Source organism: Camarhynchus parvulus, chromosome 1 (genome assembly GCF_901933205.1).
Source record: "Camarhynchus parvulus chromosome 1, STF_HiC, whole genome shotgun sequence".
NCBI classification, from domain to species: Eukaryota; Metazoa; Chordata; class Aves; order Passeriformes; family Thraupidae; genus Camarhynchus; species Camarhynchus parvulus.
The window spans coordinates 6,315,291-6,459,469 of NC_044571.1; the positions used below are offsets into that span (position 1 = coordinate 6,315,291).

A 144,179-nucleotide genomic window follows, 5' to 3' on the forward strand; every position below is an offset into this window, starting at 1 on the left:
CAGAGGCTTTTGGATAGTTCTATTGCATAATGTCCACTGAGGTAACTCCAGTGATTCTCAACTCTTTTGGGCCTCCAAACTGAGCAAAATTCATAAAGTTTTGCTTAATAGTAATCTACCACCAGTGGGATTTTTCCTGTGCTCACATGCAAAAATGTGTGCTCCTATGTTAAACTCAGTGACTTGGCTGAAGAAACAATCTGTTTTATGGGATGCAGTCTTTACACTTTATTTCTAAAAAGTTCATTTCTGTAGCCTGCAGAGCAGGTTCTGTGGTGCTGTGCCTGAAAGGCTGCTCACTGATAGCGGGAAATGTTGGCTGCAGTATCTTTCTAAACTCTGGCCAACAGAGCATTCAGATTAAGCAATAATTTAAGCAACATCATCATGAGTGGGGAGAGCACATGGCCAGTTAGTCAACAGAGGTACAGACGCACGCAGAAAGTAAATCCCCAACCTGTTATAGTAATGCCCTTAGTTACTGGAAATGCAATATGAGCCTACTTTCATGAGCAAGGATGAAAGAACTTGTTTAACCTTTGTACAGCATTTTCCACCCACACACGGGAGTGACATCAGATGCCTCGTATAGGTAAAAAAACAAGTCAGCATTTGGGAGACTCCCAAACAAGAGACAGAGATAACCCCTTGCCTCTAAGTTTGTGCATTTAACACACTTGTGGGTCACTTGAAACTTCTTGCTACTTATTCCTGGATCCTGATGGCTCTGACAGAAAAAAAAAAAAACCCAAAGAAACTTCAGCCCTGTGCGTAACGCACTGGACGTGAAGCACTTGCTGGAAGGTATTTTATGTTTGTGCATGCTGCATAAAGCAGGGGTTTTGTATTTAAATTGGGAGATATTTGAATTTTGAATATCCTGAGGATCAAATCGTTGGCACTGGAGAGGGATTTTCAGGAGGCCAGTCATTAGCTGGCCTTTAAGTAGGATTGCAAAGCCTGGGAATGGGAGTTGGAGTGAGCATCGCTGAGCCAGACAAGCAGGACAGGGCTGGAAGTGTCTGGCTCTGTGCAGCACCTGGGTGGATTTCAGTCCACTCAGTGCCACCTGAAAAGTCCTGCAGGATTCCTGAAGTTCAAGATTTCCTGAGCAACTCCATGCTAAACTTTGTGTTACTTTCAAAATATATTGGGGCTTAGTTCCTGTGTGTCCCACTATGCAATAAGAAAGGATTTGGTTGTAATTGATGGTTTTGATTTTTGGAACAATCTGATTCCTCTTTCCTCCCCCCTGCTCACCTCCCACCCCTCAAAAATGCTTGATAAATAAACTTTGAAGTCCTGGGAGAAGCAGCATGTGTTGGTGAAGGGAGAAGGTGGGGGTGGCAGGGGTGGTGGAAGGAGCTCAGTTTGTCAACACAACAGCCAGGAAGCAAGTTATTTATAAGGCTTGTGGTGGAGAGGGGGCCGGCCCACATGTTTTTAAAAAAGGGCTCAAATAATCACATGGTGCAGCTAATTCTGGTATTTGTAAATACAGTTCACTCTCTCTTGGTGGATGAAAGGAGAGCTAAAAGAGGATCACAGTTCAGGGCATGACAAGTCCATCTCTACACCCGAGTGCTGCCCCATGCAGGTGCCCAGATTGCTCTGGACTGCAGGGATGCTCCTGTAAAGACTTTGCTGTGCCTAGGCAAAGCATGAATGGAGGTGCATAGCAACTGATGCTTCCTCAGAATTCAAAAATCCTAAGTAATGGCTCTGACAATGCTCAGCCTAAATTCTGAATGCATTCCTAAACCACAGAATGTCTCATTTGCAGCAGGGTTTCATGACTCTCTCAAGGTGGAAGTTGACTGTGAGAGGCATATGACCATGAGACTGCACTTGGCTGGACTGATATCAAAAGTGAATTTTTGATGCACAAAGATTTTTAAATCCACTGATTCAGTACAGTCACATTTATATTTATTTATTTTTTCTGTGTAGAGTATATAGTGAGCTATTCTTTTGTGTTGAATGACACTCAAAGTCCCATGATGGAGGCATGGCACGGACTTGACACTGCTGCTACATTCCTCAGTTCAACAGCCATGGGAAGGCTGTATCCTCTTCAGCTAAAAAAGGTCAAAAAGGTCAAAAAAAAAATAGCTTTATCTCCAGAGGGATAGTCTGCAATTTAGTGTTTGGCCAGGCAAACTCAAATCACATGTGTATGTCTTTATATATATATATATATATATATATATATATATATATATATATATATATATATATATATATACAAATTTATTTATTTATTTATTTATTTATTTATTTATTTATTTATTTATTTATTTATTTATATACATATATGAAATAATAGCTAGAAATTTATATATGTGTGTATAAACAACAGTATTGCACTCTTCAACACAGTTGTATTTAATTTCACTTTCTTACTAAATCACACAAGTCCATCTCCCTTTTTTCCTTAAAGAACAGTAAAAGACATGAACATGTGACAAAGAAGATATGCAAGTGTTTGTACTCTATTTTTATACTTGGAAAAGTGTATTAAAAACAGAAACGTGTTAAATAACATATATATATTATATATATGTTATATATTATAGATATGTGATTATGTTTATATGTTATATATATGTTTCTATGTTATAAACAGATATGTGTTAAATAATAATAGTAAGAGGAAGAAGAAGAAGAAGAAGAAGAAGAAGAAGAAGAAGAAGGAGAAGAAGAAGAAGTAGGAGAAGGGGAAGGAGAAGGAGAAGATGAAGAAAAAGTTGTATTTAGGTCTTCCTTGCTAAAGAAAAGGAAAGCAGAGAGAAGCTGCAATAGGTATTGCTGTAGAAACCCCTCTGAGTTATGTCCATTTACTGGTTAGAGAGCTAAAATCACTTCAGGGCATGCCCTGCCCTTCATCCTCTGGATGTGATCCCAGTGGGATCCTGCAGAGCTCTGGAAGTGCAGCAGAGCTCCAGCTGGGGAAGTGCCATCACCACCAGGAACCTCACAGTGAGCATGGAATGAAATTTCTGGGTGAGATTCTGGCCCTGCTGACCTTGGCAGGTGTTTTGCAACTGGATGAAATGAAAAGGGAATTTAATCCTCTTCATCCAGAAGAAGAAAGAAGAGAGAAGTTGTGAATCAAAATTAATACCCAGGTAGAAAACGGAGGGAATTTTATACTTTGGGGTATCAGGGGACCTGCTCTTGGTCTGGAAGGTCACTGGATGAATCAGGAAAGGCAGTAATAGAAAAAAATTCAGTGTCAACGTCACTGTTTTCCTGGTGTTCCAAAGAGGCAGGAAATTGGGATCAGTTATAATTTAAACATACCTTGCTGACAAGATTTACCAGAACTTTCCAACACCTGATAATGAGAATACGTGACAACTTTTACTCTCCTTACAACAAAAGACATCCAGGAGCAAACTTGGAAAGCTACGTTTTGAAAACAAAAAGTTTTAAGAGAAATAAACAGCTGGAAAAGATCTTTTGGAGGACACTTGGCACCCTAAAATGCAGGACACTCTGTCCCCTTCCAATATTGCATAAAAATGATGGGATTTGCTGCACCTCAACATCATTGTGAAGAGTGTTCCTTCCTAGCCAGCAGAACATGACATTGGAAGGACAACAAAAGCAGCACTTACTTAAAAGTTACAATTCCTATTTAGCCTGCAATGTCTTACAAAGAGGAGAAGACTAAATAGAATTTCTATTTTAAATGCATATATGAAAATAGATATTTTAGCAATCTACTCCATGTCACTTCTCAGACCAATTAGAACAGAATGCATTTAGGGATGCACAAAGAAATTATATTTCCATTTAAGTATAAAAATATGAAACTTTCATTTCAGTCTTTGATTTTATTTTTAGTCCAATATTTATATGCCTTCACAAAGGCAATGTATCAGCAAAAGCTGTCCTGGCCCTACAAAATACAAAATTGTCTCTAGTAATTTGCAGAGGTGTCTGAACCCAACATTCCTCACTGGACAGTTTGCTGAATGTAACCTGGTGCTGCTCTTCCCAGAGGATCATAAATAATGTTTTCACTGGAAATACAGGAGGATTCTTGACTTTAAGACTCTCCCTCATTTATACCAGGCTAATATCTGTTCTGTGTTCTTGTATTCCATAAAATAAGTGAAAGCAAGCAACATCCAAATTCCCAGCTATGGTTTCTGGCTGATATTTTTCCCTGGAACAGATACAGGCAGTCAAATCCCAGCACTCCCCTCCAGTTCAATGTGTAAAATTACAATTTTATGCTTTCAAGGTTGGATTGCAATTTCTTGGTATTTTACCTGTGTTTTGAATCATGATCAAGAAATGATAAATTGATCTCATATGCAGTAGCATCCGTCTAAAATGATATAATATCTTTGGCTAATTATTTAAATTGATTGCAAACAATTCTAATGAGACTTTTTTATGTGAATTTATTTTTCAATGATACGTAATTATCTTAAATTGGGACAAGTGTTTAAACTGGCAAGCAAACTAATTGAGACAAATGTCTCAAAGCCATGATCTCTTGTCTAGGAGAGGAAATGTTAAACTAAGACTGACAGTGGATAAAATGATAGGATTTGTAGAATTTACTTAAACAGGGAGTCTGTAACATCTTAATGTCAAACCAGTCAATCCATTTCAAGCAAGTACGTTCTTTCTATGCTGAGTATGGATCCAAACCAGAAGTCTGTGCTTCAGAAATATTTGGTTTCAAAACTCTGATTCCCTATGCATTTTATGGACTTTGAGTAGAACTGGATCAAAATTTCCATGGAGAGCACTTCCAGCACCAGTGATCCATCCATGGAGCTGCGTGCTAGCATTGATCAGGCTGTGTTGCAAGTATTGTGAAACTGCAGTATTTGTTTTGAAAAGGCACAGATCCTGAGGCTTGAGAGCCTCAGCCACTTTATTTTTGATTAACAAACTATTTCTAGTACTGAAGCATGAACTTTTTTATTCTGTACAAAACATGGCCTTGACTTATTAATGGAAAATTATAATTAGACTCAATTTTGTGTTTTCTCTTCTAGATATTTGTAGGGCAGAGGTGGCATTTAATTAGAGAAGAAAGAGGCCAGAGTTTTTCACTCTGAACCCACCAAGCCGTGGTGCTGCCCTGCAGAAATCTCTCACGTCTCCCATGTACCAGGCAACAGCAAATGAGCCCATGTTCTTCCTGCTCAGATGACCAGCTGGGTAACAGTTAATCCTGACATTTTAAATAGAACTGACAATTCAACAATAGTTGCTACAGCTGTGAGGGAGTTCATTACGCCAAGGGACTGCACCTACAATGCACAATGGAAGTGAATCCGGGGAGGATTTGAATAAAGAGGAGCTGAGCTGTTCGGAGGGGAAATGTGGAAGATTAAATGGAGTCAGGAGCATGAAGGCTGCCTTTGTATAAATATGAGCATATGAAAAGAGGTTGTGGATGGCACTGAATTTCAGCAGGGAGGTGGGCTCCCCATGCACAGCCTCTGTGGGCTGAGCTTCCCTATCAGACCTGGGTTTTGCCAAAGTGCAGCACAGCGTGAGGAAGCTGCAGGCAGAGGAGAAGCTCAGGAGGCCAAATAAACCAGCCAAATAATAAAGAGAGTATTGGACACCTAGAAGGAGCACATGTTATAATTCTTTTCCCTTCATTTGATGGATCCTAGAAGACAAAGTCTCTGTTCAGGGTGATCTGTCAAGGTAGATTTCAGCCGTGCTGTATCGACATCCTCAGAAAGCCCTTGCCTAGATGTTGGTTGATTACTAATATTAAGAAAGGTGGGCAGACAGCAATGGGCTGCAGGCTAAAAAACATAATTCAAAACTAAATTAAAATGTGTGTTGGGCTTTTGGGTGAGCTGTGCAGCACCCTGGTGTTGCGTGACCCAGCCTAAGGAGAGATGCATGAGACAAACCTGCACGTAGAGTCCTTAGAAGGCAGGAGCACATGAAACCACATCAAGGCCTCTGTGAGCTCCTTCTCAGATGGTAACAGGCAGCTTGCTTAAAGAACAGTGGCCATGATGACAGAGACAGAGAGAGACAGAGAATGCAATTGGTTAGAAATAATTTTACTGCCAGAATGCTCTTTTGAACTGCTTGCTATTGCTTTCCAGCAAGTTATTTACAATTTCAGCCCGTGCTTAGCAAAGTTTCATTTGAAACAAACAAACAAACAAAAAAAACCAAACCCAAAACCCCAAAAACCAAAAAACAAAACCGGAACAAAACCAAACAAAAAAATAAAGGGGCAGCTGTAATCCTATGTGTCTGCTAAGAAAATAGTACTAGCTGACAAGAGGAAAATATGACTTGGCCAGCAGTCTTAGCAGCTTTTGATCTTTTGGAAAAACTTAGGCTGGATGAAAAGAGAAGGAGTGTGTGAAAGGTGTCTGATGGTGTGTTGCTGAAGGGGGGAGGGATGAGTGGGTTGTGGTAGTTGTTTTCAAATTGTATTAATAAAATGTTTGCAAAAAAGGACTTGCATGCTGGTGACGTCCTTCCTGAGCTAAAGGAAGGCAGAAGAGAAGCCAGTCCCACCTGCAGCCCATCAGCTCCCACCATAGCTGTTGGGATAAGAAGGATACAGGGTGGAAGCCCCAGGTGAGATGCTGAAGATGAGACCCTTGGGAGCATCACAGTGGCCTGGCTTCAAAACTGGTGGTGCACCACAAGCCCTGGAATTGTTTCACACCTCTGGCACGGAGTTTGCTCCCACAAAGCAGGAAAATAATCACAGAATTCTGTGGGATGAAGGGACCTTAAAGATCCTTCAGTTCCAGCCTCCTTGCCATGGGCAGAGATTGAGTGGTCATGGTGCCCTGTGGCTCCTGAGAAGTAATCTCAGAAGCAGTTTTCTCAGAAATCATCTGAGAAATAGTTTTGGATCAGCCAGGACTGTGCTTTAATTAGGCACAGTAGTATTGTTTGAAAAACCTGGCAACACACTGGCCATGGCTGATATTAAGAGAACCTGAAAAATTATGAGAAAGGCCCTCATACATGCTTTTTTTCATAGTTCTTTATGCAATCCAGTGCCTTCAGAGAGTAGCTGTGCTGTTTGTTTATTATTGTCATTAGCTTTTATTAGATTCAATGCAACTTACCTCAGAATCCCTCTGTGTTTCAGTCTCTGTTTTGACACCATTATTTGTACCGAAAAAAATTTCAATATATTGTAGAAATTATTATAAAGTAAATTATTATAGGATAAATTATTAAAATTCTTTATATAATATTTTAATAAGTAATGACCAATTGTTGAAAACATATTAAATGTAGATACTTCTGCAGCTGGCTGAGGGGAGACTAAGCAATATTAGCAGCTATGAAATGTTTAAATTAGTGGTATCTATAGGAAAATGGAGGAATTTTTTAACACAAGCTAAGCAACACTTTGATTCAGACATGGTTTTGAGGTGATAATCTGTAGCAGTTCTAGCAATTGGTTGACTCTGCATCTATCTACCACGGTAGCTAAAACAATTTCTTTCTATAAATGTAAAAATGCTGTAGAGCTGGATGATACTTGTTTGCTGTGCAATTAAACTGTTAAGGTCGACATTTCAATTACCATCATTAGCCCTGAGCCTGAGCACCCCACTGAGAGGGATGGAATCAGTTTACAGCCACACGGAGTGCCCTGGCCCCAGCTCTCTGAGGAGCTGGGCACAGCTCCCTGTGCTGCTCGCCTGTTCACCCAGCGTCTGCAAAGTGGCTTCCATCCCCAAACAGGCAGGAAATGATGGTTTAGTTCCCAGGACAGCCCCACTTTTTCCAACTGCAAGCCAATTTCAACAATTTCACATGCTGAGAGCTGTGACGGCTGCTTGCACTCGCTGCATTTCTTCAGGTGAGACCCATGTCCTCCTGTAGTCAAATTCTGCCCCACACTCACTGGAAGCTTTCTCACCCTTCCTCTCCTGTACTCTCTATTCCCAAACTTGCTTTTCTTCCACATCTTGTTGCACATGGGCCACAGCAGAGCCCTGTCCTGCTTCAGAGCCCTCTGAGGCTGCTGGCTCTGGTGCAGGACCTGCTGAGGGGACCGAGGCTGTGACAGACACACAGACAGGAATTTCTGTCTCAGCCAGGAATTTTTGTCTTTTTTTGCCCTGGGCCACTGCCCCTGCCCAGTTCCACCCTGGCATTTCCATGGCCATGTCCCCTGGTCGAGCAAGGCACTGGTGACAAGGGTGACACTGAGGGAGGGGGAAGAGCAGCCAGCTGAGAGAGGGAAGGTGGCACATTCAGAGCAGAGCTGGTGGTTTTGTAAAGCTGACACCAGCAGTGCCAATGCCCAGGCAGATTGCCCAATACACCTCAAAGGTTTCATCAGGAGAAGGCAAGAAACTCTGGTTTCAAGAATGGAAAATTTGGAGCAGATCTGTCCTGCATGGGGAGATAGTTCAACCTCAAACACAGATTTTTTGTAGGGTACCTCAGATTTGTGCATCATGTCTGGAGTTACTCTCTCACTCATACCCAGTCTAAGTGCTCTAAATGCAGTTATGAAGGTGTCATGCTCACAGAGGATGGATGGATGGATGGATGGATGGATGGATGGATGGATGGATGGATGGATGGATGGATGGATGGATGGATGGATGGATGGATCTCCCCAAACCTGCAGGCAGAGCTGTGCAGAGGTCTCAGCATGCTGCAAAACCTCCTCATGCAGGATGCCTGACACTCTTCTTTCTCTGTAGCTTTTCTTTTGTAGTTCCCCTTCTGCAGGGGTGGGATGAGAACAGACTGCCCAGATTTTGTGTGCATTTCACCAGTGCTGGGTTGGGCCTTTTGGGAGATTTGACCACATTATCATTGTAGCCAGCTCCTTCTTGTGCAAGGTCAGCAATCCAGACTGTGGGGTGAAGAGATGCCCAGCATGAACCCCTGGGGTTCTGGCTGGTCTCCTCACTCCAGCTCAAAGCTGACCATGGATGAAGAGTGGAACCATGACATGACCATGGATATCTCCACCCTGTGCTTCCAATTCCTGCATCCTCCCAGCCCCTGATCCCAGGGAAGGGGGAATGGATTGAAGCCCAGAGTTACCCTACAAGCATTGCCTTGGCGGCCTTGCTAGTGGGGAATATCAAATTAAAAGTGACAGTAACATTTTTTAAATTTTATTTTATGAGATTTCTCATTTTTAAGTCTGGGAAAACTGATGCAGAGATAAGGTGACTTATACAATGTCACTCATCCAGCAAGTATCAGTCAAAACAGAGACTAAATAGCCTGAATCCCTTTATAAGCAGCTTTTGTCTCATATTTTGGCCTGACTTAGCATCATCTCACATCCCAAGGACTTTTAAGTGAATAATGTCTTCAGCAATGCATGACAGTGACTGCATGACATTTCCCAGACTCCTGAAAACTTAATTCAGGAATCCAGTGGTGATTCTGATGTGCTTTTACGTGCACATCAAATCAAAGCTCACCTTAGTACACAGGCACATTACAATGTCAGATTTATCCCCATCATAGCTCTGCTGGCTCTAATGGAGCAGCACCAGGAACCAGGTTTGGCTGTGAAATGTTAAAGCAAGTTTCAGGAACAGCCTTTTCAGCCCATGTGCAACTGCTTTCCACAATGGCAAGAAGTACATTATTCAGCCAGTGAATGAAATAGAAGCACTGATAGTCTGAGTGTGATGTTGAGGAAAGCAGTTTTTTATTCACGTGTTGAAGGAAAATGAACTGGCTGTGTTTAAATATGTGGCCAAGCATATGTGATGAGTAACATGTCAGTAAACATGTAAATTTTAAAATTTTAACAGTAAAAATTTTAAAATTTTAACAGTAAAATGTCTCAAGAAAAAAAAAGAACATGACACGTTCAGCATTGCTGGGAGCCATGCTTTCAGACCAGAACTCACACCAAATCTGGGTGGTGGAACTTTTTTGATTTGGCTTTTTAAAAAAAAATTGAATCCAACTCAGGTTTATCAGAACATGGCAGAAAAAATTCCTGTCCACAGCATTTTTCCCTGTGGGGAAGGTCATGGTGGCAGAAATTTCACAAGGACAACTGGCATCATCCTGTCCACAGCATTTTTCCCTGAGGTAGGTCATGATGGCAGAAATTTCACAAGGAAAACTGGCACCAGCACATTTCCACCTTTCAATTGGTTTGGGGCCAAAATAGTAATTGATTTTTCACTTTCTGCTGGAGATTGTAAATAGCCACACTGTCTTTTTTTTTTTTCTGCAAGTTTTTTCATTAGTATGGCACTAATGAGCCACAACAGAACTACTTCTGATCAAATTTTAATTTCCTCATCTTATCATTAAATGTAAGAATTTATATTTGGCACATTCAATCAAATTTGAACTCAGATAAGCTATCTTTAATGAAATATAAAATAAATGACAAAGAAGATTGGAGTACTACTGTGAGTAGTAAAACCAAAGCAAATTGGTCAAGGAGTATTCAATTCCTTTATTTAAATGCCTGCAAAGAAAAAGGTAAACAAAAATATATTTGACAGTGAGTGTGTCCAGTGGGAACATTTCCTTGTATTTTACTTTATAGTGGCTAAACATTAAGTCAAGCCTTTAAGTTGAATTTAATGTATTAAAGCAATAACAATCAAGGCACAAGGCATTTCCTGGGAATTAATGACTGACTGGGAGAGTTGATGGGCCAATGTGAAGCTGAGGGCCATTAACCTTGGCTAGTCATTAATTTCCCTGAAAATTCCCTATGCTGAAGTTGTTAGTGCTTGTCATAATCTTCTTATCTGTTAAGTGTAAATAGAAACATTTTTCTTCATGTCCAAGAAATTTTTTAAAATAACCCATAGGATGGAGCTACCAGCAGCAGTGTGGCTCCAGATGTCTCTTCCAACCCCAACCATTCCACGACTCTGGGAAAACAGAGTTTTGACCACAGAAAATATTCTCTCAGGAAATCCTTATGATTAAATACTGAATTTTCAACATTTTCTAAAGGCCCTGCATGGCAGCAAGCTCATGAAATCAGATTCTGAACTGTCTCATGGAGTATAAAACCAAAAAGTGCAGTTATGATGCTTTATTCTGATAAGATTAAGTTCCTTTGTACATGTCCCTTACCAGGTCATCTTTGTGCATTATTAGCTGTTATTAATAAAATTCACTGCAGTAATATCTCAGGGGCCTTGGGAATGGCTTCCTTTTGTGTTGAGGGACCAGAACAGACCCCCAGACATTCCCATGGCATCCACAATCTCACTTCTCCTGCACTGCTTGGGACAATAAATAGATGATCCACAGCAGCTGTGAGGAACAGAAATTGTGATGGCATTCTTTGTCTCGTTCTTTGTCTGGCTTTTATTTTTTTCCCTTGATGGTATTGATTTAACCTTTATGAAAATTAATCTCAGGAGAGGGACAGAGACTGAAGATTTTATTTTTAAGACTTGCAATTTGCAAGAGCAATTGGAATTTCTTGCTCTTTCTGTGTTGTTTTTGTTTTGTTTGGTTTTGGTTTGGTTTTTTTCTTTTCAGGATTTTTTGGTTGTGCTTTGTTCGCGTTTTTTTTTGTGGGGGCTATTTAGAGTTTGTTTGTTTGGGGTTATTTTGCTGAGCTTTTTCTTTTTTTTTTTTTTTTGTGGATTAATTTTCTTATTTGATGAAAAGGTTATTGGTTAGTGCCTCCTAACTTTGCCAACCTGCTTTCAGGAGTCATTAATTCATCTTATAATTGGCAATAAAATGTTCCATCTCATACTGTAGACTGCTTAAAAATCAGTCATTGCTAACAACAAATGAAAACTCAGCATGTGGAAGTGTTGGAAAAAGATGCTGAACCACGTGTAGGGAATTTTATTCATCCTGATATTTCTGTGCACCTGTGAAGTAATTGGAGCATATGAGCCCGTGATTAAATGTAGGCAGGAAAGTAACTCCAACCCTGTATTAGACCTAGGGATGAAATTACTCACATGAAGAATAACCTCTGTATGAACAGATTTGAGATACACCCCTTCAGCATGGAGAAGTGAAGAAAAAAATCCATGATTGGCAAAGAGCCACTCCTCTTAAATCTGAAGTCCAGCTTGTGTTTAGGTAGCATTGCTGTACAGTTTTCCATAGCTCTGTCAATTTTCTTCACGGATGCAGCTCTCAAAGTAAGCAGGGAATTGGAATGCAACCCTGGCTCGACCTGATCAGAAGCAAACAGGAGTTATCACCTCCCTCTGTGCCCTGTCCTGGCTGTGAATAGCAGAAAGGAAGGGTAAAGAGGATGCTAAACCAAAGGTACTTCGTTCAGCAGATTCTGGGGAAACTGTGACCCAAGTCACAACCTGAACTTTGCGGCTGACTCTTCCTTCTTGAACAGGCCACATTAAAACTTAAAACCCAGTAAATGAGGTAGAATTGACAAAGGGGAAAAGACAATTCAGATAGATACTGTGTTGCCTCCAACAGTGGCAAATTACCCCATAGGAAACTACAGAAATCTGTATCAGTGCCTTTTCTTTTTGTCAAAAAAAAAAAAATTTAGACAAAACTGTTTCTAGTAACTGAAACAATTGCCGGTGAGGAGGCTGTATTTTATCATTTGAAATGCAGCCCCAGCTGCAAGAGTTCTATTAGATTGTCTAGTTCAATGTTTTATATTTATTCTTATCATTTAGGAGCATCAGATACTCATTTTTTGGAAGGTGTCTCTTCAATAAGTGTTTAGTACTCACACAAGTGATAATACTGCATTGGAGTTAACTCAATTTCACAACCTGTGAGTTCAGAGTACTATCATGGAAAGATCTTGGAGTTTATTTACATCAAATTTACCCATAATTAATTTTGGCACTTGCATATGTAAAATTTATGATTTCTCCAGTGCTTTCTCTCTGAAATGTTCTACAATTCTTCCTTAGGCAGTCAGTCATCTGATTATCCTATTCATTGCTGGTATAAACCCCCCACTTTAGAAATGTATCTATTGCATGGGTAGTTAGAGACAGAGCCCTTACAAATAAATTTTAAGAATATATTCTAAAGAGATCCAAACTACTGGAAAATGAACAGTCCACATGTTGCAGTGTTATGAGCTGAAATGACTGTAGGGAGCAGAAAAAGGGGCACTGGAACTTTTCCTCCTGTGCAGCAGTGAAGTGGTTGAAGAAGTGTAATCAGGCAGAAAGAGATGTTTGCAGAAATTGCAGTTACTCTGCTAGTTGAAGTGCTAGGGCTGGATTGGACTCCATGATTTTGAAGGTCTTTTCAAACTCAGTGATTCTGTGTGATTCTCTGTGATTCTGTGTGACTCATTAGCGTGGCAGCTATTTGGTTAACCAATTAAAAAATTATATTGATTTACACAGCAGTTCTTAGAAATGCATGTCAGTTTTATTGCAAATGCTTTTAATAACCAGTGGTGTCTCTAAATAGGTTTGGTCCAGGGAAATGGTTGCATTAGAAAACAGATTAATGAACGGCTTCAATGGTTGATGTAGACAAAAAGAAATATATTTCCCAGGGAGTTATGTGGTCATTGACATCTAATTTGTAGGCCCATATTAGCTACAATCTGTTCAAAAGCAGATAAAAATTTGTAATGATTTCCCAGTCTGTTGGAACAGAGCTCTTCTATTTTAGATGAAAAATACAGTTGGTTTTTTTTTAACCTGTATTGGAATCTAAATGTAAACTGTATTGCTTTTTTGGCTTCTCCTTGAAGAGGGTTTCAGCAAACAAATGTATTCTTTAGGGGGGAAAAAAGTGACTTGAGATCTACTGAAATCCACTTGGAGAAGAACATGCCAAAGGTTTGGGCAGACCTGTGGTGAAGACCATCCTAAGAAATAAGACTGATTCTACTCTATGTGTTTAGCTAATGAGCAGCACTGATCATGAACCTGCTGCAGAGATGACAAGGGAAATACTTTAAAGCTCAGTAGATGAAGTGGGAGGGTTTCATTAAATGATTGTGTTTCCATGGAATTGACACTCAAGCCTTACTTTGCTCAAGCTAGATGGTTGCTGGCATTATCATATTCATTGAGTAGAGACCAGAAATAGTTGGTAACGAATAAATTGATGTGAAGGAAAATCTCATTTTCTTGTCCTGATGGACAAGGAAATGAAATTTTTTTTAACTCCAAAACAAGGAGTTTGGAATGATTGTAACACCATCAAATTGAAACAGCCTATTGCCTTAAAATGCTGTCCAGGTTTTGTTAACGTTTTATGACTGAACATAACTCTCAGCTATTCTTTTCCAAAGAAGGAGAAGAAGGCTCTTGATGATCCTATTATTAGAAGGATGATAATTTAACTGGGGAGGAAAGATGTAACGTGAGGAAATTGGTTGTTGTTATAGGCAACTCTTAATCATTCCCAATGATTTCAGCTAAAGCAGATTCTTCGAGGGAGAACTTGTTCTGGGGGAGCTGATCAGCTGCCTCCTGGATTTTCTGGCTTGGCTGGAGACAGAGCCTTTGTAGTTCTGTTTGCTTAGATGTAGTGTGCAGGATTGTAACATTTCCTTAGCCTTGCAGAAGTCTGGCCACACATCTCCCACCACCACCATGAGCAATTCCTTCCCACTGCCAGCTCATTTCCTTTGCTCTTCTGAATCCCATGTCAGGGCATTTAATCTCCTCTCCAACTCTGAAGTTCTCTGCTGTAAATTTCAGTGCTCACTGGCTAATGAATGTCTCTAAGTAGATGTTAAAATTAAATCAATAATTTTAACTAGAACTGTTTTTTCACTCTACAGCTCTGCCTGTTTTTGCCTCTGATGCCCATTGGGGAATGTTGCAGAGCTTTGACAGAAGTTGAAGATACTAAAATACCCTCACTGCTCTGTGCTGATGTTCAGTGTACATGGCAAATTGAGGCAAGAGGACTCCCTGAAATTAGGAGAACTTTCCAGCTGCTTGCACTACATTTTGCATAGTTCCTAAGGACTGTTTAACACAGATTTCTCATTATCACACTATTCTTGCACACTAAATGTTTTATAGGGTTTTTTTTGCTGCTGTTACAGGCAATGGATGGTTTTCCTATAAGAAAATTCATTCTTGATAAATGGACTTATGAAATGGTTTTAACTCCTTCCTACTACTCAGAAACATCATGTGCCATCCTAAGTCTGTCTTTGATTGTTTGCATTCATCTGTGAATATCAAAGAGCCCACACTGTTATTCCTCCTCAACCAGCTGTTGGCTTTATTATGCCAAATTCTGGTTTCCTTAGAGTAGACTGAAGTCATTCTTTTGATGATAAATGGATCAAAATTGGCTTCATCACCTCACTGACTCTTAGAAGGGATTTTGCTTGTATAGAAAACAAAACATATTTTCTCCAAAGTAGTTTCTATAAACCTCCTTGACGCAAAGTGAAAGATCTCTGTGCCCACTGTTCAGATTTCCCTAGACAATGAACAAGGGTGTAGTCCAGCCTGGAAAGTTTAAGATTGTGACCTGCATGTTCCTAGAGCTGTGAACACACTTGGTAGCAACTAAAACAAGAAGCTAGACCAGAAAAATACTGGAGTAGAAGAGTTTTCACCGGATCTGGTCTCAGATGGGCAGGGCAGGACATAGTGTGGCAGATCAGACCTGCAGACACAGGAGGGTTCTTAGCAAGTTCTGGTGGAAGCAAAGGGAGAGATGATTTACCAGCACATAAAATAAATGGATGGTGCATTGAGATGTATCAGTAGGAGTACTGAGTCACAGCTCATCATCTGGAAAACTGGAAATTTTCAGTACTACAGCAACACATTAGTTGATGTATATATTTTGGGAATGAGGGGACAGTGATAAGTAATGCTTTCTGGAGCATATTATAAGAGAACTGGGTTTTATCTTCTGGGTGTTTCCATCCTATAAGTTTTCCTGTCAGATTCAGGAGAACAATATTTCACTTGGCTTTCAGTTTGTCTCTGAATCATTGTTACAATGGAATTTATTCTTCCAAGCCTGAATTGCTGAAGAAAAAGACAGATCTGTTTGGGAGGTGGGTGGTATAGAGGAGAGGAGGTGAAAGAAAGGGTCTGTGCATGACTGATCTAATTTTCTTCATCTCACACACTCAAGGCAAGTATGATAGTTTCTGATTAATAGTCATTATTAAGTGACCAAATGCTTATTTTCTTGGTTTGAAAATAAGAATTGAGAGAGCATTTCTCCTGTGATGGGCTGGATTTAACAGCAGTGTTGTGTGAGACCTGAAAGGAACAATGACTTCTTTTGCAAAGGGAACAGTCTGTGCACTGGCCATGCTTCAGTGAAAAGACAAGAATTTGCTACTAGCATTTAATACATTTGTAACAGTTATAGCAAAGACACCTGTTGACAAAACATTATGTTTATGAAGGGCTTAGTGGAAAATGAATTCTTCTGCACTGGAGGCATGTCAATGTGGTTTTTATTGCTGAGGTACTGTTTGAACAGACACAGTCCTGGAAGTCATGGGCAGACCTCACTATAGATAACTATGGAATTTCATATGATATTCACCAGTTGGTATCTCTTGGTATACTGATAGTTGCATTTAATAGAAATTTAGGTGAGGAACTGAAAAACTTAATTTTGTCTCATGTATCATAAGCTCAAAAGAAAGAGGATAAACACACAATCTAGAGACAAAATAAAATTTATTACTTATCAGCAGTAAAAAACCCATTTTCAATATTCACATTGTTTTCTAAATTATTGCACCAATGTGCCACTAGGTTGTTAGGTTTTGAAGGGAAAGACAAGGAATGTTTTCTTGGATTAAGTACATTAAAAAAAACAATTTCTACATGCCTGTTTCAGTTCTTATCATCAACTTTACTGGGTTAATTTATACTTCTTTTTAGTGTAAGCTTTGTTTGGTTTTGATAGTTTTACATTAGGAATAGCTGCAGATATGATTAGATATAATTGCTGTTTATTAATCTAGTGGAATTAAACTGCACAAACTTTTCTCAGATAAGTACCTGTGTATGTTGCTATCAAAATATGTGTGTTATATTTGCTACTTTTACAGATTTCTGGCTTACTACTAATTAAATATTCAGGTAGTCTGGCATCTCACTTATGAGATGTAAGAAGAGGAACCGAAAATAACCCTAATTCTGCAGAAGACTATATGAAGAAAAGTGATTTTATTTTTGTAGCTTACTTCTTAATATGTCTAGACAGGGTGATTTGTAACATGACTGTATAGATTTCTGGCTTACCTTGAAAATGTTGGGTCCCAAAATATTAGGATTAGAATTAAAACATTTGGGAAAGGTAAAGATTGTCTTAAACAAAGTGGAATCTATTGCTGTGGGAAGAATGAATGCAGTATGTTTTTATTACACAAATTTGAAAATGGTATCAGTTCGTGTGACGCTGCGCCAATGCACTCAACTCCTCCCAAGGCTCCTTTACTGGGTTGTGCTAGGGCACGCTTTCAATGCCAACATCACCCATTCGAACAAAAAGATACAAACTCAAGAATTTCAGTACATCATATGTTTCCAAGATGCAAATACACCAGGCAAAAGACACAGAATGAGAGAAGTGTTCATGAGGATGAGCTGTTCTTCCACCAGTGCGGGAGCTCAGACGGCACGTGCACAACCTCGAGTTGAGCTGCAGTTTTAGTTACAACACAGACATTTTCCTAACACTTTTCTGTATTTACCTGCTGCTTTTCTCGAATTTTTTAAGCACCGCAACTCAAATTTTTAAGAGCCTACCACCTCCCGCTAGGTTATCTGACAACGCCAGCTGTCAGAGACCCATCAACAACTGGGCTTCCAGCACGTTCCTGAGCACGTCAATTATTTTGTAGCGGCCAAGACTCCTCGTTTGTTTGGGCGGCAGAGCGGGGAGGCACCCGGAGCTCCTCCAGCGCCTGGCAAACGCCTCCCCGCCGCGGGGGCGCCGAGCATCCCGGCCAGCATCCCGGGGGCTGCGGGCACAGGTGGGACGCGGCCACCGCGGGAGCGTCACCGCCACCTCCTCCCTTCCTCCGCAGAGCCCCGAGCCCGCGGGCGGCTCGGGCGGGAGCCGCAGAGCCCCGCGCTGCCGGAGGCCGCTGCGGTGAGCGGGGCCGGAGCGGGGGCGGCTCCGGCGGGGCCGGGGCGCGGACAGGTGGGCGGCGGGCGGTGCGAGCGCGGCGGCGGCGGCGGCGGCGGGGGGCGGACCGGCCGTGCGCAGGCGGCTCCGGCGCGGATGCCGAGCCCCCGCACGACAGCGGCGGCGGCGGGAGCGGCGGAGCCCCGGCCCCGCGATAAAAAGGGAAGGGAAGGGGCCGGAGGTGCGCGCTGCGGGTCCGCCCGGGCGCCGTGCGGCAGAGCGTGCCTGGAGGGGCTGGAGGCAGGCTGAGCCGGCGGGGGAGCGGGAGGCTGTGCCCAGCCATGAGCCGCCTCCCTCGCTCGCTCCCGCCCGCCCTCCCGCAGGAATCCCGGGCGGCGCGGCGGCACCCGGACGCGCGGCTCCCCGGGGCTGCGCAGCGGCAGCGGCGCGGAGAGGAGCGAGCGGGGGAGTCGCGCTGCGAGGAGGAGCCGCCGCCTCATCCTGCGGCACCGGCCCGGCCAGCGCAGGTGGGTGCGCAGCGCCCGCTCCCCGCCGCGGCCGGAGCGGTCACCGCTTGTCCCGGCGGAGCCACCGGAGCCGTGTGCGGCTCGGGGGGTGTGAGTGCGAGGGGTCCGTGGGGCCGGGGATGGCTCGGGGGCAGCGGGCAATGGGGCGGTGCCCGGCGCACCTGAGCGGCCGCAGCCGGGCTGGGATGGTGGCCGGGTCCCGGGGGAGCCTCTCCAGTCCGGGAGTGGCCGGCGCTGCTGGGAAGGCGAGAGGGTTACCTGGACGTGTGGGCAGCCTCGGCTGCGATTGGGAATTTTATTTCTTTATTATACCATCCTCAGGTTTGGGTGTTTTTTGTTTTTTTTTTTTTTCTTTTTCTAAGACCAACTTGTTCTTGGAAATCGCGTTTGATTTCGGTTTCTGTTCCATTCAGTGCGAGGTTTCTGCTGGCGGCTGCGGGTGTCGCCGCCGTAGGGCAGCGCAGGGTGCGGGTGCCCGGAGCCTCCCGAGTTTGTTCCTGCCCGCTGCCGACTCCGGAGCGTTTTCCCAGGGAGCGCTCGGGCGCCCGCTCCCAGGGATGGTGAGCAGCTCTTAGCTGCAGGGAAGGAGAAGGCATGTGCGTGCAAAAGCCAGGTTTCCCCCCAGAGCTTGTACTCCGAAACTTCGCTATTCGGTGAAACCCGTGTTCTGAGCACCAGGAAGCTTTGGTTTTTCTAGGAAGGCATGAATTTTCTGGGGTTTTTTTCACATTTTCGGGGAAGGATTAGCGTGAGGTCTCTGGGTACGCTGTGCTTAGGTCTTATTTTGTTGTAAATTGTTAATTTGGCAGGATCTGCGGCATATTGCTCGAAGTGCTGTAAGCCTGGAAAAAATGGAATGGTTTTCATTGTATGAAAAAGTTCAAGATCACTGTTATTCCTGTGACATAATCTTTCACATACTAGCAATTTTTATTTGCATACATTTCCTTATAACCTATGTAAGGTAACTAAGCTGAGCATGGATTTTATGTTTCTGTAAAACTATGTTCATTTTTCAGATGGAAGAACAAATCCAATTAGGTTTTTTGTATTTACCAAGTAATTAGGTGCAGATGTTTTTGCATTGCCACTTCAGAAGTCATTTTGCTCTGTCAAGGTTATGATGTGTCCACCAAGCAAGGAGGATAAAATAAAAATTTGCAAAGAGTCTAAGACTTCTAAATGTCCTCTTGGTTTAAAATGAATTGGGATTGTTTGGTGGTAATTATTCTATCTTTTTTCTTCAAATGTGTTAAAGAGAAAAATGTAAATAACTTGGTTTGAATATTGAAATGCACCTTTTACAAAAGGGGACGCTTTAGAATGTTTGTCCAGAAAAACAAGTGAGCTGAAACATTGTGCTAATAGGATTTGCAGCATAAAATATTGCTAATTCCTCTTGTATGACTACAGGTGGCAGTGTAGAAGCCAAGAACAAAAATTGGCAGAAATTGTGTTCTGTGTACGAGACGATGAAGAGTGTACTCATGACTAAGCACAGGAACCTGGAAAACCACAGGTATGTGAAGTGATTCATGCAGCTGCCTATGGTGCTCCTGGTATTTACTGTATTCTGATATTCCTGGCTCAATAAGTATTTTTGGACCAATTATCACTTAATGTGTTCATAGTAAGAGCCTAATCAAAATGTCGTGGAAAAATCTATATTTGACTACTAAAAGGAGAAAAAATACTTTGAAGGCAGTATGGAAGGAGAGGTGGGGTTTTCCTGCTTTTTATGGTTCATTGTAACTATTGAGATTTGGAACACTAAATAGCCTGAAGTTGTTGGTTTTTTTTTAATCCCTTTACATAAATACATTTTATATTGATAAACCTAGCAGCAGTTACAGGCCTGGATATCCTTGAAAAGGAGAAACTTTAGATGCAAGAGACAAGTTTGCATGTCTGGATGTTTTGGGTGTATTATCAGTAAAGTTTTTTAATGAGCACTGAAGGATTGAAAATGCAAGGAAAATTGCAGAATTAAGAAGATGTAATTAAGAATTACATGTAATTTCAAATAAGTGTCCAGAGGAGATATGTACACCTTGTTAAGGGTTAAATCTTGTAAAATTAAAAAAAAAAACAAAAAAAACCCCACTGTTTTCAATTAAGAAATAAAAGTAAAAATAAGCAGTATGTAATAAGAGCTCAAGATTAGGTCTCCTTATTTCAAAGCACAGGGAAATACTAGATTATTCTAATAATTATTTGGTCATTAATTAGCATCATTAGAGTAAGGCAAAGCTTTTCTTGCATGTTTACCTTGGTGTGCACAGCCTGTGGAAATTAGTCCATGGGTCTGGATTCCTGGGAAGCCACGGAGGATGAGACAAACTCAAAGCTGGGGCTTGAGGATTTTTTAGAACTGATGAGTGGGAAGTTATCCTGGTAAGAAGCGTCAAAGTGGAGTTATCACTGTGATCATGGATATATTTATAGTCTTGCACTTCCTTTTCTGGTCTAGGGGAGCAGTTTGCCTAAACCTTTCAGCTGCTCCTGAGAGAATGTGGTTCTGCTGCAGATTCCCGTGGATTACCAAGTCACCTTGTGTCAGCCCCTCTGCAGGAGCTGGCCTTGGGCATGGTTTGAGTTATGCCCAGTTGCAAAGAGAATTATTTATTTTGCTGTTAAAATGGGCCAAGGCTGTGCACCCCATAGGTACAACCAACCAGCTGGCACCACTAGGCTGCTAAATTATACTGACTTGGCATCTTGAGATTATGGAATCCAAGTAGAAAGGATTAATTATTTCCAACCAGTACTTAAAGTAGCAACCAGAAAACCATAGTTCAGGTATGGCTTTGTGGGCACTCAAGCCCTGAAATGCTAAGGTCTCTGTAGAAAAGCTGAGTCTCTGTTGGGGGATAGTAAGACCCTGATCTCTGGTTTTGGGTACATCATAATGCTTTCAAAATACTGTGTGCCTTGGATAGAATACCCTGCAAAGCTTTCAAAGTTCTTCAATTACAAATGAAAAGGTGGCTAAATCTGGGTGTTCAGGCTGGTGTGCAGAAGAGAGCTCTTCTAAGCATCTGGCTGTCATGTTTTTCTTGTCAGCTGTTACTTCTGAGTGAGCATCAGCACTAACTTCCATATAAACCAGTAGTTCTTTTCTTATTATATGTTATTGAGCAACAGGGTTTAAATATCCATCAAAAACTCACATTAATATCCCTGATAAAGTCAGTTGAACTGTTTATGTAGTACAGGTCAGCATATGCTTATGGCTTTGTTGAACATTGTTGAGTTCATTAGCTTGTGCTAACACATTTAGAAGAGAAAATGAAAATGTCATTTGTCATTGGCACAAAATTTTAATGGGGTCTTCCATTACATCAAGTGCTGAAAATATTTTTTAAAAAATGGTAACTAAGCAGTGTGATGCTCAAGAGTTCAATTTACAGACACTTCTCTGTGCTAATTATGAAGTATTGACATAAATGAATGGAATCACTTGTTAAAGCGCCTTTCTCAGTGTATGGCAGTTATGTGTTCACAAGATGATTCATAACATTCAGCAATTTGTGATGAATTTCCCTGCCATTACAGGAGATTACTAAGTATCTGATGTATTTGCACTACAGTGGGTTACTTTAAATTAGATTTGATGGTGGAAAGGGAACTAAAACCATTTTCTATCAAGTGAAAAATCAGGGCTGTTTTGTGAATCAGTACTGAATTTTTCTGTACAGTATGGCACAATTTACCCCTTACAATAAAATGCAAATGTTTGAGCATCTTGCCTATAATTACAGCAGTGACAGCGTGTGTGTGTGTGGAAGCTCTCAAGACTTCTTTTGTGTCAAAAGCTGTGTACATCAGAGCCAACAAAATGCAGCAGACTTGATGTAATTGAAAGTAGAATTCATAGTAAGAAATCTAAATTTGGAATCTAAACACGTGAGGTCCCACTTTGAATCAGCAAGTGTTGGTTATGTAGAATACTCTGATTTGGTGAAGGGTGTGTTTGTAAGTACAGCTCTCCTCAACAGTGCAGAAGAGGCTGCATCTTAAAAACCAGTTCTGTGCTTCTGTTCTGAGCTAAAAGTTGTGGCTGGTTGTGTTCTGTTGTCTTGGGGAAGCAGTGTTCAAGGGCTTGCACAATCAGTCCTTTCATGCTATCATAAAGTGGCTGTGATCTGTTAGATTATAAAGCACGATTGCCCAGCAGTCATGGGAAATGTCTGTTAATGATACCAGAGGGTTACACAAGAAAAATTAAACTTTCTTGCTCCTCTTTACTTTCATAGGATTGTCTTGAAAATGGTTTGTGGGAACCTGAGGAATGGATTAAAGATGCTGAATGGAAGGCAGAGAAGTTACTAACATTTCATAAAATAAATAAATACTTGAAACTTTCACAAGAACCAAGCAGTCCAGTATTACAGATGGATTTTTAGAAAATAACTAGAATAGTTTGAGATTTTTTAGAAAACCAGTATCTTCCAGGAGGATGAGGACAGTCTGAATCGAAGTGTCTGGAGAGAGAGACACAAAGTGAAAATTTCAATGGAATTCAATGAGAATAAGCCTAAAGCACAAGGAGTGTGTCTGAGGCCATTTAGCCTAAACCCTTTGGCTTCTCAGGCTAGAGGCTAATATCAGATCAGATTTTTTAGAAAAAAAAAAAAAAGAAGCATTTACTTGCCCTCAACAGTATTAATGCTGCTGTTAAACCAAAGGGATAGTTATGACACTGCAAGATGCTCATTGCAGATTAATGCAACTGAACTCTTGTGAAAGTCACAACATGCAAAGTGTAAGGAAAGTACTGTCAATTAGCAAATGTGTAAAGCAAACCTCCAGGTAGGTATTCCCACCTCTGTCTCCAGGGAGTCTGCCACTGGGATTCCCTGAGGAGCTGTAATGCAGCAGGACATCATTCCTGCAAAGGAGAAATGACCCTGAAATTACCTCCAAAAAAATCTCTTCCTGTAGATGAGACCTTGCTGTCAGGTGATGGCCAAGCATCCTTTTGCCCTAAAAATTCCATTGTATGGTCTTGGTTCCAGGTGATGGAGAGACATCTCCTGCTCTAAGCAGTGCTGGAAGGGAGCATTTGGTGACCTTCCAACCACATGCCATTTCCTTACAGCAAAAGGAGTCTAGGCTGTCTTCTCATGGTGGAGAAGTGCTGGTGACATAAAGGCTCCCAAAAGAGTGCTGGAAGCAGCACATGAGGTGCTGGATAAAAGGTGAAGAATAAAGAGCTGTGTAGCATCAGTCTGCAGTGTAATCCCAATGTTCTGCATGAGGAAAGGCACACAGGTCAAGTGACACTGGCTGTGGCTGAAGTGTGTGGGGCAGAAGCTGATGAAGGGCATCTAGAGAACAGTCAAGGGCTGCTGGAAAAATTAGGTCCTATTTAGACAGGAGCACAGAAGGAGAGACAGGCAGACCAGAATGGAAGTGTTTCTATGCAAATGTTGGAAGAGTGGAATATAAAATGGAGGGGTTGATGGTTTAGTTCTGCAGTGAGTTATTGACAGTCCACATCTGCCATAGAGAAGGTATCAAGCAGGACACTGATTAGGGTTCCTGTGGACAGCCTGGTAAGAGGAACTGTCAAGAGAATAAAATGCTTGCAGCCATTGTGGAGAGACTCAGAAAAAAAAATGCCTGTTTCCTAAAGCCTGCTTCTCTGACTCTTTTTAAAAAAGTTTTGATGGATATTTAGCATGATTGAGCAAGATGTAGGGAACAGAAAGATACTCTGCAAAAACGTGTTCAAAATTTTTAAAAAGGTGAAATTCATGCAAAATAAACATGAAATATACAGTAAAACAAGTTAAAGCCTGATATGTGATTTATAAAAGGCAGAGAAACTTGTCATAAGCTCTTTCAAAACAATCAGAAAGGGGATGGCCAGTGGTCCAATAGATAACTAAACTCTAAAAGAGCCCAAAGCATATTGCACCTGTAGCTAAAGGCATGTGAGATAACAATGGTCACAGTAGCAGGGAAGCTGAGGATGCCAAAGGTGATGCCAGTTTTTAAAAAGGCTTCCAGAAAGCCTGTGGGAAAGAACAGGACAAGTTTGACTGGCATTCATATCAGCCAGTTTCCTGGTAAATACCATGGAGAAGAAAACTGAAGCGTTCATGGACAGTTTGGTGTACCAGGAAAGAGTCAGAACAGTCTCTCAGGTCTGGTGGAGTTCTTTGAAGGCACTGCTGAGGTTGTGAGTAAGTGTGATTTAGCTGATGCAGTACACTGGGGTTTCAGGCAGTCTTGTGAGAACGACTCACCAAAGGTGCTGAGCAAAATGAAACTGCTCTGAGGAATTTAATAAGAGCAATTTTTTTTTTTTTTGTCCTAGACTGCTGGCCAAAAGATGAATAAATGTCCTGTTGAACAGAAGGGATGGATAGAGTTACTCATGGATCTGTGCTAAGTTTAACACCAACATGCATTGGTGATCTGGAAGGGAGAGTGCAGAATGATTCTCAGTTAATGAGAGCAGCATAAATGAAAGCCAATTATGAAGAACCCAAGTGGGAGCTTGTCATGCTCAGTAACTGGGGCTGAAGCTTGCTGCTGGTGCTATGAATTAATGCATGTGGAGGAGAACAATCCTGCCATTGTTGAGGTTATTAGCATTGAAGGAAGTGATGTTGTAGAGAGTTTATCATGCCAAATTTAAGCATTGATCAAGTGTTTGGGATTGGTCAAAAAAAAAAAGAAACGTTAGGGGAAAATGGCTCACAGAGCAGAAGTCTGCTATGCCAGTTTGTAAACTGCCTGTCCTTTTGTCATGACCTCAGAGTGCTTTTCTGCTCTGGATTTAAAGGAAGAATAAGAGGGGGGAAAAAAAGGGGGAGGTAACAGAGCCAGAAATGCGTGGCAGTGATGATAAAGAGCAATTAAATAGATTGAGAACCTTCAAACTGGCAAAGAAACAGCAAAAGATGAAAATGATAAAAATCTATATGGGAGTGTAATGGAAAAAAAAAAAGAACAGGGAATGTTCATTAAGTGCCTCTTGTAGTACAAGACCCAGAGGGAATCAAATAAAATTATCAGGTGACAGATTCAGAACAAGTAAGAGGTGATATTTTTTTCATAGTTCATAGTTTAGCTGTGAACCACTGCATATATTGCAGGATTATCTGGGCGTGGACTCAGTGCAAAAGCACTAGCTCTTGCTTAGAAGAACACAGAGCCCAGGCCCTGAAGGCTGCAGAGGGATCCCAAAGTCCATCCCTGCATGCTTCTCCTGTCCTGGTGCTCTTCCCAGACCTCTGCTCTCAGCCTTTTGCTAAAGACCCAATGTGAGGACAGGTCTATCTTTGGCCTGACTGAATGTGGTTATTAATATGTAAAATGACGAAAAATTGCAATCTTGTACAGCAGATGCTGACCAAATGCCGCTCCAGATGCATAACAGAAATATTGGTGAGGAAAACATGTTGAGAAGGACAGATTTTTTTCTTTTTCTTGAGCCTGATGGCTTCCCAAAGCAAAAAGAAAAAAAATTTCAATTTTCTCTGAAGAATGTACCAGTCTTTACTATACCCTTAGTATAGTAGAGGTATAGTAAAGATGGGTACATTCTTTTTAGTGCTGTGGTTTAGTTGATATGGTGATGATTGGCCAAAGGTTGGACTCTCTGATCTTGGAGGTCTTTTTCAGCCTTCATAGTTGTGTGATATGTGGAGTTTAATGCCTGCACAAGGGAGTTAAAATTCTTAGTTCTGGAGTATCAGCATTCAGCTGTACTTCTGTCCTTGTTCAAAGTAAGTTGGACACTTGTTATCCCTTGCAGTTTATCTTCAGATGGACTGAATTCAAAGCCTATATGCAAAAATAAATTGGAGAATTTTGGTTCAGGATAAAATGCTTATTGATATAAGAAAATTAAAAATAAAGGTTTTGAACATGGAAGATGAAATCTCTTTTCCTATAAAAATGGAGAGATCACACCTAGGTTTGTTCCTTATCCAAATGTAGCGGGACTAAAGCTATGTTAGACTTGAACTGAGTAAGAATTTGGAGAGAATTGGTTGTTCAGAATAAACAACAACTTGACCATTAGACATGAGAATGGCATTTAAATATTAAACATATTTAGAAGTTATGAAGCCAGGCTTCCAACCCAGTAATAAATGAAATCAAAGAAGAGTCTCCCAGTGGTAGATCTTGGTGTGAACACAACAGAATCAGCACAAACACCGTGCTGCACCCTACAAGGAGTCGCAGGAGTGGATGGTGCAGGGAACACAAAGGTTAATCTAACCCAGGAATATTTGTCTCCTTGGGTTCCTGGGGTTGGTACAACAATTCAGCTTCCCCAGTGGGTGATGAGGAGCACCCCAAGCTGGTTTCTGCTCTGAATTGCCAGCTGGAGAAGGTTTTGTCTGTCCACACTGACTGACAAGGGAAACAAAGCAGACTGGCCTCCCCCAGTCAAAGCTGGCCTTTGAATATACCCATTCTATATGTTACTGTCAGATCTGATTTTTCTACAGGTTTTTGTAGGTCACTTTTTTCCCCCAGTGATACTAAGATAAAAATACATTAAAAGACAATAGCAGCTAAACCCATTTTTAAGAGTTTCAGGGAGAAGTGTCTGTTTCCTACTAAAGTTCAGATTGTCCCACAAAGTTTTCCATAGTTGCCTGTTAAGCTGAGAGCCATATTAAAACACAATGCTAAAATATTCTTCTGTTAAAAGGAAAAAAACTAAAATCGGAGATTTTTCTGAAATGAAGAATTGTGCAAAAAGATTATATGGAGTTTTTGTAAATTACAAAATTAAGGTAATAGAGCCTGTTTGAAAGAAAGGGTTAATTATTTACCTCACCTAAAATACTCATCTCTCTCAAGAATGGGAGAAGAATCAGTCCTGTCATTATCTCAGTTACTTTGAAGATTCCCTTGAATGGTCTTCAGTTTTCCCATTTGTTCAACAACAGAAAACCAGACTTTTTAGAGTAATTTCTTGATTTTAATTTTCTATAGTGGAACGTTATACTAAAGGAAAGAAAAAGTATAGGAAAAATCTTGGTCTTCTCTTTATGCAGTAATTAATATAGTGAGTTAATGAAGCTGAACCACTGGCAGTCAGACGCTGAAGGAGATTTGGGTCAGCACAGGTAACAGCAAGGTTTGATTGTTCTCTAAAAAGAATTTGTTACCAGGCACTGTGAAGCTGAACTTCACCAGTAACACAGTCAGAGGGTTAGGCTTTCATTTCTATTTAAAATCATACTTTAAACTGTAGTGTGTGGCCTTAAGTGGTTAAGGGGATGCACCAGCCATAGCATATTTCCCAAGCAATTATTTATTCCAGTGTTATCTTAATAAGTGGGCACTGCTGTATGTTTTTGTTTTTCTTTTTAATTGTGTGGAATCAATTATTTGGAAACTATTTCAGTTATATTTTTCTAATACAAGATCCTCTGAGAAAACAGGTTGTTTATTTCAGTATTATAAAGCTTGTGCATACATACCTTTCTTTTTATTTTCCTTTTTATCATCAACTACACTTGTGTTTTTCATTTTTTTTGGGGGGAAGGTGTCAGGCACTGTAATTATTCTCTGTTGCCTTACAAACAGTTGATTGTACTTGTTAGTTTTTATCTGGATAGTTCTTAGTGTTCCTGATAATTGAGGTGGTTGTGCACTATATACTGAAAATAATAATAATTCTGAAGTCAAAATGAAAGTCACATGCTGCCTTTGATTCAGATTTTGGTTCTGTGAAGTCTGTGTTGCTCACAAAGAAAGTTGTAAACTCTTATGAAACCTTTGATAAAATGGAAGCCAGGGGCCAAAGCAAATCAGAAATTGCTTATCAGGCCTCTCTGGAGCCAGTGGTGAGGCACAGACGCACTTCTGACATCACCTCCTGCAGCCTTGGGTCCTGCTGCCTCCTGAGAATGCACAGAAATTCCAGGTCCTCTAATTTCAGACCCTGAAACCATTGCCAATTTGCTTTTTCAACTTTTAGATATGCCTTCTTTTCTCATTTTCTTTTTCTGTTGGTTTTTTCTTTTCTTCACAGCAGTTTTACCTTTTATCATCAAATTTATAGGTGGAGGGTTTTTTTTTTTTAATTTTGATCCATCTTGGTGTTTCCTGACACATGTAAACATAATCTGTGGTTGCTTTACCCCATGCACAAATAATTTCTAATTGGAATGAATATTTAGCAGCATATCAAACACATGGACATAACAATGCTCTCTCCATTGACCCAGATTGGGTTATTTTATGAAGTTTGAAGAAGTTTTTTTGTTTGTTCAGTCAGAGCAAGCTGGGCTACCCTAAGTGGTGGTGTGCTGTGCCAGTTACTCAATTTAATATATTTTTCCTCACCAGATAAACATTCATATGATCCTTTACAGAGACCAAGAACTGACAACTTCTTAAACTCTGTTTTCTCAAATGCTTTTCCATGTGGGTATTTGCCTGTTAAATTTTTCAGTTTGTAAAGGTGTAAGATTTTCTTGGCTGTGGTGAAGATGCTTTTGAGCAGGGGGGTTCTGGTGGATGGTTTGTGGAGCTGCTGCATCCAGACACAGCAGCTGCTCTGGGGCAACGTTTCCTCATCCTTCTTCATCAACCCTGATTTTGTTAATTTTAACTCCCAAAGAAAAGGAAGGCCAGGGGAACCTAAATGCTTTCTAGAACCCCCTGAAAGGAGGCTGTAGCCAGGTGGGGTTGGTCTCTTCTCCCAGGTAACAGTGACAAGACAAGAGGAAATGGCCTCAAGTTGCACCAGGAGAGGTTTAGATTGGATATTAGCAAAAAAAAATGTTGTGGAAAGAGTGATCAGACACTGGAACAGCTGCCCAGGGAAGTGGTGGAGCCACTGTCCCTGCAGATATTTAGGACACAGGGACATATTTGAGTGGTGAATTGGCAGTGCTGGGTTAATGGTTGTATTTGATAGCCTTAAAGGTTTCTCCAGCCTAAACAATTCTATGATTCTATTAATTTCTTGCAAAAATGTCTTGTAATATCTTTTATTTAACAAAGTCTGTGAAAAGAAACATTTCCCTCCCCCAACCCTGCTCCCCTGTAAACAGACCTAGAAATCCCAGCCTGAAATAGAATTGCTTTGTATTCCTGAGGCTGGGGAATGGAGGAGAATGGAAGTAGTGCTTGTAATGACTTCTGAAACCTTTAAAAGGTAGCAGTCCTTCCAAGAAGTCTGCTGTAGCTCCTTTGATTCTGCAAAACCTAGAAAACTCCTGAGAATTTGAAGCCAGGTGGATTACTTATTTAAATATATTGCTGATTTATGACTGGTTCAAGAATTACTTCAGGTTTTATTTCATTTTTATGATTCAAGATGGAAGAAAGTTTTGTCCCACAGAAATTTCCTTGTGTTTTATGTCTCATTAATTAATGCCTTGGAACAGTGAGGAGGTGACAAACCTATGGATGATATAAAGCTAGGAAGATGGAAAACTCTTAGGTAGTTTGAATTAAATCAAACTTATCTGTGAGGTTTTTGGGGAGGAGTGTGGTGTAAAAAATGAAGTTCTAGAAAAATTTGTAGCTGTTCTAAAAAGCACAGACATTAAGTAACTTAGCAGTGGCACTCAGGCCAGAATTTTGTAATTAGCAGTAAGAGTTGAAACTGTTCAGTGGAAAAGAGGAATGTGTAGATTTTGTGTCTATCAGGCTCTTCACATTTAATGCAGTCAGAGGTTAGGACAAAACTTTATCAAAAGGTTTAGAGAATAAAGAACCAAAAGGTTTAGGGAATAAAGAACCAAAAAATAAGGCTAGGCAAAAGATGTAATGGCTAAATAACTAAACAGGTATTATTTAATAAGTCCATTTAAAAAAAATCATTTTGTCAAATGTCTTGTTACAAGACTCCAGTTTTATATGTGAATTTTGACTGCTACCTGCTTGCTGAAGATTATTTTCCTATTATTCCTCAGTGGTCATGTGTTCAAAATATGTCCATCCAATTTTCCACATTTGAACTGGGGAATATTTTATTCTGAAAATGTTGTAGATCTTCAGCCCTTACATTTGGTATTTTATGCAGAAATGTATCTGAAGATAAAAAGTTTCATCTTTTAGACCAAATGCTTCTGAAATAGCACAGGACTTTCCTTGAGTGGCAGCTGTGTGTTTTCTTGGTTACATGGGGAAAGAAATACTTCTGCCTTCTTGTTAAAGTTCATAGATGGTTTTCTTGCCTGCTCTAATTGTCTCAAATGTTCTTTTACTTTTGCCATCTCCACGCTGTTTCAGTCTGAGACCCTTATGAAGAAGCTTCTCTTATTTTACAGGCTGATTGCAGTTACCTTTTAGTCACTTGGGTTTTCCACCAGCTCTGCTGGTAAAGACATGTGGCCACATGGCACCTTGAAGATCTAGCACATTTTTCTCTCCCAAGGCAGTCACTTTACTGTGATTTTTTTTTCTCTAAATCTATTTTTTTTTACACTGAATGTTAATCTCTCTCAAGCTGGTCTCACTGAAATGTTCTTCATTATCACCCTTTTCCTCCCACTCTGATAAATCCATTTCATGCTCCTGCTTTGTCAGGCAAGGCTTGCCCTCCCTCTGCCCCTCTTTTAGGCAGCATTATTTTCTGCTGGAGTGTTGGCTTAAGGGCATCAACTTTGACACTTTGGGGCATTCACAAAGTCTGTCCTCAGTCTAGAGGGAGCACTGACTGTGCTTCCTCCCTGGCTGTGGAGAATGATTGGGGTTTCCAGGGCAATTCTGAGTTTCCAAGTTGGGTTTTTTTCCCTGAGTTGCCCTCCAGACAAAGCCACAGACTCCTCCAGCTGCAGCAGGGCTGTTTGATGGTCACTGGTGAGGAGCTGGATCTCCCTGCCCAAGGTAGCTCAGTGCATCTGGAAAGGAAAAGTAAGATGAATTATTGGGAATTCCACCTTTTTGTTATGTTGCAGGGTCTGAGTTGGGTTGAACTGTGTACACCTGTTACAAAATGTGCCCTACAAGTGTTTCAGCGCTTGAGTTGTGTTTCCACTTTTGGTGGCTGTTGGAAAGTGCAGAATCCAAACAGCCTAGCTGGAGTTTTCTCAGGGTGCCTCTCATTTAGTTGAGCTGCAAATAATTGGTGGCTGGTATCATTTGCTTCATAATATAGTCATTAATTTTCATCACAGTTCTGTAGAACTTGTCCTGTTCTGCCATGTAGAAAACTGTGCTTTTTATCTTGCCTGAATTGAGGAGATTTTTGAAGCTGATACATGGTTAAAATATTATGTGTTGCTTTTACAAAGTTGTCACTAATGAATTAATTACAACTCAAGAATTTCAGTTCTTGTAGTATGTCTCTATTTCTGTTCTTGTTCTGGAAAAAATGAGACTTCTATGGAGACAAAGCTGGCTTTGAGACCTTGGAGGCCTTACTCCTCATCCCTTTGAGTGGTTCCAGACTGTATTAAATCAAAAGTTAATGTTTGCTACTGAGCATATCCATGATGCTTCACCATGCAAGACACTAGGCAAAGCCTTTGCTGTGAATTCTTTTGCTGTCTCTTAATTCATTGTTTTCTCTTGCTTATCATATTCACTGTCTAATCGCATTCAGAAAGATTCCCTCAAATGCATCATTTATGTATTTTAAAGCTAAATTCCAAACTCAAATTTGTAATATTTACTTGTCGCTCATGTAATTCAAGTAGAAACCCATTGATGAAATCTGAATGATTGCTTAACTTAATTGTATTTCTCAGTTTTTAATGTGAGTGGGTTTAATATTTGCCCTTCTTGACCTTGCACTTCCTTTACATATATTTTTGCTGCCACATTTCTACATGTATTTTCATTTTCTTTTTTTTTTTATGTTTTCATTTTCTACACCTACTGGGAGGGGATTGAGGATGACAAAAGGAGGTGAAGATGTGCAAAGAACCATGACCCTGAGAGACATACAATTAAATGGTTTATTTGATGTTAATAATTTGCTTAATGCTATACCTAAAATCAATGTTTGGAGGGAGAATGTGGGGAATTCCTTTAAAAAGTGGCACAAAAGCAGGAAAGAAAGTTGGCAGACTGTGATTAATTGCTTTATTGCAGAAGGGGAGGTTTTGGTATCTCCTCTTGGTTTGAAATGAGTTGCTGTATATCGAGAAGGTGGAGACTGGCAGAAGTCTTTCCTGTCTTACTAAGTTGTGACATCAGGAAATAACTAAATTTACCATAGGGAGTTTACCTAACTAACCACAGCCTTTTACTGATATGCTAACTTTGTCCTCACATACAAATTTTGAAATGAAAATGCCAGTACTTGGGGTGTCAGTGATGGGAAGCAAAAGGCAATATTTTGGTCATAATTGGTAGGAGGCGAGACTGACATTCGCAAGAATTTTCCCCAATTAGAGAATGAGCAGAAAATATTTCATAGAAATTAAATTATTTCTTTAAAATTCTGTCAAGCTGACTTGGCATTTGTAAATGCTTGTACTTTCCCCACTCACAATGCTTACTGTCTGAAAGTGGTTTTATTTAAATAAGAAACACATTATTTGTTTAAAGCATTGAATATTTTCTTTAGATTTCAGTCTTCAGCTTTAGCACGGCCCTCAGAATTTTGTTTTCAAGGCCAGAATGATCCTCATGCTGTCTTTTAAAACATCCTGCATGCCAAAGGACACAGAAATATATTCTACAATGATTTTGCTGTGTTCAGTGTCTTGCAAAAACTGAAGGGGATGACAGAGAATCCATCACTTACCCTGGTACTCTGTTCAAGCAAATTATCCTGGCTGGTAATTTACACAGGCTTAAATCCTCAAGTCCCACTCGAAGACACTTTGGTTTTATGCCTTAAATCACCTGGGGCTTCTTCTGTTTCTTCTCCACTTTTATTTAGCACCTTCTGCATACGGTTCCAATGCCTGTGCATTCTGGTATTGATCTTGCCATGCAGAGGAAGAGCAAGATTGGCGAGCCTGTATCTGTTGGGTGTCTGAGGACTGCCCTAATCCTTCTTTTCCACAGCACTGCCTGCCAGGCACGTGTTGGGTGATTTGTTCAGTGATCCTGCATCAGTCCAGGCTGTGGTCCCAGGTTTCAGACACGCACCAGCTTTGTGTGCTCTCAGAACAGGATGGCCTTGCATTAGCGTGAGAGTTTGCCTTCATTGTGTGTAATTGGTGTCTGCAGATGGGATTCTGGGGAAATACCAGGCCTAACTGCTGATAAATCTGCTTATATAGGCTGCCTGGGTCTTGTAACACTACTGTAGGCCTGATTCTACTGTGTGAGTCTTAGGAGTAAAAAAACAGTCATGAATTGTGTCTTCTGTATCTCCTTGCATTTTGTAATTATTTGAAAATGAGTCATGTACATATATGCTGGCTTATCATTATGCTTTGCAATTAAGTCAAACTGTACTTTCCTCTTACATAGGGAAAAACTAGAAAAATTTTACTTTTTTTTTTTTCAACAAACTCTAGACCTCTTGGGAACTCCCCTGTTTCCAGCTTGCCCTTCTGCACTCTGTTTCTGCCTTCCTGACAAGTTAGATTTTAATTTCTTGGCAGATCTTTCTGAAACCTGTGTCTGGTAGTTTGTAGCTAAAGACAGGCAGACTAAACCAGGCTTTCCAAAGCTGCTCCTCCTGTGTAAACAGTCTGGTGTGACCCTGTGACTCAGTGCCATGGATGGTGGCAAATAGGTCCTGGGGACTCCTAACTGTGCACTGTCCTTGAAGTGGCGGCAGAGCTGCCTGAGAAATTTGGGAGGGGAGAAGCAAGCAGCATTTCTTTCCTGACAATGAAGCAAAATGTTGGCTTTTCCATGATTAAAGTTGGAACTATTGATCAGTTTTGGGCAGCTGACAAGTGAAGATCATCACAGAGCTGTTCAGCTGCCTTCACATGAGCTTTTTTGTCCATTTATGTGATTCAATAATGGCCAGCTTTGCCAGCTACCAGGAATTCCTGGTGTGTGGTGGTTCCCTGTAACAAGATGAGCTACCAGGAAAAACACTGTGGAGCTTCAGCCTGAAGACTTTTTTTCAAAACATACTCTCTATTCCTGTCCAATATAAACTAGACTTGGCTGCTGAAATCCACATGTGGTCTTACCCAAAGGCTTCTTCAGTGCAGACCCTGGACATGGAAGTTTCACCCTGTTAACTGCTGCTGTTTTCCCTCTGTTGTCACTCTCTGTATTTCTCCTCTGGAAACACTGTGGCTGCACATGGGTTGTCACCACCAGCATAATTCAGTTTGTGGGGGTCCCTTCCTTATTGCTGGGGGGTAAGTGAGGCTGCTTATGAATGGAGTGAATTATCCAGGCAGTAATTACCCATTCCTGGCCACTGACTTCCCATCCCAGAGGGCAGGTGAGGATTCAGACTGTGTTGTGTTGTGTTGGTGTTCACAGGGGTTTTTGGATGAGGGAAGAGACGAGGATCTGACTCCATGTTTCAGAAGGCTGATTTATTATTTTATGATATATATTATATTAAAACTATACTAAAAGAATAGAAGAAAGGATTTCATCAGAAGGCTAGCTAAGAATAGAATAATAAGAAATGATAACAAAGTTTGTGGTTCAGACTCTGTCCGAGCCAGCTGGACTGTGATTGACCATTAATTAGAAACAACCACATGAGACAAATCACAGATGCACCTGTTGCATTCCACAGCAGCAGATAATCATTATTTACATTTTGTTCCTGAGGCCTCTCAGCTTCGCAGGAGAAAAAATCCTAAGGAAAGGCTTTTTCGTAAAAGATATCTGCGATATTTTGTAGCATAAGTTCAGAAAGTCTGAGAAAGCATCCAGGATTTGCACTGGCTGTGATGTTCTTGTGGAATTTGTGCTGCTGGGATGTGCAGAGCCCTCAGTGCAAACGGAGGGTGTTGTACATCTCACAAGATGTACATGGGGCTGAGAAAGGAGGTATAACCTCGTGGTGTTTGGTATCTTTTTGGGTGTGGAGCTTTGAGGAGCTGGAGTTTTTGCTTCTCAGCTGATCCAGTTTGTGAGGTCACCATGAGTGCTGGTTCTTGGAAACTGGAGAATTGAGTTATAGTGACAAAACTCTGACTCCCTTCTCTGTCCCCCTGTGACATCAAGCTGCCTGCCCCAGCAAACCATTTTTGGGTGGGTGGGGGAATTCAGAACCCCCACACTGGCTGCATTTGTGCTTTGTTTTCACCCTTTGGAGAAAGGCAGCAGAGCGCAAAGCAAGGAATTGGTCTTGTCATTGGGAGCTGGGGAGGCACAAGGACCGATGGCCAGCAGGGATGTTCAGGTGAGACAGCCCAGAGTGACACCAAGGAGGGCACAAGGTGACCTGCTGGGGTTGGGGACCACAGCAGCTCTGTCATGGTGTGCTGGCTCTTCCTCTTACTGGAGGGTTTATCTGTGTGCCTGCAGAAGGGCAGGTCATGGGCAAAAGAAAAGGAGAAATTACCTCTCCCAGCAGCTGAAGGATGTGTAGGTTAGCCAGCTGAAGAAAAAACTGAATTTCTAGAGGAGAGGGCAATGGAAAAGGATGATAAGACACAGTGGAGTGAGTGTACATGAGCAACTCCTACAGTGTTAAATTGACTTTGAAATAAAAAATATGCCCTTTGAGTTAAGTTAATTTGAGTTTCTGGGACTTAAATGTACAGCATATTAGAACTCTAAAAATGGAGGGGGAGTTGAAAGGTCCAAAGTGGTTGTGACTAAGGTGAGGTCCATGTAGAGAAAATGAAGGCCTCTGAAGGCAGAAAACCAGCTGCAGAGAGTTGAATGGGTTGTTTCAGGTAGTATTCACTAGAATAGACTTAAAAATAATGAATATGTTGATGTTTTTTTGGCAAAATGAAGAGCTTGTGTTGGAGCTGTTTAAATTCGTGGCGGGTGGGAGGGAATAATACTGTTGTAAACGTCATGAAAGCAGGGGAACAATGTAGATCTGAGCTCTTATTCCCAATGGGTTTTTTCTTTTTTGTGTTCTCTGGTACATGCTAAAAATATTTTCAATATCTTAACATCTGCATTGTTATGAAATATGGCACGTCTTTGTTCTGTTTTCAGCTGTGTCATTCTTCCATTACATTTTGTTCCATATGGTCTCTTCAGTTGGGATGTGAAGTCATTTTCTTTAGACAGTTTTAGGCCTAATTGCCTTGACTCCAGAACTGCACTGTGCACCACTTGGAAGAAGTTATTTCTTTTGTTCTGGCTCAAAACAAACCCCAGGCTCTATGTTGGGGAATATGGATTGTGAAAATGTCTTCTGGTTGGGAGAGAAGGGCAGAAAATAGGGTAAAAAGAAGGCAGTTATGCCTCTTTAGAGGTAGAAAAACATGAGGCTGAAGAAGGACTGGGTACACCAATGAATTTGGATATTTCTGTGTAGTAGCACATCTTAACCTCAAGTGCAGCCTCATGTGCCATTTATTGGATTCAGTTGGAGGATGGGACAGATGGATAAGGCAGACCAAGTCTCCAAAGCTCCAAGCAGCAGAGGAAGGTGGTGAAGGGAAGGTGGGAAGCAGTTCTGATTCATGTGCAATAGAAGCTGCAAAGCAGGCAAGAAACAGGGCCAGACTTGCTGTGAGCACAGGAAAGAGAAATATTAAGTCAGACTGGTGATGATGGCAATATGGAAGGAGATGAGGGGCAACCATGGGGAGCTTGGATGCTGCTACTCCTCAGAACACTGCCTGAAACACAAAATTTCTGGGCTCTGCTTTCTCTCCTAGCCTGGGGCACTGCAAAGTATGATAGACTCTGGTTTTGGCTTCAAGCAGCAGCACTGGGTGTTCATGCTCTCACCCTGTCTCTCAGGTGTGCAATTGTCAACAGGCTGACCCAAAAGAAAAAAAAAAAGGAATTTGCCTGGTTTGATTACTTTTTTCTCTCCCTTAAGTTTGAGGAAACTTTGCATGCGCACCATTAACTTTTAAAAACTTGCTAAGGTGACAAATCCTGGCCAATAGAACTGGGAAGTGCTGAAATCAAGCTTGCATGTGTTACTTTAATTCTGTTTTCATGGATGTGTGTGCTGTAGCAAAATCTAAATAAATTGTAAGTATTGGAAGTTTTGTTGGTGTTTTTTTTTTTGTTTGTTTGTTTGTCTGTTTTTCCTGAGAGAAACACACCTGTGATAAAACTGTGGGGTGAATCAGGGATAGGCAGTTAATGAGATGTCCACAGCTGTTTCTGAGATGAATTTTTCTGCCCAAAGCTGTGACAGACACTTGCCCTCGGCAATCTTCTCTTCCCAGGGGTTCCTGCCACCTGCCTCTGTGTGCAGCTCCCCTCTTACTCATGGCAGCAGCCAGAAAACCTTACTCATGGCAGCAGCAGCCTCTGGGACTTGCTGAAAACCCCTGGGGGGACGGGGTTCCCTGCTTTGAGCCCCTGTCCAGAGGAGGTGCTGGGCTCTGCAGGCTGCCTTCATTTATAGCTTTGAAGTAGCCAACATCCCACTAATGGTACTCAGAGAATTTCTCATCTCTGCATGTCCCCTTGTCACAAGAGTGGGAAGGTGTGGCTGACAAGGCACAAGGACAGAGAAGGGTCTCCTGGCTGAGGCATCAGGGGGTGTGAGAGGGAGCTGGGCTCTGGCATTGCTGCCTGAGGCTGTCACTCTGTGGCCAGCTGCTCAAACACTGGTACGTGTCTTGTTTTCTGGATTTCCAAATCAACTCCAGGAGCCACGTGGTCATTCAAAGCCAGTTTTAGATTATTTGCTCTGAGGAATTCAATAAAAGGCACAACCACTATTAAGGGGTAATAGGGAGTGAGGCTTAACTATTGAATAGATTACGTGAGACTGGAAGAATCAGACAGCCTGAGGTCTGGAATGGTCTGGTGGTTGAATTTTCAATTCCAGGTCAAACATGGCTTGCTGGGGTTCCCCTCCTCCCCCCCACCAAGTTTTTATGTTCCCCAGAGTGCAGTGCACTTAAACAGAAGTGATTGGAACAAAAAAGGCAATAGATGTGTCAGTTAATCTATAGCTCTTTTCTATATTAAGTTAGTTTTAAATAGCATGAAAGGCTCAGTTTAGTGAAGCACTTAGTAAGGCATCTCATGGCATATTTGAATTGAGGCCAGCATTGATAAACTTGGATGCTGTGTGTTAATATATTCTCATAGGAGCTCTGCATCCACAATGGTTAATGTGTATGTCCCAAACAGGGCTGTGTTCTTCCTTCTGCTCAGGTCCAGGGTTGCAATTTAAAGCTGGTTTATTTGTGGGTTTGGTTCACATTTTCCCAGTAAGAATGGGATAAAAATGATTTTGTTTTTCTTTTGAAGCGATGGATTTATAAACAAAGGATATTCTTTAACTTCCCAAAATACCTGCTGTCTGTCACAGACCTCGCTCCTGCTTTGAGTCCTTTAACACTGCTTTACTTTTCTGGTGGATATTGGACCATTTGAAGTCCCTGTACGAGATCCAGTTACAGAAGATTTTCTGAAAGATGGTTCTGAGGCTTCAGGAAATTGGAAGGGAAAAACCCAAACATTCTTTAAGTAGACCAACATTAAAACAATGCTTATTCTTAATTTATGGAGAAATATGTAAATTGTGTCTGGAAGGTCACTGTAATGAGACCTTTACAATTTAAAAAAAGACACTATTTGCTTGGTAAAAAAACCAAACAAACCCACAAAAACACTAAGGCTAAGACTTTCACAGCTTCCAGAAGGTAGAACTTTGGACAATTGTCCTCTTAAAAGAAGGGATAATTATTAGAAGTTTCCAAAACACATGAAGTTAGAACAAGAAAAGTAAACTTCTTGCAAGGGAATAAGGAGTGCAATCAAGGACCTGTCTATGTAAGAGGCACAAGATGTACCTAAAATATTAAGCAGATTTTGGAAGTCTTGTTAAAAGGCATGTCAACCTGAACCATTATAAACAGAAATTAAATTAAAAGACACATTGTTTTAGCCTGACAATTCATTGAAAAAATATTGACTTTATTTTGCATTTAATTTTTTAAAAATCGTCAGAGTTATTTCTTGTGACTCTGGGCAAGAGCGCCTTGGCAAAATGTTATTTAAAATGTTTTAAGTTTATAGGAAATAACAGTAATTTTTTAAAGTACATTTTCTTTAGCATTGTGGATTGAATTATAATTTCAATTTTAAAATAATTCTCAGTGATTCCTTTTCCTTTAGATCTCTTTTTAAGTCAATTCAAGAGTCAGAAAATGCCAGTTTTCTAAGTGGGGATGCTGCCTTCTAGAAAATAGCATCTTTTAGATAATAGAAAATTTAACCAAAGTGTTTACATCCCAAGCAAAATAGCTGTTATGTGCCAGGATGCTATTTGATTATTTTACAGTAAAATGTAATTGCATTTGTTGTTAAGAGACTGGTGAAGTGGATGCATTCAGAAAAGCTGTGATTGGAGAGAATGGCATTTCCCATTGTACCCTCATAAAGCTAAACGAAGCAAGTAATGTTTGGTTTTCATGATGCATTTGATCAACGTGTTAAAATAACATGATTTGAATTAGAATTTAATAAAACTATTACCACCTTCATTTATGGAAAAAGCAAATGTCTCCTTTTTTTTTTTTTTTTCTTATTTGTGATCATCAGTTGAAAGTTTCTGTCTGGAAATTCTCCTACAAATTGAGCATAACAGCTGATAAAATACAAAGTACTGTTTTAGTGTACAGTGATATGACACTTTGCTAGTTTTAAAAAGTGTCCTTAATTTTGAAGTGCTCTGGTGACAAAATTACTCCTATTTTCTGTATTTATGCTTATCTTTCAGTGAACATGGCTAATTCAAAGGAACTTCTAATTTGAAATTTCCATCTTTTTCTTTAAAAAGAAAACCTTTCTAAATTTAATGTAAGTTACTCATAAATATGTGTCTCTGCTAGGCAAAATACCAAAATAGCAAAACATAACATTTTGTCCTTCTCTTTAGATTTTATTGAAAAGTTATGGCATACCTTTGTTTCCTTTCTATTTCCACATCTGGGCTCTTGTTCTTCATGCACAAAAGGTTTAACTCCAATTTACAAAAAAGACAAAAACAGCCAAATGAAAAAAAACACAGGCAACAGTGATGTAAAGATTTAATTTTTTTCCATCAGGAATTTGTTTCTATATTCCTACTTTGGCCCGTCTGGGTAATGTTTATTTCTCTGGTGTGTAGCCCCAGCTGGGTCATGGTTGTAGAGGAATTTTGTGTGTATGGGTATCTGATGCATCCATAAATCAGAATATAAACAAGACTGTGCTTTAACCCAGCACCGTTTAAAACAGTAGGGTAATCTGTAGTCTTTCCTCTCCCTCCTGGAATAATTGTTCTATAAAAATTTTTTTCACCATAGTTTTCTTCTGTAGCATTTTAGACTCTAAAAATACCCCAAATCAGCCTATCTAGCTGATACTGCCTTAGTGAGTTTCTTTTTTTATTTCTATATTTTGTTAGCTCTCACAACTATGTTAGGTCATTTGAATTTTTGTTTGATATATATCCCTTCTGTTTTATTTATGTGTGTACATATACATAAAAATATGGGAGGGGTTTGTATATATGTTAAAAATATGGGCTGTACATATATATATAAATGAAAATACATGAGGGTGTGTGCATATATATATATACACACACATATATTTAATACCTATCTAACTTCCTTTGGTTGTTTCTATCATTGTGACTGAGACCAATGGGGTTTTTTTCTTCAAAGGAATAAAATCACCTCTCTCAGTAGGTGATTTGCAAATGAAGTTGTCCTGCACATCTAGTTCCACTTCTGGAACTCCCCCTCCAGAGAGCATATGAAGGGAATATCCCTGGGTGATTCATAGGAAAAAATTATGAATGGAGGTAAGATTTTGATGGAGAAGTTAATGACAAAAGCCCTGTTGACTCCAGTGGGATGAGAGGAGTGGTTTAAATTAAATTTAAACCAGTGGTTTAAATTACTTTGTTTGTTGTTCCCAAATATAATTTGTGCTGCTTGACCACAGTTCACTGACTCTACCTTACTATGCAGCTTGTGAAAACTAACTCAACTAGTAGCAAAATTCAGCTAAATCTCAAAATTTACTAGTGCTTTTGTTATCCTTATTAGGCAGCAACTTAAAATACTACTAAAAAGGTGTTGAACAAAATCAAGCTTGGCTAGTTTTAAATGGAGAGGGGGGTTTAGCACTTTTTTTCTCTCATGTGTTTTTATTTCTGTAGAGGAAAAAAATAATTTGTCTTCAGTTCAACTCCACAGTGAAGTGGAGATCAAGAAGTACATTGATAGTCTGCTAAGACTTGAGAACCTTAATGGCATTAAATGAGGAGTAGTGAAACAATATAAGGAATTTGTTAAACATTTATGTATGTGGCTGAGATCTGCCCTCTGCTCTGTGACTTGTGAGTGCTTAGATGTTGGGTTCAAAGTATTTATGTCTCAGGGCTTGCAGGAGTGATGCTGCCTTTGTGAACCTGGTGGAACACCTGGTGCTCCCCTGTGTGAATTCAGTGAAAAATGGGGCAGGTTTGGAGCAGGACCCTAAAGGTTTGTTGCAAGTTCAGTGAATTATAGTGAAATGTCACAACCTTCTGCTCTGCAGAAAGTGATAGAACTAGAAGACAGCATCTAGACTATCAAAATCTCACATTTTTGGCACTAGAAATACCATACAATGTAGAGATACAATTTTAAAGGTTTGCTTTATTTAGAAGATAGGTGCTGATCTTGTTTCGAAAACATGAAGCTGCATATTTGGTGGTTCAGAGATCCACCAATTTTGCTAAGAGTTGCCAAGAAGAAGTTGACAGCCTGGACCAAGGATTGCTGCGGTTGCTATGTGCAAAAAGCCCAGAACAAACCAGCGGGAAATAATACCAGGGTGGGAAAGTATTGCTATGGTTACCGAGTATTTTCTTTAAAGGAGAGGTGGATAACACAGCAAGAATCACTGAAACTTAGGTAATAATGTATTATACAAAAGGAAAACGACTGAAAGATAATAACTGTCTTCTGCTCTTAATGGCATTTTGTTAGCTTCCAGCAAAGAGGGATTTAATTAAAGGAAGAATAATTTGTGAAAGCTTTGTTAGAAAAGTATCCTTAGCTTTTATTTTTTAAAAGGGGAATGCCAGCACAATACCTTGCATATTTTGGCTCCGTCTCTTTGTTTTTTAAAACAAAAAAGATTATTTTTTTTTGTCAAGGAGATTAAGAGTTCTTTTAAAAACAATAAAAGTGTAATTATACACAAATTTGGTTCATATAAACTTTTAAAACAGGCTCTCAGAACATTCAAAACTATAAAAGAACTGAGTTTTGCAAAAGATATATGTGATATAAAGTGACTACAAAATACAATAAAAATTATAATAAGTTGTAAAAGCCTGCTTTAAGTGGTGCTGTAAATCTGAACTAAAAAATTCACCTGGGAAGCATCCTGATTTCATTTGTAGATGTCCTGCAGGATTTAATTGCAATCACCTCTGTGGGTTTGAGCCTGAAAATCAGGAAGCAGAGGACCTCTGTGCAGCTCAGAGTTGTGTCTGATGGCATGGGCCATGCCCACCTCATGCTGCCCTGCTGGGAAAGGTGGGGGGTGACCTGGCCTGGATTCCAGGTGGCCACCAGAGCCACTCTCTCACTCCCCTACTCAACAGGATGAGAGAAATTATAAAGGAAATTATAAGAAATTATATGAGTTAAGCACAGTGAGGAATCAGTCACCAGTGACTTCATGAGAACCTGGTGGGAGGGACAGCACAGATCTGTGCTCCAGGACCAGGAAAAGGGAAAATGTGAGAAGTGGACTTTTTGTTTTTTGGGGTTTTTTTTGTTGTTGTTGTTTCCTGTGGCTGCTGTGCTGTGTTTGTCCTTCACTCTGACATCCATGCCTTGGAATGCTGCCTTGCTCAGCTGCTCCTGGAGGCCACCACTGCGCTTCGCTGGGGTGTGGTTGATGGAACCAGCTGCAGCTCCTGAGCTCTGTGACTGTGCTGAAGGTCTGCACCCCACCACGGCTCATGTGTCAGCCTAATTCCTTGTCCAGGGACACAGAGGAGAATTTATTGTGCTGGGGAGGAAAGGATGGAAAGAGAATAAATGGACAATTTTTCTGTGCTCTCCTTCAGAGCATGGCTCCACCACACCACATCAATTGTTCATCACATCTCTGCCTTGGGCACAATTTGTTGAAGTTGAGGAGGAGGAATTAAATTGTCAGCTGAAATATGTTCAGCTGTTTGTGACTGTTTTCTGTTGCTTTAGTGCCATTTTGCCTGTACTGTGGGTAGGGATTTGAGACTTGAAGATAAGGCAGCATCCTCTTACTTTGCTCTTGATAAGTGTAATTAAACATGGAAATAACCTGCTGTACACAGCAGTGCAGACCCTGCATATTGAAACTGAGATCAAAGACCCTCCTCAAGTTAATTTTGTAGCTTTTCCAGCAAATTCCTGGGTTTTTTGCAGTGGACACATAAGACACTGTGGAGTACAGAGTGGGAAGGAATGGTCCTGATGGGAACTGATTATACCAGGGCTGGACTTGTTCTGTATAAAACCACTGAGACGAGGGTCCTGACAAGTCCAGAACAAAGATCTGAGATGGAGGAGAAGGAAGGGAAATGAGGTCAGCTGGGGAGATGAGGAATGGCCATTGTGTCAGGAAAACAGGGAATTTAAGAAGGAAGTCTTAAGAGAGAAAGGAGAACTGGACTAGATGCTGGAACAAAATGAGGAGCTCGGGCCAGTGCTTGGAAGCTTAAGAGTGGGTGAAGAGCAAGTCCTAGAAGGAAAAAAATGAAGAGTAGAGAGGCAGAAAATGTCAAGGCTGAGGAAATGGGTCAAAAGTTGTGTGCAACTCAGGTGCACTGCTCCTTGCAGGGAAGAGCCAAAGATTTCTGAGCAGAGGCTCCTTTCTTTTCCTACTTGTCTTGTGTAGCTGACCCACTGCCAAAACGATGCTTACATGGATGAGAGTATCTCACTGCTGCAATTATTCCCTCCATTAGTACAAATGACAGAGACAAATGTAGTGTGGATTCAGCTGTTCCACACTGGGCCATTTCCCTATGAGCATTTGTTCTACATTTTTTCCCTTGGGTTTTAAAAAATATACTGAATAAAAACACATTGCATAATAAGGTAGTAAAATAAGCAGGTAGGTGCTAAAGATTATCCAAAGTTGGAATCAATTTTTTCCTGTGCTGCCTTAGCTCACTGTAGTTCTGATTATTTAGCCTTGTTAGAGAATCTAATTACATGTTCTCATGATATTTATTCCACAGGACTTCCTTCTTGCACTCACTAGCTCAGGTGAATTTGCATGGGGGTACATCAAAATTTGACAGCTGTATATTCTGAAAGATGTGTTGCAAAGGAGAGAAGTTTGCAAAGCAAGAACAACTCCCTCAAGGGCAGCTGAGGGCTGCCCAGGGACTCTCCCAAGGTCTGTGGGACAGTCCAGTCCCTCATCACTGCTGGAAAGCTGTTCTCCCTCCTCCTTTATCCCATTTTCAGAGCATCTGATTGCTTGGTTGTTGGCATTGCTAAACAGCCTCCTGTCCTTCAGAGAGGTCAGTGACAGCTGCATTTTGAAGGTCTCTGGCTCCTGGTTGGAGACACCTTACTCAGACATGGTTGCCCCCAGCCCAGACTTATGGGAGGGTCTTGCTGTGGGCACAGCTGGGGTGGTTTGGAAGCAGCTGAACCATTTCAGTATTTATTTATACACACTAAAAATAAATATATTTTATATATTATATTTTATATTTTATATTTTATATTTTATATAATATATAATATATAATATATAATATATAATATATAATATATAATATATATATATAATATATTATATATTATATATTATATATTATATATTATATATTATATATTATATATTATATATTATATATATATAAATATATATATATATATATATATATATATATATGTAAAAAATAGGGTCCCCAAGTCTGTGGGAGAGTCTTGCTGTGGGCGTGGCTAGGGTGGTTTGGAAGCAGCTGAACGGTTTCAGTATTTATTTATACACACTATAAATAAATATATTTATATTCTATCTTATGTATAGTATATATAAATATATGTTTATAAATATAAATATATATTTATATATAAAAATATATATTAAATATATATATATTAAAAATAGGGTCCCCAGGTCTGTGGGTAAATCTTTATGTGGGCATGGCTGGGGTGGTTTGGAAGCAGCTGAACCATTTAAATATTTCTTTACCCACTATAAATAAATATATTTATATTTTATAGTATATATAAAATATATATATTTATATATTAAATACATAAATATATGTTTTATATAAATATATAAATATAATATAAATACAAATTTATATTTTATATTAGATATTATATATTCTGAAATATATAATAATATTATATATTATTACATATTTCAGAACCAGCCCAGCCTGTTGTGGGCACCTGGCACCATTTCTCATTTTCTTTGCTACAGCTTAAGCTGGATGACCACAGTCATCCAAGCCTTGCTGTCTTTACACCTCAGTTCCTCAGGTGTGCAATTAAAATAGTTCTTCTCCCCTTTTTTCATAGGTAGGTGGTGCTTACAAATGTTATGGGACTTGTTTTCCCAGTGTCCATATGGTGGTGATAAACCCAGGAAGAAATTTGAAGTCTCAAAGCTGGAGTTAAATAGGAGATGGCAGGAAAGGCTGTGGCCATCTGCTGAATGGCAGAGTAAACTGGAATATCCCTTTGCTTGTTGAGCAAACAGCCAATGATCTTGTGCACTGGCTGGGATGGACCTGTTCAAAAATAATAAAAAAAAAAAGAAGCACATCTAGGTTTTGAATAATAACTGAGGATTTTTGTTGTGGTGTGTGCACACACAAAGCAAGATGGATTTACAGGTGCTCAAGGGTCCTTCAGTCTGGCCCCATCTGCCTTTTGAGTGCTCAACTTCACTCAGAGGTTTAATATACCTTTTTGTGCATCATACATTTTTAGAAGCACTAGTGCTTTACAGACCTGCATGCCTTTTTACCTCCTTAATGATTCTGTGAAAGCATTAAGGAACTGGGAATACTAATTCAGCAATCAAGTTTTCCTAAGATAAGTAGTTAAGAAGAGTTGTAAAAAGCTGATCCCCTGCAAGCCCACATGTGGCTCCATCTGGCTCACAAAGACAGATTCAGAAAGTCATTGAGATAATTTCTTCCAAAATCATGGCTTTCAGTCCTATTGTTTAGGTGCAATGGACATTATATTTAAGACTTGCTTAAGCAAATTTAACATTCCTTAGGACTTGAAAACTCCTCTTCTTTCTCTCTGTCCTGTTCTCCACTCTTCCTTGAAATCTGACATTCATTCAGTTTGCCATGGTCCTCTCCTTTCTTTTGTTTTCCCATGGTTCTCAAATTAAATAACTAGATTTAAATAATGACATGCTATAGAAAAGAATTAGGCTTCTAGCCATAAAAACTGTGAATAAGCTATTTGAATTTTAATTAATACCTCACATTTGTACAGGATAAATTTTTTTAATAAGCTGTTGAAACTTTTTAAACCAGAACAAGATAATGACAGTTTCTCAAAGAGCAGAGAACTTTAACTCTGATTTCTTCTCCATTTAATTTTTTTTTAAACCTAACCAAAATGAATCTTTTTTGATATTATGTAGCATACTTAATTTTTTTGATCAGTGAAAACAAGTGCAGTTCTTGTTGATGAATGTCACTGCTTATTAATTATAGCATTGCTTGTTTATAAAACAGCTTGGTAGAGCAGAACAGAGAGCAGGGTGCTGATCACTGATCATCAGTCTTGTTTATGCTGATAAATTTTTGATGTCCTGAATAATAATCCCAGTGAGATAGAACTGGAAAATAACAATGAATGGGAGGCCCTGAAATCTTCCTCTTCCTTTCTGCTGGGAATCACTGCAGGACTCTTCATTTTGAGTGCAATCATTGCTTGAGATGGTGTTACAAGATAGAAGCATGCTGAAAAACACTGAGCAGATGTTTCTATAGACATGTGGAATAAATATTCTTTCTGGTTTTGTATACACAGGACAATAATTCACTTGTACAGGAACAGTCCAGGTATGAGGGAGCTGTAACAGCCCTCCTGGTTTTGTGCCTGCACCCAGCACAGTGAGATTATTCACAGCATGTCACACTGTAGCCATTGAGCCCCAAAAGAAGGTTTAAGGGTGTCCATTTCAGCAAAATCCCAAAATTAATATTGTGTATCAAACAAAAGGTGTCACCACCAAAGCTTGAAACTGCAGCGTCTGAAAATACTGCAGCAGAAATGGGAGTAATTATTGGTGCTGTGTTCCTTGATTGGCTTTATTGGCCTCTCTGAGGAAGCTGAATAAATATCAATATACTTCTGAATAAATATCAATATTCTTAAACTGCTGCTGGTCCCTGAGGAGCCAGTTCAGAGCTACAACATCCCTGCACCTTTCTGAGCCAAGTGATTGAGTTCATACTTTTCTTAGAAATGCTGGTCGGGAGAAGCTTTTAAATGTTTTCAGAAGTGTACTAATAGCAAAGAAGAAATATTTGAAGATACCTTTCCTCTTTTTTTTTCCCCTTATTAGAAAGATCATGGGTCTGTAAATATTTCAGAGTATAAAGCTGGATTTGAAAATATGGAAGTCACTGGAAAACATGTGAGGAAAATCCAGTGTCACTATTTTTGTGGGACAGAGGGTATGAAGTTTCATTGGGAATCTGAGGCACAGGTGCAGGGCTCTGCTCTGTTTTGGCTGAATTTTTTTTGGTGCTGCCAATGTCTGAGGGAATCTTGGTGAACTTTGTGCTGTAAGAAAAATCACTTTCTCTCCTATTTTGGAAACAAACCAGTTTGTTTCCCTTTTTATGCTGTGGTAAGGTGGCCTAGATTTGCCTCTGTGTTGTTGAATTATAAGTAGTTTCTGATTTATGGCTGAGTATAATTGTTCTTACCTTGGGACAGGCAACATATACATTTATGTGATAAAGAGATTTAGGGACTTGAACAGACAGCTTGGCCAAAGGAGTCAAATATGAGCATGAAAAGGAGTCACAGTGTAGTTTGGGGTGCTTAGGGTGGGTTTTGGTGCCTGCACATCATTGTTCAGTGCTCTCTGAGGTGCTGCAGGGTGTCCCAGGCCCTTGGATGGGGTGTGCAGCCCTGGGGCAGATCCTGAGCCTTCTGGAGTTTGGAGAATTGGCTGCAGGAGGTCAGGGAGAGGTGGCACCAGAAAACTGGACTGGGAGAGCTGAATTGCACCTGTGAAATCTGAAGAGAATTTGTGGTTGCTGTATTTGTGTCAGAGAAGCTGTTTGTTTGGTAGCTACCACTTTGGCTGTAGATTGTCTGATAAGGAGACCCAAAAGAAAACATTTTCTGCTGTCCTTCCTATGACAGTTTGACATTTCAGAGACTGCACTGGGACTCTAGCAGTTCATCAAACTCAGAGAGCTTTTGCTGCTTTAGTTCTGTTGGAAAACACCGTGAGAGCATCCTACGAACAAATACCTGAGTGACTTTACTACCCTTAATTATGGAAATGTTTTACATATATTTCCTTTCTAAGTTCTCTGTTCTAAGCCCACTCTCTCAAAATGCTGGAAAACTGTGGAAGAGGCAGAAAATGTCAAGGTAACAGAAATGAACTGTCACTAAAATCTTACCTTTTTTTACTCCAGGGAATACCTGGTATTTGAGAGAGAGAGGAAGAGAATAGTGAGGCTGAGGGATTCCTTGGCAGGGAGAAGGAAGGGAAGGAAAACAAAACCTGTTTCAGGAAGCCCAGCCTGTATCTGAAAGTAAGAAATAATGGTATGTGGTGGTGTTCACAGGGGTCTTAGGATGAGGGAAGAGACGAGGATCTGACTCCATGTTTCAGAAGGCTTGATTTATTATTTTATGATATATATTATATTAAAACTATACTAAAAGAATAGAAGAAAGGATTTCATCAGAAGGCCAGCTAAGAATAGAAAAGGAAGGAATGATAACAAAGGTTTGTGGTTGGACTCTCTGTCCGAGCAAGCTGGACTGTGATTGGCCATTAATTAGAAACAACCGACATGAGACCAATCACAGATGCACCTCTTGCATTCCACAGCAGCAGATAACCATTGTTTACATTTTGTTCCTGAGGCCTCTGAGCTTCTCAGGAGAAAAAATCCTAAGGAAAGTATTTTTCAGAAAATGTGTCTGTGACAATGGTGTCAATAAAAGCAGCGTGCGCCTTAGTCCGAGTATGCAACTTTTCCTTTCCTCAAACACCTGTACACCTGGAGGACCTCAGAGGCAAGCACCAAGTCCTCTCCTGGGGAGGGACAGTCCTGTGCACCACCCAAGGATGAAAAGCTGGGAAGGAGCTCTCCAGAAAAGGCCCAGGGGGCTGGTGGACACCAAGCTGAGCAGAAACCAGCAGTGTGCCCTTCTGAAATGGGCTGTTTGCATCCTGGGCTGTGTGAGGAGGAGTGCTGCCCAAAGAAGTTTATTAAGGGGATCCCTGGGTGATCCTGGGGTGATCCTGAGGCGATCCTTCCTCTCTGCTCAGCCCTCATGATATGCAATGCTGGGTCCTATTTTGATTCCCCAGTAAAAGAGAGATGGAGCTACTTGGATGGAGCTACTTTTGTGTCCCTTCAAGTGAAGGGACACAAAAGTGATGAAGGGTCTGGAGCATCTCACCTGTGAGCAAAGGCTGAGAGAGCTGGGACTGTTGTGCCTGGAGAAAAGAAGGCTTTGAGGAAGGAGCACAAATGTGTTCAAATACCTGAAGGGGTGCTGCAAAGCAGACAGAGCCAGGCTCTTCTCAGCATTGCACAGTGGCAGGAACAGAGACAGTGTCCCCAAACTGAGGCACAGAAGGCTCCACCTGAATGTTAGGAATCACTTTTACATTGTGAGGGAGCACTGGCGCGGGTTGCCCAGAGAGGTTGTAGTCTCTGTCCTTGGAGGTGTTCAAAAGCTCCCTGGGCAATGGGCTGCAGGTGCCCCTGTTTGAGCACAGGGGCTGGACCAGATGACCTCTGGGGGCTTTTCCCAACGACTTGTAGATGTGCTGACATGCCTCCTTCGAGGTATTTCTTCACAATAAAGAAGGAAATTACCTTCACTACTCTTGCATCTGCATCTGTTTAGTTGGCCCTCAAAATGTCTTTTAAAAGTTGGGGTTTGACTTATAAAATTTATTTCTATTAATGTCTAAAAACTAGTTTTTATTTTAGAAAGCTTGGGTATTAAGTTCTGCTCCTCTGTAGCACTGAAAAGTCTGAGTAGTTCACTGCACAGTCTACACAACTCTCCTGATAGAAGTAAACAGCAGTGTGGTAAACATAAATTCAGTGTGGAACATATATTCACTCACTGGAGGTAAAACAAATATCAAAACTCTCTAAACATATCTAAGCTCCTGTATAAATTTGTATACATTATCTGACCACACTTTTGGCATACTGAGATCAGATGGGTTATTCTTGGATAGCTGAACACTTCCTTCACCTTTGATTTCTTATTATTTTTTCTTTTGCATTTGATTGTCACCTTATCATTACACTGATAGATATAATTCCATTCATTCTTGCTTGCAGCCATAATGTAGTTTGGAGACAGTGGTGCATGCTGAACAATGTACCAATCTCATTGTTACTACTCTGCAAGGCTCTCCTGCCTCTTCCCATCCCCTCTCCCTCCTGTCCAAGTAGCAAAATGCTGATTAAGTTATTTTCACTTGGAAATTTTGCTCTGATTACAGACTTTTCGTTTCCTTTTCTTCCTTTTTTTTCCCCCCACCTACCTCCAAGTAGAAGCAGTGGTGATCTTTCTCATTGTTGTCTCTGAAGTAATTTATTTGATGCTATTTGTTCTCTGGAACACTTGTGTTTAGGTAGTGACTCAGTAGTCTGGATGCCCTGGTGGAGGTTGCTGGTTTGGTAGACACACTCATACTGGTTTATGTCAACACAGAATTTCTCCTGTAATGTAGACTCAAGATAAATATTTTGAAGGAGATAAACTTGAAGTGTTCATAGCATTTCTTTCTTTAATTGGTTTCTTGTTGGTTTTTTTTTTTTGGTGCAATTTTAAAAAAGAGAACTTCTTCCATCTTTGGAAGAGTTATCATAAATATTTTGTGGGTTTTCCTCCTCTTTCTTCCTGCCACAAATTATCAAACCATTAATGGTCATTTGTACTGAAATAGTCTATCAGTTAAAATAAACCTGCTTGCTGTGAGCTGGGAAATATTAATTATATCTAACAACAAATTGTGGGGTTTTTTAAAATATTTGTTTTACAGTTCAGTTCTACTCACCGTTCCTTGGGGATTGAAGACTAAAAATATTTTTAACTGTACAGATTGTTCTAGCTGTTAAAGAGCATTTCCTTATTCCTGTAAGGACTTGCTGCGGGAGCAGCTCTGAGTTGACTGAAGGGCAAATGTTTTTGGCAGAATGAAAATCATCCATCTAACACCAGATCAAAAGAGCATCCCTCTCAAATAGATGCTATTGAAATTTTTTAAAAAGTGAAAAAAACCCTAGAAATTGGCAAGTCACAATCCAAAAAGGGCTTACCAATGCTCTGCAAAGAAGCCAACTGGTTTAAAAATAAAAAGCCTGGGAGCATCAGTGTTGACCAGTGACAGTGTCTGATTTTGCAGAGTTACACCTCATGTTTTCATTCCATCCACGATGCCTTGGGGACATGTTTTTATATCTCAGTATTAATGGGCTTGCTGCCACGTAATTGGTGAACTTGTAGCAATGAGAACCTTGGAAGGAGAATTGTGCTTGGGTTCTTCCCAACAGTGTAGGAGAGTAGGGCAGCTAAAAAGTGACCCATGTAAGTTAAGATATTTAGGATGGCTTTTGCTTGACATTATGGAATGCTGTCCCATTGGCAAAATATCTTAGAGATGCAATTTCCTCAATTTTAAGAACTGGATGTTGGTTCAAATTAAATCTGAGAAGTTTATTAATGTTAGTGTACAAATTTTGAATGTCTTGAAAAGTTTGAAAGTGTATGTTAGAAATTAATCTCTTTCCAGGCACTGTATGTGTGTTTCCTGCAGCAGCTAAAAGAAACATGAGCAGATGCTACTCTAGGCCAAATTCCTTTAAATATGTTATTAAAAATTTAAGTTTGCACATAATTCTGGTGCAATGTGGGGTTAATGGTTTAGAATTTTCTGTTATCCCTGCAGAAAATGCCTGTCCGCCACTGTTCGATTTATTAGGTTAAAACCTGCAGGACTGTTGAACATTTTGATGCTTGTTAGCATAAAGCAGGGAAGTTGCTCCTTTTGTTGGGCACAGGACTGGTAACCAGGGGATGAAGCTCTATTCTTGCCTCAGTCTCCAAGCCTTCCTGTGTGACCTGGAGAGAATAATTTAGTCTTCTTGAGACTTTATAAACAGGAGGAAAGTTCTGAAAGTCCTCAGTGATGGTGCTTTTGAATTCCTGAGCATTTTCATGATGCCTTGGGATCCTGAAAAAGAAGGTACCAGATAAAGATAAAGAACTGATTGCCTTTATTTTTGCAAAGAATATTGGTCGATGTTCTTCCTTTTCAAGATTCAAAAGCACAATTTGGAAAAGCCTTCAAGTATGAAGTCTCATTTCCTTAATATATCCATCATCAGACATAAACACTTTTTCCCCCTCCCTCTCTCTGGTTCATTTTTTAGCTTTTATTTCTTACTCCTCACAAAGTCTCCTACAAGTGATCCATGTGTTTCTGCTGATTACTACTTGATGCCATTTTAGAAAAATGTAGCATAATTAAGTAGTAAGAGGAACTGGGCAGTAAAAGGGGTAGCTTTTGGACAATTCATTAAATACTCGGTGCCTTTTAATGGTAGGGTACTTCCTTTGCTCATGAATTATTCATTTTAATGCTTTTGTTATAATGGCGACAGTGTTCGGTCTCTGAGGCAGTTCTGGACAGCCTTCCTCTGCTGAGATACTGCACAGCAGCAGCTACCATTTATTTTATAAACATCTAAGTCAATAATACAGTCAGTAAATGTATTTTCAAAATCGAGAACACGAGAAAAGAGGAGAGATAACAATATTGTAACTGAGGGAATCTGTTTTGCTGAAAGGTTCAGTTTGTTTACTTTTCTGCCAACTATTTAGGGATGTAACTTAAATATTTTTACAGATTACAGTGTTTAGTATTAGATTCAAATTATGTCAATAATGAAAACAGACATTAGTGTCTCTGCTTTATACAGCATTGTGCGATAAAAGGCAGTTTAAAAACACTCACTCTACATAAACACATCGGGTTTTTCTTAAAACTAATGTTTGAAGGTCTCTTTGAAACAGTTTTTTAGGATGAAACATAACACAACCGCATAACCCACACAGAAAATGCATCTGAGTCATGTGCCTAGAGAAATAAAAGTTTCTTTGTGGTATCTAGTATCAGTCTTTCATTAAAGCATGGACTTTCCTGAAGAGAAATTCCAGGGCAGGCGCTTGAGGGCTCTCCCCATCTTTTCCCCCGCCTCCCTGCACTTCCCTGACTCTGGGATAAGCCCCTGGGTCTTGGCAGGCTGGGTTAGGGACAGTCCCATGAGGAGCAGGGAATTTGGGGCTGGGAGAAGGAAACTGGGGTGTGGAACAGGAATTTGGGGCTGGCAGCAGGAAATTCGGGGCGGGAGCAGGGAATTTGGGGCTGGGAGCGGGCAATTTCGAGCTGATAGCAGGGAATTTAGGGAGGGAAGCAGGGAATTTGGGGCTGGGAGCGGGGAATTTGGGAAGGGGAGCCAGGAACTGGGAGATAGGAGCGGGGAAATTGGGGCTGGGAGTGGGGAATTTGGAGCTGGAAGCAAGGAATATGGAGCAGGGAATTTGGGGAGGGGAGCCAGGAATTTGGAACTGGCAGGAGGGAATTTGGGGCTGGGAGCTGGGAATTCGGAGCTGAGTGCAGGGAATTTGGGGCTGGCAGCAGGGAATTTGGGGAGGGTAGCTGGGAAATTGGAGCTAGGAGCAGGGAATTTGGGGACGGGAGCCGGGAATTTGGAGTTGGGAGCTGGGAATTTGGGGCTGGCAGTAGGGAATTTGGAGCTCGGAGCCGGGAATTTGTGGCTGGGAGCAGGGAATTTGTGGCTGGGAGTGGGAATTTGGGGAGGGAACAGGGAATTTGGGGCTGGCAGTTGGGAATTTGGGGCTGGGAGTGGGGAATATGGAACTGGAAGCAGGGAATTTGGAGCTGAGAGCAGGGAATCTGGATCTGGGAGCCAGAAATTTGGAGTTGGGAGCAGGGAATTTGGAGCTGGGAGTGGGAATTTGGAGCTGGGAGTGGGAATTTGGAGCTGGGAGCGGGAATTCAGAGCGGAGAGCAGGAATTTGGGGCTGTGAGCCCAGAATTTGGGGCTGGGAGCAGGGAATTCGGGGCTGGGGGCAGGCAATTTGGGGCTGGGAGTGGGAATTTGGGGAGGGGAACAGGGAATTCGGGGCTGGGAGCAGGAATTTGGGGCTGGGGACATGGGATTTGGGGCTGGGAGCCCAGAATTTGGAGCTGGGAACAGGGAATTGGGAGATTGGAGCAGGGAATTTGGGGCTAGGAGCAGGGAATTCGGAGCTGGCAGTGGGAATTTGGGGCTGAGTGCAGGGAGTCTAGAGCTGGGAGCCGTGAATTTGGGGCTGGGAGCAGGGAATTTGGAACTGGCAGGAGGGAATTTTGGGCTGGGAATAGGGAATTTGATGCTGGGAATTTGGGGATGGGAGCTGGGAATTTGGAGCTGAGTGCAGGGAATTGGGAGCTGGGAGTGGGAATTTGGAGCTGAGTGCAGGGAATTGGGAGCTGGGAGTGGGAATTTGGAGCTGGCAGTTGGGAATTTGGAGCTGGAAGCGGGAATTTGGGGCTGGGGCTCCGTGCTGCTGTTCCCTGCGGACACCACCGCGGGCTCCTCGCAGCGCTGTCCCTCTGTGCTGCGGTTTTAGCAGCGCTGCTTTCTCCGGAGCCGCGTCCTCACTCCCGAAATGCCTCCAAGGCAGAGATAAGTGCGTGTGGGGGACGGAAGCAGTGAGCAGATAGATGAGTGATTAGGTCATTGGGATGAGGAACGAGGGTTTTTTTTTTTTTAACTCCGAGCTCCCTCCTGGTTTCTTGCTGATCAGATTCCCTGCGAGCACGGAGGGCTGAAACTGCGTAAGTAGAGGAAACAAAACTCCATAGATGGATAAAGCTGCAGAGCTGTGAAGGAGCAGCGGAGAAGAGAGAAGTCTGAACTGAAAGTATATGTGGTTTCGGGGAATCTGAATCATGCAGTGTTACTTTCACTTTTTCTATGCTTGTGTTTCCTATGAACAAACCAGTGGGGAGAGATAGAGGTTCTGATTTAGATAATGGCTTGCAGGCTTTGGGATCAGTCTTTGGGACAGCACATCCTGCTGGAGGGGGAGTCCTCTTGGCAAAGGTTGGGAGAGTTTTCTGCGCTGCCCACGTCCACATTGTTTCTGCTGGGAATGTCAGCTTCGGGCCTTTTCCTGCGGATTTTTCATAGATTTAGGTGACCACCCCATGTAAAATGGAAGCACCAATAGGAACCCCTCCTTTCCTTTTTCCTGTAGCTCTGCTCAGACCATTCTCTGTTAGCATGGTAGTGGTACAAAGTGTGTGGTCTTTCAGCTCTGACTAATGCATTTTGTGCTGTGTGACTGAAAATGTCTCGCAGTCTGCCAGGGCTGACTGAGGGCTGTGGAATGTGGTGCCTTTTCTCTTTTTTTTCCCTCTGATTTATTTTTTTCTTCCATTTTTTTTCCTTCTCTTCCCTCTTTTTTTTTTTTTTTAAATTTCTTTTTTTTTTTTCCTTCCCTCCAGTACAAATGTGTAGGCAGCTTGTTGAGAAAGCTCGGGATGCAGGGGAAATGCTTGAGCGTTGTGGAATGCGGCTTCCCCTGGGAGACCCCAGCCAGGCGGGCAGTGAATGAGCAAAGTGGAAGAATGAGAAAAGGGAGGAGGTCGGGAGGCAGGGACAGATAGGAAAGAGTGAGCGAGGAGGAAGGAAGGAGCTGGAAACAGAGGGGCCCATTTCCCTTTTTTTCTGAAGCAATGACAGCTGGTTCTGTCCTGCCTCACATGACAAAGTGCTGTGGAGAGGAGTGTTTAAGCTGGAAGCCAGCGAGCGAGGGTGGTCAGCTGATTATATTTTAATTTCTTTCCAGGCTTTAGTCAGGGGATCCCTGATGAGTAGCCAGCCCACCAAGAAGGGACTTGAGCACACAGGTAAGAGAGAAGCTGTGCACTCTTACACACAGCTGGGGGGTCTGGGGGAGGAGGTGAACAGCTCTGACATTGTTTGAATGGTTAAAAAAAATCCTGACTTGCTTGGATGTGTAACACTGTGATTGTCTCCTTCAATGCTGCTACTTCTGCTATTCAGTCTTGTTCTCGATTTTTTTGGAATCTGTCTTTAATTAGAAGCTTTATTGCAAAAAAAAAAAAGAAAGAAAAACCCAATTGTGTGGTGTTAAATATAGACCTGGGTATTGCATGAATATTGCGTTTTGTTACTTTTTGAATAAAATAACTTTCCATAATGCAAGTGTGTCAAACTCATATTTAGAGGGGAATTCCCAAATACTTGAACTATGAGTCATAAATAGTTAAAGGACTAGTACAACAGTTCAGGATAAAAACTCCGTTCTGCCTTGGGTGGCTGCTTTTTTACACGTTGGTAATAAAAAATGTCTTAAAAAAACCCCAAAGATTCACAAAGCTGAAGCTCTTTAAACTCTGCTGACCATAACCTAGAAGATAGGTGGCAGAGAAGAAACAGATGACTGGGCAGGAGGATTGTGCAAGTGCTCTTGGCCTTATGCATCTTTTCTTTCATTGTGTCTAACAACCTGATGAATGAGTCTTCTCATGTGCTGAGGATGCTTCAAAGAGATGCTTCTGGTGCCTTAATTCCTGTTATATAATGTCTTAGCAAGAAAACAGACTCAAAACCAGTAATAAGTGCACTTACTGTAAATGAAGGAGTACAGAATAAAAATTCCTGGTGAGTGTGACAGGTAAGGGGTTTAACTGGTTTTATGTGTGGCTACTGTGCCACACTCTCTTCTCTTTAAACATAACTATGCAAAATTTTCTTCCTTACTGTTGTTTTTCCTTACTGGAAGAGTTCAGATACTCTCTGAAGTTCTGAATCACTCCTGTTTAAGGGTGTGTTCAGAGTTTTTTAAGATGAAAAAGGCAGGCAAGTGTTCCCACCTCCCACCTGCAGCTCTGAAAAACCCCTTGTGGTCTAGGGTTGTAAACTTTATATTGAAAACCTGTCATACAAATTTCCATGTTTTACTGGTGGCATTGCTCCTGCTCACTAATTTGCAGTATTTAAATTAAAACTATTTGAGCTGTACCTTTTTCTAAGAGGCTGGTGCTATACGCAAGGATAATAAAGATGCGTGGCTTTCCAATTTTTTCTTTAACTCCATGATGTTTCTCTTTTTCTCATTGTTGAAAAGTCTCTGCTTGTGACAAGCTGGCTGTGAGATGTTGGTATTGTCTTGTAACAAAAGCTGGTTCCTAGAGGCTCAGATATCCTGAGGTTTGATCTGGAGGAGACCCTGGAATGGGGCTGTGGGATAGGTGGAGAAGCACTTCTGTTGGCTTCAGTGCACCTTTATCATGTGCAAGCCTGAGGAACAACCCAGGTTTGAGTGGAAATCTGGGAGGGAAATCACAAAAGCACAGGAAGCATCAGAGAGGTTGAGGGTAACAGTGGATTTACAGCACAGGCTGAGAGCTGTGAAGTTGGGTTTTGCACTGATCATGGCACAGAGAGAGCTCTTCAGTTTTAAATAATGCTTGGCAATGGTTCTCCACTGAAGGTTTTTGAGACGTGCTTTCCCCTTTTTGTGGGATGGGAGGAGGAGAGGTGTCAGGAGGTGAGGAAAGCTTGGTGGAGTGAAACAATGTCAGGCAACAAAGGTTCTGGATAGCAGGGACTGCTCTGAAGTGGCTCCTCTGCTTGCCATGAGGGCCAACCAGGAGGCCCTTGGTGCTCAGTGCCCCCCTTCCCCTAAAAACTGGGAATTGCCTGGGCTTGGGGGTCTGGAAAATTGGGCAATAGCCCTGAAAATACCCCAGGTTCTTAAAAGTTCCACATTGGTTTCATCTTAAGCAAAGGGATCTTTTATGAATGGATGCAAATCTTGGTGAGCTCCTTGCAGTTGTCCTGAGGGGAATTCCTGGCAGGTGGGCTTGTTGGGGCTGCAGCTGCAGAAAGGCTGCCAGGGCTCCATGTCCTCACTCAGGGCTGCTGCTGTGGAGGGAAAGGGGGTCAGACTTGTGGAACTGGAATGGGTAAAACTTCCAGGGAGTATAAGAGTATTCATTTCTTTCCTTCTTCTTTTTTTTTTTTTTTTTTTTTTTTTTTTTTGCTTGCTTGCTTGTTTGGGTTTTTTTTTTTTATTTTTTGTGGTTTTTTTGTCTTGTTGTTGCCATTTTGGTTTTTGGGTTTTGTTTCCTTTATTTTATGAAGTTTAACCTATTGATTATCTGTGATCACGAACATCTTTAATAATGTAGACTGTCTAGTTCAAATATATCTCAGAGAGAGGAAATGTTTTAGTTTCAGGTCTATTTCTGCCTTTTCGCTTGTGTTCTCTGTTTTTGTCTGAAGAGAGGGATTTGTTTGAAATATTTCAAGTGCAGTTCCTAGATTTCCACTTATTGACATGAGAATATCTCTTTCACATAACTTCTGACTTGTGATCACTTTAGGTCATGTATATTCAACCCTGGCAATGCCTAATGATCATGATTGCCTTGAAGATCAGTAGGAAAAAATAAATAACTTGCCCTGCAAATGAGGAACTGATTCTGTGTGTATGGCATTATAAAGGATAACATCTGCAGCATTTAATTTTCCTTAGAGCAGTGGAAGAAGAATTAAGAGTTCAACAGCTGTACTGAGTAAACTTGCAAGAACATGAGCTCTTAACACCTTTAAATACAGAGATGCTTACTTTCATAAACAAAACTGGTCTAAGAATGTCAAAAAAAAACCTTGAGAAAGTTGAATCACAATATTTTAATGGAATATTTATTATGATGAACTGTTTTACTATACATTTTATCATAGATTGGAGAAAAATCATTGGAAAATGATTTTTTGTTTTGTTTTGTTTTTTTTTTGCTAGATAGAGGGCAGACCCCGATGTTACTCATTTAGTAAGATCTCTGTACATTTTAGGGCTTAACTTGACACCAAAACGGTCATTACTTAAGTGCAGCTGGACAGCGCTTTAGCTGCTTAAAACCAAACCCCTTCATTCCCTTCTTTCCTAGTTATGAGCACAAACGCCTGAAATGGGATTTTCCACTCCTGCAGCGCTAAGAGGCTTAGACCTTTTTGGTATTATTCACACGAATCTCTCAAGGCTCCACTTGCATACTAACGCTCGGACAGCCCCGCCAGGTTTTGCTGCGGCCTGGTGGAATCCTCCCGGCGCCTTTGGGGTGCTCCCAGAGGGGTTTTTTGGTGTTTTTTGGGGCTTTTTTGGGTCCGAAGCGCGCGGAGGGTTCGCGCTGGGAGCGGGCGGGGCAGCGCCGCTGTCGCCCTCCCGCGGCAGGACGCGGTACTGCACCCGCCGCGCCGCCGGCTCGGGGGAATCGCGGCTGGAGAAACCAAGGATGAACTCCATCACTTCCCCGCCTTTTTCATTTATTCACCCGCAGAAAATGAAAAAAAAATGAAAGAAAGAGACTGTTAGAGGCAGCTCCAGCAAGTTCAGCGTTTCTCGCTTTTCCCTGATATGATAGAGAGGGACTTTTTGCAAGGACTTGTAGAGACGGGACAAGGGATTCCAACTGAACGAGAGTGTTAGGAAGAAATTCTTTACTCTGAGGGTGGTGACAGGCACAGGCTGGCACAGGCTGCCCAGGGAAGTTGTGGCTGCCCCATCCCCAGAGGTGTTCAAGGCATGGTTGGGTGAGGCTCTGAGCAACCTGGGCTAGTGGAAGGTGTCCCTGCTCATGGCAGGGTGTTGGAATTATATGATCTTTAAGGCCCCTTCCAGCCCAGGCCATTCTATGATTCTATGGTTTTATGCCATAGAATCATAATCTAAAAATTTTATGTGGTTTTTTTTTTTTTTTTTTTTTTTTTTTTTTTTTTTTTGTTTTTTTTTTTTTTGTATTGGTGCAGGCTGTGTGATATAATACATTGTAAATGGTGATTAATACTGTGGAGAGATACACTAAAAACACTCACCTCGACGAAAATTGATAATATGCTGAAACAATAAGAAAAAAGAATCTTCAGAAGTCTCTGCTTACTGAAATGTGACATTAAAGTTAGCAAAGCGGATTTAGCCTTGCTGCAAAAGCAGAATGATTTTTTACATGTCTGGATCAATTGGAAAGGCTGTTTGTGAACTTTGCATAATCTTTTGGACTGTAACAAAATGTTGGAAACATCCAAAGCTTTCTAAATCAAGTGTTTCATGTTAATATTTAATATCAATATACATGAGCTACTTCCCAAATCAATTTCTTCTCAACTCCAAATCTTATGGGTTGAGAAGAAAAAAAAAACCAAATCAAAACATTCCCTCACTGCTATATGCACTGATAGTAGTAATAAGCTTCTAAAAGAGTCATGAGCTCTGACACTTAATCACTCTTTGTGATGAATGATTATTCAGAAGCAAAAGTCCTGCCACAACACACATTTCATTTGAGAGCTGTCGCTGCACCATGTACTCCAAGCCTCAGTTCCACAAACCCTGTATCCATTCAGTTCACTGTGTAAAAGGCACAGGCAAGGAACTATCCTTGATCTGAAAATGCCTCTGAACTTTTGGAGCATCTTAAGAATAAAGGGGATGCTCAGAGAGATGGGAGGACCAGGCATGAGGAGCTGCTTGCATGGGATTTGTCCCTGGCAGCTTTTGCCATCTTTTCTCTCCCCTGCCACCACAGGGACCACTCGGGCCAGCAGCAGCAGGTTGCACTCTGTGGAAGCTGATGAGAAGGATTTTTGGGAGCCTGAACACAGAAGGTGCCATAGCAAGCATCATAAATGTCCCACATTATAAAAATGGCAAAAGAAAAGGAAGTATGAAAAGAGTTAGTCAGTGATGCTAATGATGTCCAAAATTCTTCAGTAAAATCAAGACTCAGTACCTGCTCACAGAAAGCAGAATATGACTGAAATAAAGAAGAATAGAAGGGTGCAATTTAAATGAAGCAAATGGCATCTTAATAAGCTTTGGGAGTTTTAGGGTTTTTTCCTCCATTCATTCAGATCATAGCTGGCTTTACGTTGAATTACCTTTTCTGAGGAATTTATTTGTGTGTGTGCATTTTTAAAAATAGTGTCATGATTTGTCATTTGTAAGACAACAATATGGGCAAACCCCAAAACTGACCTGCAGCTGAGGCTGGCAATCATTGACATCTTAAGAGGAATCAGAAAATCCATGTTAGGGGTGCTTCCCAAGTGTTGCATTCCAAGCACTTCAGTAATACTGTGTATTCTAAAGCTCATATTTATTTTGTTATTCAGTTGAAAGTCATACCAACAGAAGCAACATACTATGACAAGTTAATGTAGTTTCTACTGCACAGTGCCACTGCTCAAGTTGTGGTTTTCATTAGAATTTTTTTTCTCCCTTAAAAATAGAGACCTATTTTGATGGCACATCTTGTCTGTCATAACAATAGAAGTTCAAGACCTGCTTTTCCAACTGTTTTCTCCTCGTTTATGTAATTATTAAATACCCAAGTGTGCACAACATGATAGAAAATTTTAATCCTCTAATCTCTACATTTAATCTGTGATACAAATTCACTGCTTTTTTTCCAAGACTGCCCACTGCTTCCTACTGGGTGGGAATTGCTGCTTTTTGGAGCAGGCTGTAACATTCTCAGGAAGTTTGCTCCTGAGGAGTGGCCAGATTTGAAGTGTTGCAATAAATCTTGCAAACAGGCAACTATGGTTTTAATTGTATTTTAATCTGTGCATGCTCAGATTGTCCCAGTGGTTCTGAGCAATGGCTATGTGAGATCTCCTACTGACCACTCCATCTGAAAAATGTATAGGAGAGTGTATTTTCCCAAAGAATATTGAAGAAAATAATTGCCGGGGTTCACTAAAATTAAAAGCCTCACTGTTGTGAGATTAGAAATCTTAACTGTTGTGAGAATTCTGAAGACGTAATGAGCCCTTCCTATAGCCCAACCTGTTCATCATCACACCAAATTCCTCTAAAGAAAAACAAGCCATAGAGTTGAAGCTTTTTCAGTGAACATTTTGTTCTGTGGTCACTTGTGCAAAGCGTTGGCTGATAGGGGACATACATTACGTGCTAAAGCTGAATATTCTTCGTAATTGAAGACAAAGCTCTTTTTAGAACTTCTCATCAGTCTCTGAAGAATGCTTTGTAGACACTGATGTAAATGTTTCCTGAGAACGGGGGGAATCCCCCTCAAAAAACCTCTCTGTCTGGAGGGAGAGCCCAGCCCAGCGAGTCAGGATGGGGATTTACTGCCCGGGGGCGGCAGTGGCTGCTGTGGGTTATTTGGGGGTGCTTTTTGTGTGCTGTGGGTTATTCGTGTGCTTTTTGGGTTATTTGGTTTGGGTCTTTAACTGGAAGAGGTTTTAACTCCAGCCCTGCCCGTGCACCAAACCCACGGGAAGGAAGGAAGGAAAGGAAGGAAGGACCTCGAGTACCGAGTGGGGTCGTGCCGGGAGGGAGCGGAGGCAGCAGCAGGGGAGCCCTGGGATGGGATGGGATGGGATGGGATGGGATGGGATGGGATGGGATGGGATGGGTGGGTGGGATGGGATGGGATGGGATGGGATGGGATGGGATGGGGGGATGGGTGGAGGATGGGATGGGATGGGATGGGTGGGATGGGGGGAGGGAGGGGGGAGGGAGGGATGGGATGGGATGGGAGGGAGGGATGGGATGGGATGGGATGAGATGGAGGATGGGATGGGATGGGAGGAGGATGGGATGGGATGGGATGGGATGGGATGGGATGGGATGGGATGGGATGGGATGGGATGGGATGGGATGGGATGGGATGGGATGGGATGGGGTGGGATGGGATGGGATGGGATGGGATGGGATGGGGCGGGATGGGGTGGGATGGCATGGGATGGGACGGCATGGGATGGGTTGGCGGGGGTGGCTCCCGGGGCAGACGGGGATTGCAGGATCCTGGCCCTGCTTCCTCCTCCGACACCTTTAAAAGCCCCAGCCCGGACAGGGCGTCCGGAGCCCGCCGAGCTCCAGGAGCAGGAATAATTCTGGGCAGCACCGAAAGGTTCTGTGCATTAACCCAATACTGCCCAGCTCCAGGAGTGCAGCCTTTATTGGTTTCCAATTCAAGCAAATTTACATTGTATTTGCTGCAAGCAAAGCCCTTGTAAGCAACATTTTGGGGTAAGGTTTACTCTCTTTAATTTTGGTCAAGGTGGTGAAAGATGTGTTTCTTCCACCTTTAGGTTTCCTGAGCCTGGCTTGCTGCAGCTCTGGATATGTTCTGTGTTCAGTGTTCTTGTGAGCATTTGGCACAAAGTGCTGAACAGCTTGTTGCTACTGGTGCCTGTTTCTCCCTGAAGCACACAGCACCTTTTTTAATTTAAAGGAATAGCAATAAGTTAACTAGTTAACCAGTTAACCCCTAACTAGTAGAAAGTATTTGCCTATTTAGTTTTCCTTTCCTATGAAAGTGCAAAATAATATTAAGTGTGTAGTCTTAACTCTTCTTATCCTGTGAGAAGCTTAGAAGCTGTTAGAGATTAAATACTTGCCCATTTATTCAGTATTAGTAATGCTTGTGTTAGAGAACATAGAGTGTGTTATTCTGTGTACCCAGGTTATTTTGTTTTCCCTTTTTGTGAGATTTATTTTTCAAGTAATAACATCCAGTTAGTCAGCTATTGGGTGGACAGGCTGAATAGATTCCAACTTCATAAATGTTAATGCATGCTGTGAGTGGCCTTGAGTAATAATGGATGACAGTACAGCATTCAATCAGAGAGGATGTCTGAACCACTCCAGTGTGACTCTGCTACGTGCGCTGGGGAGGGCATGTGTGCTTCTTGAGAATAGGAGAGAATCTGGTAAATGCAAAAAGCTCCTGGGGAAATGCATCTTTGTTTTTCCAAAGAACACAGCAGGCAAAGGCTTAGAGTCACAGAATGACAGAAAGGGTTTGATTGGAAGGCACCTCAAACATCATCTAGTTCCAACATACCCAATAGGGACATCTTCCACTTAGACCAGGTTGCTCTGAGCCCTGTCCAGCCTGGCTTTGAATACCTCCAGGGCATCCACAACTTCTCTGGGCAATATGTGCAAGGGCCTCACCACCCTCACAGTCAAGAATTTCTTCCTAATATCAGATCTAACCCTCCTCTCTTTCAGTCTGAATCCATTCCACCTCCTCCTGTCACTCCAGGTCCCTGTGAATAGTCCCTCTCCAACTTTCTCGTGGCTCCCCTCAGGTACTGGAATGCCACAATTGGGTCACCCCAAAGTCTTCTCTTTTCCAGGCTGAACAATCCCAATTCTCTCCACTTTTCCTCATATGAGAGATGCTCCACCCTCATAATCATCTTCGTGTCCTCCTCTGGATTTGCTGAAACAGGTCCATGTTCTTCCTGGAGATGACTTCTCCTCCTCATTAAGTACCTTGACATGTGTGGTGCCATGCCTTCATTTATGAATTTTGTGGCTTTCTGCTTCTGAGAAACCAAAGCCTTAGTCCACAGACAGTTTGTAACCATTATTCAGAAATGAGCTCTGCTATGGATCTTAAACTAGAAAAAAATGAAGCAGTTGTGGATTGATACTCAAAAACTGAATGAGACAGCAGCAATCCTCTAATCTGGTAGTGTTGAGTTAACATGAATGATACTTGTCAGATGTCCCTGTAAGTATGAGCTGACACTTGTTTGTTCCTTGCTAATTTAGGCACAAGCATTGTCTCGTAAAGTTGTGCAATCCTTATTGGAAATATACAGGCACTTTTTCAACCAATGATGAGAATGAGAATTCATCTGCTCTTCATTTTTTTGGTGTAATTATTTAACGTGTTCATCTGACATTTGGAAACTTTAACTGGAATTAGTCTCTTTTAAATGTGTTTGTCACTAAGATTTAAATGGGTTCCAGTGTATTTGTTTCATGTAGTGGAGGAGGAGGAGGGGAAGTAACATTTGAAAGTTATCACTGCTTGCCTAAAAGCTTACAAATGCTACCATATGTCCGGAGGTTTTACATCATTTATTAAGATGAGAAAATAACCTAACCATTCGTACTTTGAACAAGATAGCTAAAAGTGAAGCAGTATTTCCCCAAGAATGATATTGTGCAGTCTATTCCGTGTAGGAGAGGTCAGACTGGTTGATTGTCTCTAGACACAATGTTGCCAAAGAGCAATAAATCAGGTATTTTTAAGCTACCCTGTGAACAGGAATACTTTAATGTACCAGCGCCGCTTGCCTTTCAGACTTGACTGAGCAGACATATTTTAAGATGTTTGTTACAGTGTATTTTTAATCTAACCTGCTTCCCAGAACATTTAATTGTGGAGGCGTCTGAGCGGTGAGCTGTCCTGGACCTAAGTGCAGGACACTCAGAGCCTGCAGGAAATCAAAGGATTCCTGGGCATGGGGTATAATAATCCTGCCAAACTTTGCTGCCTCTGTGTCGCAGGAGGACTGCAGTGGGGCAGGAAGGTGCAAGCAGAGCTCCAGGAATACCTAAATGTGCCACCTTCCCTTATGTGTAGATTCTGCATGTATAGCCAGAGTGTCCTGGGAGTGCTGAAACTCCCTGTGCAGGGACACTTCGGCTTTGGGAAGGGTTTAACCAAAGGATTCTCCTTGTGAAATGGAGCAGTTTGGGTGTTGGAGGCAAGGAACACTCAATAACAGGGCTGATGATGTCTGTGACATGAAGGAAGATGTGCTGATCACTTTTTGTCTGCTCTTGGAGGGTTTTAGAGCTGTTCACATGTGTTTTACCAGCAGAGATCTATGAATGGGATCTTTAGGCTGTTGAGCAAACAGAGAGCTTAAAGAGCTTTGCTGAGGAGTTACCAAGGTGCCACTTTTGGGAGTATTGGCCAGACAAACACTGAAAAGATTGTGTAGGGCTCCCAGTCTGCCCATTTAATTGTAGTAATGGCTGTGATGTGGCTCCCTCTACAAAGCAGGTGGGTGCAGGAGAGAAAGGAAATGTTAGGGGTATAGAAGGAGAGAAACCATCCTTGTGGACCTGTCAACTACTCCTTTTCTTTCTTTTTTGGGGTGGGTGTGTTTTTTTGTTGGTTTAGGGTTTTTTTGGCTTGTTTTGTTGGGTTTTCTTTCCCTTTAGCTGCTGCTCTGCTGTTGATGATCCCTCCTACACATCCCATGCTGGTCTCTCCTCTCCAGCTACAGGTTGATGGGATTTCCACAGGAGTGTTTCACAATTGTCCGTAAGTGTGTGGGGGTGATAATCAGACAAGGGATGTTATCTCCCAGTGCCATATTTGCCAAGGCTCTCCCTGAGAAACCCTGTAAGCAAAGACTCAGCCAGCACAGCCTCTCATACAGTGGTGATTTCAGGGTGGATAACATGAGGAGAAGGCAATCTCTGCTCTTTCTCCAAGTCCTGCCTAGCCAGATCACCAGAAGATTTTCCTTAGGACAAGATAGCCAGCTTAGAGCAGAAGATTTAGTATTGCTGGAGTGCTTTTTGTTTGGAAGAGAATGTTTCTGTTGATCTTCTCCACATGTGTGCAGAGTAGTTCTTCAAGATGTCATTTGTGGTCACTTCTTGCTAGAGAAAAGGTTCTGCCCGAGCAGACGTGGTCACAGGCATGTCACAGCAGCCAAGATAAATGCAAAAAGCATTTCCTATAAAATGGGGTGATGTACCCAGACCTGGCCATTCAGGCAGGTGACAGGAGGTCAGCATTGTCCCTGCTTAAGCACCTGATTGCTGAGCAGGTCTGGGTCACCTGCAACCCTGGTTTGGAATCTTGCTTGGCAGCATCTGCTGAGGGGTCTGGGCTGCCTGTGGAAGCTCAGAACCATGGGTTAGGAAATGAAATGTCTCAGTTTTGTGCAAGAGGAGCTGACTGCTGCTTTGTTCTACACTTCAATTATTGGTGAAGTCTTACTGGGACTTCTCCAAGCCAGAGAAGTCCCCATGTTTTGCTGGGCAGCTCCTTGCAGGTTGGATTGAGCTGGCTCTTTTGATCAATTATGTTACACACAGGGGTTGAAAAGAGTGGAATTTACAGACCAGACTCTTCTTTTTAAGGTACATGGCAGTTTTGCTCAACATCTTTCAGGGACAGTCATGCACAGCTGTCCGGGCTGCCTGTGGTGCACCCTGTGAGGAGGAACCAGTTGGATCCTAGGTTTTCCAACTGTCCTTTATCTTTTAGCAACAAGTCTTACCTCAACATCTCTTTCTTTTTTTTTTTTTTTTAAGTAGAGAATACATTTCTTACCCATTTTTATACATTTCTTGTGTGCACTCCGCACAGAAGTGCAGGTGTGTTGTCAAAGCTGTATGCAGATTATTCAGCGCAGTGAAGTAACTGCAACATACTTTCACATGATTCCAGAGATGGAGGAATTCCACGCTGGCTGAGCAATACAGCATTTCTCAACCTTAGGGGCAAGGGAATTTTGTAAGGTGTTTTTAGTTTTTCCCTCAGTAATAGAGCTTCATTTGTTTGAACTTTAATAGTTGGGGTAGAAAAAGGCAACTGGCTACATCCCATTTTTCAGCTCAGAGAACTTACTTACAGAATTACTGCTTGTAAATTTTAAGTGATGTTTAGATTGTTAAAGAACAAAGTGATTAAATTATATTATTTGGATCCTCTGAAGTCTTTCTAAAGATCTGAGTGTTGTTTGGTTTCGGTACGCTTGCTTTAGTGTTTGGTTAGGGCTCTTCATAAACAAAATACAAACATTATCTTTATTACTCACAGTGCTGCTGCATACTTGCGGTTTAGGTTTTGCCAGCTATTTGCATTGTATAGCCACAGACTCTGTCTGGGTGGCATAAACAAAAACAAAGCCTTTCTGTTCCTATCAAGACTTGTTTTTTCAATTAGGTGCATTAGTGTAGCGTTAGGTAGAGAGGTGAGATTATGTCTGTGCGTGTGTGTGACTCTCCTCGAGTCTGAAGTGGCAAAAAACCACATCAGAATAGATTTATGTGAGTCTTATTAGCCCTGAGCACCCACAGCATGATTAATGCTCTGCAAGAGAGACAGACAAGGCTGTCTCTGCCCCTAGAAGCTCACAGTCTAGCACTGATAAGACTTGCCTTGTAATTTAGGAGGTGTGAAATTAATTTTGTGTTTATTAGTATTGTGACCCTCCTCTGGATGCAGTTCTGGGTGCAGAAGCTGTTGTAGGCACATGAATCAGCCTGCACTGGCTTCACTAATCCATGCAAATCAAATGCCTCCTGTTAGCTCTGTAAAAGGTGCCAGATCAGGATTGTCTGTGCTAAGACCTCTCTCTCCTGAAGCATGCCTTGAAACAAATTTCAAATAATGCGTTTCAGGCATCGCAGGCTAATTTAAAAACTCACATGTGCATCCATTATGAAGTCACTAAAACTCATAAGCCTGGACTGCCTTTTAAATTTAAGAGGGCAGGAATAAAAAATGCACTAGAGGGCAAGCAATAGTTTGTACCCTGGCTTGCACTGTGCCTATGAGTTTTGAAAGAAAGAAGTTCTATATTTTATTATGAGTGGTGTGTTATGTTCCTGACTGCAATTGCCATTTCCTCACATCCCCACACACTCCCCCTTCCTGTAGCTTTTTTTCATAGGATTGGAGAAACAAAATGTGTAATTGTGGAGAAATATTTGTTCTTCGTTCTTGATGATGTTCCCATCCCATGCTTCAAATTGTGTTTGCAAGTGTTGGCATTTTCAAATGGAATTTCCCATCGTCTTTTCTTGAACTGTTCCAGCAATTCTGAAAATGTGAAGGATGTGTGGACTTTTTTGAAACCAAAACAGAATTTCACTTTTCAAAGGCTACTTTCAGAAATATTTCTTAAACCATTAAAGAAAACAAATAGTAGTAATATGTGTACTAATTTAAAGTCATTGCATTTACAGGAGGTTTTTCTACAAAAATCAGTAGTGTTTAGATAAATCCCTAATATTTTGCTAAGTGCATAAGTATATTATTTTCTGTACTTGGATAAAAATTACTTTCTAGCCTTAATATGGTTTTGTAGCCAAGTGCCTAGATAGAATGCTCTCTTTGAAATTTGTCACTGAGATGGTTGAGAAGAGCTGGTAAGAAAGATATGTTCTAGCAGCTACTTAAAAACCTCATAGCTAACATAAACAAAATTATATTGCATATAATACCAATATTTAAAATATTATTAATATCTGGGACTGGGTGTAAGAGCTTTTCTGTTTAGTGGCTGAGAATGTTACTGCTCTGATCAATATTGGTATACAGTAATTTTTTGCCAAAGGAAAATATTCTTTTCCTTTCTGTACCTTTCTAACAACTGCAAGAAATGGCAGCTTTTTGCCATGGAAACCTGGGAATTAACTTTACCAAGTGGTGTATATAGGAGAGTCCTATAAAAGTCCCTACTAAAGCTCTGCCATTGTATGCCAGAATAAGGAGGATGGACATTTGAGAAGTTTGGTTTCTACACAGTAGTTGAGAAATAATTTAACCAGAAATGTAAAAAAGCCCAACAACCCACGGCCTGTGGTAATCTATTGTGTAATAAATAAAGATGACCACAGCTATGGTAAAAATGCTGATTTATCCTTCCGGAAGAGATATTAAGCATCTTCTCTGGTTAACTTCTGGCAACTTGCATTTTATTTCTGCTTATTTCTGCTATTTCTGCTTGGAGCTTATTCTTCATTGCAAGTAAAATTAGAGAACATCAGTGATTTTTTGTCTTGAGGCAAGTGAGGGGGAATTGCTCTTCTTTGAGGCTGTGAATATAAAGAAGAAAAATTTGTATATTCTTATTATACCACCAGACCATCGCAAAATACTGGTTGCCACAGTGGCACTGATCTCTTTGCAGGAGAATTTCTACTGCTGTTTTGAGGGATTTTTAAGGATTGATGGAGAGTTTCAGTTGCTGTGTTCTAGAGAGTGATCCAGCATGTGCTGTTGTCTAGTACTCCTGCAGTCCTGGGTGGTTGTGTCAAAAACATCTTCTGAGTGATTTCGTCCCCCCTCGCATAACCTGCGTGTGAGGTGAGACTGTGAGATGCTGTAAGGCTGGGATAATCCACATGGGATGTTTTGAATCTGCCCCTCACCAAGCACTGCAAAGTTGTCTGGGCTTTTTTCCTACCTGGCACAGGCTGGGTGAACCTGGGTGCTGAGTGATGCTGACGAAAAAGGAGGAACAGCTTCCACGAGGCAGCAAGGAGGTTCTTGGGCCAGCAAACTTCGTGTTTGAGGTCCTCAAAGGGGGTTTTCCAGAATGGCTGAGGGAATTGTCTTCCATTTTCTTCCTTCCCCCACACCCAGCCCTGGAAAGTCACAGCAGCTGCAGGGGGCTCGACAGAAGTTTTCTGTCTGTCTGTCTGTCTGTCTGGGAGTCGCGTCCTTAAGGCTGGTGGTTCAGCTGAATTCCTGAACATGCTGTACACCCGTCCTTGCTGCAGAGAGTTTTACTGGGCACGTGCAAGAGAATTACTATGGGAAAGATCTGGAGTTGTTTAGGGGGAGGAATTGATTCCAAATGATGCCTTGCTGAGGCTTTATTGTGTTTTTCAGACAGGGAATTAAATAACATTTTCTCCGTACTAGAAGCTTGGAGGCAAAGTTTTTAGTTATCAAAATCAGTGGTTTTTCACTAGTACAAAAATACATATATCCTTGGTTATCTATCTAACTAGTAATTAATAATGCATGGGTTTGTTCCCAAGTATTTGTGTTGGCCTCTTTAAAAGAGGTTTTATGGTCTAAGTTCTTTATTCTTTACCCAGTATCTCATACTTAAATGGCTATTCCAAAGTGCAAAAAAACCCAGTGTTCAACACTCATTTTTCCATGACCTTATCTCACTCTCACAGGAAAAGACAAAGAGATATTGAGTGTTTTTCTGTTTGGCTTATCCACTAAATAAGTTGTCTTTATTAGAATGCCTAATAAAGCATCTGTGCTAAGGTGGTAAATCATGTATTCCCTGGACTTGCATCCTTGAGCTAGTCCTGACTGAAGAGACTACATGTGGTCTAATATCTAATTTTCATTATTAGCAGCAGTCTTTTTACCACTGGAGCAAAAGGGCTTCTAACAGATGAAGAAAGATTTTGTTCAAAGATGCTCATCTTTTCCTTGTTATAATTGGAAAAAAAATAAAAGGAAGAGGAAAGTAATTGAAAGGTTTTAATTCCTGTGAATTTTAAATGGATTATATCTATTAACAAAATTGCTGCATCTTAAGCAGAAACTTTTTACAAGAACGCAGTAATTGTAATTAATTTTTAGTCTGTGCCACATATTTGATGATAGCTCTGATTCATGCTATTATATTCTCTCTTCCTTCACCCACAGCAAAACAAATTTAATTTGATTCATACCCTTACCAAAAAAAAACCAACAAAATTACTCACATGGTTATGATTCAGCTCTTGGCATAAAACCCTGTCCTCCTCCATCCTCCCCTTCTCCCACCCAAACCTCCCCCACCCTCACCCACTGTATATTTATGTCACCGTAGTCTGAGAAAGTTGATTTAGAAATGGAGCAAATGAAATCCTTCTTCAAGCTGCTGTTTTACTTCTGTTGATAAGAGTCTAACAAGACTTCCTTTTCACAAGTGCCATAGAGGAGCAGCAGCAGTGCTCTGGTTTTCTTGTTACTTTAGCAGACAGCAGGACTGCGCTGGTCTTGAGTCGTGTTTGCTTTCAGCAGTCCAGCAGAGCTGCAGCAAGCGATGCTAAAACTGGCCAGGTTCTTGTATTTGTGAGTCTACCTTTGGAAAAAAAAATTAATTATTTGAGAAAACCATATACAGGGATTTTTTTGTCGAAGTGGAACACCAGAAGACCTTACTTTAATATTATTTGTTCCTTAATTAGCCTTAATTTTGTGTCCTTAACAAGCTTTTCCCCAAGAAGAGATAAAAGCTGCAGTTCTTTCATTACACAAATGTGTAGCAGCGTGCCGTGTTTCCTACAGGCTTGTGCCAGATTCCTCTGTGGATGGGTGGTGGAAAGCTCCTGTCTTCACCCACCGCTGGAAACACAAATGTTACAGTTCTGCCCATCATTGTGTCTGACAAGCCGTGTTCCCTAAGAGCTGAATGCCGAGCACAGCTCAGCTCCTGTGATCAGACACTGCCAGCATTCAAAGGAGATGTTTTATACATGAAAAAGAGATGTTTACAGAGAGCTGGAATGTAGAGGTGATGCAGTCCAACAATCCCAGTGGAAATTAGGAGCAGCTCAGTGCCTCTGAAAGCTGACGTGTGTTATGTATATAACACTGAGCACGGAGGGGCTTCCTGTGCACTGATGCTGTGAATCAGTCGCTGCAGGTACCATAACTTGCATAAGCTGGTGGGAAAAAGTGCATTTTCAGCCAAGCATACTAATACAGCCCTTCCACTCTCACTCAAACAGACAAATAATGGATACCTTAAGGGTAAATATCAAAGAGGATTCAGTTTTAGGTTTTTTTTTGTTTGTTTGTTTGTTTGTTTTTGTGTTTTGTTTGGCTTTTTTAACTGCAAAGGTTCTCAGAACCTAGATCACTTGTTTACCCAAAGGAAAAATAAACAAACATGGACTTGCTCACTTTCTAGTTAAATGATGTATGTTTCTTTGTGCTTACAAGCTTTACTTTTTCAATAATATCGACAGGGAAGGAGATCTGTAGGGGAGAAAAGAGAAAATTCTTTTTTTTCTCTTCTGCCTAACATCCTCTGCTTCTGCATGGTGCTATTAGGAAATGATACCTACATTCACATGCATCCATGGTCTGTGACTTTCCTGGTTCACACATCCCAGAGGTGCTGGGAGCTTCCCCGTGGGCTGGGCTCTTCCCCTCGGGCAGAGGAGGGCCTTCAGTGCAATTAGCATTGAGGGTGGTGTCACTTTACTGGGGAGCTCACTCCCTTCCTCAGGGAAACACCAGAGCCTGATTTTACCCCAGTCCTGAGATCTTCAGATCTTCCACATCTTCACTCCTGGTCACAAGGTGCTGCTGTAAATAAAGCTGACCTAGAGGGACAAGTGGTCTTGTACATGTGGTCTCTGTTGAGGGGCTGAGGAGCTCTCTCCCTCTCCTGCCTCATGGCTTTATGAGATGGGAACTGTCTAGCTTGGGCTGTCTGACTCCCCTGGGGAGCAGGAGTCCCTGAGATGTGGTGGGTGGTGGCTTTTGGCAGCACTGTGGAATGCTGAAATCTAGATAGGATCAGTCCCTCTCACCCATGTTGTCAGCTGGATGTCCCCTGTGTCCAGCACCAGTGACCAACATCCAGTAGCAGTGCTGTCCTGTCTCTGTGTCCAATATCAATGACCAATGTCCAGTACCAGTGCTGTCCTGTCCCTGTGTCCAACACCAATGACCAATGTCCAGTACCAGTGCTGTCCTTTCCCTGTGTCCAACACCAATGACCAATGTCCTACCATCTTACTCTTGACCACACCATGACCAATGTCCAGTACCAGTGCTGTCCTGTCCCTGTGTCCAACACCAGTGACCAATGTCCAGTACCAGTGCTGTCCTGTCCCTGTGGCCAACACCAGTGACCAATGTCCAGTACCAGTGCTGTCCTGCCCTTGTGCAACACCAATGATGAACATCTCAAAAGCAATCAGGCAATTTATCTATCACATTTGGACCAAGACACAAAGGTGAGAAAGTCAGAAGAGAAAGATATTTAGGAGAGGAGAATTGCTAGCTGCAATTGGAAACAGTCACTGCTCAAACAGAAAAGAGAAGCAGGTCTCCTGAGGAAATGGTTAGAAGAGGGAGAATAGGTGGGAGATTTTGTCTGTGAGGGGGCACAGAGCAGGGTGAAGAAAGCAGTGCCTTCCCTCTCACGTTCCTTATTCTCTGCCTTCCTGCTCTGGTTGGGTTTCTGTGTTAAAGCACACAGAGAACACGACAGAGGGAATCCAGATGAACTTCAGTCATGTCTGAATGGCCAAGCTGCTGAAATCAGACCATCACTGCCAGCAATTCAGTGATGCACCTTTCTGCATTCTCATTCTGCAGTAGAACAAAAGTCTCAGCCTCTGACCCTCAAAAAAAAAAAACACCCAAAAATGCCACCACCAACAACTATACTGACTTTACCAAAAAGAGTATTTATCAACAACGAGGACAACGATGAAAGCACTTATTGCCCCATTAGAGACCAGCTGCTATAATTTTTCTGTGTTCTGTTTTTGCCACATAGAAGGTGACTGTAGGTGATCCAGCTCAGCACTAGGCTGGAATGAGATGCACAGTGTGCTCTTACAGGAGATGTGGCATGGCATGGGCAGCCAAGAGCTCCTTAGGTGCAGCTCACTTCCTGATGGAAACTTCTGTGATGTTGGTCAAGACATTTTAAGTATTCCTGGCCTCTCATTTTCTAAAGGAGACTAAAGACTACCATTTCACAGGGATATTATGAGGATTTACCTTAAAATGTACTTCTGAAGTATTTATAATGGTTAATCAGGTTTTCCATTATGGAGTAGTTATGTTATTTGGCTGGCTTCAGCCACACGAATTCACACAAATGCTATACATAGAATACTTTGGTGGAATATTCTGTGTTTGGCTCATCTGAGTCACGGTTTCCATTCAAAAAGAACTGATTGTTTCAATCTAAATTATTTTCATGAAGAACCTCATAATAAATGCTTTGGGGAGAACTCAGAGATGGAGCATGATAAAATTGTTAGCATAAAATATCCCATCAGAGTCGAAGGCAGATATGACTGCTGCCTACTAGCGAGCTGCAGAATGGAAGAATGGGGGCATTTGTGGTACAGCACAGGAAAAGGAAAAGCACTGTTCTAGCAAAGAGAGGACAATGCAGATCACTTCATGTTGTGCCAGCAGCTGGCCCTGAATAAGTTTAAGATGGAAATTTTGAAAAAAAGAAATGAAGGTCCAAACCATCAGAAGCGACTTCTGGAACAACCTTTGAATTGCAGGAGCTGTGAGGAAGCTGGAACTTTTTTCAAGATGGGGATACAGTCACATTTATAGAGTCCTCAGGGAGGTGTTGGCTGGTTTGCTTTCCAGTTCCTGATTTCTGCAGCTCCACCTGTTATCTTAGGTCTCATATTCAATGCTGCTATCTATCACCAAAGTTCCAATGGAGGTGGACAGTGCCTCTCCCATTTTTTATGTTAATAGAAAACCCATGGCTATTTTAAGAGAGATTTATTCACTGTCTGCTAAGAAGATGGAACATGTTATTCTCCCTAAACTAATCTATCCGTTATTTAAAAATCACTTACTGGCGTAATGTTCATAGGCATGATTTATAAAGTATTCTGATCTCTTTATTCTAATCAATCAAAGATAAAAAGTACCCCCAAAAGCTTAAAATGTGTGATCATTTTCTTTAAAAAAATTACAGTAGATGAAAAAGTGATACTGAGTTTAGTATGTACACAGTGTGAAATTTTTATTAAGTCATCTGCCTTTAATTAAACATAACATTTTTTGCTATCCTCATGCTATTCTAGGATAGGATGTTTTTGTCATTTTATGGTTTTATTGGTCTATGGAATAGTCCAAAAAATTTGAAAATGTGGTTAGATTAGTTTTCCCTTGGGTTTGACCTCAGTAAACTTATCTTGTGGTCCAACTAGATTTCTCTTTAGTGTATTTGTTACCTCAAGACATTTGTTGTGCGTTTAATTAATACAATGTGAAAAAAGAGGAGGGGGTGGGGAAGGAATTGGGTGTTTTCTGTTCTGTGGGGGTTTTTCCCCTACCCCTGAGAGCAACTTTGAGTCATTCCTCTAAGAGATCCTACTCCCCGCTGCTAAAGAGGGCTGTTGTTCTGTGGAACAGGAGGGTGGGGGAGAGGCGACTTGAGTCATCTCGGCTGGTTTGTCCTGGCATACGTTTCCTGCCCATAAATTGGGATTGGCAGGGTTTGTCAGTGGCAGGCAGCCTGGCCCCTGCTCCGGCTGTGCGCCCGTGTGATGCTCACGGCCACACGTGTTTCTGCAGGGCAGGAAAACGGGGATGCAGCGTGGCTCGGTGGCATCGGTGGCATCTCAGGCAGGCGCTGGGAGGTGTTGGCCTGTGTTCCATACGGGCTTGTGGGCAGGTGAGGTTTTCAGCATTGCTTTTGAGGGAGCCTGATTTTATACACTGTTCGTCTCTTCTCGCAGCAATTCCTCACAATTAAAACGTAAAGCATTAATTAGCACCGGCGCGTTTCCCTTGCGGGAGCCTTTTGTGGCACGGGGGGCTGTTCATTGCGAATCGCTCGGCAATGCCTTTCAATAATTCCGGTTTTTATTGACTCGTCTCATCCGCCGCGCTCAGAAGTTTTTCAGGGCAGCGCCGGCACATCGCTCACCATCAGCCTTTGCTTTGCCAGCCGCTTCCAGCTTATACTTGAAAATTTATCGGTATATGCGTGTGTGTATATATAGGTAACAGACGGCGCTCCTTTGGCGGTGAGGCGGGACGTGCCGCTTTGCCCTGGGCGAGGAGGGGGAAGCGGGCGAGGCGATGGCCGCGGTGGCTGTGTAAAAACCCCAGCTCGGGGGCGAGGATTAGGGTAATGTGCGCCAGACATTCCTCCCGCGGAGATGCTGGCCGGTGCTGAATGCGGCCGTGTCTGTGTGAGGCGAGGGAGTTTCCTGCTTTAAATCACCGAGCAGGCTCCGGCTGGGCGTTCCCGCTCCCGCTCGCTGCCCTTTTTTCCTTCCCCCCTCAATGAGTGTCCTTTGTGTAACCCCGCTAATTCAGAAAATTCTCCGCCGTAATTGGAACTGCCCCGTCACGTGGCCGCCGCCGCACGCCGATTGGCCGCCCTTAATTGGCGGGTCGCTATAAGAGCGCAGCGCGGCGGCGCCGGCCGCTGCTCCGCGCCGCTGCCGCGGCCTCGCCGGGCCCCGCGCTGGGGCCGCCCGCCTGTCCGCCTTCCCTCACCGCCCCCCGGCCCGGCCCGGGCTGCCGAGAGCCGCCTGTCAGCGGGGAGCGCCGCCGGGCTCGGTGAGTGCGGAGCGGGAGCGCCCGGCCCGCTGGGGAAGGAAGCAAGGAAGGGGCGCACCTGTGGGGGGGAGCGCCGCGGGTGCTGCCCGCTCCCCCCTCCTCCTCCTGTGGCTGAGGGGGAAGTTGCTCGGAGGTTTCTCGGAACCCCGTCTGGATGAAAGTACCCTTTAGCACGTGTGCCTGCGACTTCCTTGTGGCGGGGCAAGTCCTTTCTCCTTCCCCGGGGGTTCAGGTGCGGGTGGTGGTGGTGGGCGCGGGGAGGGTCCCCGGTGTGAGGGGGGAGGCCGGGGATGCGGGAGCTGCGAGTTTGCTTTGCCATTGTTTTTTCGCGTGTGGAAGCTGAAGTGACTTTAAATCACGAGCTGAGCGTGATCGCTTTGCGTTCTGCGTGTTAAAACTAGATATAACTTCCCACGTGCCTGTTACTTAATATCCTCTCAGTGTTTAGGAAAAAAAAAAAAGGAATGTACTTCAGAGACACAAGCAGAAATATGGTGATATATAAGTATATATAGATATTCAGAATGTTGGTTTTTACGAGACTTCCGAATATAGTGTGATCCTAGAAACCATGTTACTGTGTGAGGGCGGATAGAAACCCTTTCAATTATTTTTAAATGTTGTACACCAATTGCTACATTGAAAAGTCAGATGGGAAACAGTAGTGCCTGTAATGCATTGTAGACCTTGTCTTTGGTCAATAAGTAAAGAATGGCTATATTATGTGGAAGTTGTAACCTGTGTTTCAAATTTGCTGTAAAAACTTTGTAAGCTTTATTTTTACTTTCTTTTTGAGCTGTAACTTATTCAACGTGCACTTGGAAAGATCTTTGGTTACAGGTTAAAAGGTGTCATGCAGAGTATGGTGTTCCCTGTTGGTTCTGATGCGTAAAACGCTGCTTCTTATTTTAAAGCTCTTGCTTTCATCTGTCTGAGGTCCCTATGTGGAGATTTTTCCAAAAAGGGAAAAAAGAAACTAGCTCGTGTTGAGATTACATTTCTGTTATGAATCTTCTCTTAGTTGTTCAAAGGCCTTTCTCTCTTTCCTAATACAATTTTCGGAAGCTCTTTGAACAATGCTGCATATAAAAATAGAGCTCAAGGTTGTTGTGTAGCTAAATTTATTGCAAAAACGACTAGGAAATGTCTAATAAGAGCAGCAATAAAAAGAATAGATGGTGAGATAAGCGTGTCTTCCAGAGGCACTCTGGCTTCACCATTCGGGGAGAGCGTAATCCAACTTGTGCTGTCGGAGTCTTCTCCTTGGCTCAGGTGTGGCTGGGCACCATCTGAGGGAAATGTTCTGTTTTCAGGCTTGAGCACAGGGCTCTGAGGTTCTGTGGTTGTGCTGGGGCTGGGGAGCAGCTCCCTGCAGCTGGGTACGTTTTTACTTATAGATTTACCAATTAAAATTCCAGAGGAAGAATTCATAAGGTTAGCATTCTTCCCAGAGGTCCCCCTGCTCCCTTCCCCCCGCTCTCCCAAAAATAAAAAGCACATACTACTCTGTTTAAGTAGTCAGTGCTTGAAAAAAATTTAACTGTATAGTCGATTTGTTGTCTATTATTAAAATGATCAGTCCCCTCCCACTGGGTTTCGCTCACCTATTTTGAAATACTTGTATGAGGTGAGAGCTGACTGATTTAAGCATAAGCTGAAATTTTGAGAATTAAATAAACATGTTCCAGTGAAATTCTGTTTAGATCATGTCTGTTACTTGTACTTTGGTTTGTGTCATACTGTTGACTGTTCCAGTTTATTCATTAAAAAAAACCCTTATATTTTGTAGTATATGATCTCATGCAAAACCACATTTTACTCTCATTCTGTTAGTAAGTTTTTGCTGTCTGATTTCTGTGAGCATATGTAATGAAAATATTTGTTTTAAAAAAGAAAATGCCTGGAATTACAAAATGCTTTGGGGGAATCTGAAATTTTATGTGTCATAATAACAGTTCTTACTGATTATTGCTAGTGGTGTTGCCTGACTGATGTAGAGAAGGGCTAACATGGGAAACATGAGGAATGCATAAAATTAGCTTTTCTTGGGGGGAGGGATTGTTGTAGTTCTGTGTCAGCTTAGATGCTGAAAGGGTTACACGGCTGGTTCACCTCTGTCCCTGATTTATTCAGTTGTTTGGTAGCACTTCAGCAGTGTGTGGATTCTGTAACATATTTTGATTATGTGGACAGCAAGACAACGTGGAAATACCCCTCCATATGTGTGATGGAGCAGCACTGCATGGTGACACCCAGAATTGTCAGATAGCAGCAGCTTCCAGACTCATTAATTTGGATGTTCTTAGGCCATGTGTCACATTCCTGTCCTCTCTCACACAACACACACCGACCTCCTGGATATCGATAACTTTTTGTGACTAAATGGGTTTTTTGAGTGAGAGATCAGAAATTGTTATAATAGCTACAGTGAGCCATGGAAACTTCAGATGTGTGGTGTGTGCCACCCTCACCCTGTAGCATCTTGAATGGGTTGGGTTCCATGGGGCATTTCAGTGTCTGAATAACACACATGCACACTCCCAAGTGTGGCAGTGAGGGGTTGCTTTTGGCAGTCCCATGGTTCCCTGTCTCTTAGACATTACTTTTTCCCCTGTCCCGGAATTGAGGGCTGGGTCAGCTGCTGCACTTCTAGTTAGCCTTAGCTTAGGGAAAGATTTAAAAGGCAAGGATGCTTGTTTCCAGTCCCTGAAGATATATTACATTTATTAAGTGGCAAAGGAAGAAGGAATTGCCCTCTAGATTACTTTTCTTCACTACAGTTCTTTGAGTAAATTTTTCCCCTTTATATTCTAGTTGTATTGAGGTTTGAAAACTGCTTTCTTTATGTGGGATCTGTTCTCTACAAATGCAGAGACACTTTGTTCATCCATCTGTAATATTAGTACTGCAGATAGTTCTTCTGCCCCTATACTTGTTAGAAATGCAGTGTTAATGTGATTGAAGTAGTTTTCTTTGGGGGGTTATCATGTTTGATTTGTTCTTACAAATTACTTGACACAGCTGAAAAGTTGAGCTGGTATTACTTATTTGCTTGGGATTTGTGAGAAAGATGAGACATCTTTAAAAAGACATGTATAAGAGACGTAGCAATTTTATAGGCTTGTGATAGGCTGTTAATATTTCTTTAAATGTCTTGTTGAAAATCCTCAGCACCAATAAAAATAACTTAAACCTAAGCTGCTGCATGGACAGACAGAGGTGGAGTGCATATCTAAATTCTCCTGTCTCCTACATATGATAAATATGATTTATCATTGGTTTCAGTTCAAAATGCCAGAACATCATCATCAACTCATTTCTGTGAAGATCTAGTATTGCTCATAAAGGCTGATGAGCAACAGAGATTTAAATAAGTGATTTACTGGTACAAAGAGCAGTATCTTAAAAGTTCAACAGTCTCAGGACAGAAAATCTGCTTTTATGGTTCAGCTGGATGATGTAAAGTTCAAGAATGAATTGACTCAAGCAACCTTACAGAGCTGCTGGGATGACTTTGAAGTTGATGATGGAGTGATGACCCACAAATTGTTCTTTCACTTTCACACCTTCTGTCTGGCACATAGGAGATTCTCTGGACCAGCATCCTGCCCAAATGGTTAGGCTGACAGTTTTCAAGCAGATTCTGGTGGCTGTTTCTGACTTGTTCTCAGAGATAACTGACATAGCCCTGTTGTGCAACTCCCAGCAGAAAAGCTTGCCTTGTCTAGGCTTGCCTGACAATACAGATGCTGCTGAATCTGACTATTCCTGGTGATAAATTTGAACTGAAACTATTTGTCCAAGAAGAACAGTTTAAACCTCCTTTTCAGGTTTGTGTGCTATTATATCCCCACAGTATCTCAAAAGTCACATCATTGTGTTGCCTAAACAGAGATTTGAAAAGGTGGGACTGGGTGTGGTGCACAGGAGAACACACTCTGTAATCTCCTAGAAATTATTCCTTTTTTGAGTCTGATTTCTTTATCAAGGTGAAAACTTCTGTCTTTGACTATAATACACAACAGTCAGATATGCTGTTGTAAGCATCCAAGTTCAGGGAAGAAGCTGTAGCTGTTCTTTTAAAAAATATACTACATTGGCACAGCTCATACTGTCTATTATAAGGTGAGGTATTGAGCCAGGGAAACTAATGATCTGATAGAATTATTGCCTAGAAACACTGCACAAGCAGCATGTATTTCAAATGGAAATACTCACTGACTTTTTTATAGCCCTGTTCAGATTCTTCCCTACTTATAAAATCTGCTTTATTTCTCTGTGAGAGCACAGGTGAATGCTAGAACATCTCAGCCACCAAGGTAAGTTTCCTAGTCCAAGCTCTTGCTAGTGGTTGTGTTCCTGTTGAAAATTTCTGGCTGTCCCCAAAGATTTTTGAAGATGAGGGAGAACAAAACCCCCTTAATTTTGAATATGTGAGCTCTTACTTGTGTTACAACAGTACACACTTGCTTTTAATACTAGGCAGTGATGCAACCCTCCTAGTGAATCTGCATTAATGAAATAACAAAAGTCAACATCCTGAAAAAAATTATGTTGGCCTTCTAATAGTTGCTCTACACTCCATCTTTACAATAATTCTGCCTACTACATGTGCAAGTACCTTCCTGCAGAATTTTGGGTTCCCTTTTGCACATCAGTTTGTGCTCTTGAAAAGTTTTGCTCTGTAGTTATTATGTGATGAGATTTGTCTGTTTCATAACCATCTTGAACCAGATGTTTCACTTTTCTTCACCATCAGAAATATCTCCTATAAATAGATGCATAGTGCTGTAGTACAGTTTTGTAGCTGTCTTGGTCATGGTGAAACTGCATGTTTATAAATCAGTGCTCATTTTAAGAGCAACATCTGGTCTCAATTTTGTAGCCAGCTGTTCACACCTTAAGGAAAACATCACAGGTCTGGATGGCTTGTGAATAATTAAATATTTGTATTTTACTAATCTTTTGGTGCCCTTGTCTAACAAGTATGGGATTGGGCAATACACCTGAAATGATCTCTATTGGCAAGGATTTCTAATCTCTAGCTTCATTGCAAGTACTTGGAGTAGTTGTTAGTTTGAGAGCCCTATTTTGCTTTGTCCTTTTAATCTATAATTGGGGGAGGAGGGAACAGATATTAAAACCCCGTATAACAACATTTAAAAGAACAGACTTTTGTAATACTTATACCCAATACCACTTTAAATTTCAGACTTAATTAAGAATGATGATATTTTGTTAAGGAGGGCTCAGCATTTGGAGGTGTGCTTTACTGAATGGGATTTGAATGCTTTGAATGGGAGATGGTCATGTGAATGTGATCATGTGATGTCATTCTTGGTTTTGTGTAAAAACTAGAGGTATTTGCCAGTATCTACCTGCAGATACAAAGGGCAAGCAGATGTGCTAGCAAGTTAGGAAAAAAGGGGTGAAAAATTTGGGAATATTGGCCATTCTGATTGTTTCAGGAGGAATGTTGTGGAAATTAAAAGAATTGAAAATTTGATGGGTGTTGAACTATTTAATTGATTCATTTACATGTAGGAAGAGTCAACTTTCAGGCAAATCTTGCAAGTGGTATCCAAATTCACTAATTAGTAAGATGACAGCCTTTGAATGGAGGAGATCCTCATGTAGCATCAGCAAATATTTAACTCCTCAGACCTATGGCTTTGGTTAATCTTCTGGATGAATTAATGAATATGTAAATATTCATCATTGACTATGTTTGTAGCATCACTAATCACTTATCAGTGCACAAGTCTTTTACAAGAGACATGCTAAACTGATTTTAAAGCTTGAGCATGTTTAGGTGCCTGATAAAGCACTGACTTTTCAGTAAGTAAATGAGGGTAAAAGTGTTCTGCTGGATAGGTTTTGTGTGTGCTAATAGTAATCAATTTGCACTGTGTTTACAAATAGATTTCTTTTTGGGAGCCTGGTCTTGACATAGTCCCTAGTGAGTGAAAAAATTAGATTACCATCAACAATTACTGCTTCCAATTTACCTCTAACAGCAAAAGCAGCCTCCAGGGTGCCAGCTCCCTAAGCAGGCAGGTATTTTGCAGGGATGGAGTGCCAGGGTTTGGTGGGCAGCAGCTGAAGCAGGGGCTGAGCTGGACCCCTGGCCGGGAGAGCTCCACACGCCTCCTCCGAAATTCCTCAGGGGAGGAAGGAGTGGACGGGAGGCCTCCCTCCCCACAAGCAGCTGTGGAATGAGGATGAAATCCAATGTTTATTCTTTCTCCCGGAAACTATAGGAAATGTAGCACTCTCATACATTGCATAACAGTGTTTGCAGTTGTGATAGGGAAAGCCTGAGCAGGGCACGAAGAGAGCGAGGTGTTAGAAACTCTGTGCTCTCAGGAACAACCACGGTATGGATTGTGAAGGTACTAAGCTGCTTTATCAGGGAATTGATCCTTGCTTAAGAGATTCTGAGCATCCTTAGAAGATTTTTGGCCTTCCTTTAGTAGGTGCCAGCTGAACTGAGCTGCAGTGCAGTGGCTTGGGAGCATCTGTTGGTGCAAGCAGACAGGAGGATGTGCCTTGTGGCTGGGGAGAGGAACTGGAAGTTGAGTGGCTGCTTTGTTTCCACTCTGCTGCTTAGCCCAGGCAATCTTTTGGTGGAAGCTGTCTGTGATTTCTGTGTCTTTTAAAGGAGTTGCTCACTTGAGTGCTGTAGTGGTCCAGTCTCCTCCACTGTTGTCAGCTGCAGGAGTGTGGCTCTGGTCCGTGGTGCTCAGATGGCTGAGAAGCTGAAATGACTGACGATACCCAATCTGCACACACAGAACATAAAAATGCTGCCCTTTCTCAGGCAGGTGTAGTGTGAGCTTGTCTCTCACTGGTGACACCACTTTACCTGGGAGATCACCTGCCTGTCTGGAACTGCTCAGAAACTGCTGAGCAATATCAGGCAGGTCTCACTAAAGGCTTCTTTAGCACAGCAGCTGGAGAAAGCAAAAATCTTCTGTCACATTTGGAAAATCAAAATGCTTTCTTCCCAGCTGGCTTATGGCTGTAGGAAGAATGAGGCTCTGAAATCCATATACAAACTTACTGAGGGTGTGCTGGTGTCAGGGTGATGCTCCAGGTTGCAAGTGCCTCATTGGTTTTGTTCAGCTGTTTTCAGCAGGCTGAATGATGGGGAGGAATGGCTCTTTCCTGAATGTGGAAGGTGATGTCTTCCACTAGGTGTGTCAGTAATAGCAGCAAGGTAGAAGAAACCTTTATGTAAGAAGAAACTGAAATGTACCGCTTCTTTCTTACACCACAAAAGAAAGCTCTTATAACTGTTATCCTAGCTAGGTGTCTCTTTCTTGTCAATGATATGTTTTAGTATCATTATTATATAACCAAAATTCCCCTGAAAACATATGCGGATCATGCTCTAGAAAATGAATACAGAAGGTGGAAATATATTTGAATTAGAAGTCTCTAATTGCCTTTTAAGTGTGAAGTGGCATGTCTTGCTCTTCTGTCAGGATTCATCTTCTTGGTTACCTCATCTGGTAGAGAGAGGGAGGAAAAAAAGCTGTATTAGCAAGATGAGTGCTGTGTTTTCCCCAGGATTTTCGGTGTGTTATAGCCAGAATGCCCCTCAATAATTTGTAACTTCAGGGATTGACTTGTTTGGTTTGAACACTTCCAATGTACTTTTGCTGCCTGATAAACTTTCCTACTGTAACTTTCTTATTCTGTGGCTGAGTTTAAAAGCAATGCTGTGGTGGAGGAGCAGTGTGCAGTTCAATACCACAGAAATACACTTCAATTAAAAGGTGCCTAGGTATGGGCAAGGGTGCTTAGTCAAATATTCATTTAGGGGAGGGGGGGAAACCCCAAACAAAAAATTGGTATGTTGTAGATAAAATTGCTTCTTTGTGATAGCCTGGAGAGCCAAACCCATGGGGAAAACTCTTCCTGCGATGTCAGGTAAATCTGCTTTTAAAGGGTTGCATTTAGTAGCCCAGTGAGATGGGAGCAGAGAGGGTTCTGATGGATATCCTGAGCAGTTAGGGTAGTTCTAGTTGGTCTAACTAGTTCTCTAGTTAGACCAAAGGTGTTTTCTTCCTGGAATCCCACCTTTGCCTTCCCTGATGTATTTGGTGCAGAATTGCTTATTTGGCATCTTACGCTTGTAAGTGTAATTTCTATGGAATTTCAGAGATGGGTCTTATGCTTCTGGGATGTGCTGATAATCAAAAATTGTTAAAAGAACTTGCTTAGCAGACACCTTGATTTAAAAACAACACACCCACTTCATTGTGATGCTATTCAGGGAAATGATTCAGTGCAGTTTCAGTGGGTTTAAACAATGGCCTAGTGGCACACCTATTTTGTAGAAAGCAGAGTTTTAAATGGGATGCCTGTTTTCTGCAAGTCTATACATAGCTCACAGCTGCAAGGTGATACTCAGTAGTATATATGTCCTGTACAGAGCTCCCCTCACTGCATTCTATTTTCCCATGCACTGAAAACTGCCAAGTGAATTGGAAATATTGAAATGATTTGTTGGATCCTTCAAGTTTCACTTTCAGAACTGTTTTATCTTGCAGTAAAGCATAGCTGGGGCTGACTTGATTCACATACAGTATACACAGCCAAGTCCATTTTAAAAGGTACACTTGGTTTAGGTTTTTTTTTCCCTGCTCTACACACAGGCTGTAATAGCATAACAGCTTATTTATCTTTATCTCTCTGTTCATGGCTAGTTTGAGTTGCAAATAGTGAAATACTGCAGACAGCTCATGGTCTGGAGCTCAGCTTGCAGCCCTTCAGTTCTGTGCATAAATTTGTGTTCAGAAGCAGGAATAGCAGAGCTGAGGCTGACAGTGAGTGGCAGGCTGCAGTGATAAAGATGTGTGTGAGCACACCTTCATGCTGAGCACTGGTGTGTCAGGGCAGAATCCGAGACAGGAGTCTCTCAAATTCCATGTGAACTTAGCCTGCTACATCCCTGCCCACGTGCACCTCGGGCACACATCTGAGTGTGACTGTGCAGTGCATGGGTACTGTACAAATGAGTCAGTTCCTGTTCCTTTGGCTGGAGCTTCGTTGGGAGTTCTCAAAAAAGTATTTCAGAATGTGGATGTGGTCAACACAGTCATTTTCCAGGCATCTTAAAGGAAACCCACATCAACTGTGAAAGTGACCTTTTAACTCCTCTGTCCTGCCACTGTCAGAGCTCAGGCAGTGCTGGGTGGGAAGGCTGGTTTGCTTCCATCTGCATCTTCCCTCACAATTTGCACTTCTTGCCATTTAGATTAAGTGCCTGGTTATTCTTCAGGAGAATTTCCTGTAGTGTGTCTGTGTCTGACTGATCACCGGTGGCACTACACACATAGTTAGAAACAGCTTCTGACAAACTTTGGGTCATATTTAGTTCTTCACCACATTTTAGCATTGAAAGCAGTTAAAGCCATTAGAATCTGTAGTGTTATTTCTTAGTTCTTAAGGCAGAATGTGGTGAAAAACACTTGTACTGCATCTCCTGGGGTTTAATATATAGCTTCAGCTAAGTAAGTTCTCTTGAAGGCATCAATTATTAAGAGTCTCTTTTTTGAAATGTCAGAGGGATTACTTGCACTGAAAATGTCTGCCTTGTACTGTGAATCTCTGTCTATTTAGAATGACTTATTTTTAAACAACTTTACCAGAGTCTTCCTGCCTTATACCATGGATTGCTTGGTTTTTCTTGTGGTTTTGGTTTGGTTGGTTTGTTTTTGTTGTTGTTGTTTTGTTTTTTACATGTTATGTTTGTGTTTATGTGCACCAGGATCTAGGCTCTGAATGGCATTATCTCCAAAATTACTGTTTTAATGTACTTCCTTTACTGGTAAGTGCAGCTCTGCCATCTAATTGTCATCTTGTACTGATGTTTGTGTTCTTGCAGTGCACTGGATTTCCCAGCTATCCAGTGATGCTGTGTGAGGCATTCTGCCAAGAGTAGGGAGATGCTTCCCCTGGGAGCTTTTGGAAGGCTGCTAGAGTGGGATGGCAAAGCAAGTCTCCAAATGGGAACATACTCTTCATTTAGAGGAAAATGCTGCTTCCAGATGATGGGAAAATGCTTTGAACCTGTGTTGGAGTGTAGAATTCTCAGGTCTCGTTCTCTGGAAATCTGTGCATTATTTACAGTGCTGACTGTGCTCTATAGGTACAAAACAATTAGAGTAGAAAAGCTGTGTTACCCATAACTAAAGCTTGTGAGTGACTCTGCTTTATTAGTAAAGCATTGAGCCTTCCTTACATTTGACAGGAAAAAGGAATTTTTTTGCATTACTTTGTGTTCACATCAGGAGTTGTGACTCTCTTATGGGCAGAGAAATAAAAAGACGACTTTGAAGCTGATCATGCCATTAGCAGACACAGAATGGATAGTCAAGAGTGCCTGTCATTCTTGCTGCCTATCAGAAATATTCATGCATGTGTTTTTGTTTGGGTTTCCCCACTCATTTTTAGAAAGGAGTGAGGATGAATGAGGCTGCCTTTTTAATAGCTGTTCTTGTGTTACTGCTATGCATTACAGGCTATCAGACTTAACAAGACTTTACCTAATGATTTATCAGTATAAATTTACCTGGTGTTTTTAAAATATTCTTTGATAATATTTAGAATTTTTAACATCTGTTATGCTACAAAGGCAATATTTCCTTCATCTGATATTAAGAATAAAAGTATGCAGTGTGTGATCTGAATTTGATATGGCCACATTTCAGTTCTGTTAAATTTAAGTTTTGTCAATGTCATCTTGACCTGTAATAGGAATCTAGTTCTAAAGGCTTTGCTTCAAAGATTAAATTTAATTGCAGTAATGCCTCTGACACATTCCTGACTATTGCACAGTATTTTGCAGTGAATGTTACTTTCCTTGTCCAGGTAGCCTTGCATTTAGATAAACTACTGTGCATGAATATAGACCTCTCTGACACTTCTGTGCTTATTGCAGAGATTTCCACTGATATTTCTCTTTTTAGACCAACAAAACACACTTAGTGTGTCTTGCAGCTGTAGAGAGATGGAGACCACTTCACTTGTGAAACAAATCTCCTTTCTGCAGTGCAGTCTTCATTTACAATACTGATGCAAACACACCTGAAATTGTTGGTCTGCATCCTCTGCTTGCCTGATTCATACTTAAGTTGGCTTTGAGTTTTGCCCTTTTGAAATGCTTGCAGTTTTCTGATGTACCCTAAATCTTTGGGTTGTTTGATCATCCTTGCTGTCCTGGTCTTTAAAACCCTACCTTTAAGAGAATATTCTGCTGTCATCTGTTCATGCTGCGTCTCTGATTATGAAAAAGCCCTTTTGGGCAGAAAGTTGTTGAGTTGGAGTAGATCTGATTCAAAAATGCTCTTTTGTTTATTCTAGTGTACTGTGGCTAATTCAGTACTTGAATACCTTAAAATTACTTAGAATAAAAAAGCAAACAATCCCACAGAACCCTTAAAACTTCTCAGAGGAATAACCAGGACTTGCTCCTGCTCTGCAGTGGTGTTTCTAGGAGGAAGAACAGATAATTCTTGCATTTAGACTAGATGCCCTATTAAGTAACTGAATTTAACAATGGCTAATGAATGGGCACTGCAGCAAGTCAAACTGGGCGAAATAGGGCAGGTATAGCCTGGGTTTCTGAAATTCAGTCTGCTTTGAGATGGTGTTTTAAGCATGTTGGGAACCAGGAATAATGGCTTTTCAGTGGAGCTCTCCACTTGGAACCTGCAGTCACACACTCCTGAAGCAGCGCTTGTTCAGGCCACATCAGGAATGTCATGAGAAGCTCCAGTTAAACCTGCTGTTGTAACACAGTGTTCATAACTCTCCCAGAGACCTTCTCAAATTGCAGAATGAGTTTAATCACTGTCCACTGCTACACACTGTTGTAGTGGGGTGTTAATCTCAAAGCTTTGGTAGCAAATACTATTTAATGCACAGCTCAAAAAATGAGACCACCTTATGATTGCTGTGGTCTGCTCTTTTGTCATAGCCTCAACCTATTAGCAATCCACACAAGATTAGATATTACTGATATTCCATACTAGCCAGGATTTCCCTTCAAGAGACCTTGTTCAAACCCACTGGTATTCTTGTCCTTATTCTTTTTCTCAGTATTGTGAACTCCTGTCACCATAGTCACTGCCTGCCCTGAATAAATTTGCCTTCTTCATTTTAAGGTCACCTTGGTGAAGGACAATATTTCTTCCTGTTTGTCCTGGATATACTTTTGAATTTTTGAGTATTCCTGAGATTCTTGAGGTATCCCAATTAATTGGATACTTGAGTGAGTTACTTTTCTGTTCTTTCCAGTCACATCTTACACAACAGTCCTGGGCTAATTTTTGCCTTTTTCATGGAGATGGTCTAAAAACAGTCCATGTTATGGAAAAACTAAAAGATAATCTTAGCAAGATTCTGAGTGGGTAAAAACAGCCTAGAGATTGTATCTATCATGAGAGAAGATGCTTCTCCAGCTGGTGCCTCCTCTATTCTGTTTTGTGGGAGTTATATCACTTGCACAAAATATTTCTCGAAGTTCAGTCTTCTCTTCCAGGTTCTGTATTTCCCCTTTTGAAAAAAGGGATAAAGTCAAAGTTAAATTTTAATGTCATAATGTGTCCACATGAATTTTTTTACCTACTAAGGTTGTGGGTTTGTGGTTTTTTTTCAGGATCCCGTTTAAGACTTCTGTGCCTTTTTAGCCTGGTTACAGTGACATTTTCTAGAAGTTTAGTGATTAGCACTCGCTGTGTACAAACTGCTTTTGCCCAGATGGATGCAGCCCCTTGTTTTGGCTCCTTCTTAATTATCTGTATGATGTCAAGCATGAGAGGGCAGCCTGGCTTTGACTTACATGTGTCACTCAGTTAGTGGCCTTGTGACACAGCTCAGCTGGTGGCCCATGTCCTACAGCCCCAGACCCAAACAGGCCTTTCTGCTGAAATGCTTGAAGAAGCTAAAGCAGCACTGACAGCCGTCCATCTCCCTGCCAAGGCACTTGTTGTGTCCTTCTTTACCTGATCACTCCAGTGAAGTGTTCGTGTTTGTGTGGAGAGAGCAGGGGATCTTCATTTAAATGGTTGTTTCAGTAAAACACAATCATCATTTTTTCCCTAAGGGTCCTTAATTCTCTCTATACTTTGAAACTCCTCTGCTGGTCAACTTGTAAAGCTAGAACTGTGCAACTTCTTCCACAGTGTTCCTGGAAGAAGTGTTCCAGTTTGGAATAAGAATCTTACTAACTGCAACAGCATTGATGCCACTGTCCCTTACACATCTATTCCTGCTTTCTCCTCAGTTAATTATAGAATATTGCCTATCTAGAGCTGCATGAATTGGTGTTTGTAACCTGTGTGTGACTTGCTGGTGACTATTACTTTATGCACATTTAATACCAGTAAATATTACCCTTAGGAAACTTCTTAGTACATTGTACCTGTTGCTTTTCTGCTGAACATATTTCTCTTCACCTTTCATAGTCTAAAGGAAGCAAAGTCATGTGAGCTGTGGGATAAACACACATTTAGGTTTCTGTGGCACAGTGGCATGCTGTTGTCATGTGATAATCTTCAAGCAAGATAAAATGTACCCTTGGCTTTCAGATGTCTCTTGTAAAGCTTTCTTAACTCTTGAAGAATTGCAAACTTTATTTTTGGTTGTTGAAAGGTGCTTCATCTTCTAAGTAATTTGCAGAACACTTATCTAAAACACCAATTCTGGTTTAATTTCAAAATTTTTGAAGACCTTAACTGCATCTGCACTGTAGTCTGGGCATTATGTTCAGATTTCCAGACTTCTGAGGGCTTTAATATCCCCTGGTGATTTTTTTAGTGTTTACCTTAAGACTATATGTGTGTTTTTGTTGAAGTTGTAGACTCTGCATTTTCTTTGACACACTTGTAACTTTACCCCTTGTATTTCCAGGGTAAAGATTGCTGCTGTGTAAGATAACTGTGATACCTTGTGTGGACTTGCTCTGGTTTTTGGGATAGTTCTAGCACCTACCAGGGGAGAAAGGTGGCTGTCATCTAAACTGCATGGCTTGGAGGGATAAATTGAGTTATCTCTGATTCTTAAGGCACAACAATGCCCAAACCATTCTTGTAGTCCAGATTCATAATCCTGCAGGATTAATTGGTTTAAAACACCTATCTAGGTAGTTTATTTTCTTTCCCCACTTGCCCAGGTCTGCTTGGGGACCAGAGTTACTTTCCCTATAGCACAGGAAACATTTTAAGGATTTTAGGATCCGATACTTTTTAAAATCTAAGCATAGATTTTAAGTTTTAAGTTTGTTTTAAGTTTCATATTGCACTTGGCTGAAAGAGAGGGGGGGAGGGTGTGTTTGCCTCCCCCAGCTGAATTCACAGGAAGGTAAGTAGGAGATGGTGGGCAACAGGGACAGGTTTTTTTTTAAGTGAGTTTTTGTTCACCACCCTCCTCTTGCATATTAGGGTGTGATACAGGGCCAGGTGGCTTTGTAACATCACCTCCATAACTGACTAATTAAGTGCGTTATTTTGTGAAGTTCAAGTAACACAAATGCTGTTCTCCTCTGAAATAAGTACTAACTGCACTTAGGAGAGTAATTATCTTTTAAGTAGGTCCTTGAGAAGGATACAGAAGGATTACACTGTCAGTGCTGAGAGTTAGTCTTGGAAATTGTTGGTGCTTGGCTCGTTACCCAACTTCTGGATCAGACTGGTCTCATCCCTGGTATGCTTTCACTTGTTTACTAGGTGCTTGCCATTTCATGCTGGTATTTTCTTTCCCTGATATTTTCTGCACGTTAAGTATCCAGCATGAATAAATAACAGTGTTACTAAAGATGAGGGCCCCTGTTTTCCACACAGACTGGGTACTATAGAGGGTGGAACTGTGTGGTAGCTTGAATTGAATTGCATGGCAAGGACCTAGCAGGGCTTTCAGAGCCCAGCCATCAAAGATTATGTGCTGTAGGGATATTGAGAGAGACTTGCCTGAGTAATTTTACCCAGCATCAGAATTTATTAGTATTTAGTCTTAACTTCAGCTGAATTATATCTGCACTAAAATACAATCTTTTGTGATTACCCATTTAGTTTCTGCTCATGTTTCAGCTAGTCAAATTGTTGGTATTTGGCATGCTGGGGGTGTGCTGTTGCAAGGAGCATGCATGCTGTTTAGCAAAAGAGAATTAAGCTAGCTAAGAAACTGCTAAAATAATTCTTTGATGGCTGTTGAGTCCTTAACATCTCTACTACAGCAATATTGATGTGCTGTGAGCACCAGCTGTTTGCTTCTTGACCGGCTGGGTGGGTCTGTTCTGCACATGTTCTACACCCTGATGTGTGCCCAAAATGCTCCTGGGCAGTGAGTCTGGCAAACCCTGGTGGCACAGGGGCTGTGGCTGCTGAGAGGACGCACAGGCTTTTTCACTCTTTTTTTTTTCACCTTTCTGTGCTTTGGCAGCCTCCTGCACTGTAACCCTGCCTCATGCTTAGAAATGTTTGGTTTGTGTCCATACAAGCAGGTCTGGCTGTGGGTGTTTCTCTAATACCTTTTGTGTGCACACTGCTACTTTCCATATGTCTTGTAAAAAAAGGAGCTGGAATCCTCTGGCAAGGTGTTTGTTTAACACTGTGTGCCTAAAAAGAAACTTCACTGGCGCTGTTTGCTGCCTTTATATAAAATTCTACCTTACTGCTCATAAAATCATGGTTTGATGAATAAGTTAATTCAGTTTCTCACATTCTATTACCATCCAGAGGACAGTTACAATACACTGGGGTATGAGCATGCACTAACAATAGCTGACAACTGAATGTTACTCACTTGCAGAACAGTGTGGTTCTAATGCAGGCATTATAGAAATTTAGCTCATTACTTCCTAGGATACAGAAGCCCCTAGCTGAGGGACCTTAACTCATGCTTATACCCTTCCTTGGAAGTTTTGTGCCACTCTTCAAAGCTGCAGGCTTCATTATTCCATCAATTTTGTGAACAGTTTGCTTAACTCCTTATGAGACCCGTTTTATTATGGCTGTAAAATGTACGTTGAATTAATGTATGTTGAATTACAGCCTGCCTTGGTCATTTTTTGCATGCTCAAATAAGTAATTATTTACAGCATCCTTTATAGATTTTTGCAGCTAAGTCAGTTTCTTATCTGTATCAAATCCTTCAAAGACCATGTCTGTGAGGTCAGTGCAGAAATAGGTCCTGGTTAAAGGTAACTGTTTGCATTTATCAGCAATCAAAATTTAAAACCAAGTTAGTTAGTTTGCCTTTGAGAATGAGAGTGGTTTTGCCTGTAGGAAGTTGTTTTAGAAGGCTGTGCCAACTCTGTACCTCCCTAGGCTTGCTCATACTAGTGCTCTCTGGCAAAGCAATTTAAGAAATGTCTTGGGCAGGATTTTCATAAATCTATTCAGCCCAATCAGAAGCTTCACTTAATAGAGCAATGTATAAATAGTGCAGAGAGTCAAGTGACCATCAGCTGGTCTGAATGGGTTTGACCACTACAGTCACAGGGTCTGAGGTATGCAGGAGCTGGGATCACTGAAAACATGCTTTGCTGCAGAGATATCCTGGCTCTGGAGTAATTATGTAACTGCAGAGGAATTCATGTGTGTGAGAATGAGTTTTAATTGGACACCCATATTTAATGTTTCACCTTCTGTGTCATTACCGTGGGCTTTTAAGAAAGAAAAGTTGGTGCCTTGATTAACTTTTCCATTTTGTTCAGTGGTGTGTATTGCAGTGCAGAGCTGAGCTCCACATTATGCATTTCCTTTATAAACTCTGTGCCTACTCGCTTGAAACAATGCACTGATCTGTTTCACTGAATTCAGAACTTAAGACAGAATGGCTCTTTGCCTAAGTTCATATTAGGTAATTAGAAGTTCTTGGCATGCTTGGTAAATGCTGAAATTCCATTGTGTTGTGCATTAGGCATGGGGAAATATTTCTTCAACTGCAGTGCCAGTGCACTAAATTATGTGTTTTGCCTGTCCTTGGTGATGGCTTTATTAAATCTCAGTGAAACTGTCAGCTCTGGACTTGCAGGGATGCTGCCTTGCTTTTCTTTGGGGAGTTACTGAAACTGGCATCCAGGTAATGATTTTTTAAATTATTTTTATTAAAATTATCCAGCTTCCCCACTTGTATGTATCATAGTATGGATTCTAAACAAACCAGTAAAATGGCACCTATTTCTTTGTGTTCTGTTCACTTGACACCAGTGGCTGTGCTGTCCAGGACAAAAACATTTTACCAGATTCAGTAGCTTCATGGGAAGAGCTATTGTCCAAACACAAGTAATTGGTATTTCCCTTCTTCTTTTCCCCACCCACCAAAATATTTGTATTGAATAGCTTTCCCCTGCTTCACTACAGATTTTAATGCTTGTCAGTGCCATCCCTACGCTTATAATGTATTAGCTCATGATGTGACTCTCACAGCAGAGCTGTTTGATGAGAGCCTGATTCTTCCCTTTCCTATCAATTCCACATCTAGACCTTGGATTTTACATGTTTACATTTTTAAAAGTTACCTGTTTAATCCAAACCAGAAAAACAATGGTGGCCTAAGCATTCTTTGTGTTTCCAGACCTGACTGATGCACTTGAAGATCATTCAGTCATATTAAACATACCTGGATTCAGCAAGTAAAGGTGTGAGTCTGTTAGGAGGTGATTCACAATTTTTCTGATCACCTGCATTTGTATTTAATGCACAACACACATCCAGATTTTTTCTAATTTTAGCATGATATGGTGATGGGCTCAGTTGCATCTTGCTTTTTTTTGGCAATAAACCTTTATATTAGAACAGTTCACCAGTGTCAAAAGCTTTGCCTGTTGGATTTGGATGATGACAGATGGTGGGTTTTTTCAGTAACTTGGTATTTTTTGCTTTCATGAAGCAGTGAGACTCCTGTCTGCACAAATTCCAAACCCAGGCACTGCTCAGGATTATGGTACAGCTCAAGGCTTCAGGTTACATACGTGCAGAGAGCTCCTGCATCTCTGAGGTGTTCACAAACCTCCTCCCTTTCCCTTCCTGCAGGAGCTCTGAATTTGAAGTGGCCCAGCCCTTTGTCATCTGAGGGGTTGGACTTTTTCCTGCTGGCCTGGGTAGTTCTGGGATAAAGTTGAGTGCTATGCACACCTTAGAGGTCTGGGGGAACTTCAGAGGTCTGGAGGTCCTTACAAAACTACTCAGCAGCTGCCCCTCAGCATCACCTGCCCTAAAACAGAGGGTGATGTCTGGGTTCAAGGCTCTGCCCATCCCCTTGCCTCACTTTTCCTCTTACAGTTTCAGGGGCTCTAGCTAAAACACACAAAGGACAGGATAATGTAACAAATCAAAAGTTTTGTCATTAAAATAAAAATTTCTAATTTAAAAATAACATTTATACCACCAAAAGTCTGGTAAAGCTGCTGTCTGAGCCTCTTGGCCTCTCCTTGAAGACACAGTGACCATGATATTCTGGCTTGTTCCAGAACCTGCTTGACTGAGGATGGGAGGGGAGATGTTTCCTCTGAGTGGCCCCAAGCCTGAAGTGCCTGTGGAGGAAAAGTTCTGCCTCCTTGTTTCAGAAGGAAGGGTCCTTTGCCTCCTGGATGCTGCTGGGCCCTGGCTGGGAGGGAAGCTGGGGATGCTGTGCTCTGAGGTTGGAAATGGCTTTAGCTCTAAACTGCAACATGGTGGCAATACTGCAGTGGGTTATGTTGGCTTCTTTGAGGAGGATTGAAGGCAGGGAAGGGTGGGATTATTGCCTACAGAAGGAGGGAGAAGTGGACAGGTTGCAGTGAATGAGTTTTGCAAATCTCTGCCCCAGCAGAGAAATGTTCAATTCCCAGCTTCAGTGCCACTGCTCTCATGCCTCTGGTACCTTTTCCTGGGAAACCTCCCTGTTCTGCAAGCTCCAGAGGTTGGCAGAGGTACATATGGCTAAATAATGTTTGTTCATCATTAATAAATGCTATTTGTGAAACTCTGTTGTGGAAAAAAGTTCAACAGTGCCTGCATTATATTACATTGAGGGCATAGTGACTACCAGTCTTTTCCAGAAGTATCTGACAGCAAGCTGTTCTCTTATTTCCTTTGCAATTGACCAGTCTTGAATCACTGCTGGTATTGCTATAATCTAATCAAACATTAGTGGTGAAAGTGCTCAAAAAATTATTAAAAATACATAAAAATTCTTACAGTCGGTTTTGGTTTTGTGTTTAAAAAGAAGGAAAAAACCACTCGGCAGGCTGATGGCTACTAAAATACTCTGTCATTGAAGTTGAAAGTCTTCCCAGTTCCCAGATAAATGTTTTATTTAAACAAATACTTGAAATATTCAATGAGCAGTTCAAATTTGATGGGCATTTTCTGTTTGCTTTTACCAATAATGACATTTCTTGCAATGAAAATCTTAACACACACAAGACTTCAAGGAGTTACCTGGAATACATTTCAGTCACCACTGAAAGGCCAAGCTGGGTATGAATCCACTGGGATTTTTCTCAGATGTGCTGCTCTGTGCTGGGGCAGTTCCTGAGCTGGCAGAGAGGAGCCATGATTTCTTCATTTAACAACAGAGATAGAAGAATTTCCAACCACCATGAATGGGAGTTTTGTATGCAAAGACTTGATGTGCTGGACTGATTTCTAATAGAAACTGACTGTAAGAGTCTTTCCTTAGCTCTGCTAAATTACACTGGAGTTGCACTTGTTTCCCCACTGCAATGGGGAAATATGTTTTTCATTCCAGGATTGCCTCCATGCCTATAAATTTGCTTTTATTTACTGAATGCCCTTTCTGACACACTAAGAACAGCCTGGTTTTGCATAATTCATGGGTTTTTTCATGTCATTTTGTACAATATTGTTGGAGGATTAAGAAGAGACTTAACATGACTTTGGTTCTGCTGTTATTCTACTTCATATTTGTGAGCAGTTCTTATTATTTGCTTTTTTAGGGGCAGGTCTTTAGTAATACATGGGGATGAAACAGTTTATTTCAGAATAAAGATGTAGCAACACTGTGAGTACTGTTTAACTCTAAAAGCCAATGACTGCACACCTGAGGTGATTGTTCTGACAACATGCTTTTCTGTTTGCTGTCCACAAGAAATCTGTGTGATACCAGTGGTGGAAAATTATTTATTTATGAAGGCTAATCTACAGAACTCTTTCACATACTGATTTTAATTTTTTTCCTGGTTGTTTCTGCAGGTCGTTTTGGATTAATGCTGTGGATCAATCAACCCAGACCTTGTAGTTGCCCATCAGTCGCTCAGTAGTCAGTGTAGATTCTGTCTTTACAATCAGCAGCTACATCTGGCTACTGGGTCTCTGATGACATCTCCTACCTCCTGTCTAGACTTTTTGTTGGATTTGTGTCTTCTCTCCTGGGTGCAGAACAAGTTCACAGTGCAAACAAGTCAACGCCTGAGGCGTGGCCCCAAATAAAGGATTGGATATCTGTTGGATCTGCTTCACTGTGGGAATCAGATTAAATCCCTGGATGTTGTGGCTTGGAAAGCAACAGCTTTTTCTGTAGCCTAGTCCTGGGGGTTACAGTAGTCAAAACCCATGAGAATATTTGCAAATTTGAGCTAAGAAGATAGGTGGACTTCACTTTTTCAGTGAAGGATCTCTAACCTCTCCTGCAAAGGGAAGGTATTGAAACACCTTTGCTGATTGCAAACTCCAGTGTGTTAGGGGAGGAAACTGTACTGTGAACTGGGTGTGCACAGCTGGTTTTTATCAGTTCTGTGTGAAGACTCTCCAGGTTTGGGGCATGAACCTGGCATACAATGTAGATTTCTGTGTTTGTTAAGCAACAGCTACATTGTCTGCTGGGTTTCCAGCTGCCTGGAAATACAAAGTGGAGGGTTATCTACAGTTTTTTTCTTTTTTTGGTCAAGTTACCTCTCTTATGTCTCTGAGGAAGACAGTGCAATTCATGTCCAGTTGCTGCCTCCCCCTCTCTTCTCACACAAGGGATCCAGCTGGTGTCAACTAGAGCTTGGAGAGAGGGTAGATCTGAAATTAGTTAAGAGGATAAAAACCTCAAGGAATTAAAGTGTGGAGACACTTGAGCATGAGTAGATGTCAGGCAGAAGCTAATGCCTGCTTTCTGAGTAACCATTAGTTTCCCTTGGTAATGGTGCTTCATGGTTTTTTTTCTTTCAAAAATCTTCAGATGGAAAGCTATATATGTGTGTGCTGTGCAGTTATGGAATTCTTTTTGGAGAAGGGAGTAGTGGGGAGCTATTTATAGGCCTGACTTTTTTTTTTTTCTGAAAGTATGCTGTGTATAGTGTGACTTATATACAGAAGGTGCCTAGAAATAATTGGGGAGGAATAAGATAATGTCTTGAGTGCTGATTCCAGCTGAATCTCTTGTCATTTAGTGGAACCAAACCTAATATGCTTTACTTGTGCACCATCTCCACCATGCAGTGAGAAAAGGGCAGTTTCAGTTTGAGAACATTAGGCCTGGAATAGCAGGGGACTGTTGTCCCTCCAGACCTGGTCTGCAGTCACAGCAGTAAATGGGGAAGCTTGTGCATCACATGTCTGTGCTGTTAACCCTTCACTGGGGAGCTCTGGGCCATTTCCCCAAGGAAATCAGGGCAGTTGTGATGGCTGAAGGAATGGATGGTTTGGCTAAGCTTGTCTGGACTTCACAAAATGTGATTTTTAGATCAGCAGGCATCCAAAACCCTTCCTCTGGAAGGGCAGTACTCAGGAGGCTGAAGGGCTTCTGAGTGTTCCTGTTGAAAACTGTGTATTTTGTTAAAATGAATAAAACTTCTCATGCAAAGAACTGTGTGTCTTTTGTTGGTTTTTATATCAAACTTAGCTTTTCACCAGGTTGTTCAGACCTGTAAAGGGACTATAAAGCTGTTCATTACAATGTCTAATGTAGACAGCCCCTCAATATTTGTCAGACTGACTGTTCTCATAAAATACGCATTCACTTATGCATTTGTACCTTAAGTAAAAATGTACAGACAATTACCAACAGCCAGTACCTGGCACAACTAATCACTCCCTATTGAAATATCTGTGGATTGTCTAGATAGCTTTGAAAACTGCTAGTTATGGCTGAACAACTATTTATCCCTTGCTTTATTTGTTTTCCTCGGTGCCAGCCTGTTGGCATCTGCATCTCTGATATTGCAGAATTGGTAGAGACTTTGGTACAGTTGAGTCTTTTTGTTAAATTAACTGGCACATTCTCAAAGGTGTTAGTGATGTTTTATTCCATAGAACCTCCTGAGTCCTGACCACCATATGCACAACATTCCTAAAAGTGGTAATAAGTTACTCTCTGCAGTGGTTTTGTGGCTCATTTAGCTTCAGCAGCATTAAGATATGAGCAGCTTTTATAGCATTGCTCTGTTCCTCTGTTTATGGTTGATGTGAGTCCTTAAGGGTTGAGGTGAACAGAATAAGGTATGTCTGCCCCAAATGTGTGTATGACAAACACCATAAATGATTGAAGAGCAAATCAACCTAATGTTTAGCATCAAGCCCCTCTCCTATTCAGTTTCACTTCCCCACTGTGTTTCAGTTAAACTTTACCATGTTGAAATCCCCTTTGTGGGCAGGTACTTCTGGTTCCTCTTATTTTTCTGTCATGCTACTTGGTTTTGTATATGGACACCTTTAAAATAAAAAAAAATAAAGAAGAGGAAAAAACCTCCCACACTTTACTCTGTTACCTTACTCTGAGGTTTTTACTTTGTTTTCAGTGTCTAGCATAGCTAATGGAAGTAAAAGTAGTTACTCTTCCTACTGTGATATTTTTTTTTTCTTTTTTTAGTTCTTTGTTCCTTCTGTATGGATTTCAGTGAAACTGGTGTAAGTGCATGACTCTTCCTTCCTCTCCCCTGCTGAGGGTGCCTTTACTACTCCTGGTTAAACTGCTGCCAACTGCAGCCACAAGTCCTTCTTCAGCTTCAATGAAAGAAACTGGATCCTGTGACATAACAATTTCCACCTGTTCAGCCTCAGTGAGGTTCTCAGAGTTTGCATTTTCTTTGTGCTTTTGCTCCAACAACACCCATGGCTATATTTTCATGATGTTTCTCTGCTGTGATGCTCACCAGTGTGAGACCTGACTAAGGTGAAGGCTGTTCCTCAGACAGGAAAGTGAGACCAAGGCTCTTGCCTGGCCAGAGCTGTCCCTCTGTTATCTGTGAGGGGGGTGAGGCCCTGGCACAGGTGGGTGAGACAAATTTTGGGTGTCCCATCCCTGGAAGTGTTCAAAGCCAGGTTGGAAGAAGCTCTGAGCAACCTGGGATAGGGGAAGGTGCTCCTGCCTATGGCAGGGGGTGGAATAGGATGATATTTGAGGCAGTAAATGGTGAGAACAGAACTGATAAAAATCTCGGTTTTATCCCTTCAAGATGCAGAGCTTGGGGTTTGTATTCAGACTTGATTTCCCCAAATGCCCCCTCTTTCCTGCCCAAGCAAATAATGGGAACTGAGATAATAGTGGCAGTTGGGTCTGTTTGACCTATAGATTGAAGAGGATCACAGTACTTTCCTAATTTTCTATTTTCAGTTGCATCTCAGTTTATGTAATATCTTCCCACACTGATATTTCTTCCCATCCTCTGACTTGCTTTTAGAATTGACTTGAATATCTATTTAAATCTTAATAGCAGGAAGAACAATATTTTTACTTTCTGGCTCTAGATAACTGCTAGGAAAGCCTCACTGCCTACTATTTCTCTATTCTGTGACAAATACAGAACTCTAAGCTTTGTTTTCTTGGCTATGTTTATTCTTTCTATGCAAATCAAGAGGGTACATTTAGCCCAACCTTGCTGTACTTGCAGCATATCCTTCCATATCAGTACATTGCAAAAAATACATTCTGTGTTTCTTAAAAAAGAAAAAATCCAAACAACCCTGCAGTCATTAAGTTTCTGAAATGGCAATAACCGGTATAAAACCTGAGACAGGGACACCAAAACTCAAAACTATGATTTTTGTGGAACAGAATAATGAATGGGTTGCTTTAATTGCCCAAAAGTGTGAACAGCCATTCCTAATGGGAGAGCTCCATCCATTGGATAGGTGGATTGTAATTAAACTATGGAAACCTGTAATTTGCACTTCTGCTGCTGTCCTGGGTAATTGAGCAGATTTTGTGCCTTGTGCACAGCTGCTTTTGGGGACGCTGTGGCTGTTCCCTCAGCTCCACTCAGCATGAAGGAATTCCCTGAGGAGTTCCCTGTGGAAGGTCAGGGCAGAAGGAAGGTGTTGAGGTGTTGAGTCTTTTGGAGACCTTCCAGCGGGTGCATTTTCTTTCCCTCAGCATGAGCGAGCATTTTCCAAAGGCAGAAACACACCTGGGACTGCTTGCTAGAAGTGCCCTCTTCACAATGTGCTTTGGTGTCTGACTTGAATGATGTTGGTGTGCTCATGCATTTTTACTCTGTAAATCTCCCACTGCTCTCCTGAAGTGGTGTTTCAGGTAAGATGAACAGCCCTGGCTCCTCTATCAGATGTCTCTGGGCCTCTCATGGACTGTCATAGCACAAATCCTGTGGCATAGAGCTGCTTGTGTGCATGCTACAGAGCCTGTCTGCCTGTGGGGTTGTTTGTGCTGTGATGTGTTGCTTTGTACAATAAACTGAAAAACGAGACCTTGGTTGTGGGTGTTTGCAAAACAAACCTCTGCTGAAGAGGTGTTTAGCTCAAGTGGTCCTTGGCGTTGGAGAGCCCTGCAATTTCTGAATCTGTCCTGTCCCTGGCTAGCCAATTCCTCATAAAAGCAGCTAACCAAAACTCTGGAAAGCCTTGAGAATCCAGTTTAATGCTGACATTTTTCTCCTACTGTGTGTGGCTTTACAGTTCCTAGTTGTAACCCACAGAAAATGCTGAATTGTTTTAGGACACTGCTCCAAGGCAGTGGGGTGGCTCTGACTGGCTGTCCCTGTGTACAGCAGCGAGTTTTAGTTCAAAGGCTTTGAAGAGCAGTTGCTGCTCCTACACGTTAACAAACTTTATCCTTTCAAGTTGGTAATTTTTCTATCCACTCTGAAAGTCTTGTTCTGTGGGTTGCTAAGTAACACCCGCACGTATTTAATTTTCCATGTGCTCTGAATGCCAGTCTTCCATGCAAAACACCTTTCCAAAATTAGTGTCTGTCAAGCTCCTGAAAGGTAGTGGTGCTGTGATGCAAGTCAATCATGTTGCCTGCTGTAGGTGTTAATTCTCCCATCTAAAGGCACTTGCAGAATCACTAATATGGAGAATCTCCAGTTCCTTTTAGCTGCAAGAAAACAGTATCTTCTGAAATATTTGCACGCTAGTTCCAGAAAGAGAAGTGAATTGCAGGGGGCCCACTTATATCATCAGTTTGTTCATTATGGTGATAACATATTATTTAAAGCTTAGGTCTTTTTAGAGTGTGGAGTTCAGAAGGGACCTGGACTAAATCTTTAGAAAAGTAATTTCCTGTGCTCCAAGGCTGGCTGACCACTGACTGGGCAGGTACTGAGGACTTTAGAGGGGGCAGGCATCATGAAGGTGTGAGGGAAGGGTTGATGAAGAGTGTAGGAAACTTTCCCTTTCTTTTAACCTGTTTTACCTTGTAGAAGGAAAGATTGGCTCTGCACTTTCTCTTTCCCCACCTCTGGAAATTCAGTATACTGTTCCGCTGGACATATGTGCTATACCAGACATTTCAAGTATTTTTCTTTCTGTTTGCCTGTGAGTGTTCCCTGGTTGCTTGTATAATCTGGGCTGAGCCTGTTTTGAGAAGAATATCAACACCTGAACAGGGCACTGTGTATGCTGAGACCAGGAGCTGCTGTTCTTTCCTTGAGCACACCTTCTCTGTTTCATGGACTTCACACAGCAGCATGTCTTGTACACAGTGGAGGACTCTGGATAACTGCAATTACATGCAAAACATCCACATAAAAGACATTATAATCACAGCAGCACAGCCAAAACTACCAGATTTTGTAGCTGCAGCAACAAATAAGCCAAAAATGGATGAATGTGAAAATAAACCTGCCACTGTGTTTTGTAACCTCTGTGAGCCCAGGCAACTGCTGCAAAGCACCGTGGCAGCGTTTGTCATGGTTACTACAGAACTGACTCAGGAGGTGTAGGATTAGGAATTGCAAAAACCTTTCCTAATGTCTCCCTCTATTTACTTACAGACAGATTAGCTGGCTAAAGATGTGAGAGTGAGCCCTACCTGTTGTTGAATGGCCAAAATCTGCAGTGCTCTGCAGAAGGTTCTTGATTCTTTCTGCCACCCAATTCCTCCTGGCTGTGACAGCCACCCCGGGTGTGATTGCTGCTGATGGATGTTTTAACAGCTCTCAGTTATTGCTACACTGGCCTCATTATCAGTCCTCTGAAACTTTTGTGCCCTTCTCAAAGGCTGGTGTACTCCATTTTTTCCTTCACCTGGAGTGAATAATGCTAAAAGAAGGATTTGAGGTACTGGTGAGGAGGTGTTTCCAAAGCCAAATATTCGTGGAGGATTTTGACCTCAAGTGAACTTTCTGGTAATTTAGAAAGACATGGATTTACATGGTGGAATAGGCTGCCAAGATCCTGGATTTCTTTGTGTTTAGCAGTGTTACGAAAAACAAAACCATTCCAGTGGCCAAACTCCCGTTCAGTTCTCCCCTAACAACAAGGACAGTGTGATTTAATGTGTTCTCTTGGATTCAAACTTCTGCTGTGTTGTGGGACCACAAAAGAAAGTTGCTGTCCAAGAATGCATGTTTTAAGTGTGTCAGATCTTCATCTGCCCTATAACATCCCTGTTTCTCAGATGCAGAGTTTGGACATAGTGAAATTAAAAGCCAGCCTTTCTCCCCACTTCTCCATGTGAAAATCAGATTTGAGTGAAAGCCTGAAATGCTGCAACTCCTGAGTAGCTTCTCAGCCCTGAGGGAAAAACCTGCAGAGAGCTGAAAGTCATTGCTGTCTTTATTTAAGAGAAGTTGGAAGGCAGAGGAGAGGATCTGAGTTTTGGAAGGCTTTGAATGCTGATCAGAAGAGAGACTTCTTGTCTTTACTGACACAGCCTGTATAAATGTGAACATAACCCAAGGAAGTGGGAGACCTAAATTTATTACCTGTGCATTGTCCTAAGTTTTAGACTGATGGGCAGCAGGAAGGTGCATTCCCCTAATAAAATAGCATTGCTTCAAAGAAGTGGAAGTTCCTACACCCAAAGAGTAGAAACACAGTTGTGATTTAGTTGTCAAAGCAGACAGGACTGAAATAAAGGGTGGCTTGAGGTAGGAAACCTGCTCCTTAAATATTGATTAAAGAGCTCCTGGCTGCAGCAGCCCTAGGAGCAGGACTGTTAGAGTGGTGTTTTCCTTCTCAAGGACCTCCTCCTAACAGTGCATTTTGTTTTCACCCCTGTTACAGGACCAGATGAACTTGGTCCCAGTGTTTGTAATGAGAGAGGGCACAGCACTGGAATCTTTCCTTCTGCTTTCTCGTGGTTCTCTGAACTTTGCTACTTACTCCCTGCCCCAGAGCAACCAAAGTGGGAGTAGGACTGTTCCCCCCTCCAAATGTGGGAGGTACAAGAGACTAAACCTGAAAATTCATCAGATTTTCAGTCAGTTAAAAAACCTAAGTGACAACAGTATTAATTTTGTCCGACTCTTACACACCACACAGTCTCAAGGAAATGGAATCTAAAGTTCAGACCTCAGCAGATAATGCTGCAGGGTGCTCTCAGACACAACTGGTGCTTTGGCTGTCCATAACTGGGACTCCAGGAACTCTAATTGGAGTTTATTAGGGTCTGGTGTACAAAGACAAGCACCTCTATGGGTGTTCATTATGTGTAATACTCTCAGAACAGGAATATAAACTCTCAGAAAGGAATTTAACCACAGTTAGATACTTCCTTGAGTGCTGTGTTGACATTCATTGTTTATCTGTTCAGACTAGTCATATTTGGAAACACTGTTCTATTCTGACATATGACTTTTCCCAGGAGCAGCAAGACTCACAACGAAGATTTCACAATAAAGAAAATTCTGTTCCTCTTTGTGGGAATGTTATAGTAAAGCCATGACAACTCATTTGGCACAAGATTGTTTTGTGTTCAGCAAGGATTCCCCCTCCCCCCTATCCCTACACATTTCTGATGTGTTTCCATGTGTTGGGGTTTTGTTTTGGTTTTTAAAATATTTTTGTGGGTTCTTTTTTTTTTTCAGGAGGGTGGGTGTGGATCATTTTACATTTAGCCTTCCAGCCATCCACTGAGAAACCAAACCCTGCAATAGGTATGAAGAACCCGAGTCCAGGCTTGTGTGTTTCAGTGTCACCACCAGCAGTGGAGTTGCTCCTGATTTATCACCACGTGAACAAGTTCAGCATCAGTCCCTTGGGATCTGCTCAGCTGGTGCAGCCCTGGAATTACACATCCTGCTCCAGGCAAAGGGGAATCATGGTGTGAAATATTGAGAGGTGGCACAAATCCACAGACAACAGCTTAAATACCAGGTAGTAATTCCAAACCTGCATGACTGGAAAGGCTGAGGTATCTGCAGTAACCTGTGGGGCCAGTAAGATCAGACACCAGTTTTGTTCCCTGGCTCTGTGTTAATGCCATATAAGCCCAGGGTTGGAAGTCCCTGGTACTTCTGGAGGTTGTACTTCTGATGTCTGATCTTCTTGGACATTTTTTTTTAACTTCAGTGTGCAGTGTTAAAGTGGAAATTATTTTTATGATGTTACACCAGATCTTTTTCCAAAGTACAAGGCTAATTAACCAGGTTTCAGTGAATTACACTGGGGATGACAGTCTAGCAGCTGAAAAGTCATTAGGCTTTTTTGCAGCCTTCCCTGGAGATAAAGTGGTTATTTTGGGAAGAATACACATATGGTGAAATCTGGTCCTCAGTGTAGCTCTTGGAAATCTTCCTCATGATCACAGTTTGCACCCACCTAAAATTCCTGAGTTATAAAGAGGGCAGCATTTTCCTGCCTCAGTGTTTACTGCCCCATCCAAAAAACTCTCACTGTGTATTTAGGAGCTGGAAGAACCACAAGGTTACACATTCAAAGAAGAAAGGAGAAAGATAGGAGGTTTTCAAAGATGTGAATTTGTGAGGATAGCGAATAAAAACCCAGTGGCATTGCCAACACTTCTGAAGCATTTCTGGAAAAGCTGCTAGGCCAGCCTTAGCCTGAATGTGTTTGCTGCATGCTGCTGAAACTATAGTTCAGGTTATGTTGCTGTTACTATTCTAAACCCTAGGAAGTGGGTGTTTATAAGTGCAGTCAACATTCCCTCTGAGCAAAAAGCTGGCCTTAAAAGGGAGTTGTCCCAACAGCAAGAAGGATTATTTAAAGAAAAGAAAATGCTAAATTTCTGCTGTTCAGAGAAAAAAAAATCAAAAAAAGAAGAGGAAGCAAACCCAGGGATGGAATATTACAGCATTGCCCACACACATTTTTTTCTTTTCTTTAGTGACTTCTATCCAAGGCCATTCAGTACAAGGAATGATCATTTGTGTTCGAAAATGAATAAAATGCCTTTTTTCATGCATTTAATTAACTTGTTTTGTTTAATTAGGAAAAATTACAGTAGCAAATGCATAGAAATGCATTGTCACTGATAGCATTATCATATTTTGCTGCTCACAGTCACTAAAGTCAAGAACAGGCTCCTGGTGTTTCACTTATACCTCTGTTTTGTTCAGTAGCTCCCAAACGTTTTGCTGGAGCACTGGAGAGAGATGGCAGTGAGTCAGCCCAGGGATAGCCTCCCAACCTGCCACTAGGACAGAGGGATGCTGGCTTGAGGTGGGATGGAAGGAGGAAGCAGCTGGGGGTGGACACTCCTGAGGCTGCAGGAGCCTGCTGAGACAGCTGCCTTGAAGCAAGGTGTCCTAAGTCACAGTTTAACAAAGCCATGGACTATGACAGTCCATAACAGGGACTCACAGTCCACTCAACCCTGCTCCAGACCTGGCTTTATTTAACATTAATAAATCATATGATTTCCAGACATCTCCAGTTTCTGTGACATCTGATTTTCTGCTTTCAGGTCTGATGCTTTCTGTCCCTTTTAATCTCTCTCCTGTGCCTCCCCTGCACAGGGATATTCTTAAGGCACCAACTCATTGTCAACAGAAAGCCGCTGCTGGGATTTCTCATTTGTGACCAGAGCTTCTCTTTTCTTTCTCAGCTGCTGTTTGTGGCAAGATGCTGGCACTTTCTGTCAGCTTTTTCTGGGTTTCTTGACAAATTGGGTGCAAATCAAGTGCAGTGCTCCAGTGGTGTGGGTGTGCACATATTTATCCATCCAGGTATCAGTAATGCACGTGTGCTGTGTGACAGGGGGAAGCTGAGGAGCCTCTGCACAGGATAACCAGCACCTAATTGCTGTACAGTACATGCATTAAAATCCTGGCACCTGTGGACCTCTTAACACAAAATCTCTCAAGTGAAACTTTTGAAGAAAATCATGCTTTGAGCCCTTGGGATTGTAAAGCAGGAGCAAGTCTTTTTTTTTTTTTTTGACCAAAAAAAAACCCTTCAAACTATAACAATTTATCTTAACATGTATTGAGAAACATAGGGAGGCAAAGAAATGAGGCAAGATTTCTACAAACAGGGCTGAAGTCAGACCATTTGTAGTGCAGAGCATGAAATGCATACAGGGCTCCTTGTGTCTGCAGGTTGTAAATCAGTCCCTCATCCCCTGCCTCCTGCCACTCCAATTTGAGTTAGCATCCAGATTGTTTAGGTTGTGTTCACCAGTGAATTTTCTTTTCCCAAAAGAAGAGGGAGAGCTACAGCAGTCTGTGCTCAGAGCGTTCTGCAGCGCCAGCTCTGGCACTGCCAAACCCAGAATGGGCTCTCGTGTCTCAGCCTTACTGTGGCTGTGCTTTGGCTGCAGTTCACTGAACAGGATGGTTCTAGCAGACAGGACAAAAACAAGGTGAAATGCTGCCAGGGTTGCACAGCTGACCTTGGTGAACTGCTGCAATAAAGCTAATTTGTTGTCTCACTCCTCTGTGCCATCTTTGTATCACGGTGCCACTTTGCTGCAGAATGATGCTTTACTTGGAGCTCTTGGGTCAGGTTGAAGCAGCATGAAAGAATATTTGGGTCTGTGCATTGAGGTTTCTGTCTACAATGCTTTAAGTTTTATAAACTTTTTTTTTGTGCTAGTCTGCCCATCACAGCACATCATCATGTTTGTTATTCCCCCAAATCTGTGAGAATAAGGACTGGTAAGCCAAAGAATACCACCGAACAGAGAAAAAGTCATAGGCAAGAAATGCCTCAAAACATAGAGCTCTCAAAATATTTTCTCCTTGAATATTCAAAGTGAGGACATTAAGGTGGAGAATTTGGGGGAGGACTGCAAATTTCCTGTAGTAACTCACAAGGGGCGAAGTTGGAACTGCTACTTCGCTTCTACTCTTTTATGATCAATTGTGATGTAAATGCTGATGGCTGCCTAACAGGCAAAACAAAGTAGGGAAATGATGAGTCATTTGTACTTGTAGTTTGTCTGAACAAGTAATGTGCAAGTCAAGTTTCATTTAAGTGCAGCAGAGCTTTCCCCCAAGGATTATCCTTGCAAGGCAGGGCAGTGGAAGCCCGAGGAGGGCTTTGGATCTGCAGCCATGGACAGACAGCCATGAACAGACAGCCTCTCAAACAGACAATTTCCATCATGCCAAGGCTGCCCAGCTTCAGTGCCCACTGTTCTAGAGACACTGAAATACACATGGCAGCAGCCTTCACTGGAGTATGTTGTATTATGTGAGTGGAATTTTTTCTGTTGCTCTTCAAGGACATGACCCTGTTTCTCCTGATGTGGGAGAATACATCCTCCCTAGGGAGAGGAGCCACCTATACCTCTCCAGCAGCTGGGAGGAACTGGCTGGCTGCTCTTGCCATCCAAGAGGTTGAAAGAAGACTCTGTCTCACTACCCTCACACCTCATCCTGCTTCCAACTGTAGCTCAGGTGGCAAAAGCACCTTTAATATTTGCCCTGTAAAGCAGCATCTAAATTACCTCTCTATTTATTATCTTATGCCCTATTGCAATTATGTTTTTTAATTAGTAAACAAAGATCCTTTAGTAAAAGGATTTTCTTCAGCAGCAGAATACTTTCCTTCTCCACAAAAGGAGGAATGTCTATACTGGTAATCCAAGATACACCAATCCTTAGGAAGTTGGTAGCACAACTCCCAGTGACTTCAGCAAACCCAGAAAGGAAACCCAAAGCTCATGGAAATCTCCAAAGGTATCTGTGGTGCTGTAGCATGAACCTAACTGTGACATCCACTCTAAGTGTATCCATCTGTGGCTCAGAAATATTGTCCTTTTCCTGGCAGCTGTTCCGAAGGCTGATCTGAAGCTTGGTCCAAGCTGCCTGCTGTCATCTGCTGGGATGTTATTGAAATAGATGCATGGGAAACAAGTCACGGTTGTTCAAACCAGCCAGAAACTGGGGGGAACCAATTTCAGAGGCCAAGATGCTGTGTATATATATATGTGTATATATACATATATATATATACACATATATGTATACAGCAAAGGTACAGTCCTTTGAAACTGTGAAGTGAATAGGATACAGTTGGAAACATGCTGCAAAGGGAACAAGAACACAGTCTTGCAGTTTTGAAAACTACTGTTTGAATAAGTAATCCAGTTCCCAATTCAGACCTAAAATAGCCTTCCTGTTAGTGCAGTGCTGCAGTCTGTCACAGTTGGCAGCAAGAGTTTTCTCTTTTGGTTGACTTTAGGCTTAAGTAATAATAAGAATATGCCCAAAGTGCAGTTTCTCTTCACAAAAGGCCTTTTTTTTTTACACATTTTTTTATTAAAGGGTGGCCTCATCATTTCAATGTTGTACAGTTACATGTTTTGGTAAATTTCCACCTATAATATGAGGTGCCATTTAAAACACAAGTGTGTTTTCTTCCTAAGTTTTGGTAAATGTGTCTTGGACATCTGCTCTTAGTCCCAGAAGGTAATTTTGTACTTAATCACCTGGCTAATAAAGATTAAGGCTCTGATTCAGATCTTTGCTACAACTGGTGGCATAAATCAGTAGGAGCATTACTGACTTCAGGCTTTTTAAAATTCTGATTCAATTACTAAGGAAAAATTTAATATTACTTAATGAAAGCAGATGCCAGGTAAAGCAGTGGGAAATGTCCTATTATTCACTAAACAGGCCTTCAGTGAGTCGGTCGAAGGCTCCTGGAACAATTTAGAAAAAGTTGACAGAGAAACCCCAGGAGGTTTGGATGGTCCCACTCTGGCTGAGCAAGCACATACAGTCAACCAGCATCAGCCAGCAAAGCACCAGGGCACATGAGGGGCAGGAGGAGCTCCAAACCACATCTGGGGATTTCTCTGAACAGGCATTTTGTGAGACAGAACTGCAGTGTCAGCTGTGGGGCAAGAGATGGGCTTTGGAAGCAGCAGGAATCATCAGAAGTGTAGCTGATCCCAGGGTGAACCAGGAGCAGTGCAGCAAGGAATCTCAGCCATTAGAGTTCACATGTCTGAAATAGAAAAGTTCACAGGAAAAATTGCAGAGATCAATGTCCAAGCAATCCTGTGCGTGATGTATCAGGGACTTATGAAGGAACCCACTTTCTTTTGCTGAATTCAGCCAGACATGTGAAACAATCCATCCTATTTCAAATGAGCGGTTGGATGGATTAAACACAAATGTAATTAGCTTTTTCTCTTGTGCTTGGAGCTTGTCGTTTAAAATGATGAGGAAGCAGGAGAGAGCTCTGCTAAAAGCCCACTGTGTTACACTTGTGAAAAATGCCTGGCTGTTCTGTTTATAGCCTGCTCCATAGCTGTAATCTTCAGCAGCCAATAAGGAACTTCACCATCAGCAAAGCTAAATAAGAACAATCTAATCATTGTGTCTTAGCATTTTGCTTATTGCTGTAAAAATACAAAGTGCTTATATTTACTTGTGAAGGATCTAGAGTGCACTATGGGCTCCTGTGACTAAAGGAGCTGTCCTTCAGTGTAATTTAAACTTCCTTGCTCATTCATAACCACAACCACAAGGTTAAACTGACCTTCTTTGTTCTTCTGAGTTTCATCCCTGAAAAATGCACTGAATACCCACCCCTGCCAAAACTATGGATGTTCCCTTCACATGATTTTTAAGTCTAATACAGAACCCTGTCCCAGGTATGTGACTAATTCTTAGTCACATTAACACAAGTTTTTCATCTTGAATATGGCAGTGTGTGTCCTTCCCTCTCCCACCATATGACAGATTTGTCTCTTGAAAACCATGTCCTAGTGATATGAAAATGAACATATCAACCTCAGTCCTTCTTGATGACAGTGCAAACACCCAAACCAAATGAATGAAAAGTTTGGAGGAAACACACACTGTCCTCAGGCCATCACAACAGAGAAGAAAAACACTGCATGAGATGTCAGAGCAGGGCTGGTGAAGGTAGCCAGGAGCTCCAAAGAAGAGGTTTTGTTCTCTCTGCTCTGGAGTGTCTGAGGTCTTCCAGCATGCTTCACCCTGCGAAATGCCAATTCAGGAGCATCTGACACTGTGCAGAATTTTTGACTGTGAGAGGCAGTAAAGTGTTTAGAGAAGCCCAGAAAATGATTTGGGGACTTGGCAAACACTGATCTGATTTCTTGCTCTTGAAGCCTTGTGCTGTGAGATGAGAATCAGAGGTTCAATAACAACAAATCAGTCCGGTGGCATCCGATTCCCAAATAACACAACAGAATTGCAACAGAAAGTTGTGGGCAGATAAAGACTAAGCCCTGAATAGAAGCTAAATATATGTGCAGACACATGGATACATAACCTCAGAGAGGAAGCTCCTGTTCTGGCTGTACTGACATGGCCCATTAATGGCAGTCAAACAGAAAGGGGAAACAAACCCATGACAAACAGGCTGATATTGGTTATTTTCAGGCCCCGTGATGTAATACCTTTTTCAGGCACTATCACACAAAGTTTCTCTTTCTTGAGTTTCTTTTTCCTCTAGAAGAAATAGAAACTTAGCAAGTGCTGCAAAGCAGTCAGTCAATGCCTGGATTGTGTCCAACTCACTGAAGCACATGAAAATGCATGGGAGAAATGGGTTGATTATTAGAAAGTCAAGCTTTACAGAAAGTAAAGGGAAATATCAGCAGCTATTTTAGATATCCGTGCTTACTTTTGGTCCTTTAACCTGATTGTTTTAAGGCATGTTAAACTAAGTGTGAAATGCACTTATCAGTTACATTGCACTGCCAGTTTATTGTCAATAGGAAATTCATTGTATCAGAGACAAACTCTTCTTGTTTTTGGTTTCTCTAGTACTCTGGAGTAAAACCATGATCCATCATCTTCCAGAGAGGTGAAGATTTTTTTTTTAAATTGAGAAGAAAACTTGAAATACCAAATACCTATGTTTCTTTGTGACTTACAATTAAACATTTGAATGTAAATGATAATGAAATGGTCTTGGAATACCTCTAAGCAACTCAGTGTCCTCAAGAGATGTGTCCTTAGAAGATGTGTGCCTGATGATGTGTCACTCTGTGTAGGAGAGCATAGAAGTTGTTCACAGCACAGACCTTGCCCTGTAATGCTACATTTGCTCTCTTAGCATGAACAATATGATTTTTTTTCATCCCACATCTTTCTGGTGCCAATTTCATAGTTAAAGCAATTAAGGCTGCACTAGAGGAACCATTTGAAAAACAGAGTCTAGTTCTGGGTATGCAATAGGTGCATTTATCAGCTTCAGCCTTGGTAAGTGGATAAATAAAGCAGAAGCCAAATCCTGAAGGTCCTGGCACTTTCACTTCTTAGCTGTGAGCTCACAGAACAATTTTTTGCCTAGACTTAGAGAGCCCAGCTCCTCCTGGCAGCTTTTTGCCCTTGCTCCATGCAGCACCTTTCCTGCTGAGGTGTTACTGGGGTGTGCATTAGCTTGGCCACGTAGCTCAAGCTCCCTACCCAGAGCTGCAAGGACACCAGGATGAGGCACACAGGCCACAGCACAAGCTGCCACCAGAGCAGAATGATGAGAACTTGCATTCTGATGGTGAACAGTGTGTTAAAAGCCCATGCTGGTACATCCTCATTGCTGCCTTCAGTGCTGGCTGGCACAGACATGCTGTGCCTTCACTTTAAATGTAGATAAATTCATTCCACATCTCCCTTCCTCCCACTGGCCCTTCCATAACACAGTAGGATTCTGTCACACCCTAACATATTTTTCTCCCCATCCTCACGTTTTTCTTTGGAAACACTCATTGCAGGGAGTGGTGGTGCTGAAGCTCAGTGTTACGCCATCTGTTTAGCAATCCCAGCCTGGTTTCCAATAGCCCACCTGAAATGCATGGTTACTTCCAGCCTTTCCTTTTGCTGGAGTGCTGGCTGAGCAAGCCACCTTGCTTCTTGCTGGTGTCAGCAACCACAGCCTCTCTGAGCACATCAGGGTGTGGGGAGAAAGCCTTGTTCCACAGCCAGCCCTTGCAGAGTTTCTGTCAGTGCCACAGAGCCCAGACGTCACCCAGGATATCCCTGCTTCCCCCACCAAGGGTTGCATAAGTGCTCATGTAATCCCTTGGTGGGTGGTAGGACTGGCCCTCCACGGCCACACCAGCTTTCTCCAGGCACAAACCAGTCCTCAAGCACTGCAGGGATGCACCCAAGCCTGGTTGTGGAAAGTTGACCCTGGCTGGATGCCAGGCACCCACCAAAGCCACTCTGTCACCCCCCTCTGCAGCTGGACAGGGGAGAGAAAATACAATGAAGGTTGATGAGTTATGGACAGGGAGAGATCATTCACCAAATACCATCGTGGGAAAAACAGACTCAAATTAGAGAAATTAGTTGAATTTATTACTGACAAAATCAGAGCAGAATAATGAGAAGTAAAATAAGACTTTGAAAATACTTTGCCCCCACCCCTCCCTCCTTCCCAGCTCTACCTTCTCCCCTCCAGTAGGACAGGGAGATGTGGAATGGGGTTTACAGTCAGTTTATCACACATTATTTCTGCCACTGCTCCAGCATGGGATCCTTCCCAGGGGAGACTGTTCTCCATGAATTTCTCCATTGTGTGTTGATCCCATGGGAAACAGTTCTCTACAAATTGCTGCAATGTTGGTCAATTTTCCATAGGGTCAGTCCCTCAGGTACAGGCTGCTCCAGTGTGGGTCCCCCACAGGGTCACAAGTCCTGCCAGGAAACCTGCTCCAGGGTGGGCTCCTCCCTTCATGGGCCTTCCCCGTGCCCCATTTTGGGTCTCCTGCCTGGGCTGAGGTGATCTCTGCATCCCTGTGCCCTGCTGGGCTGAGGTGATCTCTGCATCCCTGTGCCCTCCTGGGCTGAGGTGATCTCTGCATCCCTGTGCCCTTCGTGGGCTGAGGTGATCTCTGCATCCCTGTGTCCTGCTGGGCTGCAGGGGCACAGCTGCCCCACCAGGGTCTCACCAGGGCTGCAGGGAATCCCAGCTCCAGCCCCTGGAGCAGCTCCTGCCCCTTCCCTGTGCCCTGCCCTTGGTGTCTGCAGGGCTCTTCCTCTCACACATTCTCACCCTGCTCTTCTCTGGCTGCAATTACATCTGCACTATAACTTTTTTTCTTTCCTAAATTTGTTATCCCAGAGGTGTTACCACCTTTTCTAACTGGCCCAGCCCTGGCCAGCAGTGGGTCCATCCTGGAGCTGTCAGGGATTGGCTCTGCTGGGCATGGGAGAAGTTTGCAGCATCTTCTCACAGAAACCACCTCTGTAGCCCCTCCCCCCACTACCAAACCCTGGCCACACAAACCCAGTACAGTGGTCCAGGGCAGCAGCAGCAGAGAAATTCTGCAGATCAGCAGCTGGATGTAGCTCTTCTGGTGATGGGACAGGAGGAAGGAAGATGTGAGGTAAGCACTGTCCATAGCAGTTTATGCCCCAGGAACCATGCAGGGTGTACAGCAGTGGTGCCTGGCAGCTGGAGCTCCTTTTATTCAGCCTACAGTGCATAAAATAAACCCTAAGGAGATATAACATGGCCTTTTCCCGGAAAGGAATACAAGACATCAAGAACAGCATCCCCTCCATATGCTGAGCATCTTCTACAGAATCCCCCATGGCCTGGCAAAGTGTGCTGCCATGCTGACCCACTGGCCACTGCCAGACAGGTCTCCAGGTGCTGTGCACCAATTCATTCTGAAAAGTGCCTGCTCCTGTTTTAGGACCAAATATCCTTCTTTCCCATTAATGCTCTGCTGTTGGCTCCATCTTCTGCCATCACACAGCATGAAAACCAAGCAGGAAAATATAAATGTCAAGGAGAAGTTAAAAACATGATATACTAATTAGCAAGTGTTCTCAGAGTGTTAGCCCCACATAATCACTACTGACCTGTTTGGGTATATTTTCAAATGCTCTTTCTTTTTTTCAAGTTGGCTTCTTCTGCAGCTTTGGATTAAGCAGTTGCCTAAAAGCCTTCATTGTAAAGCATGTGTTGCACTCACCCATCTGGCAACTTCATGTTGTATAATACAAGGGAGTGCACAGTATGTGGCATAAATTACAGACAAGAAGAATGAACAGCACAGCATGTAGGGTAAATTAAAGCAGGCATTCTTCATGGCCCATAGCAGAGAAAGACAGAACAATTTTGCATCATAAATACAGGAAAAACATGTGTTTTCAAATGAGGATTTTTTAAAAAAAATAAATAAATAAGATATGCCCTCAGAGGCAGGCAGCTTGTTCCTAGAGGCAGTAACAACCATGCAAAACCACATAAAGGAGTAAAGAAAGGCATAATGGTAGATAACAAGAGGTAACAGATTGCAGTAGGAGGACAAAGAAAGAAACCAAATGCTGAGATGGAGCAAGCCCCAGTGGACTTTTAAAAACAAGAGTGCAAATTGAAAATGAAAGGAGCAGAAAGCACACACGGATCTGAGGATGAAAACCATTCCTATTGGTTTTTTGTGGCATGAGCATATGCAATGCACACCCCTTGTTAGTGACATATCACTTGACATCAAAGGGTTCATACATGGGATCTCCTGACCATGGGCTGGTGAACTCAGCAGAGCCCCAGGAGCCTTCTGCTCTGAAGATCCAGAAGTGCTGACCATCCTATGCTGCTCCTCACCCTCTGGACCATTATGTGGGCCTGTGTGTGTGTGCAAAAATGCCCACATAGGAGAGAAGAAGTGGGAAAAATTGGACAAAGTGGGAAAAGTTGAGCCAACTCCACTTGCTATCAAGTATCAGAGCTTTAACTCTGTGCCTGACCTCTCCAATCCTGGGTGTCCCACTTCTTTTTGTGAGCTTCCACAGCAGCTTATGCCAGCCTAGGGCACAGCCTTTGCTTTTCTACTGTCCTGTCGTGGCCCTTCCCTCATGCCAGGAGAGTTCCCACTGGTATCTGTAGTGCAGCACTGGGAAAATCTTCAGGGAGCAAACTCTGCTACACCAAGCTCACCAAAGGAAACAGGGGACTAGTTTCAGATCAGTGTTGCTCTTCTCCTTACTGGAGTGGAGTTACTCAAATTGTGAGCTAGTTTAAGCCACTGAATGGACAATTTGAGTTCTGGGTTGGAGGTGCAGGATTGTGGGAACTTCAGTTTAGATGAGGTTAAGTTGCCATTGGAACGGCGCTCTGGCTGTTTTCCTTTCCCACCCTGAGCTGTTTGTGTCAATTTAGAATATGTTTTTCTCAAGGCAGGGAGTGTTTCCCATTATGTGTTTGTGCATTGCCTAGCAAGTTGGAACTCTGATCTGAGGTGGAAACTTGAGGCCCCACCATAGTACAAATAATAAATGTAACACAGTGAAGAACAGATGCATTCACATATGGTGCTTTATAATTCAGACAAATAAAAATTCTTATGTTGTATGTTAAAATAATTCTATATGTGCCACAGTTAGCATGAAAACTGAAAATAAAAACAAAGCCATGAAGAGTACATGCATTTGGGAGTCCATACCCTCCTTCTGCATCCACAAACACAGACTTCTCTGTGGCCATCCTCATTGCCTCATCATGCAGCTGTGCCCTGTAACTTTACTGTTGTCCAGGTTGTGCTGTCTTTTCTTTTAATGCTAATTTCAGGCAGCTTCCCAGCCAGCCAGCCCCTCCACTGCACATATGGGGCTGTATATAAAATATCCACAACTTTTTCATTTTGCATAGCTCCCAAAGAACACACCATTTTTGTCTTCTTGAGAATGTGGTCCCTAATGGCAGCGTCCTCCTGGGGCAGTTTAGGTTTCCACTGGACTCTGAATAGGGATCATTGTGACAGAGGGTATTTTCCTCTGCTGTGCTGGCATTGGCAATAATAGTAGTAACAGCTATTTGCAAAGAGGAAGGATATTTGTGGCAATCTCTGGCATAGAGTATTATTTAACTCTATTGGAAAAAACACCTTCCAATAAAAGAAGGAATGACTTTTGAAGGAGTTACAGCCATATGGTAGTTCTGAGTGAATTATGAGTCAGGTTCTCACAGGTTGATAAAGATGGAAAAAAGTTCTTAAAGTGTGTCTTTATTAATTTTATTTTAATCACACTAATTCAAACTTTGCTGTACCAATTTTCAGAAGATTTATTCTGTATATAACAAGCGCTGCAGATTATGGAGGGTTGTTTTACATTCTTCAAAAATAATTAAATGGTTTAATTCCTTTTTAAAGCACCAAAATCACATCAGGCTTTGAAGTCATGAGCTATGCCTCTATAATTAACATTAATAAATACAGACTTAGCAAGGCTGGCTTTCAAAAGCATGATGCATTTCAGGAATACAAATTTGCATGTACAAACTGAAGACACCAAATGCAGCATTTCTGACTTCTCAATATCAATTTACTTACTTCACCAATTTGCTTCCTTGCTAATCAATGAAACCCTAAGGAAAAAAAAAGCATTTTGGACAATTTCCAAAAGTGTATCTCAAGGGAGAATAAATCAAGGCACTAGTCTTCTATGCTGAACATTCATTAGTAACTAACACTAAATTGAAGTGAACCTTTTTACAAGCAAGGAAAACAGGCAATCCTGGAAATTGTTTTACTAGCAACTCTTTATCCCATTTTTTCTTCCCTGGTCAACTGGAGGAAATACAGCCTAAGCAAAACATTTGGCATTAAAGATCTTACATAGTTTCCAGCATATTAATAGATTTGGAAAATGTACAGAAAATAATATCCATAGAAAATGTACATAGGGCCAAGCTGTTGCCCAGAAGCAGGACATTTATTTAATAGGTGTAGACACAAAAATTAACATTTCTACATCAGTCTCATTTATCAGCTTGAGAAATCCATTCTAGTAGATGTCAAGCTCTGACCATACAGAGGATCACAAGCAGTGTTTGGACTTCATCAGGTTGACAATGAGAGAGAGCTGAAAAACATGAAGTATTTCTTCATTCAAACCAAGCTGGTTCTTGCCAGTACAGTGGGGTAAAACTCTTGCCATACTAAAGGATTAAATAGTTGCAGAATAGGGCCAGACTCTCTCCAGCCAGTTTATGAACTCAGAAGTTTACTTAGGTTGCTGGGCCAGTTCCAGTTTACAACTGCTAATGAGCTGATCCCCACAATCTTTTTACTTTTAAATCAGTCAGAATTAACCAAGATAAACTCTTCAGCCCTACACTACTGGTTGCCTGAGGAAATATTTTGAAAGGATTCTTGCCTAAAATGTAAATATCTCAGAAACTAACTTCTGGGCATATATGTGGTGTATTACTGGAATTGGTGAACATCCTATATAATATGAGCATGTCCTGCATCCCATGTGAAAAGCCATGTAACCAGTAATTTTCTGGTACTTTTGGAACAGCTGCTCACTTCTCCAGCAAAGTAGTTAGCCCACACTATTAGAAGAGCAATCATGCTGTACTAGAGTTATTTTTCCTTAGTTCTAGTGTGTAAAACTTGGCAACTTTACCTTGGCAAAGGGCTAAGAGTTTACCCAAGCTTGCAGTCTGTCTGAGCTCTAGCTCTGCCCAATGTGGGGAACACCCTGGGCAACACCTTGGGCCTTTGTGGTGCCCTCCAGCTCCATGTCAGCACAAGTGACTGAGAACAACTCGTGGAAGGCTGGGCAGAAATCAGCCTCGTTGCTCCAGAGGCATTCCTTAGGGAGAACAGACTCAACTGGACCTGCCCACTGTTGCTTTCTCCCTCTGTCTTCCCACAGGGAATAATTGGTTGGATTAGTGAGAGGCCAGGATGAGAAAAAAAAGCAGGTCATACTCTAGCAGTGAAGACTATCACCACCCACTTGTCACTCCCTTCTCTGATTTTTCTCACAACCATCATCTACAGTGAGAAGAATATGGTGGCTTTTGGGCTCCCACTCCTATCCAGCTGGCTTATATTTTTTAAAATTCTATTTCTCTAATGATTTTAGCTTTTCCTCCCTCTAATACTTCAGCCCTTTTTTTGACTCAGCACTGATCACCACGAAAATATGCAACAACAGAACTTCCTTCCTCTTTTTTCTCCCATTCGCACAGGGCTGGCAGAGTTTCTCAGTGCTCAGGATCTGTTTCATTTGGTGACCTCCTAGTGAGTCACCAGGAGCACACAGTCACAGCCACAGCCCTCTGAAGGCACGTGGTGGCCTGCTCCAGCCCTGCAGAGCCGGTGGGGAATGACAGGACTGCAGAGGATGAGTCCACAGCCAAGGAGTCAGCAGGACCCTGGTAGCCAGGAGGAGCTGTGGGTTGGCAGGAGCTTCTTCCCTGAGTCTCCTTGGGTGGCAGCAGCAGGCTGGGCATGGAGAAGCCCTGCTGGCCCTGGGTTTTCACTTAGTTTTCCACCTGTAAGTGTGCAAGGGTGATCAATCTGTCTGTCTGTGAGCAGAAGAGCAAAGAGCCAGAACGTGTGCATGTGGACAGGGCAGAAGAAAAGGGGGTGAATAGGGGGAGGGAGTTGTTTGGAAAGAGAACTCATAACCATGGCTATGTATTTGTACACATAGGGAGAAAAAAGAGACCAGCTTGCGGACTGGAAGTGATGGGAAAGTTTTGCAGTTTTGATTTTGACAGTTTTTCTGAAGATAGCTCATGGCTTCTAGTGCCGTTCACAGAGGAGCTGCATTATTCCTTTTCAGGCTAGTGCTTTGGGAAAAGCCTTTCTGTGAATTTTATGGTGTTTTTCTACTCACTGTGGTCTTCACAGATATGAAGGGAGGTGGGAGCAGAGCAAACAAGCCCCCTAAATCCATGATCACTCTGAGCAATTTCATTCATGATTGTCACCATTGATAAGTACAGTGTGTTGTACAACCAACAAGTGTTACCCAAACACAGAACATTTTCATATGGCCCATCAGAGCTATAAGGAGACATTTTGATGCCAGGAGTATGTCCTCCACTCCAGCCTGACTTCTCCAACTCCAAAACTTCTGGCCACCACTATTGCCTTCAGGTTGTCTGGTTTGCAGCCATAGAGGCAAGACCTGGTACTGATCTGTTGCTTTTTCTCCTATTCAATATGCCCATTTAAGCCTGGTGTTCTTCTCCTGTCCATGGAGACTTTGCACCCTCCTGTAAACCAAGTCTTCCCTTTTCCTGGGGACTTGGTCTCATGTTGCAGCCTATCCAGCTTGAAGAAGTTCTTGCATGTGTTTGTTGTGTGACAGAAGACATCTGAAGCATCTTCCAAACATCAACAATCGGCCTCTTCCACTGCAGTCAAGGGGAGGTTTGCCAACAACTGTACAAAAATTGGGCTCAAACTCTCATCTGAAAGACAGATGAATAAAAAATGCAACAGACATTGCTGCTGAAAATAGATAATTTCTAATTCCCACAGCTCTCTTTGTGGTTTAAAATAAGCCTTTCTGCATTAAGACTACAATTTTTAAACTAACGAAATAAAAAACCCTGAAATGTTCTTTCCGAGTGTTGTTTCAATTACATTTCCATGAGTCTACATACTTTTGATGTGTGAATTTTCCCATTAGATTCAGATTGCTTTGGTTTGGACTCCATCAATGAGGCATACAGTGGCAGTGGGATGAGACCTCTCATTTTTACATCCGAGGGACCAAAGGAAATGAGTCAGCAAATTGGCAAGGTCCTGTCTGATTGCAAAACTGCTGAGCATGATCAGTCCTTGGGATTCAATACCTATCCCCTGCCTTGCAGCTCCAGATCAGTCTGCTAAGGGATCATGGTTTCAGGGTCAAGAATGAGCTGGTACTTTTATTCTGTGTGCTATCCTAATCTCTAATACATATATTTGAAGGACCTGACTGTTAGTTGTTATTAAGAATATTTTTTACTCCTATAATTGAATCAGCTGCTGCCTGAAAGCATTATATTTAAGTAATGGATTGTTGTTATTAGTGGGTTTTGAGTTAAAACAGATGCCACCAAGATTGTACTGGCCACAAAGAAGCACGTGGAGGAAATTAGGAAAAGATAACTTGGAGGAGTAGGACGTGGGGTAGCCTTTCAAGAAACAGCCAGTTGTCTTTTTTTCAGGGTAGAACTTGGCCCATTTATGAAAAGAACTCTATGTCTGTCCTGCCTGTGATTGAATATGGTGGTTCAGGAGTTTTCTTCCACTTCTGCATTCTCTGACTTCCACCTTAGGTGTGCTTTAAGCCTACTTGGTGCAACAGGGAGCCCCAAACAGGCTCAGATGCATTAAGCATTAATTTTGTTTCTTTTGTTCATGCCTCTTTTTGATGTATTTCATCTGCCATGAAAAGCAAGTGTGAATCACATTGAAATAATGAAATGTCAATACACAAACAATACCATTTCTCAGGGACAATGTAAAGGGCAGGAATATAAACTTAAGTCTCAAAGGCAATAAATGCTCCTAAATTAGTCTTGAAAAAAATGCATTTCATCTGCCTAAAATGCATGAAAATTTACATATTTTGGTATTATTTACTCTTCTTCCCTATTAAGTACATAGTGCTTTTCTGATTATGGAATATGTCTAGGGAATGAAAATAAGTTTGTTCTAAGGGAAGCACAGTAATTAGCCCTATATTTCCATTCAACCACTCTCCAGTTTTTAGTGTCCAGGCCCTCCTATTATATTATGTCTAAATGAGGCTGAAAATCTACTCCTTTGGGAATTTGCTAGTGATTTGTTTGGAACAGGATTTCACCCCAGGAATGCCCAGAGCCTGGCAATTAATAATGACTGTGCATCTTGGGCTTTCACCTGCACTGGTTCTGGGGGAGTTAAAATTTTGTATACAAAGCAAAAAGAGCTGTTAAAATTTTGATTTCCAGTGCAAGTCATCATTTACCATATGGTCAGGTATTTACCCCAGCTCCGTGTTGCTCAGCAATCATAGAGGTTTGTGTGGGGTGGGGCTGAAGCAGGGGGTTGTTGTTTTGATTTCAAAGTCCTGTGCATCAAATTGCATCTAAATTGTTGTCACCACAATGCCTGTGAACCAGTCTGCTGTGTGAGTCTGAGTGGAACAAGCCCCCCAAAACACTGTCCTTTTATCCTCCCCACACTCTTGCTGTGTGTCCTTCAGAGCTGGGATGGACTCTGGGACATTTCATGCACTGCCCCCCCTTACCTGACTTTTGAGCAGACAAGACCGGTCAAACCAAGCACAGGAAAGACAGAGAGCTAATCCCGGTAGTTTCAACTTTGCTCCTACTTTCAGTGGTGAAAAGCAAGTTTGCCTCTCAATAGTTAGGCTACTCAAGTTGCTAGAAAGGCAAATAGCCAATAAACACCCACTGGCCACCTCTACGGGGCTTTCTGTTGTTGTTTGTCATTTATTTCTGCGGCTGGTACTAATTTTCAGTTTGTCATCCTTTGACTCATAGGAATTCTTCCCCTTCAAAAAGGATGCATCTCCCTGCCGACCACGGAAAAAATGTGGCATGCAATTCAATCCTTTCCTGATAGCACCGGAGACAAGGAGAGGGCAAGTTAGAACACCATGATGAGGAAGTTCTGTCATTTCCAGAAGGAAGCATGATTCACAGTGCAGAGCATTTTTGGGAGCCTGAATCAGAGCTGTCGAGGAAGTCAGTTCTTGGACAGTTTAATGTTTAGTTTAACCATGACTTTACCGGTGAAATGCGTGCCTCTCCCCACAGCCAGTGGGTAAGGAGAGATCAGATAATATGCCACTGAGGAGCAGGCAAGAAGACTGCCAAGGAAGCAGCTTTCAAATGTTTCGGATAAAACGAGAAGCGCCCCAGAAAAAATCTGTCCTTAAATGTCATCGCGAGGCAGCGCTCTCCTGAAAGCAGATTTGAGGGAGAAATATTTTCTCACACTTTTCCCGAGCACAGCACAGGCAGTGGGAGGGACCTGCAGGGTGGCCATAAGGAGTCTGAGAGGAGGGGAGGGCCATGCAGGGAGCTGCAGCCGGGCTCCTTCCCAAAAGGTCTGGAATTAGCGCGCTAGCGGAGAGATGGCTTCATTAGTCATGGCACAGACCTGCTAAGTGAAGCTATCTGCAGAAAGAATGAGTTGTGTGTTAGCTGCCAGCAGGCTGCAGGAGAAATTCTAGTTGTTGTTTTTAATTGCCTATTGTACCCTAAAAGAATTATGATTTGATTAATGTAGTGTCCCCCCTCCTCCCACCACACACCCCCTCACATGCACACACCACAATGCAGGAAACAAGATTAGTTTGGTGTGTCTTCTGCCTCCCCATCTTCCCTTTTTCCCCAAAGACTTACTGGCAAAGTACACATCTGGGAAGGGTCCTCAGTTCAGGAACTGGGCATATTCCTGGGCTACCACAACTGGTTTGGAGCAGGTGGCCAACTACGCCTTTTCTTCCCAAATGTAGTTTAATAAAGTGAAGAGAGAGAAGAAAAATCTATGTTATTACTTGTGAAGATTAGCAGACTGCTGATGTGTTTGTGCCTCCAGGGATGTGTGCATATCACTGAGGTCGAGCAGAGGGAACTGTCAAGATATTTACTGTATGGAAATACATGCAAGAACCCAAAACATCGTGTAGGAGGGCGGTGTTTATAGCCTGTACATTTAAATAAATAGAAACCATCCTTCAAACTCACTCTTTGCACTCTGTTGCATAGGGATTTACATTTCTGGCCTCACGGATAAGGAAAGACTGAGTATTAGGGAGAGGCAGTGTTCTTATAGGATGTGAAAGGAAATAATGGGATACACTGAGCATGCCTACGCATCCCTGGAAGACGTCACTCTATCTGGGAGCCAAAAGGTAAGGGAGTGGGTTTGCTGACTATGACACATGGTGGGAGGAGATCTGAGACACAAAGGAGTCATGGGTGTGAACCAGGAAACAAGACCGTGCCCACCCAGCTTTTTTGTTTGCTTGAGGAGGATGTAAAATATGCTTACACCAGTTGTGCTCCAGCTCCAGCGCTAATTGTTAACAATAAAAGGTCACCAGAAAACAATTGCTGGGAACCAGAATTACACAAGGGGCCTGGGTAATGTGATCACTCCTTCATGAGGGAATGCCATCCCACCAGGGAGGGGGTGCTGGGACATCCCTGGGAGGACTGGCCAGGTCAGCCCAGGAAGGGAGGTGCTCCCCTGTGTCAGCCAGACCTCCCTCCCCAGCTCTCTGCTCCCAGACAGGCTCCATGCTGCACCAGGCAGCTTCAAGCTTATTTAGCACTTATTTTAGGGAGTTTAAATGCAAGGTGAAGAGCTGTTGTTTTTCCTATTATCCAGGGAGGAGAATATTGGCTTTGACATCCCTTCCTGTGGCAGTGTTGGGGCTTTGAAGGGACATGATGGGTAGGTTTGCACAGCAGGAACAAGGACTGCCATCTGAGGGAGGGCCAGGGTGCGCTGGAAGCAGCATATCCCAGAGGAAAAAGAGGGAGGTACCACTCCAGTGTCTTATTCCCTCCCAAAATACATCTCTACTTCATGGGTGTGAGTACTGCTCTGGAAGGAATTTCTAAGCTAGCATTATATTCATCTGTGTGAACACCAGTGACAGCTGAAAACTCCTGCCAGCATGTTGGATAAGTATTTTGACAACCCATCGTGACCCAGCTCTGTGCTCTTGTGCCTCTCTGGTCTACTTGCACACGTCTGCTTGTGTGTTCAGCACACCATGAGCTGAGCTCTGACCATCCTGGTTATTTAACCTCCAGGACTGACACAAAATTAAAGGAAGTCTGAAGCAATGAAAATGCTTTTAGGTCATGTCCATGCTGAGGAACAGCCTGAATGTCAGAGAGGGGCTGAGTTCAGGCCATTTGACAGTCAGTGGTGGGTACAGCCACAAAAATGCCAACTCTGTGTGGATTGAGAGGCATTCTGGAGCATCCCGTGTCTGAGCAGACTCAGACCCTGTCTGCCCTGCCTTCATCCCATGTTCACACAAGTTCAATTATTACCAAATGGTCCAAAGACATTTATTTACCTTTTCCTATACCTTGCCCTCTGAGAAGTTGTATGTATGTCTAGCTCACCCTAACCTGAAGTGCTGAGCCCTGAGCTTTCTGTAGCTGCATCCACCCAGAACAGCACAACTTTGTTATCCCCACAAAGGCTTCCAACAGCCACAACCAGCTCTCTTACAGCCCTTCAAATCAATTCCTGCAGCCAAACTTGACAGCCAGGGAGAAAGAACAGACACATGTGAAGAGCAGTCATTGGGGGACTGTGCACAACTGTTTTCCCTTCTTCCAGTGATTGCATTTGTCTGATAGTGCCCATGCTGTTTTCTTTTGTGATGAGGCTCAAGTCTGTTAAAAGAAGCCAATGCCAAAAACCATTTTCTCAACAATTCCATCAAGTCTAGAGACAGAGGCAAAGATGCCACAGATGACCAAGTAGCTATTTCATAGGTGATCAGTATAGGAAATTTCTCAAGAAAGCAGCAGGAATAGCATAACGTAAAGCAGGATAGGGATAATAACTTCTTGAGCAGCTGAAGGACACTGTGAGAGATGTTAGATGATTTATGTGAGGAGAGCTTGCTGAATTCTCAAACCTTCCCACATGCTGTTCCCTTGTGTGAAGAATTTTGTGTTCTACAGACAAGGAGAGCTCAAGAAGTGACAAGGTGCATCCCTGTGAGGTCTGGGACTGAAAAGGGGAACAAAGATTAATTCAGGGCCTACTTCTCACTGAAAACACCATCATTATACAAAGTGGAGGCAAGAGACCTTTAGTTCTCTTTGAAGGGATGCCAGGTATGTGCTAGGAGCTGTTGGAGCATGTCTGGGCTCATGCAGATGCCATATGCAGGTCAGAGAGTCTGGGCACTGTGGTGTGCCCAGTACCAGTGCTAGAAAACACACTCAGGAGCCACAGGACCCTGGGTTCTGTAGGTATTTTGTAAATCTGTGAATCCAGCCCCATTTAGTTCAGTTTGGTCACAGCACATAAGAGAGATGCTGATAACCTGATGAGGATCCAGAGCATTGTTGCAGCCCCCACAAGCACAAAAAAATTACCTGTGGGGGAAGGACTGGACAAACTGCATCTACTTACTGTAAAAAAAAAAATATAAGAGATAGGAGTGAATGCTGAGAATGTTTTTAAATATCTGGAGGGTTACTACAAATAGCAGAATACAGATCCTGTGGAGAGATAGAGAGGTAAGGAGAGGCTTCAGCTGGAATAGGGAAGATTCTTATTAGACACCAAGGGAAAAAAACCCCAATCTTTGTGATAGTAAGATTATGAAGCCCTGTAATGGATTGACTGGCAAAATTCTGGGTCTCCAGACTGCATGCTTTTAAGAGTAGAAAAACAGCAGCCAGGAAGAACAAGGATGTAGCTGATGCTACCATGGATAACCTCCTGAGTTCCTTCCACGTAGTACACAAGCTGAAGAAGAGGAAGGAACTATTTTCCAAGTTGTCCTTCATTCATTCCTGTTTCCGCCTCTATCACTTTTCATTCCAGCTGCATTTAAAATGAGCAAAATGATTCCTCTGTTAACAAATGAATGTGTAGTAAAACCCCAGGAGTTAGGAATGAGCAGGTCTTGAAAAAACAGAGGATATGAAAAATTTATACTTTTATTATGGTGACCAGATCCTCCTTTTTCATAGAGCAGGTCTGATTTTGTTCATTTGCTCTCAGCAAGCAGAGTTAATGGTTACCAGTTTCTGTAAAATAGAACTTCCATTACTGAAGAAAAAATCATTTTACAGCACTCAGTCTTCAGCCAATAAAGTTTAAAAGCTGCATGAGGAGTTTTACATTTTGAAACATTTACTTTTAAGTGTACTATAAAGATGAGTCTTAATGCTCAGATTTCTGAATCAATAAAAATGTTCAAATGTCTCTGTCAACAGCATAGTGAAACTGAAGCCAAAATGCCACTAAACAAAGGATAAAATCTTGGATGAAATACCCTGGCCTTTACTGTCATTTGTGAGAAGTACTGTCTCTTCATATAGAGGTATGAGCAAAAAGTGAGTCCTGCCACTGTGGCCAATGGGTCCTTATGAGGTGGGCCCAAAATAGACCAGTTAAAATAGTGCAGTTTGCTGTGTGCACAGGGACTTCTAGCACATGTTTTGATGAGATCTTTATGACAATAAATGTAGATACTAATTTTTATACTTAAGGTTGAATTCCAGCTTTTGTCCTAAATCCTACCTCCTTCTCCTCTCCACTGTATTTTTAGCCACTCAAAAATTTTGGAAGCAATTCCTTTTTTGTTTACAATTGTCACGTTTGCTTTTGTCACTTCCTGGTAAAAGAAGCCATGTTAGATTGAATAATCTTTTTTTTTTTGTTTTTCCCACTTGTTTGGCTATCCCTAAGCTGTAATTTGAAACTCAGCCTTAGCCTAGCTCAAAACTAACAAACTACACACCCCAGAGGTATGTGAGGGAGACCTGTGAAACAAAATCAAGCCTCAGGCAACAACTGAATCTATAAGGGTTCACTGTGCACATCACCTTTGCAATAGAGATTTCAATGAATAATCTAAAATTGGAAGGAAAAATCTCCCAGGTTCAGCAAGTTAAAAGCATTAACATCCTGGAAAGTGCTAATGTGACTGTGGATTTGAAATCTCACACTCTCTTGTCCCAGGAGGGACACATACATGTGTGCTCTCTACTGACCCTTAGGTTTGGTCCAAGGAAGTGATGCCCCACTCTGATGGTGCTCATAGATCCTGCAGCCTCAGAAACCTTCATGTCATTGGTATAAAATTAGGGGGCAAATTAGTTGAAGCACGATGATTAATCATGACTTGAAATCACCATGTATATCTGTTTGCAAGTTTGGCTTTCTACTGTTGTTTTTTATGAGCAGATAGTGGACTGTGTGCTCACCAAAAGCAGCCCCAGCCTTCAAGCAGGGTGCCTGAAGAAAACCCTTTCAGTACCTGCAGAGCCAAACCTTCAGCAAAAGGCAGGTGTGCTCCCCACCACAGAGATGTCAGCAAGAGCATCACAGACAGATTTGCTTAACCAGAGCCCCATTTAGGAAAAAAAATCATTACTAGCATGTGAAATTTTCTGTTATACGGAGCCTGAGGTACAGTCCTAGCTTTCCATGGGATTGGGATTTCAGGAGCCTGAAGGAAAATGAAGTCATAGCTTTGTAGAAGCCATGGTCTACAGTGTAAGCAGCTATTGAAATATTGGTGTATTTCCTATGGTGGGGGGAGATAGGGACTGCAATATTTATCTAACATATAAATGCATGTAGGCATTTATATCTCAGTGCAACCTGTAAGGGGAAAGCAGCCCAGCCTAATTCCCTTCCTCAGGGCAGAGCCTGGAGTGTGCTGCCTGTCCCATCACGTGTGCAAATCTTCATGGACAAACAAGAACTTTCTCTGGCTGGAAAACAGTAACTTGCAATGCAAGGCATGCCAACCTATGTCAGCAGTATTGCTCCTCTGGCACTGCTCCTCCCCATTAATTGTAGAGTAGAAAACATTCTTCTTCAGGCTTTTCCTCTAACTACCCCAGTGTGAGAGCCAGGAACTGTGGACATTTGTGTGGAGGGAATTTGGCAGCTGAAACCCATGGAAGCCTGGCTGTGGCAGGAGCCTTTCCAAGACCAGCATCTGGACTCCTGGTTAACTTCCTGACTGATCTGCTGCCTCAGACAGGATGCCAACCTCGATAAGTGCACCAAACATAAGGGGAGGGCTGGCCAGAGGCTTGGACATCTCTTCTGCTTTAAAAATAGCAGATCAAATCCAAAGCACATTGGTAGAAAGGCTGTAACTTCAAAGCTCAACTGGAAAGTGCTTCCTCCTGATGTTTGTCTTGCAGATTACTGCCTGGGTTGAGTTTCTGCCTGTCTCTGCAGCTGCAACCTCACTTACACAAAGAGGTGAATTTGAAGCTCAAACACAAGACCATTTCTGGTGCACAGTGAACAGCTTGGCTCAATTTATGGGGGCATCTGTGTCAAAACTGTTGTGATGTTTGCAAAGCCCATCAGCATTTTGCTTGTCTGGGTGAAGATGGTAGTTCTGTGTGTGCTGTTTTCCTTGTTTATGCCATTAGGAAAAACCTTATATTATTTTTGGCTTTCCAAAATAAAAGGGAAAAGAGGTGCTGTTTAGGCTACATTTCAGCTGTGTGTATGTCTGCATGTACATGGTATATCTTTCCTTCAGAGCTGACTCAGAGATTACAGGTGACTGCAAAGTTATTTGGTGTTTCTTCCACCCAGACTAACCACCTGCCAAGCTCAGATTCTCCCTCGGTGTTTGAGACATCCCCATTAGCCCCTTACCTTCTGGAATTCCACAACTGTGGAGATAAAGAAACCCAACCACTAAAGAAAAGGGCCTAAAGCAGGTGGCAGTGTGTTATTCCAGTACCTCACTCCTACACAGGGTTTGTACAACCCAACCCATGCCTGGCTTGCACCATCATGGTGTTTTCAAACACAAAATGGGACAAGGCTTCTGTAACTTCTCTGGGACCAGCGTAATTTTCCTACACACCAACACTTTATACATACACAGATGAAAACATGAAGGTGCTTGCAAACAGTATAAACATCATCCAGCACACCCTTTATACAAAAATTGCCCGCTTTGTTGATTCACCATTTCTCTTTTCACCACAGGGAAGACTAACACTTTCTGAATAACAAGACACAAAGCATTTTGCAAGTGGGAAACAAGTAGCATTGTATGAAAACTCTTGAACAATTGATTTCTCTTGTCCTTCTGCAATTCTTTCTTTCCATTAGCATTGTTACCCTGCCATTGTTTTTAAAGGTGAGGAGGAGAACAGAAGACCAGCTAAACCCAAAGGCAGTTCTCCATGATGTACGCTGCATCCTGAGAGTCCTCACCACAAGTACAAACGATGTTGATTTCCTGCCACAACAAGGTAGCAGGGAGGTGTGCCAGAGGAGGAAAATGATCTTTTTACAAAGAGAACCTTGTCCAAGACAACTTCACTACCAGGCATAAACTCAAGAGAGTTAAAAATCTGCTTTTAAGAAATGATCAGGCGCAGGGCAGAAGGATTAGGCCAAGACTTAAAAGCTTTCCTCCAAAATGTGGCAAATAGATTCTGAATTCTGGTCGTGTCTGCAGTGTCAGCAGGTGACTGATTCATCTGCAGCATGGGAAGAAAACTTTTAACACTGTCCAGACAAGGGATATTCCACTGCTCACAGGACACCCTGGCCTACTTCAGTCACTTGGCAATTCTCATCAGGCCATGAAGGCAAGTTAGTCATGCTCCTGTTCACAAAGTTTCTGACACTTCTGCTTTGCAGTAAGCCATGAAGCCTCAGAGAGACTTTCTGCCTTATGGGTGTCGTGCAATGAGTGAGACTGTAATATCTTAAATTTTTTTGCAGGTTTTTCTGATAAGTGGGTGGCAACAGTTAGAGGCCAATTTGTGCTTTTCCATCACTCTGTCTAGACATATTTGCAGGGACTGCTTTGCCTAAAAGAGGAAAGGGTATATCATATATTACACAATAATGGGTTATTTTTACTTGTAATGCATTAAGAGGCTGTTTTCAATCAGAAACCATTTGATATGAGGGTATGTTCTGGACGATAAATGGAAAAAGTGGAGCATATCCTTTTTTTTTTTTCTTTTTTCACACAGCAGACAATACCCATACTTTCCATATAGACAGGAAATGGCTTAGGTTTATATATAGAAATACAGTCTATTTTTTATGCATCCATAATGTATTGATTTATTTAAAAACTGTCACTGTAATTGGTTGAAGCTGCAAAATTGATACACACCTATGTAAATACTTCAGTGCAGCCCACAAAAGACAAATCTGGAGACTTTAAGTGGGATTCCTTGCCATCAGACTCCGAGGGCATGACACGCATGGTGCAAGGGTCATGTGCTGTTCAACAGTCTCTCAGAGCCACCAAATCTGCTTTGTTCAGCATCTGTGTGTCCCAACTTACAGTCCTACTTGATTCCTACAGTATCTTCTCACAGTTGTATCTTATCACCACCCCTTCATCCCACAGCTCCTAATGGAGCAGCAGTCTTAGTTCTTACTGACACCACAACCAGTGGGGCTGGCTCCCATTCTGGCTCAGGGCTGTGGAGTCTCCAGTCCCATATTCCCTGGCTACCTGCCACCTTTTCTGGCTGGAGCTGTCCACTGTCCTCTTCTGTCTCTGGATTGGAAGGTGCTCTATATTCCTCAGGAGTGGGGCGTGTCCATAGCAGAGCACTTTTCTGCACAGCCATGTATTGTCTGTAGCCACCCCTTCCCCAGGGGAAAAAAACACAAAAAACCCTTTCCTGAGAGGGGCACAGTTCCCAGGCAGCAGCTCAGTTTGGATTTTGGGGTTTCTTCCCACATCTTTGTGCTTCTGCCCCTGAGGACATGAACATTGGGAAGGTGACGAGCTGCTCCCAGGTTTCTGGAGTCCAGGCTGCTTAAGAAGTCAAGGAATCCCTGCTTTATCAGTGCTGCTCTGCAGTTCAACAGAGCTAAGTCACTTTTTGACTCCAAAATCTTGCAGAAGATATTTGGATTGTTTTAAGATGATCTTCCACTAAGCTGGGACTCCGGGAGTCAGGAAGGTTAGGAGCTACGTGTTTAAAACTGTGTTCAGTTCAAACTGGATGAATTCCTGCTCACCAGACTATGATCCACAGTCAGGCATTATGGTCAGATTGTTTAATACATTAGCAAAAGTGAATTTGATGGACACAGCCACCAGCTGGACTGTGATCTGATAAGGCAGTCACAGAGAAGACACAGTAACAGGCCAGAAAAAAAAATTGTTTCTTTCAGGCACTGTAAACAGATCTGTGTTTACTTTATTGCAAAGGGCTTTTTTTTCCTGTGCTACCAACATGTAATCTTTCATTTGACTTAATATGTGTTTGATATTGTTTGTTTGTTTGCTTTTACATATGCTACATCCCTTAATGGGATTCTTCAGCCTTGTATTTCATTCCATGTAGATAACAATGTTCTCCAATGCTTCCCTTTAGATTTCTCAAGCTCCACATGGCTGCACTGCTTTTTTCAATACATTTTTTCCCCAGCTGTTTTTTAATAAGGCAAGAATCACAGTAAGAGCACTTGGCTACTTCCTACTGCAACCATTAATGGCCATGGTAGGCAAAGACTCACAAACCCTGTTACAGATAAGAAAATAAATCTCTCTCTACCATGAAGCTGTGGTGCAAGGAGTGAAATACTCTCTAAGCCGTAAAAGTTGAACTTGGAGTGAGGAGAACTCCAGCCGTCACCTTGCATATTTCATTTGTTACAGGCCATCTGTGTGCATCATCAGGGATCTCAGGAAAATATTACTCAGCTGTCTTTTATCTCTGTCTAGTCTAGCTGGAGCGTGGGTTAGCAGAATACAAAGAAACAGGTTCCTACCCTCAGCCTGATGATAAAAGATGCTGGTAACCTAATGGAAGCAAATGTTCTGTATTGATTAATAATACAGGGCTCTAACCTGCTGAATGTGCTGCGTGGAGCAGAGGAAAACAAGTAATGAGTTTCTTCCTTCCTAATAAGCTCTTTATTAGTTGTTGAAGTGGAATGTGAGAGTAGAAAGTAAAGCTCAGGTATCAAAAGAAGTGGTGATGATGGGTTGAGGGGGGTCACTGTGAAAACAGTGGAAATCAAATCAATTAGGCCTGTCAGCTGGAAAACATCATGGGGAATTAACACTTGTTTGTCTGGATTCCTGCAGCCTGCACAAAAGTGCACGAAAAGAAAAGCGTATTCAGGTAACAAAGAAAGTGTTGTATTAAAACTGTGGTTTTACTAAAGGAAGGAAAAAGGTGTTGTGTTATGTAAGACTTACAGCCACTGACAGATGAAATAAGTTAATAGGATACAACTTTAAAACCAGCAATGAGCTTTCACCCTTCAGAAACAAATGCATCTGCTCAGCAGCAATGGAAGGAGGTAAAGGCACCACCTCTGTGAACTTTAGGGCTCATAAAGAGTAGAACCTGGCAGGGCCCTGCTGAAAATGGTGAAATTTTTCCTGGCTACCATGAAACTGGAATTACAGCTGGTGGCATAAATGGAAAAGGCATGCAAAAAATCCAGGGAATATTTGGATCATGGGGCTACAAAGGAGGGAAACCTTGGGGGCAGAGACCTTCCAGAGTCTTTGGATGTTAACCTCATTTCTGGTTTATTTTGCTTTCTCTCACCTCAAGTTTGAAATATACTGAAAGTCCCTTTCCTCTACTGAAAAAGAGTTGTTTTGTTTTGTTTTGTTTTTCATATCACGCTCCAGGAGAGCAAAGATGGTGCCAGGGCAGTTACAACCACAGCTTCTACTGGATCAGTGCCTGACTGAGAAAAGCAGGAATTCAGGTCTACGGTCTCCAAGGCCTCTGACTAAACTCATTAAAACTTGGACACAAAAATTAAGCAGTGAGATGCATTGGCTCTGTTCCCTTCTCCTCCCCTAGCTCTGGCAGACACCAGGGAGCTCCCCCCAGCCCCTGTCCCTGGGGCTGCCAGAGGAGTGACCACCCTGGGCACAAGGCAGGGATGCCCTCCTGCATCAGCCTGGGCTTTGCAGAGATCAAACCTGGTTACCAAAGCCAGGGGCTCGAGGCTACCTGCACACAAAATCAATGGACGGATCTCATGGGTGCTTTTTATCACTGGTTAATTCCTGTGGGTGCTACTGAGACACCCCAAATTGCCAAGAAATGCTGTAGGAATAGGCAGTAGGATCAAAAAGTTTCAGCAACTTGCACTTATGTTAAAATAGAAGGGCCCTGTGAATAACTTCTTTATCTTTTAAACTTGTGTTACCATTATTGATTTTCATTGCTGTTTTTTTGAAGCAAAGTAGTTGCGGTAGCTTTGAAAGTCTGACTGGATTCCAGAATAGAAAATGCAATTGTTCTTTCCCTGTTTCCCTCTTTTATGCACTGGCTACACATACACATTCTTGGCACACACCGCAGCCTTTAAAGTGCACAATTTTTAATGCAATTAGAAAAAGAAACAATTCCAAATGACAGGAATAAATTAAAGGAATGCCTTGAAGGTGCAATCACAAATGGCTTAGTACTTTTTATTCAGAGAGAATTTCTTCATGAAAAAACATTTCTTCTAACTGTCTAGCAGTTTTTGAATCACCTTGTCCAGTGTTTCAAGAGTCATGGCCATTCCCAACTGTAGTCTGAATTATTTTATTTGTAAACATGCATAAAAACAATTTTTCCCTACACTTGGGTAAAATAACAGAAGAGAAAAGTGTTGTTTAACTTTTGTCTTTGTTACTCCAGCCACTGAAAAGCCCTGGTCACTCCTGCTTTCACATATTTTATTTCACAATGAAGTTGGGACATTAAGTCAACCAACTTACACATTTCAACGCAAATAAAATATAACAAAGCAAGAGCTACTTGTTGCCCTTTACAGATCAGTGGTAGAGAAGGTGTGGAAAGCTATTTGGAGCTCCCCCTGCTCACCCCTGTTAACACATGCATGCTTCCTTAAAGGAGTGATTACACCTTGCTGTTGGCAGTGCAAAGCTTAGTAAATCTTTACATTTTCACTATGAAAGAAGGGAATTTCCTCTTACTTCTGTGGGCAGCCAGCCAGTGAAAGGTGATGGGAAATACATGACATCCTGTTCTGTCTACCTTTCATCTTTCCTGTTCACAGATGCATTTTGAGCCTGACATGCAGGTGTAATTAAAAACAGGTTGATGCCATGCACAGCTCAGCAGATGCACACAAAATTAGTACCTGCTGTGAATCCAAGTACTTTAGCTTTTATGAAGCAGCCAGGCATTTGCAAACTGTCTCTTGTAACTGCAATAATACGAACATAAGAATAAAGTGGATCGTGTAGCTTTCACTAACACAGAAAAATGGCAAACACTTTCCTCATTAGTACTCGAAGCAATGTAATCCTAACTATTCATGCTGATGGTTTTCAAATAAGTAACACTTATGCACTGGTGCATTTCACACTTTAAAAAACAAATCCCTCTTTTCCCCGCTCATGCGGGCAGCAATGCAGCACCCATATTCTCCAGCTGGCCACTGCTGTGCTGAGGCTGGAAAGGGCTCTGGGCACCCCCATTTGCCGTGATCTCTAAAAGCGCTTCTAAGGAGGATTCAGTTCGGCAGCCTACTCACTGGAGGCACTGTGCTTGGCATGCCTAATGTGGCTGCCATACCTTCTCTTCCCTAAAAGTCAAATCAGGAGAGGGAGATGCAGGCGGGAGGTGCTTGCTCTGCAATTGCCTGGTCCTGCCCTGCTCCAAACAATGAGAGGCTCTTGCCAGGAGGGGATTCCAGGTGAGGACACAGGCCAAAGTGACAGGGAGCAGAGGATGAGGCCATAAAATTTGATGGCAGTGGAGCTTTCAACTGCAGTGCTTCACAATGATGCCACGCTGGCTCCTCCCTGGCAACTGGCAGTAAAAAAAACACAGTAAAAGGAAGATCCATCTCTTGCCTGCCTCACCAGCAGCTCAGCCAGGTTTTGTTGCTTTCAACACTGGGGCAAAGTTGGCTACTAAAATCCTCCCCACCTCAGTTTAGTGATCCCAGACCATGAGTAGGAGCAGTCCTTCACCTCTGATGAGAGCAGCAGCATAAATCTGTTCAGCTGCACATTTCAGCTCCGTGGTGTCAGACAGGCATAATGAGAGCTCCAGAGTCCAAGTGCCACCACTCCAGTCTTACAGCAGTGCCACTGCCCACGCTCCATGTGAGTCAGCTGTGGGAGGGGAGAATTAGGCCCAACATGTCTGGGCTGAAGCACTGATTTAATCAAACTGCTCCTTCCACCTCTGACAAGTGCCTTTTTGTGCTTCGTGGTGTTTAGTTTGAAGTTGCCAGTTGGAATTTTTCACACCTGTGGTTTATTTAAGTCCTTATTCTGCTACAGCTCTACACATTTGAGACAATAAATGTGTCCTGTAGAGCTGTGAAGTATTAGGTGAGGGAAACATTTCGGTGCAGGTGATGGGAATAAATGAATGATACAGGCATTGCTACATTTTCTATTACTTTCCAAATACAGACAACTGCTACCCATGACCTCCTAGGTCAGAAAACCACTTTTAAATGCTGTGAGGAACTCCTGGTGGAGTCCTCAAAGTATTCAGTGTGTGTTCTGGCTATTCATGCAAGAAAATTTTTCATACCACTTATAAATATTCCCAAGAACGATCACATGGGCCGATTGTGTTCATCAGGAACGCTTAATAAGAGAAAAGGAATGACTTCAATTTAACGCAATCGCACCTGAGATCAAAATCTACTTAACAGAGAGGAAATTAGAAAATATTTACAGAACAGAAATTCCAAAAATAAATAGGAAACTTCCATTGGGGGGAAAAACTAAAAAAAAAACAGGCAATATTAACAGATCAGACTGTAGGAGAACATTGCCATACCTGAGAAATGGAGTTACAAAGTAACCCAAAATTATTTTAGACAGTACAGTGGGTTTATCAAGACTTTAATCAACAGGTAAGCAGGAGATGATTTTTTTTCAATCATTAGACATTATTGTAATAGCTTGTTAATCATTCATTTTCAAAAATTCTGGCTTCCTCCAGCAGTTTAAAGTTAACCAAAGAATAAGCAATTGTATCTATTTGAATTACCTTGCTTCAGACGTAGTAGTTTCCATTGTCAGAGCCGCAAAAGCCAAACATTTCCAGCTTCTATTCTCAGCTGTAACCATTCAAACTTATTAGTCAAAAAAAATTTAAAAGAAAATAAAAATAAAGCAACACATTATATATTTTCTTGTTATAGTATCGTCTTTAAAGGCATTTTATTCAGAACAGCTGTGTCCCTACTACTTTCCATCACTGTCCTGTTCATCTCACTTGCACTATCAAGATAAATGATCGTTAGATATACATGGCTGGACCTTGCATTTAAACAGTCCCTAATCCCCATGGCCAGAGATACCATGAATAACTGAAATACCAGAGAATGAATAGTTTCACTAACCATGTTTTACCTTAAATAATAAGAGAACCTGGTAGATCCACACACATTTAATTAATTTGCTGTTTGCTCCATTACGTAATTAACCATTTAATTTCATTGCCCTCTGGTTTTGCTCACTAATTAATTATTTCTTACTATTTCATTGATCGGCTACTAGTACATTTCTTGCTTTTCCAGCTACCATGTTTTCCTTCTTTATTATATCAGCCCTCCACCTTTTTTGTTCCTGCCCCATTTCCATTCCTCTTTCTGTCCTTTCTCAGCTGTTGCTCACTCTTCTGTCTCAGCAGTGGAGCAGCCCAGTCCCCACTGGGGCACTGCCACTGCCCCCAGACAGAAGGGACCCGGCTGGGCACCATGTTCAGGTGTTGGACAGAGTGGGGACATCACTGGCAGAGCAAAACCTGTTTGAAGTGTGATGATCCCAGGACACAGCATCATCCTGGCTGCAAATGATTCATTTCCAGTTGTTAAAGCAAACATAGCTGGACTGGGGAGACATGATTTAGGACAAATGCTGCTTGCAGTTGTTTGAAATGAGAAGGGTTTGGTGACTTGGGGATTTTCTGTTCCTAAGACAGGAACTGCTTACTAGCTGATGTCCTTAAACCTACTGTTAATGCTTCATGGCATCCTGCAGGTTACTAAAAAGAATGCTGCATGAACAATATAAGAAAAAATTATCTAGGAAATTAGGTCCTGTGGGAACACAAAAATCTTAGCTGATGCCTAGAATACAGATTTGTTTCCCCTCTCCTCTATGAACTGGTGTGCTCATTGTCCAATCTGGGTTCACTTAATTCTCCCAGAAGTCTTTAAAGCTATTTCTACTAAACATATTGGACATTTTTTTTCTCACGAAACTGCTTTAGTGGACTTGCGCTTTCTGCTGCAACCCGTTCAGTCAGCGAGTTTTAGCAGTGCAGTGGTGACTTTGAATTCAATCTCCTGTTGTTGGGCTCTCATTATCTAAGTGCAGCCAAAGCTTTTTATTTCTGTGAAAGCTTGTTTGGATTTCTGTCTGCCCCACTCTGCTCTGGTTTAGATTTCTTGTCTGAATGCTGTCCAGAATCCAGTGCTTACGCTACCATTCACCATATCACTTTTTGCTAATTGCTCCCATATTTGAAGAAGTCACATGTGCCAAATTGCTGGATTGTGACTGCACTCTCAGGCGGCTTCTAGCACCTCCCCAAAGAGGCAATTAAAACTCCAAGCAGTGCAGGGACAGGAAAATTGCCTGTCAGAGGCTCTGGGGGCATCCAACATTCCTTCAAAAATGTCTTTTTTGTGCGTTTGACCTTTCTAAAAGAGGGAATATTTGTACTGCTAAATTTTCCTCTTTCTTGTAGCAGCCTGAGAGCCTGTTTTGGATGATCATTGCTTGAGAGGTTCAGGGAATGTTCCCTCTGATGGATAGGATGGTTGTGGCAGCTCTGCCCCAGTGGTGGTGAAGGACTGAAGTCAGCTCTTCATTTCATGGACGTGAGGAGCACTGCTGACCTCAGCAGGACTGCATGTACCTCTTGATCCTGTCACCGGCAATCTGGTCCCAGAGACAAAGAAATAGCTCAACTTGAGCTGAATCTGCAGAAGAGATCAGTATGTAACCGTGTGTCTTGATGAATTAAGCAATTTTCCTTGAGATTGCTCCTACAGGTTGATACCATTCTTGGAAAAGGGCAACACAGAGGCTCTGGAACACAGAGCAAAGTCAGGCCTATTACTGCTCAAATCTAGTCCTAATTAGGAGCTTTTTGTTTCTATTACTGAATAAAAGGAAGAAAATTCCTTAGTTCAGTATTCTACATAACAACAGGTGAATGTAGCAGGATGAAGGCAGATGACATTTCTTGAAATGCAAAGAACCTCCTGTGACTGAAGGAGCATCATTAAAAGCAGCAAGAATGGTGGTTTCAAAATCAGTTGAGAATATTGGATCACACAGGAATTCATTTGGCTTAGCTGTAACAGAAGAACTAGTGGGAAAAAAGAGATATAAAATCCTCTTTCTGCCCTGTGCTGATGAGAATCACTGAATAGCTCCACATCATGTCCTTGGGGATCTGGGAGAAGCATCCTTAATGCTGAGTGAGCTCTGAGCCCCAGAGCACCCAGGATGGGTCATGTTCCCCTTCATCTCCCAGAGGAGCTTCCTCTGGCTGCAGGGGGACACCAAAAGTCCTTAAATGTCCAGTGAAAGCTTCTCCATATGAAGCTTCAGTCACGTTACACCTGAACACATGTTTCTGGACATCTGTCTTCCATTGAAAAACAGAAGGCTGAAAAATGTTTGAGTCTTGGGAGGGGAGAAGGGGAGGGAAGGGACAGAGGATGCAGCTTTTCCAGCATCAGGATCCTTGAAGCAGTTCTCCAGCAGGGTCAAGTGTCTCATTCTTTCTCAAGACCTCATTTTTATGCTGTTTTATATTTACCCAGGCCCCTTCCTACACTGAGGGAACTGCTCAGGCTTGGCAACAGACACATGTAAGACAAATTGTTCAGTACTGGGTAAAGAGCTCCACAAAACCCCAACAGCTCTGGGTGCTCTAGTTTGCACCTTGGCAAAATATATGTATCCATTCACCCTGAAGGTGGGACTGACAATAGAAAATCTTTCCATAAAGAGGAAGAAAGCCTTCAGGAAAAGGGGGAAAGGCTGTTTTTCAACTAAAGTATTCCACTTCTCAATTTTGTAAACTGATGAAAGGGTGGACAGCATGGCGCACAGCGACTGATGGGAAAGGTGAGGTTCTTCAGAGCTCAACTCATCTCATGGCAGCAGAAATGGCCCTGTTTGCCCGGTGCCAGCCAGCAAGTGCAGAATGTCCCAAGGAATTCTCCCTCAGAGGGCCATCTAAAGAGAAAAGCTGGCCTCCAAAGCTGGCCTCCAAAGAGAACAGCTCTGAGGAGTCAGCTACACCTGAGATCCGCACATCACCCTCAGGTGAAATATTTGATTTTTGTTTATCATTCGGGTTTTTTTTTTATTCAGCCCAAGTTTGCCAAACACTTGAGCTATTTCTTTGTCTCTGGGACCAGTTTGGCAGTGGCAGGAGCAAGAGGAGCAGCAATGGTTGGGTGGCCCATCCCTGTTACAGTCTCCACACGGGGCTGCCACAGCCAATCCCTTTGGCTGCTGCTCCACCAGCCCTGTGGAGGAAATGTTGAGGAGTGATTGTGCATATTTGTCTGGGTTCAGTGGCTTTGAGACAGCACCTGGCAGCACAGTGCCCACACAGACACCAGCCTTCACAAAAAATTGTCTATGGCCAACTCAGCAAGTTCTGAGCTCTCCCAGGCAGAGGGTCCAGGCAGTGAGTGTCTTCCTGAAGGGATGTTTCTGGCATTAGAGGAACATGGATGGAAACAGCTCTGGTTTAAATTGCCTAAAGTAATATTTCCTGGGGAAAATAATTCCAGTGAGTGTTGTCTTCAGCCCTGTTGGGGGAGGTGCCTGTCACTTAAACAGAGGATGATGCTGTGTATGGTTCCTCCATTGTTTGTGGTAGATTCCTCTCATGGCAGCAGAAATGGCCCTGTTTGCCTGGTGCCAGCCAGCAGGTGCAGAATGTCCCAAGGAATTCTCCCTCAGAGGACCACCAAAAGAGAAAAGCTGGCCTCCAAAGCTGGCCTCCAAAGAGAACAGCTCTGAGGAGTCAGCTACACCTGAGGTCTGCACATCACCCTCAGGAGTATAGAAATGTTTGGTTTTCAGATTCAGCCTGGTTTAAATTGCCTAAAGTAATATTTCCTGGGGAAAATAAATCCAGTGAGGGTTGCCTGCAGCCCTGTCACTTAGGCAGAGGATGATGCTGTGTATGGTTCCTCCATAGTTTGTGGCAGATTCTTCCCTCCCTGCCTGCCCTGGCTCCTCCCTGTCACCTGGTTATCAGTGCCAGGTCTGGTTTGCTTTTCTTCCCTCTCCCTGCCAATTCCTTCCTCTCCTGCTACTCTGTATGAGCAAATCAAGGCAGGTGAATTTCTGAATTTTTCAGAAAATGGCCACTGGCACTGCACCAGGGACCTGCCTCACCTCTGGCTGCACTCAGAGCCTGTCAGGTCTCTGGTGAGGGTGGGAGGGGGTTGGGGGGAGCCGCCAAGTGAAGTGCTTCAAGCTGTGTTTGAGACATTTTCTGTTTATGTTGCAGGCCAAACCTCTTGGATTTGAACCAGAATGGCCACTTTTTTCTTTTTTTTTTTTTTTTTTTTTGGAGGCAGATATATCTTTGGAGAGCAGGAAAGAGTAGCACATATCCTGGTTGTGGTGTTCTCTCAGGGAAAACAATAATGTGAGGCAAAACTCTCCCTGCTGCAGGCTGCACATTGTCCTGCTCCATGGGAACAATGGCCAGGACAGCTGGCATTGCTCCCTAAATAAGGAGCAGCTCTCCAGCGCAAATTCACCTCTGCACCACCAAAATCACCATTGCTACACTGCTTCAGATTTTCCTTTGGAGGGGCAGATTGCTCAGAAGGAAGTAGCAAGGCAAGCCCAGTGTCATGTGGAATAGCTGAAATTCCTCAAGTTCCTTTTTGCCAGGATTTCAAGCTGTGAAAGACACATGATCTCCGCTGCTTGAGACTTTAACTGAGGATTTTCCCCAACAGAGATGGATAGGTAGCTGTACAATTTTTCTTTTTTTTCCCCTACATCTGAGTTAAATCATTGTTAGGGCCTGCATTTGGAAACAGTAACCTCAGATGGGGTTTATCAAAAGGAATATATGACTCCTTACCCTCAGGAGCTGATCTGCCCTATGATCACTTTTAGAGGAAAATACAATTAATTCAAATTTTTTCACCTTTTCTGCCATGTACATTGTTCACAGCACCCCATGAAACTAGGGGTTGAGATCCAGTGGCCTCAGACCCCTAACTGCTGTATTTGGTCTCAGTCAGGGGCCAGTAACAAGCTGTATCTATAAATCTCTCTTGTATGCCTGTAGCAGGAGCTGCTGTCCATTTTCACACTGATAGGGGATGAAGTCTAAATACTGAACAGCTTCATGCTGATATTCACTGATTCATCAGAAGTAGGTGAGGTGAGGAAAAGAGAAGTTTTATTCCTTGCCCCATCAGTGGTTTTTTAATTGCCCAGCCCAGTCCATCAGGGGGTACCTGGTTAACTGAAGAGACATTGCTATTTCAAGGGAGAAGAAGGCTGTCAATAATTTGTGGACAGGAGTGTTGAAACTGCCTCTTAAATAAAGTTAGAGATCAGCAACCTTTGGGAAGGGGGTGAGAAGATTTGGATTTGAAAAAAAACAGCTGTAGGAGGCACCAAAGGAACATGGTGTAAATGCAGGTTAGCATGATTTAGCAAGAAGGCCCTGTGACTTTGAGCTCCTTGGAAGACAACGGGGTGTAATTTACTCTAATTTTTTTATCACTCATGTCTTTATGAACCTTTGAAATTCCTGTTATCTGTTCCAGATTTTTTTTTCCCAGATAAGTATTTTAATAAACTTAGAATCACAGTTCATTTCCAGATCATTTCCAGATAATTAGCTAACAAAGGCGTTACACACAGAATTCCTTCTCCCTGTGTGTCTGGAGAACCCATACAAAGAGCCAACACCTCTCTGCAGTGTCCAAGGTTTCCATTTTCCATGCTTTTGCTTCCCAGGACAGCTTGAGAGCTGATAGTGCAGGGACAAGAGTAGAAGAAGTGTTTCCAGGTGACCCCATTCTAACCAGGGCAGTAAGGAATGTCTCTTCACCTACAGAAAGTTTGCCACAGATTTCACGCAGGGCCAGGATTTTACTCAGGGTCTGCCAAGCTCTTGCCTGGCCTGTGGATTTGAGTGTTTTTGGAGCACATTTACTGAGCATGAATGACCAAGTCAGCAAGATGCAGCTGCCAGCTCAGCCATGGTGGCTGCCTGGGAATGCAGGACCAGCTCCCTGCTGGGGAAAAATAGGGCAGGTAAAAGCACAAGGTACCATGGTGCTGTCACAGTTATTTCAGTTTTACCCATGGCTTTGAATGCAGCCAATTACTGCTGGTGAAAAGCAGCTCTATCACCTCCATTTGAATTTTTTTTCCTTCTAATGCAGATATCTACAGCTTTGTATTATTGCCTTAATTTTGGAAATGAGAAAGGAGAAAAGAGAAGGAATGACACTTGTCCCTGATGATACAGGCATTGTCAGACCCATGAGGGAGGCTCT

The 144,179-nt window shown here is 42.1% G+C and overlaps 1 long non-coding RNA gene across 1 annotated transcript; it reads left to right on the plus strand.

Annotated features, from left to right (window-relative positions):
• The first annotated feature begins 18,277 nt into the window (after positions 1–18,277).
• LOC115907949 lies at positions 18,278–97,988 on the plus strand. Its single transcript, XR_004061082.1, has 4 exons — positions 18,278–18,512; positions 19,926–20,031; positions 56,624–56,684; positions 97,850–97,988. It is a non-coding gene; the product is annotated as an uncharacterized LOC115907949 (long non-coding RNA).
• The last annotated feature ends 46,191 nt before the right edge of the window (positions 97,989–144,179 follow it).